General features: G+C 37.5%; 1 protein-coding gene across 1 annotated transcript; it reads right to left on the bottom strand.

Moving 5' to 3' along the window:
* Positions 1 to 28,402: 28,402 nt before the first annotated feature.
* LOC131041726 (uncharacterized) lies at positions 28,403 to 143,826 on the bottom strand. The gene is made up of 7 exons (XM_057974914.2): positions 142,925 to 143,826; positions 114,831 to 114,869; positions 114,626 to 114,696; positions 29,898 to 29,962; positions 29,720 to 29,809; positions 29,413 to 29,505; positions 28,403 to 29,081 (listed from the first exon to the last, which is right to left on the bottom strand). The coding sequence occupies exons 1-7, from the start codon at positions 143,455 to 143,457 to the stop codon at positions 28,674 to 28,676; spliced, it is 1,299 nt and encodes a 432-aa protein (XP_057830897.1). The 5' UTR covers positions 143,458 to 143,826; the 3' UTR covers positions 28,403 to 28,673.
* Positions 143,827 to 144,179: the final 353 nt, after the last annotated feature.

Below are 144,179 nucleotides of genomic sequence, written 5' to 3'. Positions count from 1 at the left end.
AGGAAACCTGGTTGAAGAACCAATCGACACTATTGATGTCGATGCCCTAGATGTAGAAGATGTCACTTAGAAATACCTTTTGAGGGAACAGAACAGAGGCAACAAGCCGAACAGGGTGGTGAGCAAGCTAAGGACACACACAAAGCAGCTCAAGAACAGGAAGAGAAGAAGAAGAGGGATGAAGATGAGAAAAAGAGAAAAGAGGAAGAGAAGAGAAAAGAGGAAGAGGAGAAACGAAAAGATGAAGAGAAGAAGAAGCAAGAAGAGGAAAGGAAGAAGAAAGAAGAAGAGAACAAGGAAGAAAAGAGGAAGAAAGAAGAAGAAGAAAAGAAGAAGAAGGAAGAGGAAGAAAAGAAGAAGAAGGAAGAGGAAGAAAAGAAAAAGATGGAAGAGGAAGAAAAGAAGAAGAAGGGAGAGAAAGAGAAAGAAGAGGAGAAGAAGAAAGAAGAAGACAGGAAAAAGAAAGAAGAGGAAGATAGGGAACAAGAACAGAAGAAAGAAGCAGAGAAAAGGAAGAAGGCAGAAGCAGACAAGGCAGCGAAAGCAATGGAGAGCACACAGATGGAGCCTCCGAAGGCAACCGGGAGTCAAGCCAAACCGGCTGATATCTCCAATCCTATCGATCTCCAATCTGCAAGTGAGTTGGAGCTTATGCAAAGCATCAAGGTTACTCAAGAGCGTCTTGAGATCATTCGCAGGAAAAAGGAATAGGACATAATTCAGGCGGCTATAGACACCCTTACCGGTTTAATCCCCGGTACCAATCTTCCTGACACTGAATCATCACTAGCACAGCTCAAACTACTATGTGCTATAGTGGATGATCAGGTGCAGAGCCTGGAAGAAGCAGCTGAGGCAAATGTCAAGAAAGAGCACCAAAAGGCTCTTAACATTGCTCTGGTGAAAAAGATGAATGAGCTTCAGTCTGAACTGCTGAAAGACCAAAAGGACATAAGGAATGCCTTGGATGAGGGAAACTTGCTACTAAGCAAAATCTGTCAACCTCATCTGTTCTACGATGATGTGCTAGCTAAGAAGCAAAAGCTTCAAACGGACTTACAGTCCTACTTGGGCACATTTAAGACACCTTATGATTCCTTTGCAACATATGGGCAAACCGTTCACCGGTTCCAGGTCCAGTCAGCCAAAATGGAGCAAGAGATCAGTACACAATCTAAAGATTTGCAGGAGCTACAACTGGTTTTACTTCCACGTCTGCAAATTCTTCAAAAGTGTTATCTGAACCTGGATGCCTTCACAATTACGCAGGAGTTGAGCACAGTTGATGCCATGGAGGAACAGGTATACCAGATGCAAACAGAAAAAGAAGTGGCCACCTCCCTACTTGAGTCCTGGTCTCTATCCATGAAACAATTTTTGCAGGACTATAAATTGGTTTTTTACAAGTATTATTCATTGTTGTCATAAACTTTTTATTTTTTTTATCAAATGGAAACAGGGTTGTTCAGCGATACTTTGTCATTGTTTGCAAAGGGGGAGAAGTATCTGTTTTTGGTTTTAAAAATTTTGATCTTCTGATATAGGGGGAGAAGTACTCTATCTATTTTGAAGACAAATAGGGAGAAGCATCTGATTTTGAAATTTTGATATATGTTTTGATATATGCTATATGCTCTGATGTCTCAATGATTATGCTTTGTATGCAAAATTGCTATACATTGTGTTGATTAAGGGATAGTGTATATGCTTAGGGGGAGCAAATTGTTAATGGCAAGTTTTTGTTGTAAAACACTTCGATGTCAAAATTTTATTTTCCTAAGTGTTGCCATCAATGCCAAAGGGGGAGATTGTTGGCATTTTTGATGTTTATGTTGTGATTGTCATTGATGGACACACACTTGTATTGAGATCCCCTTTATATGTATGAGCTAGAGCTCAACCGGTATTTGTTCCAACCGGTATGTTGTATTCTAGTCTTTAGACTAGTGATTTTGCAGAATGTGTTTCCCGGTCTGAAGCGGCATGTCGACCACAAGCGATTCGTAGATCTCAACCGGTACAAGGGAGCAAAGCGGCATAACACATTCTTACTAGTCTTTAGTTTTGTCAAACCGGCAACCGATATTTTGTATGAACCGGTAATACTCTATGATGAGTTACCAACTGACATTTTGTGATGAGTTACCAACCCACCGATTGATTGACAGTGCCGACACACTAACGGTGCTTTTTGTGTCGTGTTACTGAGTATGTCTAGATTCATTGAACCTAGGAAATTGTAATGTAATCCTATTGGACCGACATGAAATCAGATTCCTTTAAAAGGACATCATGTCTAGGGTTTTGAGTTGTTGTTGTTGTTGCTGAAAGGGTTTATGTTGTGGCTAGGGTTTAAGGTGATTGTTGAGTTGTCGTAAGAGTGATCTTATCTGAGAAGATCGAGTTGTAAACAGAAAGAGATAGAGAAGACTGAATTAATGCTGAAATGCATTTGCAGTGAGCTTTACTAGATCTAATCAAGCAGTTTGTGCTATAAGATAGATCAAACACTTGTTGATTACTCACATCTTTGACAAGTCTGTAGCCCTTAACTGGGTAGGCCTCAAATCCTTTGTAAAATCCTCTAACAAGGTGGTTCACCTTTGTGAATCTAAAATCCTCTAACAAGGTAGTCTTTAATCGGACTTATCTCCTAACAGAGATTGAGATTCCTAATAGGATCTGTTCTGGTGAAGAACATTGTAAGACCTTAACCGGTCTGGTTTCTATTCTGCAGATAGTGACTTGTGAGTTCCATCTCACTGTGGTTTTTCCTAATTGGGTTTCCACATCAAATATCTTGTGTTATGGTTGTATTGCTTTTGTGGGTGAATCCTTTATTCGCATTTTGGTTTGCATGTGTGATAACCGGTCTGTCTGTTAGACTGTTTTACCGGTTTATCTTCAGACTGTGTAAGTGTTTAAGTACAGATATTTTTGGCATACTAATTCACCCCCCTCTTAGTATTCATCAGTCTCCATCAGATATAATGATATTAAATTTAAATAAATCTTATTTTCTTTTAGTATTTTTCTTTTGTTTTAAGTAGGTTTATATGTTCTCAAGACTACTAAAGAGTGTTTCAAAGAATTGAGACACAATTGTTGAGTAATTTATAATATCTTGGTCCAAATAAATGAGAACCTTTTTGTTAAGCAATACCTCATTTGTCAAAAAAAAAATGCTCATTAGATATTGTATAGGACTACCCTCCTTGATCTTGTAGAACTAGAAGTGTAGAGGAATTCAATATTTTTATTGATTTTTGTTCGTTATCCACTACCTTAAAACCCTTTAACATAAGAAGTTGGCAAATTTTTAGAGGGATTTAAGTAATCAGTTGGGGAGAACCAACACCACATTCAATTGTAAATTTATTATAAATAGCAACTTTTTCTAATTGTAAGTAAGAGAAACCTTTTTCTTAATAGGGTGAAGCTAATGGATATAATTACTTTGTTGCAAGGTGATACTATAATTCTCACGAGATCAATAGAGTGTTGAAGAGTCCACATAAACTTACAATGTGGTAAGAACTCAAAAATGTTGAGAAAACCAAGAACTTACTCAAATTTGCAAAAGGAATGAAAGATATATTGAGAGAATGAAAAAGATAGTCCAAAAAGGAGTCAAAGAGGGAGAAGAGAGAAGTAGGTAGCCATTCAAATTCAAACTAGAATGGTTACCTACAAATTGAGTTGGTAGCAAAGAATGAAATGATTAAAAATGATCAAAAAATAACAAATTGTCATGGCACTAATATTTGAACAATTATACCTTGGAAAGGGTCTAAACACTAGGAAATGACACAAAGATGACACCTATGATATCACCTAAGATTCTAACACTAGGGAGGGAAAAGATTAAGTCAAGAGCCTAAAATGACCTAAAAACACACTAGAGGAGACAAACACCAAAGCAGGTATAAAATATAGTATGAAATTGCAAGAGTATGCATATTAAATTAACATTATATTTAATAGTTTTTTCTTCCTAAAAATTTTTAGTGCAAACTATTGTATTCATGTCCCATTGACCTACTTGTAATCATCCATGGATATTAACATAATTTTTTTCTTTCTTTCTATGGATCTTATTTGTTACGAGGATAAAACATATGTAACTCTATTCATCAAAGATGCAATCCAACATAAGCCCAAATTCTTAGCAACCATCAACACATCTCTTCACCTTCAAATTTCTTTCTTCGGTCTTAATTTCATAAACACAAACATGCTCATTATAATTTATAATTATTTTCGTCATTTTGTTTCATACTACTTGTGTGCAAAATATTGTGTTTCTAATCTATTAATAAGTACTTAATCACACATACTCAATGAAACATTCTATTAGGGAAATCAAATGAAATAAGCACTTGAAATAAAAACTCCCCAATGTCGTCTCATCACTCCCTAGTCTTGAGGACTTCGTTGGTTCAAAGGTTGGCTTTCAGATGCATGATGTTAGCAAAGCGACAACTCAAGAGATGGGAATATGATAATGCAAGCTATGATGAAAGAACTAATGCAATTCTATGCAAATCTACATTATGATAAAAACTATCATGAAAGTCAGTATGCTAGATACTAACTGAAAATGTTGCTATGTTATTCTATGATGTAATGTTAATTATGCTATGAATTTTATAAATGCTAAGGGAATGCTACCATGCTTAGGGATCATTTCATATACAAGAGAGAGGGTATTTATAAGGTTTCCATGACCACAGGTGAGGTGGCAAGAATCTCCAACCAAATGCCAACAAAGGGGGCAAGTGGCATGGAGATGAGAGACATGTGGCATAGGTGCCATGTGTCTCCAGGAGAGGATAGACACTCAAGAAATGTTTAGGATAAGGGAGTTAGAGAGGATAGGATTTGTTAAACCCTTAGTTGAATTGGGTGGGTTAGGTTAGCATGTGGTTAGGCTAGGTGGTTAGGAGTAGGAGCCTTGTGCTCAAATTCAAATTTAATGAAAGGAGATATTTAAATATACAAATTAATTAATTCGCATATTTAGTTGGGAAAATAGAGGAAGATGATTAAAGTGGGAAGAATAAGAATAAATGAACTATATAAACAAATTATTAAATTTATTTATATAGTAGAAGAATAAAGGACATATTAATTATATATTTTCGTATTTAATTAATGCTTTCTCCAGACCGATTTTCAATGTATAACTACCTTTTATATCAAATGCATTTTTCTTGCAGTCCATTATTTGTTTACTTGTAGACAATTACTTGTAAATTATTTCAAATTTTTTGATCTTCCCAACACACCACCAATGTGTGATCAAGGTATTTCATAATCATGTTTTGGTATTATGTACTATACCGATGTATAGAGTTTACAAAAACTAGCATACCTATATTTTTTTAAGAAAGTTATGTAATATACGTCAAGAGATCAAATTTTAAAATATCTAATATTCGTAAATATAAAATAAATTAAGATTAGTTATTAAATATAAATCTAAAAATTATTTAAACCTAAATTGAAAAATAACTTTTAAAATATGAAGTTAATTACAAAGACTAAATATTTTCTTCTCTATCGTTGCTATTTCCATAATGATTATAAATAAGACATTTTTTGTGAGAGTTACTAATGAGATGCATTAGTTTAAAGCTTCTCCTAATAAATTGTTTGATATTCACAGTCTTACAAGAAATTAAAGCATGTGACAATCATACCGTATGGTCTTGGGAAATATATATTTACTTTCTTTTTAAGTTATTAGAGTTATCTTGTATTAGCTAATAATTATTTATTTAATTATTAATCTATTATACTCTACGCTTGAGCTAAACTTAGGCATTTAATAATATTGTAGGTATTTAATAATTATAATTATTAAATACTCTTTATCCTTTTAGGGTTTCTTTAGAGTTGCACATCTTTAGGGTTTCTATTCTCCTGTCATAAGGATTGTATTGTAACTTTTCTTTTTCAATTCCCTCTCTGAAATGATAATCTTTTCTTCAAAGCCTTTTTTGTGTTTTGTCTCCAATCTTCTCTTGTGACAGGTATTTTTCTTGTAGATGCTCTTGGGATCTCAGAACTTGTACTTTCTCAACTTCTTCATGGTATCAAAGCCATCATCTGCTACTACTTGTTCTTGATTTCTTTTCAGAATATTTTCACTGGAGGCAAGGGTTTCAGTTCTTTTTCAGAGTTTTTAGTTTGGATCTGGGGTATCTTTTTGTTTCTGGGCATTTTTTAGCTCAAAAGGATCTCACCACTGACTTCAGAACACCCAAAAACCCTCATTTTCATATAAAATTTGTCCAGTTTGGACAACTTTAGCTCTCAGAAAGTTTTTTTGAGTTTGGCCCTTACAAGCACGTTTTTCGAGAATTTTTTTATTTTAATTTTTTAAACCTCTTTATGCCCTACAAGAGGGGTTTTTTTCTTTTTGCCATAACTTGGGCAAACAGAGTCAGATTTTTGAAAACGAATAGGCATCGGAAAGTTCTTTTCGAGCCCTACTCAGATCTGGTGGTGAGATTTTCTGATTTTTTCATTTGGTACCTGTTTTTTGCCGTCCAAGTCAGCACTCTTTTCTACACTTCGAGAGCCATAAATTGGGCAAACGAACTCCATTTTTGGGAAACAAATAGGCATCAAAAAGGTCTTGGAGAGTTCTTCTCAGATTTGGAATTATTTTTTTTCAAAAAAATCACCAGGTACACAAGATAGTGTTTGTCGCATTTTCTTTGCTCTTGTCTTCTTTTCTGGCTATCAGATTGTACTGGGTTTTTGTTTTACATATTGTGGGGAGGTGTTATTTTTTACTATTTTCTGTAATTTACTTCATAAAATCAGAACACCCAAACTCAAAACAAATAAAAAAACCTCTTCTGCATCTTCTGTCTAGTTTGAAAGATCACTTAATTAAGAAATCAAGAGCAGGTTCAGGTTCAGGTATAGGTACAGGTGCCCATAGCAGATTCTTTAGTTGAGCTTCTTACATCCCAGAACTATCACCTCTAGAAAGCTCGTATGATGAGGCTTCTCAGATCAAGGGGGTTGTGGTCTTGTTTGGATGTGGATCAGCCAATTTTGCAACGTCCTTTTGAGATTCTTCAGCACCAGAATAAGATGGATGAGGCTATGGGTTTCATCTCCTTACATGTTTCAGATAGCTTGCTTTTTCACCTTGATGGTTTGCTCACTCCTCAGGCTATGTGGTCCAAATGTGAAACTCTCTTTGGTACTGTCAATGAGTTCAGAGCATTACAGATTGAGGTTGAGCTCTCTTCCTTGTTACCTGAGTCTTTTCCTCACATTGAGGACTTTCTGAACAAGTTCAAAACCACCAGATCTATCTTACACAGTTTTGGTAAGAATAAGACAGAACTAGAGTGTATCTACCTAATTCTCTCTAAGCTTCAAGGTCCCTATCAGATATTTGCTTCCACATTTTATTCTACTATGGATGTGTTGGGTACACGCTTCACCATGCCTACTTTTGACGTATTTTGTGATCACTTGACTCGTGAGCAGGTTCACCTATCTCAGTTGGACACTCTCATAGGATCATAGCCGAAAGCATTGGTTGCTCAGACATCTAAAGAGAACAAGAAGAAAAAACCGAAGCCTAAGAAGGATTCAGTTGGCAGTGAGCATTCCTCCAAGCCACCACCTAAGTTTGATTACAAACCAAAGTCCTATCCCAAACAGGAGCACTCTTCTAAGTCTGGTGAGTCTTCCTCCAAGACTAAGAAGAAGTCCAATGAACTTTGTAGTTTATGTGGCAAAGAAGGTCATCTAGTTTCTCATTGTTGGAAATGATTAGAGGCTTTGGAGGCAGCCATGCAATGGCATCATATTTCTACTCCTCAACCTCCATCTTCCTCTTCTACTGGGAAAGGACATGCTCTTTCTGCATGAGCCATTCCTTCTGCCTCCACTTGGATTATTGATTTCGGGTCTTCTCACCACATGACACACTCACCGCAGCTTGTTACCTCACTTTCTCACAGTAATACTTTACATATTGTAGTTGGTGATTCAACACAACTTTCAATTTCAAGTTCAAGTTTCATTCCGTTGACAAGTGGTTGTTTTTAGGATGTTCTTTTGGTTCCTGACATTTCTACAAACCTCCTCTCCATTTAATAGATTTGTCATTCTGTCTCTGGTAAAATGGTTGAGTTCTCACCACATGATGTGGTTATTCGAGAGCTCCATGATCCTGATTTGGTTGTGGCTACTAGTAGTGTTGATCCTGATTCTCGGTTATATCGGTTTGATGGCTTTGAGAGTCCAGATGGTTTAGGTGTTTCTCTTGTAGCACATGCAGATTCCGTGAGAAGACTGTGGCATGAGCATTTTGGCTATGTCAACTATAGATACTTACAACAGATGAGCACATAGGCACTTGTTATTGGGCTCCCTCAAATATCCTCTACTGATGGTCTATGTTGAGGTTGTGCACTTGGCAAGCATCACCGTGATCATTTTCCTACAAGCAGAGCCACCCGTGCTAAGGCACCCTTGGATTTGATCCACAGTGATCTTATGTCATTTTCGACTCCATCTTTTTCAGGGTCCAAGTATGTGCTCACTTTCATTGATGACTTCTCCATATGCAAATGGGTGTACTTTCTTAAGTTCAAGTTTGATGTCTTTGATTCATTTCGAGTCTTTAAGACATTTATAGAGAAGCAGTCTAGTCTTTCTATAAAGAGGATACACACAGATAATGGGAGAGAATATGTGAATCAGGCTTTTATAGATTTTTGCACAGAGCATGGTTTGCAGCATCAGTTATCAGTTCCTCACACCCCTCAACAAAATGGTGTTGCTGAGAGAAAGAACGAAACATCTAAGGGAGATGGCCAATTGTATGCTTAAGTCACGTTCTATGCAACCTGCGTTTTGGGTTGAGGTAGTTAATTGTGCCACCTATATTTAGAATCGGATGCCTCATAAGGCATTGTGCCAGTTAACACCTGAGGAGGCTTGGTCCCATGTCAAGCTTGGTGTTTCTCCATTCCAAGTTTTTGGTAGTGAGGCTTGGGTGTTTATTCCAGATGCTGAGAGGAAAGCCATGGAGAGGAAGAGCCAACCACTCATTTTTGTTGGCTATTGTGAGGATGTTAAGGCATACAGGTTGTTTGATCCTGATTCCAGAGAGGTCATATTTAGGCAGGATGTCTAGTTTGATGAGTGCCTTCCTCAGATAGATTCTCCATCAGCAACTTCTCCCTCACTGCCTCCTCCTCCCTCTTCATCTTTTGAGGATTCATTCTTCCTTGAGGATGATGCAGATGATGGTCCACCTTCACCACCACCACCACCACCACCTGTTGCTCAACCTTTTCCCAAGTGGGCCCCGTTTACAGTTGATGCTATTGGTTTTATGGTAGGTGATCCTACTGACACTCATCGTACTCGTGCACTTACATCTAGTTCTAGTCTTTTGAGTCATGCCATTTCGGATGATCCTAAAAAAAAATCAGAGGCGATAGGTCACCCAGAGTGGGATAGGTCCATGGATGAGGAGTATTCTTCTTTGATGAAGAATCATACTTGGGATCTTTGTTCTCTTCCAAAGGGAAGAAAGTTGGTTCGCTGGAAGTGGATGTATCATACCAAGTATGTTGCAGATGGTTCTATTAATAAGTATAAGGCTCGTCTTGTTGCGAAGGGGTTTTCTCGGGTGGAGGGCATTGATTACTCCGAGACCTTTGCTCCTGTCGCCAAGAAGAATTCTATTCGCTTTGTACTTTATGTGGCAACTTCACAGGGATGGACAGTTTTTCAGATGGATGTGAAGAGTGCTTTCTTGCATGGAGACCTGTGTGAGGAGATCTATATGGAGTAGCCTTAGAGATTTGTGGAGGGTTCCTCTTTGGTTTGTAGACTTTGACGTTCATTATATGGTCTCAAACAGGCTCCTCAGGCCTAGTATGAGAAGATGGACTCTTTCTTGCTTTCCACACTCTTTACACGTTGTCATTTTAATCCTATAGTCTGCATTCAACTTCAGGGGGATGATATAGTTATTCTTGTGCTCTATGTTGGTGATCTTATCATTACCGGTAGCTCATCCTCCTTGATTCAGGATATTCAGCAAGCCTTGATGGATCCGTTTGAGATGATAGATCTTGGCCTTCTACACTATTTTTTGGGTCTACAGGTTATGCAATCTTCCGATGGAATTTCCATACTTCAGCAAAAGTATGCTCTTGATATGATTCATAGATTTGACATGCCTACTTGGAATCCTACACCCACACCATTTCAGTCACGTGTTGTTTTGTCTCCCACTTGTTCTACACCTTTCATGGATTCTACCTTATATCGACGGTTGGTTGGTAGTTTGTTGTACCTGACACATATGCACCTGGATCTTTCTTTTGTCGTTGGTCTTATCTCTCAGTTCTCCCATGATCCTCATGAGAGCCATTGTCAAGGAGCCAAACATATTTTATGGTACATTCAGGGCACTACTTAGTTTGGCATTCACTATACTTCAGGATCCCCTCACATTGTTGGCTTCACTAACTCAGATTGGGTTGGTGATGCTCAAGATCGAAAGTCTACTTCTGGCTTTGTTTCTTGCCTTGGTTCTGGTCCTATCACATGGTCTTGCGAGAAGCAGTCTACTATTGCATTATCATCTACAGAGGTTGAGTACCGAGCAGTGGTGTTAGCTAGTCAACAAGTTTTATGGCTTCAATGGTTGATGACTGAGTTTGGGTTCCCTCCTAATAGTCCCACTATTCTTTGGTGTGACAATCAGAGTGCCATTCACCTTTCCCGCAACCCAATGGAGCACCAGAGGTCTAAACACATTGAGCTTCACATGCACTTCATCAGATAGTTGATTCAAGATGGCTTTATCATCTTGGAGTAGATTCCTACAGAGGAGCAAGTTGCTGACATCTTCACTAAACCTTTTGCATCTCCGTGCTATCTTCAGTTGCGCTCTATGCTTGGGGTGAAGGAAGTTGTCCTTGGGGGGTCTCATTGAGGCCTTCCTTCCTTCATGTTCTTTTTTGCATGCTTTTCCCATATCTTTTTGGAGTAGAGCTTTTTCCCATGTGGTTTTCTCTATTTCTCCATTTCATAGAGATTTGGTTGTGATTGGGTACCTCATCAGGCCTTATTGTCGAGACCCAAATTTGCCTTCTTCTTGTAGTTGCATTTTGCTTTCCTGCATTTAGTGTTTTTAGCTACTCCCTAAGTTCATCTTAAGGGGGGGTGTTAGAGTTATCTTGTATTAGCTAATAATTATTTATTTAATTAGTAGTCTATTATACTCTATGCTTAAGCTAAACTTAGGTATTTAGTAATATTATACGTATTTAATAATTATTCTAATTATTAAATACTCTTTATCCCTTTAGGGTTTCTTTAGGGTTGCACATCTTTAGGTTTTCTATTCTCCTATCATAAGGATTGTATTGTAACTTTTCTTTTTCAATTCCCTCTCTAAAATGATAATCTTTTCTTCAGAGCCTCTTTTGTGTTTTGTCTCCAATCTTCTCTTGTGACAAGTATTTTTCTTGTAGATGCTCTTGGGATCTCAGAAGTTGTACTTTCTCAACTTCTTCATAAGTAAATCTTATATTTGTAAAAGCAATTTGATATATTAATGAAATGCATTAGTTATTAAGAAAAAAATGTAATAATTTTGGAAAACAAAAAAGTCAAGCTTTTGAAGATGGAAAATTGGTATTTTCATTTTTCAATCTGTTTTTTCAAGCACATTTACGTAGAGGTAGAGTGAGGTGATGAATACTAAGAGGGGGGGTGAATTAGTATACCAAAAAATGTTGTAATCAATCTTTTAAATAGTTTAGCAGATAACCGGTGCAACAGATTTACTAATAAATCGGTTAAGATAAGTGCAAACCAAATAGCAAACAAAGTATTTACCCACAAAAGCACAATCACAATAACACAAGATATTTGACGTGGAAACCCAAATGGGAAAAACCATGATGAGCAAAAACTCAAAAGTAACTAACTACAGAATAGTAACCAGACTGGTTAAGGTTAGACCGGTTAAAGACTACCTTGTTAAAGGATTTCAGATCCACAGTTGTGAACCACCTTGTTAGAGGATTTACAAAGGCTTTGCTGGGCCTACCCAATTAAGGGTTTCAGACTTGTCGAAGATAATAGTAATCAACAAGTGAATGATCTAGATAATAGCACAGTATGCTTAATTAGATCCTTGACAGCTCATTGTTAATGCATTTCAGCATTACTTCAGTCTTCAATATCTCCACACTCTATCTCTTCACACAGACCTAATCTTCTCTTCAATGATCGCACATAACCTTTTCTATTCTATATCTCACATATGCAAACCCTAGACATGATGTCATTATAAAGGAATCTGATTTCATGTCGGTCCAATAGAATTAGACTACAAGTTCCTAGGTACAGTGCATCTAAACACATTTGGTAACATGACACAAACACGTCGCCAAAGTGTCGGTGGATGATAACTCATCACACATTATAGTAATACCGGTTGGTAACTCATCACAGATATGTACCAGTTAATATAGTATACTGATTACCGGTTGTCAAAAATGAAGACTGGAAGATTGTAATGTTCCGATCAAAAGTTAACTATTGCTTGGGTCCTTCGTACCACTTGAGATCCTCGAACCGCTTGGGGTCTTCATACCGCTTGGGGTCTTCATACCGCTTGGGATCTTCAGTCAATCTGTGACCGATAAACCATCTTCTGCAAAATACCGATACTCTAAAGACTATTCATTCAATAATACACAATACTAGTTGGAACAATTACCGGTTGAGCATAACTCATACATCAAGAAAGCGTGTGTCCATCAATGACAATCAAAACATCATCAAAATGCCAACATGAGGAGTGAGCAATATTAACAGCTTTGTGAATTTTGATTATCGTCAAAAGGAAACTACAAATATCAGAAATTATTTTATATTTGCGGATTTGCAATGAAATAAAATGGAAAAATTTGTATTTGCAGGTTTAAGAGTTCAATTTTGCAAGGGTTTTTAGCAAGTGTGTTATATCTAAGAACTAAATCATAAATATTGAAATGTGTTATAACAAAGTTAAATCAATTAATAAACCAACAAGATTTTTGCATTAACTTTTAGGTATAAATTGCAAAGTAATGCTTAGAAATTGCAAATAATTTATAGTAGGTTTAATTTATGAATAACCTTTCATAGTGCAGTCCAGGAATAAGAATTCAAACACATACTTTTGATACTTTCTTGGAATATCATTAGAAACCATAATGTAGCAGGTTTGAAAGCTCCAACAATAGTAGAAATGAAGATGTTAAGGATGCCTAAATCAAGGATATTAAACACTCATTGACCCCATTTGTCTTTGAATTTCTTCTACCCTAAAATCTCCAATACTTATGCTTAGAAAATAGATAATTTCTCTTAAAAATTCATTCAGAATTCCCTGTCATTAATTAACCAAACCCTAGGTGCTCAAATCAACACTTATCAACCTCAAGACCAACTCAAATGAATCCACCATCTAATCAAGGTCTCATGGCAAAGGGTGCCATGTCCCATAAACAATAATTAAGAAAACCCTGCAATTAAAATAATCATGTAAATTACATGCAATTTTCTTCTTGAAACACTCATCCACCACACGAAAATTCAATTTAATTGATTTTAACTCAATTCAAAAAAACCATTTGTAATTATAGAAGTGATATAATAGCAATTATTAGAAACGAACTTTCAAACTTATCATGAAAAACTTGTATTATTAAAACTAAAAAACTAAAAGCAAAAGTAATAGTAATTATAGACAGATGTCAATTTCAATTGAGGAATTTTTTATTGATGGACATTATTCAATCCATTATGTGAGTATATTATGCCTCGACATTTAATCAATATGTTGATAATCAAACAACAATACCATGGCAAGTCACTTACCTTAAGATTTTGCACAAATTATATAATCCTATGAGTGTAATATCAAGAATGTTTTAGCTGCATAAATGATAACAAAGATAGAACAAATATATCAAAGAAATAAAATACTACACAATAATTTAATGTATATATGTGCAAAATATGGATTCATAACTCACCAACCAAGAGAAAAAATATTCACAACACACACCATGCACAGGAAATGCAAAGAATAAACCACCAAAATATTATTTTCAATATGTAGTTGAATATCCCATAGAACTATTTACTCAAACTAAGCTCAATAATGTTCACCTTGTAAGTAGTGTATATATAAGAAAGAATACAAAGACATCATTATTCTAAATAGTGGAGAATGATAGGGTTGTGTAATGCTCTTGCTTTGTATTTCTCCTTTTGATTGAACAAATTTTTACCGCTCTTTAGCTAATTATATAATGAATTATTCAAATGCATGGAGAAGTCTTTTTTACTTATTTTTTTAAGCAAGTTCTGCCTAGGGGGTAGTACCCATTATATTTCCACCAAAAAACTTAGAAAGGGTGAAGGAGATGCTCTCCTTAAACTACATCCCAAAGGGATTAGTTATACAAATACTTAATCCCATTGCCCATTACCACCAACCTATCTCCTACTCCTTCAGGTAAGAGATCCACATTTTCCTGGAGGAAGGCTTCAAACCTTTCCATGTTGTTTTCCTTTACAATGCCAGCCTTGAAGATGGACCAAGCCTTCTGCATCTTCCTCTTTTTCCCTTCTGCCTGCAAATAGAAATACCCCAGCATGCATCCATCTGCCAGATTGGAAACTATCCCATCCAAGGCTCTCATTACCTCTAGGTATATCCCTTCCTCCACCGTCCTACGCAGAATATCGTTCGTTGATATAGCATGGCCCAGCACTTGAATGATAGGTTGGAATAGATCTTCCATCAGTCAGTCGTCATGGACATGACCCCCAGACCAATAGTCGGGTCCTAGAATATCGACTACCGTGTCTTTCTCCTACTTGTTTTCCTTCTTAAACAGTCACTCCACCTGCTCCTTAGGCGATTCCTCCAGTCCAGAAATCTTGCTGCACTTGCAAATGATGCCTAAATGATCCGCCATTCTCCCTATTGCAGGAAAAGAGACCAAGAATGGGTCTATAAATAATACTCTCCGTTGGTCTACCGTCAATGCCACCGCATCCAAGGAAGCTTGAAACGAACTGACTATCGAACAACTTATTTCCATACATACTGACATGAAAGAAAACTTGCCAAAGCCTCTCCCGGTCTTCCTTTCAATCCACTATATTTCCTCCACAGATCCCATCACCCTCTGCCTACGGCGTTGAAAAAAACCCAACTATCCAACTCCAATCCTCATGATAGATCCCCTGTCCCTGGATATGATTTCCTGAAGTACAATCGGCATGGTCTCCTGAAGTACTATCGACATGGACTCATCCTTGCCAAATTCTCTGACTGAGCCTTCCTCAATCCCCATATTCTCCAATTGTTTTGTGGCTTTGTTTCCCTCCTGAAACATGTGTTGGATGTGATATTCGCCAAGGAGAGTCAAAAGAGAATTTATCCTCAAGATCCAGGACGCCAACCGCCAGTTCTGAAAACCAAACTTGGACACACCATTGAGGATGATCTGAGAATCTCCTTCGATAATGAGTTTGTCTATCCCATTATTTACACACAAACCAAAGAAGAACATCCAACAGAAAGGACCACCTAACCCTATCATACGCCTTCCTGACATCTAATCTAATAATCATACCTTGACTCTTGGTTGATTGCATAGAATCAATGGTCTCCCCCACCATCACAATGTTGTCCACAATTTCCCTACCTAGAATGAACCCATGCTATTTAGTTGAGATGATCTTATTAAGCAAAGGTTTCAATTTGTTAACCAAAGCCTTCAACACAATCTTGTACAAGGAATTGCACAAAGAGATCAGGCGGAAATCCATCATGGTCGAACAATCTTGCATTTTGGGGATCAAGACTATGACCGTGTTGTTCAATTCTCTGACAAACTTACCCTTTCTCCTGAACTTTTCTGCCACCTTGAAAATATCTTCTCCCATGAATCCCCAGCATTTTTGGAAGAATTCCGTTGTAACACCATCGGGCCCAAGAGCTTTGAATGGAGGATTATCAAATGTTGCCTTCTTGATTTCCTGTAATGAGAAGGGTTGCATTAACTGTGCGTTATCTTCTTCCAAGACTAATCTGAGGATGACATCTAACATGGGAGAAGGAAGTTGGTCTGCATGGCAATCCCCTAGGAGAGATTTGAAATGATTAACTGCTATGTCTTCTATGACCACCGCCTCATCCTGCCAGACTCTGAAACCATCTTGACAATGGGCAATCCGGTTGTTAGCTCTATTGACCTTGACAGAAGCATGGAAAATTTTTGTGTTTAAATCTCCTTTTTTGATCAAGCGCTCCCTTGATTTATCCCACCAGAAAATTTCCTCTCTGAGCAAAAGTTCCGACAGTTCACTTTTAAGTTGTTTTTCTCTGACAAACTCATCATTGGACATACCTACTAAGATGATAATTTTGTTGGTATTTTGGATATATTGATATGGTTTTGTCATTGATGTCAACACCTGTCAACATTTGTCAACAGTTATCAGCACTTGGAGATCTTTGGTTATGTTCACTGGCAAGTCAAAGACTTATGCACAGTCATCGGTATTTGGTTCACCGACAGATTATATTGTTCATCGGCACTTGGAATGACTTGGAGATTACTTGGTTATGTTGAAGACATTATTTGATCACTTGGTTTTGGCGATTTGGTTGTTTGTTTATTCGGGTTTGCATATTTGTTGTTACCGGAAAAATAGGTCCAGGTTATGCACCGATAGGCGTATCTACTCCAGATCAACATGACATGTTATGGAGATGATTTATTATTATTGTAAATGCATTGAGCCGACATCATGCATCGGAAATTGATTTATTTGTAATTGATTTTATTGTAATATCTTTTAGTGAGCCGACCTATTCAATTGGTCCTAGGTTATGGTATAAATGTAAGATCTCATTTGTGAGATTGATATACGATTGGAAAAGAATTGTAATAGGGTATATGTGAAAATAAGCAGAGCTATACACACAAACATCATTTGAAGGTTGAAGGGAGGTTTTTGTGAAGGCAATCAAAACTTAACCAGTACTGAATCTAGCATATGAAGATGCTATTTTATACAGTACATTATCATTGGATTTAACCATCCAATTGTAGTCAGTGTTACTCTCATTTTGTGATTAAGTAGTGAGCTCTAGGCAACTGGCCTTTCTGCATGTGCAGAATCCATATTGTACAACATGTTATCTGCAGTAGTATCATTTGATTGTGGGTAAGGCTTCCCACTGTGGTTTTTCCCCTTACAGGGTTTCCACGTACAAATATTTGTGTTATGTGTTGTGGATGTTATTGTCTTTCTGTTTCATGCATTAATCTTTATCGGTACTGCAATTAACTGATAAAACTATCTACCGACATAAAGTTTGGTTTACCGGTCTTAAGCATTAAGTTTTGGTTAAGTTAATTTTGGTTGAAATTATTGGACAACTGATTTGCGCCCCCCCCCCCCTCTCAGTTGTCTCTGGGACCTAACAATTGGTATTAGAGCTTAGTCCTCTTTTTGTAGAAGTTTAACAGCTTGAGGAGATCCAATGTCTTCTAACTATTTTAGGAAGGACAGTCTGAAACTTGATGGAACTAACTATGGCATATGGAAGATCAGGATGGAGACACATTTGAATTGCATTAGAAAGGACATATGGGATGTTACAAAGAATGGCTATACTACTCCTACTCAAGGTCAACCTAATCCACCTAACTTGGCTAAAGATGAGGAAAATGATTGCAAAGCAAGAGAAGCACTTTTGAGCGCATTATCAAATTAGCAAGTCATGGGATTGTCAGAAAGATCTACTGACAAACTTAAAACATTGAATGAAGGAGATTCCACAGTCAAAATTGCAAAACTTGAATGCTTCTGGGTCAGGTATGAAAGTTTGAAAATGGAAGAAGAAATAATTTCTGCTTTTATGGAAAGAGTAAATGAAATTGTTTCTAAAGTTTTAAGAGCTTTGCCACCGGCATATAAAATGAAAGTTACTGCTATAAATTAATTAAGAACAATGCCTAATGCATCAGTATCTAGAGACACCCTGGTTGGAAAACTTTCAACTTTTGAACTTGAGGAATTTGGTCTTGTTACTACTATTAAGACATATCTAGCTTTCAAGGCATCATCATCATCTGCAACATCATCATCATCATCATCTGATAAATCTAATTGGAAAGCCTTCTATGCAAGAGAACTTGAAGAAAGAAGGAGAGAAAATGAAGAACTTGAAGAACTTGAAACACTATTTGCAAGGAAAATGCCTAAAGGTCCAATTGGAAGTAAGTATGAAGGTAAAGCACCCTTTAAATGTTTTAACTGTAATAAGATTGGTCATATGGCTTTTAGATGTCCTGATAGACATGCAAGATTAAGAGAAGAAGATAAAAGAACATATAAGCCTAACCCTGATTATCAGAATTACAAGTTTAAGAAGAATAGAGACAAATCTTGTTATTATGGTGATGGAGTTACTGATGATCCTGATGAAGATCCGACAGACAATGGATGGGTTTTTGTTGCTATAACAGAAGATCAACCGACACCTACTGTTCAACCAGTAGAGCAGGCCCTGGCAGCTAAAGTTGAAGATAAGGATGAATGGATTATTGATTCAGGATGTTCACATCACATGACTGGTGATAAGAGTAAATTATTAACCTTTGGGGATTACAATGGAGGTCTAGTAAGATTTGGAGATGATAAAGCTTGTTTGATCAAAGGAAAAGGCACTATATCTTTTGATGGTAAGCACAATACTAATAATGTGTACTATGTTGAAGGTTTGAAGCATAATCTTTTGAGTATTGGTCAATTAGTTGAAAAAGGATTTCAGTTATAATTCAAGAATGGTAAATGCAAAATCTTAAACAGAACTGGTTTGGAAATTGCAATTGGTAATCAGACTAGAGGTAATATCTTTCATTTGAACAACAATGAGAAAGCATGTTTGATTGCACATATTGATGAAAGTTGGTTATGGCATAAGAGACTTTGTCATGTAAATTTTGATTGCATTGTGAAAATCAGTACAACTAAGGCAGTAAGAGATTTACCTAAGATTGTTAAACCTCACAATCTGGTATGTAAGGAATGTCAATTTGGAAAGCAAGTTAGAGAAACTTTCAAGAGTATTCCAGAGAAGTCTAACAATGTTCTTGATTAAATTCACACTGATTTATGTGGTCCAGTAAGAACTAGAAGTATACAAGGAGATAGGTATTTTATGCTAATCATTGATGACTCTTCTAGAATGTGTTGGGTTACTTTTCTCAAGGAAAAATCCGAAGCATTTGGGAAATTCAAACTATTCAAAGTGATGGTAGAAAATGAAACCGACAAGAAATCAAATGTTTGAGATCAGATCAAGGAGGTGAATTCACATCTAAGGAATTTAATACATTATGTGAAGTGAATGGGATCAAAAGACAGTTATCAGCATCTCAGACACCCCAGCGGAGTTTGGAAAGGAAAAATAGAACTATCTTGGATGCAGCCAGAAGTATGATATCAGAAGCAAATCTATGTCATATATACTGGAGAGAAGTGGTCAATACAACAATTTATACATTCAATAGAGTTCACATCAAAGGTGAAACTGGTAAGACCCCTCATGAACTATGGTTTGGTAATGCTCCTACTCTTAAATATCTCAGAATATTTGGAAGTAAATTCTATATTAGAAGAGATGAGTATATTGAAAAATTTGATCCTAGAAGTGATGAAGGAATATTTCTTGGTTATTCATCTAAGAGCAAGGCATATAGATGTTTTAACAAGAGATTGCAGAAAATTGTTGAGAGTGCAAATGTGAAGATTGATGAACAGTTTAGAGGAAATTCAAGGTACACAGACTCTAAACTGACAATAGAGATAATCACAAATGAACCTATTGTGAATACACTGGTACAAAATGGTGATCCAATTACACCAACATCATTTGAGGATTCAACAGTCACTAAAGAACAACAAGAAGAAAAATCACCACGGTATGTAAGATTGAACTATTCTTAAGATTAGATAATTGGAAACAAATTTCAAGGAGTTATGACTAGAGGAAGATTGGAAAATGAAGAGGTATGTCTTATTTCTCAAATTGAACCTACATCAATTAATGAGGCATGTGAAGATAAATATTGGATTAAAGCTATGGAAGATGAATTGAAACAAATTGAAAGGAATAACACTTGGTCATTAGTTCCCCGGCCTAAAGACAAAAATGTAATTGGAACTAAATGGGTTTTAAAAAATAAACTTAATGAAGATGGTAAGGTAATCAGAAACAAAGCAAGATTAGTGTGTAAGGGATATTCACAGAAAGAAAGAATTGATTACAATGAAACCTTTGCATCGGTAGCTAGAATTGAGGCAGTCAGACTTTTATTGGCTTTTGCAGCACACAAGAACTACAAAGTATATCAAATGGATGTTAAATGTGCATTTTTGAATGGAGATCTTGAAGAAGAAGTTTATATTGAACAACCTGATGGATTTTCTTTGACAAATAACAAAGACATGGTTTTTAGTGTAAGGAAAGCTTTATATGGTCTAAAACAAGCTTCTAGAGCTTGGTATGCTAGATTGGACAAATATCTTTTGAAGCTTGGATACACTAAAGGTAATGCTGACAACAATCTATACTACAAAGTGAGTAATAATGACATCTTGGTTATTGAAGTTTTTGTTGATGATATAATCTTTGGAGGAGAAGATGGATTGTGTAAAGAATTCTAACAAAATGTAGCAAGATTTTGAAATGTCTATGATTGGAGAGATAAAATTCTTTTTAGGATTGCAGATTTCACATACTGATAAAGGTATATTCCTATGTCAATTTAAGTACTTGAAGGAATTACTAAAGAAATTTGGCATGGAAAACTGTAAACCGGTAAGCACACCTATGACTACAACTGATAAATTATCTTTGAAGGATGAATCAACACCTGTTAATCCGACTAGATACAAGTCTATGATAGGAGGTTTACTATATTTGACACAAACAAGACTTGATATTATGAATACAGTATGTATTGTTTCAAAATTTATGAGTAATCCTAAAGAAAATCATGAATCAGCAGTGAAAAGGATTTTCCGGTACCTACAAGGCACTACAAATATTGGTTTATGATATCCTAGAGATGAAAATTTTGACTTATGTGCATTCACAGATGCTAATTGGGCAGGAGATGTGGATGACAGAAAAAGCACCACCAGCGGAGCATTTTTTCTTGGTAGCAGACTAATTTCATGGTTGAGCAAGAAACAGAGTTATACAAGTCTATCAACAGCAGAATCAGAATATGTTGTAGCAGCAACTAATTGTACACAGGTATTATGGATCAAACAAATGTTGAAAGACATAAAGGTAAAATGTAAGGAACCTATAACTATTTACTGTGATAATATGGCAGCAATTGATATATCAATGAACCCGGTATTTCACTCTAAGACTAAACATGTTTCTATCAAATTCAATTTTCTAAAAGAGAATGTTGAAGCAAAAGAAGTGAAATTGGTTTATGTGAATGCTAAAGAGAAGATTTTAGATATTTTTACAAAGCCTTTGCCTAAGGAAACTTTTGAATATCTCAGAGAGCAACTTGGAGTCCTACCTCCACCGGTAGAGACTTAGACATTTGATTTTTGTCATCAACTGGTAGAATTAACAGAGAAATATTTTATTCCGTCTTTGATGAGGAGAGCTACTTCTCAGGGGGAGTAGTTGGTATAATAAGTTGGTATTTTGTATTTAATCTGGTTTTTGTAATTCTTTGGCATTTGATGTCAAAGGGGGAGAGATTGATATGGAAAAACACATTATCCCTTGAGGGAGAGATTGTTACTTTGGGGAGATTGTTGGTTTTTGGTTTTTGGCATTTCTGTTTTGGCACTTTGATGGTTTTTCCATCTTGCGTTGCCATCAATGCCAAAGGGGGAGATTGTTGGTATTTTGGATATGTTGATATGGTTTTGTCATTGATGTCAACACCTATCATCATTTGTCAACACTTATCAGCACTTGGAGATCTTTGGTTATGTTCATCGGCAAGTCAGATACTTATGCACAGTCACCGGTATTTGGTTCACCGGCAGATTATATTGTTCACCGACACTTGAAATGGCTTGGAGACTACTTGGTTATGTTGAAGACATTATTTGATCACTTGGTTTTGGCGATTTGGTTGTTTGTTTATTCGAGTTTGCATATTTGCTATTACTGGCAAAATAGGTCCAAGTTATGCACCGACAGACATATCTATTATAGATCAGCACGACACATTATGGAGATGATTTATTATTATTGTAAATGCATTGAGCCGAGATCATGCATTAGATATTGATTTATTTGTAATTGATTTTATTGTAATATCTTTTAGTGAGCCGACCTATTCAATTGGTCTTAGGTTATGGTATAAATGTAAGATCTCATTTGTGAGATTGATATGCGATTGGAAAAGAATTGTAATAGGGTATATGCAAAAATAAGCAGAGCTATACACACAGACATCATTTGAAGGTTGAAGGAAGGTTTTTGTGAAGGCAGAACTTAACCGGTACTGAATCCAACATATGAAGATGCTATTTTATGCAGTACATTATCATTGGATTTAACCATCCAATTGTAGTCAGCGTGACTCTCATTTTGTGATTGAGCAGTGAACTCTAGGTAGCTGGCCTTTCTGCATGTGCAGACTCCATATTGTACACACATACTATCTGCAGTAGTATCATTTGATTGTGGGTAAGGCTTCCCACCGTGGTTTTTCCCCTTACAGGGTTTCCACGTACAAATATTTGTGCTATGTGTTGTGGATGTTATTGTCTTTATGTTTCATGCATTAATCTTCACCGGCACTGCAATTAACTGATAAAACTGTCTATCGGCATAAAGTTTGGTTTACCAGTCTTAAGCATTAAGTTTTGGTTGAAATTATTGGACAACTGATTCACCCCCCCCCCCCCCCCCCCCTCTTAGTTGTCTCTGGGACCTAACAAATTTTGTTAAGATTATCTAACTCAGATTCCACTCTTATCTTTTCTGCAAAAATATTCTTGAACGAAACCTTGTTCCACTCTCTAATTTTCTTCTTAACCATCTTGAGCCTTTTAACAAAGCAAAAGCTTGGGGTGCCTGAAAAAATATCACTTTCTATCAACCATGATTCCACATTTGGCAGAAAATCCTTATCTCCACCACATACTTTAGAATCTAAAACTCCCTTTGTAATTCTTATTGGCTTCCTAGGATCTTAATTGGACCGGGAAATGATTTGATAATGATAATGGGAAAATACATGAGTCCAAGTTGAAAGCAGAATCCATCCAGTAGGGCCCTACATGAAATCTATCCAATCTTTCCAATATTCTTGCAAAATTGGCTCTCCTATTGGTCCAAGTGTATTTACCGTTCTTTGGAATGACATCAAAAAGGTGATTTGTGACCACGAATTCCCTGAAATATTCCATCACCTTGTTGGACATTAGAAAACCCCCTTTCTTCTCTTCTAGATCAAGCAATGCATTAAAGTCCCCTGCTACAATGACTCTATCTTTGTAAGTGGAGTCAATCTTGTTAGAAATGTCCTTCCACACCTTCGCTTTCTCCTTAGTCTTTGTCGGGCCATAGACATTGACTAAGGGAAAAACCACATTATCTATCAAACTATGAACCACTCCAAAAGTCCAATGTTTAGATTTATCCAACTCCGACACCTTTATCTTCTGCGGGTTCCAGAGGATTCCCAATCCCCCAGCAGTGCCTCTAGCTTCTTGAAAAAATCCTTCCCATGAATTGCAAGAATGAAGAAAACTGAGAGCTTTGTCCATACATAATTTAGTTTCCTAGAATAAAACAATATCACTATCTTCTCTCCACAACACTCGTTTAACCAAGCGTTTCTTGTCAGGGGTCGAAAGGCCCCTAACATTCCAAGTGGTGATCTTCATCTCTCACCAAGGGAGGCCCTGACTCCCTTGGCTTTTTTCATAAACTCAAAAAAATTTATGATACCTTTCTCCTTGGCTTTATCTTCTCTCCACTGCTTGTTTGATCTTCTCCCCCGACTCCCCTTGGCCTTACTTAGAAAAATATTAGTGGATTGGCTAATACATCTCTGATCTAGATTGTCCAAAACATCCTCCTGAAAGGAATCATCATCATATACCCTATCATATTCAATTTCTGTGTTAGAACAACCTTTCTTTTGTATAAGACTCTCCAACAATAGTGGGTTATAATCCCCCTCCTCTGCATTTTTGCCTGTCCCCGGACATTCTCCTGAATTGCCATCGCTCTTAGATGCCCTAGGCACCTCTGATTTCTGGAGAATCACCTTCTTTGGAGAAACGGTTGTCGCAACCACCTTACGTTCTCCAACAATTTGAACCCACTTTTTGGCCGGTTTACTAATCCCAGGATAGAACCCTGCACCGTGATCCTTAGACTCACCTTTCTCCCTGCATGGAAAGGGAAGTTCAACCTCGACCTATTGCTTCCATCGCCTTTCACCAGCCTTGAGGTAAATGGCGGAAGGAACCTTTTTTATTGCCACTATCTTGATCCTAGCATACAGATAGGAGTCATTCTCAATAATATCCTCGTCCACTTCCAACAACATACCCAACGATCTTCCTATGCATTCCAGACTAGATTCCCCACAATACTCCATTGGAAGATTATACAGCCTAATCCAAATGGGTTCCTTGTACACTGCTAGCGAAACAAGATCAAAATTAGACTACCATGGTTGAAGATACAGGTGGGCCGAATTGAAAAGCCAGTTTTGTTGGTTCAATATCCTATTTCTAACTGTTTCCTCTCTGAAAACCACAATAAAGAAACTTTTCATGATGAACTTCAGAACAACATCTTGAGTCCAATTTTCTTTGACCCAGGCCCTGGTTTGCAGTCTAGAGATCCTAGCCCTGATGAATCTCCCAATAACTGCCATCTCACTCCACAGAGCAATGTCGTCTTCAATTTCTTCCGGCAGGACAATATCCATCTCCAGTTCACTGCTTTTGGCCCGATAGGTATAATTGGAGTTTTCCCCAAGGCCTCCTCCTCGTACTCCCTTGGGTCTATTATAGTTGAAATCCTGACGATATCCACTTTCTGAAAATTCCACCATAGCCAAATTGTTGAAACCCTCGAAATCTTTGCTGCATCTATCTTCCATCAACCTTTGTTGGATCTACCTCAAATGCATGGAGAATACTTATTATAAATACAAGCTCATTAAACTTATTTTAAAAATATTGGAGTTTTGTGCTCATATGCTTCAATAATGGTGACCTATATCAAGTATGCATAGATTGCAGCGAATTCTCTTCATCTTGGTGTTGCATTTCAGTGCAACAACCATTCTATTTCATGCATATGTTTGCATTTCTCTCGCATCAACCATGTGGGGTGAGAAACAATAGTATATATATATCACATCAAGACTCTTACACAAAGTAGTTTAAATAGTAAATAAGTTGTAAACTACTAATGTATGGTAAGGAAATTGAAAAATAAAATGAAAAGTTAGTTATTTAATTTAATTCGTTTAAGTTATTTAATTTAATTTAATTTAATCTAAAATATTTAATTTAATTTTTTTTCTTAAATTTTAATTTATTATAATTTTGTCTAGTTTAATTAATTTAAGTTATTTAATTTGATTTAACTTATTTAGTTTAATTCTTAAACAATTCTTAAATTTTAATTAACTTTAATTTTATTGTTATTTAATTTAATTCCTTTAAGTTATTTAATTTGACTTGAGTTATTTAATTTAAGTTATTTTATTTAATTTTAAATTTTTTTTAAACAATTCTTTAATTTTATCTAATTTATTGTAAAAATTAAATTTAAATTACCGAAACTTAATTTAAATTATTTAATTTAATTTTAGTTATTTAATTTAATTTCATTGGCACTCACCATAATTTAATTTTAGTTATTTCATTGGTGTTAGGTTGTTGGTTTTTGTTTTTGCTCTCTTTTGGGGTTGGGCCCTCTTGTTCTGCTTTAAACTCTCTTCAATATCTTTGTTTTTGATGTTTTGATACTATTTTAGTGTTGTGAAAGTGCTATTGATAGCTCTTGGCCAACGTTGCTTTATTAATCAAATCCATAATATAATTGAAGTTGATTAATTGAATATAAATTTAATTTAATTTAATTTAACTTAATTTAATTTTAATTTATTTTATTTAATTTTTAATTCTTAAATTTTAATTAGTATTAATTTTATTTAATTTATAATGAAAATTGAGTTTAAATGACCTACACTTAATTTAAATATTTAATTTAATTTTAGTTATTTTATACTCACAAACACTGCTTTTAGTTTTCATTTATTGAAGTTTTGACATCCATATATGAATGTAATACAGCCCACTTGGTAACCACATCCTCAAAGTATTGTATCGAGCAAAATATGACAGAAAAGTTATAGAGAAGCTTTAGCAATTAGGGGCAAGTCGCAATGAAATTCAACCAAATAGCTAGCCATTTTATCGGATGAGTTAAAATATGTGGAGTGTGAAAATCTTGAAGCAAGTCCAGTGGCAGCAAAATACAACTACTTAAGCTGCCCTTATTTTCAGCATTCCAACCATTCATCATAATTCCTTTAGCACCAAAAGAATCAATATCAAACTGAAGAAAATACGATGAAATCATTGCAGATTGGAAAAAGAAGTGGCAAGGCATCACAAATCTTTTTGAAATAGAAACGGGACCAACGAATGATGGTCTGGGATAAACTACAAAATGTGAAAGAATGCTCTCAACTGCAATCCATTCACAGCAAAACAACCTGCCCACAGACACAGAGGGTATGATCTTAGTCTTATCCTACCATTTGCAGTTAGTTTGACACTAAAGGCCATGGAACTTGACAGTGTTGAAATCTTCATCCTTGTGAATTATGTGGCAAGCACAATCACATGCTCACATGTTCAAGTTTCTCAATATTCTCATGAATCTTTTTAAGTTGATGCAATAAATTAATGCTAGAAAACACTAGCTAGATTCAAATTATGTCTTGTTTAAGTAGTATGTACAATCATTTGACATTAGTTTTTACCAACTCCAAAACTTGATGCAATGGGGACTATTGCTTTAACTGGACAATGTTAAAATCTTCATCCTCGTGAATTATGTGACAAGCGACAATCACATACCCACATGTTAGATTCTCAATATTTTCGTGAATCCTTCTAAGTTGATGCAATAAATTACTGCTGGAATATACTAACAAGATTCATATCATGTCTTCTTTAAGTAGTATGTGCAATCATTTAACATCAGTTTTTACTAACTAAAAAACTTGATGCAATGGGAACTATTGCTTTGTACTTGGCAAGGAGAGGTGAAGCATTGAGATGGAAGATCAAGAGCAAGGGCTTCACATTCAATGCTTCACATGCATTTACCCAAACTATAGCTTCACATGCATTTACCCAAACTATAACTTCTCCTACATTGTGCCAGGAACAATGGGGTCAAGGGATCACAACCTGTGGAGTGCAGGACAAAGCCCTACCAACAGTAGAGCCAATCGGGCATTTGGATCCTGCAACAATTACTGTGGCTAAAGCAATTAATTGTAGCTCAAAATCTTGTGAGCATATACTTGCATGAGAACATTAGGAATCCCCAAGTTTCAGAACTACTTGTAAGAAATTTAACAAATAGCTTACAAAAATAAAATCAAAGGATTAAACATGGAAGTTTCATAGAACCGTGCTTACAAAGTTGGATCCTCGCATCAGCATTATATGTGTTGGCTACGACATGTAGATCATCAAGAGGTACAATCCATAAGTGCAAAAAACAACGTGGTGTAGATAAATTCAAAATGGCATTCTGCAACATCAGTGGCTATAAATACTTAATGTTATCTTAACATATTTCCATTGCCCATACACAGAATGATGCTTTGGAAAAGAAAGAAAAAATTAAAAGCCCGACTTTTATCGGATACAACCAAAGTAATGTGACTGGTAGATGTACAAGGAGATTCACACAGTGGGATATTTGCAATCTGAAACATAATTAAGACAAAAAAAATAAAATTTAAAATTCTTATTGTCTTCAAAATGCCATATATTATAGATAAGAACATTTATTGAATAATTAGAACATTAAATAATCTAATATGCTTTACGGAATTAATCAATAATTATTGCTAGAAATTTAGAACCTTGCTTTGGCAAATTTCAAACAACCTAATGTATTTTAGCAACTTAATTTTGGTTTATCATGAGTTTATTCTTGCATATTTTACAATATACTCAACCTATCAAAGAGCACAAAATCACAAACTGATCAAAACTATCAAGAGCATAAAACCACAGAACTTTTCTAGTCAAGGAAGAAATGACATGACTTCAATTCTTATTGAAGTTGTCAATCTAAAGGTGAGAACATCAGCTGATGGTGATCAACTGGCTTTCAGTTCTTCATTACATAAATACCACTAATAAAATGTTATTTTCCCATGACGAGGTCATAGAAAGACTAAATTTTTTAAAACAAGAAATTTGTTTATATTTTCTTGCAATGGAGAGGGGCAAAGAGACCAACGTGGACCATATTAGGACTCCAGTTTATTATCCATCCAATCAAGGATGTCACTGACAATCTCATCTCGCTCAGGTTCAAACAATAAATCATGAAAAAGTCCTTCGTAAAGCTTTATTGCTTTATGTCTTGAAGCTGCTTGATCATATAAATCTTGAGATGCAGTAGGATCTGTCACGGTGTCAGCAGTTCCATGGAGGACTAAAAAGGGAACAGTTACTCTTTTCATGTTCTGTTGCAAGAATGAGCAGATACGTAGTACTTCACAGCCTGTTCGCACTCTAATTGGTCCAGTGTATACTAGTGGATCAGAGTACTTGGCAATAAGTGCTTCAGGATCATGAGATACAGCTGTTCCCCTCTTATTTGCTCCATTGAACTGATACCTTGGTAAAACAAGAGAAAAAAATGGTGCAATTACCTGCCATAATTCAAGCATACATTTATCAAATTCATTTTTATCTGAATATAAGAAAAAATAAATACTAAAATCTTATTAAAAATTGCTCCGTGTCTTATAGCTGGTTTGAACCTTTTTTTCAATGTTAGTGACTTCTTAATATTTTTTAATAGAAGTGGATTTATGTATAAGTGCCAAGATTAACATGTTAACCCCCCAGCCTATATTGATAGATGCCCCTAACATCAAAGTACTCGGCTATGAGTTACATACTTCTTACATCATCTTTGTATAGTGTAATATAGGGTGCATGCTCTTTAAAGGAAATCCAGTTCAAAAACCAGTGTCTTACCACAAAAATTGGATGTGAGGTCCACACACGCAGTGCTGGAGAAGTTGTGATAATTCCTCGTACCATTTTCTTGACATTAGGATCTAATGCTGCCTTCAAACATGTATTATATGAAAGTCAAAGGGAGTCGATACTAGAAACATTTAATAAATGACAAAAGGTAGAAAACTATTGTGTTTAATAACTTCACGACTGGAGTGTAGAATTACTAAATTCAACTTATTTACTATAATCATGTAACTCAAGGTATTCTCCAAGCAGGATCTTAAGTATTTGGAACCATTAAATCAAGAAGAAAAGAATATACCTTCAAGATAATCGCCCCACCTGTTGAGTGGCCAAACAAAAAGCATGGCACTCCAGGGTTCTCTGATCTTACTTTTTGTAGGAACATTTTCTATAGGATAAGATGTAACATATTAATGCACGATTATAATAATATCTTCATCTTTTTGTGAAAAATATGGGAGCTTGTTTATGCATACCGTGCCTTCAACAACCTGATCCAGTGATGGTACATATCCATGCAGCCCATCACTACCACCATGGCCTGTAAAACCAAACGTTTAAATAAATATTCCCTACAAAGGTAGCACTGAAACCTATAATTAGAAACTTCTGCCGTTAATGATTTGCATTCCTTATTAAGTAGAAATAAAGTGATAGCATGTCAACTCCTTAGAAAGCGCTAAAGCATCTTTTACTCATGGATGCTTACAATAAATTACAATAAAGCATGCAGATCAATATTTGTTATACATAACATGCCAACTGGGGGCATTTACGAAAACCAGTTTTAACCTATGTAGTTTTATATAAACTGAATAAAAAATTCTACACAAATAACAATACTTAGTTCCCTGCCATAGAAATCAGATCAGGAGAACATAAAAAATGCTAATAATGAAGCTCTAATGGGATTGACATATACATATAGTCTAATTTGAAATTTAGAAACTACAAAATTTGAAATGTGTTTGTGATTTAAATTAGATATCCAGAGAAATGCATTAATGCCCACAAAAATAGAGAGATGCGCAGACACAATAAAAAACAAAGACATGGATACTAATAGTTGAGCACACAGGCAGACACACACAAAAATACTCTAACACACAGCCACATAATACATATAGTCTAATTTGAAATTTAGAAACTACAAAATTTGAAATGTGTTTGTGATTTAAATTAGATATCCAGAGAAATGCATTAATGCCCACAAAAATAGAGAGATGCGCAGACACAATAAAAAACAAAGACATGGATACTAATAGTTGAGCACACAGGCAGACACACACAAAAATACTCTAACACACAGCCACATAATTCTGTTCGTTTTCTATTCAGGATGATTATGATGTTGGATCCATCTTCCCCACTGCCCTTAATCTGAGTCTTTTCTTGGACTACCCCAAAGCTTCTTGTATTTCCCTTCTGTACAATTAAGCCTTGGGACACCAGAGATATTCAATGATAAGTTTTCAACCCTAGCAACCTATTACTGGTGGCTTATCTATTTTCTGAATGCATACTTGCTCCACAATATTTCATCAAGCACACCAATTGAAATTAAATTTTCAAATGAGATTGACCCCAAATTCATCTCACTTTTAATCCCTCAATTACTCAATGCGATCCCTTCCTATCAAATTCTTGGGTGTGCCTCATTTCCACTTACACGAGTCCAAAACTTATTGTCCAACTGACCACCTACTCATTGGAGACACATTTTTTACTTGTGAGAATCACAAGAATTTGATATCTCAAAACTCTCGAGTCCTTTCTTCCTTTCTTTAACACAAAGCTCGTTCTTATGACTAGCACAATATCCTCTTAAGACTCCACATGATTGAGGTACCTCCCAAATTCTTTGAGGGACTGAAAATTCATTTTCCTCTTCTAGTCATAAAAGGGCCTCGCTTTGATTGTGCCCAGACCATCTTCTTTTTGAATTTGAATTACAAGATCTGTAGTGCATTTTTTCTTCTTGTATGTATAGTGCCCTGATCTAATTCGAGAAATTTTCTTCCCTTCATTAGATTGTTTATAAGTATTATGATATTTCTAGGTTAGTTGTAAAAGTCTTGGTATGGACCACCTTCCCCTTGAAGTTGTGCAAATATTTTTGCCAATATTTTTGAATCCCAAAATTCAGAACCTTAGTGTTTCTAATGTACAATTTGCCGGAGATTTTACATAAGTAATATCTTAAAAAACCCCAAAAGTTTTGTTGGTGTTATTCTAGCTGAGTTTCCTAGAACCCTTTAAAGACTAGATTTTTCTTATGATAAAGGACTTCTAGGCCAGTGGCCAACGAACAAGGCAAAACTCTACTTAAACCTTAAGGCTTAAACCTTTTGCACTTTTGGCTCTGCTAAACAAGGAAAGTATTCCTATTACAATATCACTTAGTCTCAACTTTAGGCACAAATATTGCATTCAAGCAGATATGCTCTCATGTGTAAATCCAGATTTTATATATATTCTTCAAGGCTAGATTGCATTGGATTTGATTAACATCAGAAACTAGAGCATCAAACCCTACATCTACAAATTGAAAGGAAATAAAATGTTTTTGGATTTTTAAAATAAAATGCTTCAAAACTCTAATCCCTGAGAGAACTCAGACCAATGCCTTATAGGGTCATAGAGTCAAGTCAGAACACAATCACTTGCCACCTTCACACAAGAAACTTTCAATCTTTTGGCTAACTGATTTAGTGCATTACACCAAACCACCCAATACCATTTGAAATACAATTCTACTTGAAGATCCAATACAACACTTAATCCCTTTGTGTTTTAACCCAAGTATTTTAACTATTTCCTTGAAATAGAACAAAAATCAAAACACTCAATGCATTATAGAGATGAAATATTTAAGCCTTACTCAAATATTTCATAAGAGATCAAGCACCACAAGAGGAGACAATTGCACCAAACGGCCTTGAACTCTATTTTCATTATCAGATATGAAAAATTCATTACAGTAGCAAAATGATATGTTTGTCTCTTTTACTAGCTCCTAATACAACATTACTCCAAAACCTCCTAGAGATCAAAATTTCAAAACAATGTCGAAGAAAAAATACAATGGCTTTGATTTCCCTTTTATAGAAATAAGGGAGCAAACAAGCTTCAAGCCCATTGTACATGCATAACTCATACATTGAATAACAATTAATATCCATCATCCTAAGAAATAGGATGACTGTTAGAAATAGGATATTAAAATAGAAAGGGAAGTCAGAGAGAGGGAATCTTCAAAATTCAGTTACAAGTTTACAATAAATTCTTGTCAATGGAGGAGAATGTTGGATACCACTCAAAACAGAATGCTGATTTTGAATTCAAAATTAGTTTGACCCATACTTCTCATCCCATTTGGAAAAACTTGCATCATCCGACCAAGAATATTCCAGCATTAGCTTCAGCTTATCCAAGTAGGTATGGTATTTTGAATCAAGGACTGCTCTTGAATCCTTCTGATAATTCTCACAACTTATCTCAAAAGAAAAAAGTTCATCCAGCAGCTGATTCAATTTCACAACAGAGTTTATTGTCTGCATACACTAATGACACTGCCCTTGACAACAATGAACTTACCTCTGACTTCCATTGGTCCAATAACTTTGGACCCCCCTTATCATCCTTGATACTTGGCAAAACTATGCATTTTATTTGCTCAATTATCTTCAATTTTTTCTCTAATTGAACTTAAAATTTCATTGAAGATGCCACCACTCCTTCAAGGACTCTAACATTGTCCAAAGTTTGTTTCAACTCTGGTGGCTTTTCTCTATCATGCTTGGACCTCATCATCATATCCACCAAGAGTTGAGTCCTGCTCATCCACTGCATATCTTGTTCATATTTCAACTTTGCATTTACAAGGTCACAATAGCCCTTGTATGCATCATCTATCTTCTGGCTTATCTTTGATAATCTATGACCTACCAAGCCAGCTACTACCTTTGACGAAAAATCCTTCTTGGATGCCTTCTTCTCCAAGTTCTCCCTCAATTGTGGTGCAATTCCTAGTGATGTCCTCATCAGCTAGGTCCTCATGATTACTACCAAGTCCTAGGGACTTAACAAAACCTTATGGATCATAGTTCCTTTGTTCTTCATGTCTCATCTTATATGGCTTTAATGCAAAGTACAACTGATCCAATGCATCCTTATTCCAAAAAAAAAATTTGCAAATCTACATTGTGTTGGGAAAAGGGAAGACTTGTGTGCTTTCCCGAAGGCCAAAAGATCCATTTCACTCAAACGCCATATGACTTCCAAATAAGCAATTCTCAAAGGGACACATTTTGGCAACACATGAGGTTGCACTAGTGATCCATATATCTTGAATGCTGTGGTTTTTTAATGGAGAAACTAGTCTCCCCAATTATGTGAAATCCCAAGGTCCTTCCTCCTCTCTGCAGGTCTGATAAAGTCCATGACCTCCTTTGGGATTCTCACTTTAGGCAATGCAAAATAACTCAACACTTTCTAAACAAAGTGCTGCTTAAAAGTTAGAAAAACAGATTTATCACAATGTACATCCCAGATGTAGGCCCAACATTGGACTGGCAAGTCTCTCCCTTGATCATCTTGAGTCTTCTATAGCAAGGCAGCATCCCAAAGCTTCTTTCCACTCCACAAAATCATGTGGAAAATGAGTGAATACCACCTAAAATCAAACTTCTCCAAACAAAACTTTGATGTATCTGATCTTCCAAGTGCTGAGAAAAATCAAACTCTGTATTCTTCATTACGTCCTAGATATTAACTGCCACACACATCATGCCAACAAGCATTCTATCTCTAGCATCTTCTTCGAACACTTGGCAGAGACTATGGTATGTTTTCACAAAATAGTCTTCAAAAGTATCAAGTGAGAAGGGCTCCTTTTCAAACTTTGAAATTGGAATAAGCTTCCTATTTGTTGATGTGTGTTTTATGCACATGCAAGCATCAGAATAAAATACCAAAGTACTTTACCCTCTCTTGAACAAAATCACCTTAGATGCTAAGGATGAGATCAACTAAAATGATTCCAAGGTTTCTACAATCAGGTCTTGACGAGTGGGTAACTCAATGGTTGATGTGAATTGTGTTTTCACTTGGGGACTTACACAATTGTTTGAATTAACTTTGTATATCATGAGTATGGGAATGGGTGTGCTGATAACTTAGGATTTGGCAATGTAGTTCTTGACTAAACTCTAACAAGGCTTCCTAAAAAATTGGCTTCAGGATTTGGCTTCGTACTTCTCTAGTTTCTCTATCTCCCGCTCCAATCTCGCACTGATTGCCTTGAGGGTATCACCAACCTCCTGAAAACCCTGCTCTTTTGTAGTACGACAAAGGGCAACTGAAGTAATTTGGAAATCCATGGGAGTAGCAATGTCCGTCGTCACATCTCCAATAGGAACAACCACCTACGCAATCCGCATTCCTGTCTCATCTCTAGCTATGTGTGACAAAATCTCAACTTTCCTAGGTCCTTTCTCCTTGTTGCTTCTAGCTAGGTAGTCATCAATATCATCAATAGGTTGTGCCTCTACCATCTTCTTACTTTTCTCCATACTCTTCATCAGCCAAGCAGGAATAGCTGCCATCTCCATACCGTCATCGAGACACATCTCTCGGTCAAGCTCTCTTAATGCCGAGATAACATCATCATCATCAGGATTATCCCTGCTCAAATCATATACATTCTTCCCCAAACTAACCTCCAAAAGGACAGTAGGGGATCCCGTCTGATCATCATCTTCATTAGGTGGAGCAGATGTAGCTGTAGCATGTAAATCCTGAACATTTTCTGGTAATATCACTATGTTGGAACATTGCTCAAACTCTATATTTTGTTCTGACACTTCAATTTCCTTGATTGATGAGACACTGAGGGGTTGTGAAGGGATGATAGGCAAAGGAATGATAATCTTTTGCTTCTTCTTGACCTCCTCAATCTTCTTTCCCCTAGCCTTGACTTCTCTTGGTGTGTTCTTCCTTCGCTTGGGAGCTTGAATCTCCTCATCCGAATGAATCTTGATATCACTAATAGTCCTCTGATCATCCTCGAAAGCGGATTCCTCTGGTTTCATCCTTTCATAAGTGAAGGTAACACCCATGTCAACTAACTTGTTCATCTGATGGTCTACTCATCCTTGGGAGAAACTCAAGACCTCTCTCATCAACACATTCAAATCTGTCTCTTCTAGTTTTGACCAATTAGGCAATAGATTCACCTTCTTCATTTCATTCTCATATTGTGGATGTGTATGATCCTTATCATCTAATACCTAATCAGGAATGAGGAAAAGTCCACACTTCCTCGTAAAATCCACGGACATTTTGGACCACATTCTTCTCTTTACTGCTTGCTCATCCATCAAGTTGGCCCAATAATCTTCTATGTCTACCTTGTGGATGAACTTATCTTCCTTGATCCTTCCAACTTTCTTATCTAGATCAAATCTTTCTCTTCTCTTGTATGTTGCAAATTGATAGAATGCAAGCTCCTCAACTGTTGTGCTTGCTGTTGTGGCGGATTGGCAAACCTCCAATGTCTTCCCCACTGAAATAGGAAATGACATGCCCGTTCTGTGCTTTTCCTTCTGGATAGAATCATATTCCAGAAGCTATCTCACCACTTCCAACAGGATCAATCTGTCAGTAGGATACTGTTGACATGGCTAAAATCGCGGAACTACGACCTCATCCGGCCAACGCATAATAGTATGCTAAGTATCCTATCCTCTCTTGAGATAAGGAAATCCCTAATGCTGTGTTAAATTGATCAATGGGGAATGACCTCAAGGTTTCGGTTGTCAGGTCTTGACTGTAGGATTACTCAACGGTTGATGTGTTTCGCTGGAAACACAAGGGGGACTTACAGTTAGACGGAATTGGTTTCGCACAAGTTCTCTAAAATCTTACAGTCCTATTTCATTTGATTTGCTTTTAATTGATGCTACTTTAGCTTGACTTGCGGGTTTCTTTTTAATAAAAAAGGGAAAAAGGGGGGAATAAGGATAAAGAGTAAATAAGAACAACTAGCTAACTTAACTAAGACAACATATTTGAACACATAGACGGAAATCTTAGAATAACCAGAAATTACTTTGCCAGCTAGTTAGCACAACTAGGTAAAAACCAGTGCAATCATCTAGGAATTTTGAATTTTCAAGCTGTAAATACAAATGCTGGACTCTTACACCCACTCATTCAAATCTAACAACCGAACTTAGCACAAAATTGGGCTCAGGCTAACCATGCAGAGGGAATAATAATCAACTATTTCCTAATGGTATGAACCAAGATTTCCATCAAATACATGCATAAACAAACTGTCTAAAAAGTAAATACAGTTGCAGAAATATAAAATAGATGGAGAAGAGGACCATGCACTCATAGTAAAAAAAGACATAACTTTAACATCCATTAAAATCTATATACATTTTGCCAAAGTTTTTGCAACAATCTTTAACTTTCTACCTGAAATAAAGGAGAAACTAACTCCTTTATATAGAGCTCTCAAAATGGATGAATGGCCAAGATTAAACTTAGACAAGTGGGCCAGATTCATCCTCTAATTAAAACTGCCCATACCCATAAATGGGACGCAAAATATCAACAACCACCAAAAGGGGAATCAATAACTACCAAAAAGGTAATCAATAACTACCAAATAAAGCTACTCCAAAAAGTCCACATGCACGGAGCTCAAAATTTACAATAGCTTTGGTAGTTAGGAAAGAACTTTATGTCTGAAAAGTGCACTTTAGATTTAAAAGAAACATAAACTTTTAGGAAAGCACTTTTCCCTTCCCCGAGGTAGACTCTTTTTTCACAAATTCGACCTCGTCGTGCAAGTATTCTCCCCAGATATCACGATCCACTACACGTTCTACCCGAACGTAGTCTTGGAATCTTAGGCACAACTCGAATAGTTCGGTTGCTGATGGCATAGGAGGATTAAACATTTTATACTGAATACCCTCTAGGAGGCTATCTACATTCTCCATCTCTTCTCTCCAGTATGATTTATGATTCTCAAAACACAATATATCTGCCTGCAGCCCACTAGCAAATTCCAGGTTCTCCATGGAGTAGATGACCTTGGTTTTCAGCTTATCCTCCCACTGTGGTTGTACCTCATTATCTATCATACTACTTTTCCAACCAGGGACCATTGATATGAGGATCTTCTTACCACAATCCTTCACATTCGACAAAGCGTCATCGCACTTATCTTGCATTTTGTTGATATTATCCTTCATGTCGTTCTTCATGCTGAGAATCCAATACCACTCTTTGAAGGTATTGACGTCATAGGGATCTAGGATAATATCAAGTGTGGGGATTTGAGTGCAGGTCCAAAATAGAGCCCTTATGAGGGGTAATGCCTTGGCAATCGCCTCATGAGTGTTATAACATTCTTTCCTCAGCTTACACATTTTGATAAGAGTGGATTCCCTATGGAGAGCCATTTCTCGCACATCTTTGAAGATTTGCTCTCTCTTTTGCTTAATGCCTTGAATCCATTCCCTAACAGCCTTGACGATATCACGCACTTTGTCAAATTCAGCTATGGTCCTTTGTGTTAATGCCAATGGGGGGACATGGGATTCAGCGGCATGCTGCAGTGGCCTCAGCAGGTGATCTATGTACCCTTCAGCTTGCTCAGCATGAGCTCGGTACATATCTCTCTCAGCAGTCATTTCGTCGAGCTGTCTGAGCATATTCTTCATGGAATCTCTGAACTCTTCCCTCTCCTGCTCTTTGGTGGCTCGCCCTATTGGGATGGTCGCAACACTGTAATTAGCTAAAGCAATTTGATCTGTTGGCTTATCTGTGGGTGGGTTGGCAATATGAATTGTGCAGTTCCTTTGCTCATCCTTAGTGATCTTGGAGTAGGTCCTGGGCTTTTTCTTACCTTTGGATTTTATTTCTCCTAGGCGAGAGAAGATATCCTCCAGGTTAATAGGTGGCTTGACGGCTGCCCTTCGATGCACACGAGCAATTAGCCAGTCCTGAGGGATGGTCTGTCAAGATGTAATTGCCAGATTCCCACTCTGTTCTTTGGAGGCTTTAGCTGGCTCACTGCCTACGTGCAATTGATCGGTCAAAGAAGGAACGGATGCAGTATCCATTCCCTTACTCATGGTTGAGTTCTCTCCTACCTCGCTGAACAACTGTCGGGTATCCTCTTGTGATGGTTGCTCTTCAGTTTTGTCGGGTTCCTGAGTCTCATCCCCCTTTTGTTCTCCCTCAACAGTGGTGTCATCCTTGCCGCCGCTATTTAATTGCAATTCATGCCTACTTCCCTGTGTGAGCTCATGCTTACTAGTATTTTGATCAGGTGCAATCTCTCCCTCTTCAGCCTGATTTCCAGGTTCATCGGAGCCAATGACCCTTACCTTTGCTTCTTGCTTACTTTGTGTCTGAGGATTATTTGCCTCGAATGCATCAATATCACTCTATGAAGGCGGAGCGGGTATGTAGTTAAGTTCAACCACATCATCCTCCGAACTGGGGTCCCTAGATGATGAACTAACCTTCGGCCCCCTGATGGGGATCTTTTCTCTCCTTGTTCTTTTTGATGTTCGAGTCCCTCTATTGGCTCTTGCTTTCTTCCTCTTCTTTTCAGGTTTCTCAACCTCTTCCTTTGGCGCGCTTGAGGTTCCTTCATCCTCCGAAGACTGGGAATCGAGACTACCCATTAGATTGGATGTAAATTGGGTCCCTTCATGGGTCAGTCTCTCAATTTGTTGGGATAGCCAGTAATCGGTATACCTCCTTGGAGCTTCCATAACTGCCTCAAAATCTGTGATTGGGTCTTGAGTCCAATAAATGCTTGGCAAGAGGTTCTTAACTGCCTCAAATTCTTGGACTTGCAAGCAATTACCATAATCCGCTACTTGATCTAGGACCTGGCAGTACTCATAAAGCCGCATTTGCTGAACACTCAGGCTAGAATTTCACGTCATCGGACCTCAAAGTCATCGAAACAGTTGCTCCAATAATCCTCTATTGACGCCTTGGCCCTATAGTGCCTGCCATAGGCTCTCTTTGCCAATTTATCATGATCGAAGCACTTCCTAGGGAAATGTTCCTGTAGGCCATAGGACGCCAATTCAGCAAACAACTCCTCAACTTGCATCGAATTTTTGAAATGCGCATCAAGGGTACCCAAAATCATGGGGAAGGTGAACCCGGATTGCTTCTTATCTCTGAGTAGACTGCCTGCTGGGTGTGCCTATCTTGAAACTTCCATGAGGACTATTTTGTCTGATGGATAGTGTGGAAGCCGGAATGGTGTTCCCTCAAAGCTTGCTATTCTGATGTAAGTGAACCTAGGAAACTAGATAAACCACGCACCATATTTCCAGATCAAAATGATAGCCTGTTTTGAGAGCCTTATATTCAATCCTCCTTAATTAATCTGACCAGGCGCATTGTAAAGGCATCATTGACACGCTCATACTGACCAAATGTGTAGGCGATGTTATTCTTTTCCTTTGAGCAATGTCATAATAATGCAGCTGAGGGTAGCATTCGTACACCTTCACCTAATTCAGCCCATTCCCGATCTCACCTTTCTTGATTAACCCTGTCAGTGGCTAGTGTCGGGCAAACATGTAGACCAAGTAGGAAGTCATGGTAAAGTACTTCTTTTCTTCAAGCTCAATCAGCTGAGTATGGATATTGTCGTTGATGATCTGAGCCCAATCGAACTTAGACTTCCTAGCGAAAAAACTGCTCAGTAAAGTAGAACATCCATTCCTCAAAAAGATTAGATTGAGGAAGTCCCATGACTCGACTGAGTAAGGTGACCATATCACCATACTCGTTATGAAAATCACTTTTGGGGGTCTTTTTACTGATTCTAATGCTTGGGGGTCTTCTTTCTTTGTACCATTCTTCATTTATCAACGTTTTGCATTTAGCAGGATTCATGTCATAAGCGACCTGCGCTTCATCAATAGTTGTCGCAATAGGATTATCTGGAAATGGGATATCAAATGCCTCCCCAATGGCTTCAGGTGTGAAATCAGCTAGGACCATCCCCTCTAGCATTACTAATATGGTTTCTGGCTGATAATGTCTAGCAGCCTCAACCACTAATTCATAATTCTGCACAGTCGAAGGGAAACCAGCTGCCTGAGCAATACCTCTCCATCATCCGTCTGGGCCTGCCATAGGCGTTTGGAGAGTGCACCCTGTTCCTGAAATCTTGGATGTCTATGTGGCCCAAATTTGTTTCACCTATGTTCTCCCATACACTCTGGACTTTCAACTCCCTAAAACCTCCCCTTTGGTATTGGTACTTCATTTTCTCGCCCTTGCGGGGAATGTTAGACTTGGAAACCCAAGACGTTCCGGTTGCACCAGGTGTCTTTGAGGATTCAACCGCCGATCTAGGCATCTATCCTGCACAACCGGACATGGATTACGAGACGAGATAAAGCAACAAAACGGGTTAGCCAAAACAGAGGACGACGTTACCGCTTAAAACCAATGATTAACGAGAAAATCGAATTTTGAAAAAAGCATGACGTTTCACTAAATAGAGCATGATCATTTGGAAACTAAATGCTTTTTGAAGCAAAAAATTAAGTTGGTTTCGTTTAAATTTCGCTGCTTGGAGTGGGTATCAAAAATGCTACTTCCGATTGATTACGGCAGTAAGAGCAAATGTTCTAGCTTGCGACTCAGAGTTGGAATGCTTTGATGATTGTCGATCTAAAATGCACTTGGAAAAGAGTTTTACCTAAGTTCAGATTTAAATTTTCAAAATTTCTCTAAGTCTAAAATTCTATTTCAACGGTTAATTTCCCTAGCTAGTTGTTGCTGCATGCTATGTTTAATGTTTTCTAAAATCATAACCTACAAAACTTCATTCTCTCATCCACTCTCTATCTCCTGTTTAAACATCATGACCAATTTTGCACAAATTAATGACTTAAAGGAGAGAATCGAATCTTACTTAGTGGATTGCCCAACGTAGAATCATCTTTGGCCAAAAACAAACTTTTGCAAATTGCGTAGCAAAAATGCCCCCCTCTTTGTGCGATTTCTTGAAACTTTGGAGACTTGGGTGATTTTGCAAAGTCTTTGTAGGTTTAAACGCCTTTCCTTTCTTCCCTTTGACACAACTTTGGACTGCAAGGGCTTTGTGCGAGTAGCGAAAGTTTAACGCTTTTCCATTTCATCTCTCACACGATTTTGTGTTTTCAAAGGGTCTTTGCAAATTTTGAAGTTGAAAACGTTTTCTTCATGCGATTTCAAGCTGGAAGAGGCTCTTGAAAATGCGAAGTTGAAAATGCCCCCTTCTAAAACATCACGCGAGGCCTTATTTCAGGCTGGGAAGGCATTTTTCGCGAATTTTGGGGACTTTCAGGTTGAAAGAATAAAATGCGAACTTTAACATTTTCGGCTAGATGAGTAGACCTTTCACGATTTTGGTGTTTTTTAGGTTGAAAGGCCATTTCGCAAAGTTTATAAATTTCAGCTTCTTTCCTTCACTAACTTTCATTTTCGGGCAAAAAGGCCCTTTTTAAAAGTTATAAAAATAAACGCCTCTCTTGTTATTTTCGAAATTCGGCCTAGAAGGGGGTTTTGAAAGTTTTTATGTTTTACTCTTTTCTCACTTCGCATTTTCGGCCAAGGGAGGCATTTTGAAAAGTTAAAAAGTTAAACATTCTCCCTCTTTTTGCGATTTTCGGCCTAGAAGGGTTTTTTGCAAGCTTTTTAGTTTAAACGCTTTACCTTCCATTCTCCATTTTCGGGCTAAAATCTCCTTTTGAAAAACTTATAAAAATAACGCCTTACTTCTATTTTTGGGTTGAGAGGCCACTTCGAAAAGTTTTTAAAGTTAGCGATTTTACCTTCATTTTCCATTTTTGGGCTATAAGGGGTTTTTGCAAACTTTAAGAGAACAACGCTCTTCCATTTTTCTCCCTCCGGTTTTTGGTCTGGAAGAGGCTCTTTGCACATTACAAAGGTTTGACGCCTTTTTCACATGATTCTCATTTTCGGGATAGAAGAGACATTGAAAATGTTTAAAGTTAAAGAAAAATTGAGCCTGAAAGGGTCTTTTTGCAAAACCCATGGATAATTGACATTTTTGCCTTCTTGGCCGATTTTCAAACTCATGCAAAAATTAGTCTCCCTTGTGAGAATTTTGAATCATTAAAATTACGAGACTCTCTGACATTCACCCCTTGGCCCTGCAACTTAAACTAACAGACCCTCATCCCGTTGAACGGTTCATGATTCAACCCTCTTATCACGGACAGGATCACGCCTAACATTTGATACGAATTCCTCAGGACTTAAGGAACTGGGCGAGCTCAATCTCCTGCAGGATCATTTCTTCAATACTACTACTTGCTGCACCTCCATGGCGAATAAAAATAAAAATCCCACACCAAGGGCGAGATGAAAACCAAAAAGGAAAGGGGGGACCCTGTCGGCGACGGGGAGTGTGTGCAAAGCACAAGAAATACCTAGGAAGCCTGTAAGGTTCGGATTGAAATCAGTGAATCCTTAGGTATGTGAAAGTGGGAAACTGTATGTACAACGATCCATATTTCTCTATCAGGTTCGTTGCCTCCTTGGACAACCTCTTGTGGATTCCGCCTTGCAACATTCGCGTTATGTACATAGTGATACATCATTCACTCTCTTATAATCTTCAATTCGATACATATTCAGCTGTGGATAGCACTCATTACTCCTCAATCGTCCTTGTCCATTCCCGACTTCACCTTTGCATATCAATCCCTTGTAGGTAACAATTCATGCAAGCAGGTACACCAAATAGGAAGTCATGGCAAACGACCTGGACCACTCTACATTCCTCAGCTATCACTTATGATTTTAGACCAATTAATCAACGTTCCTTTTAGACAATCCTGAATGACATAGAACATCCATCCATCGTATATTGCACCCTGTGGCATCCCCATCACTTGGTTAAGTAGGAATATTAAATTACTATATTCATCTTTGAAGTCTGTGCACATGAGTGTCTTGGGGGCTTTGGAATGATGAGTCCTAGGATCAATCATCCACTCCTTGTTCACTACGATCTTGCATGCATCCATCTTCTTATATCTTTCTTCATATTCATCCTTATTAATATCTTTCATGTTTGCTCCACGTGGAATTCCAAACACCTAAACAATCGCATCCTCAGCAAGGTAGGCAATGATGGCACCCTTAGGAGTCTTGATCATTCGGGAGCAAGGATCATAGCATCGTGCACGCTCCAGGATAAACTCGTTGCACTGTATAGACTGCGGGAATCCAGCGGCCTAATAAATACCACTCTTCATAATGTTCACATGAGCTGGGGAAGGAATTTGACTTCCAATTCCGAACATCCGCTATCTTATCTGGCCCATGTTCAGGAAATGCATGTTCATGTCTGTAATCTCCTTCCATCTAGATGACATCTTGGATTCTGGATAGAATCCCGTCTCAACTATTATTTGTTGTTCCCTCCTTTCCTTGATTCCGGACTTCGACATCGTACCTGTACGAAGCTAGAAGTTAGAACTTCGGAAAATCAATCCTAATAAGCTATTTTCAGAATTAGGAAAGTTTTGATTTCTGAAAATGTAGACAAATTTGGGAATGGAAATCAAGAATTTTGTCCATATTTAAACGAATTCTGAAAATAGAACGTAAATACAAAAAATTAAGGTACAAGACCCTCATGAAAGCTCATAAATTTAAGCATTTTCAGACTTGAGAAAGTCTGAAGACACCTCCTTACACTTGGGAAATTTACCAAAAATAGAGCGCAAAGGAGTATACCGGATCAAGAAATGACTATGGAAAGGTGTGAAAAGGATAACTTTCACACAAAAAAATGTTTCAAGACACCCTTCCGAAGTCAACAATGGCTCCCAAAAGTTTGAAGACAACCTGCAACTGTGTAAATTAGTCCTTAAAATCATGTTGCAATCACTTAAAATGCAAAATATATGATGAAAATCAATTTCTCAAGGCAAACATGGGTAAATTTGAGCATGTATGGAGGGCTGGAAATGAGAGTTAATTCTGAAGACATACCAGCACCCTTAGGAATGAAGATAAACTCAGAAAATGGCCCCGGAATGAAGCAAAAATGCTTCCCAAGTGAAATCGCCTAGGTTGACAAGTGGCTGGAAATGGTATTTTTCTGAGGACAGCCTGCAACAATGGCGTCTCAGACCTGCAACAGCACTTAGAAGCTCTGAAAAATTGACTTAGAACACCTCCAATCAGCCTTTAGACAAAATCACCTTAGACACAAATGAGTTGTCAATGAAGTTAATGTCTGAAAATGACATGCCCAACCAACAATGGAGGTCACACAATTTGAAAAATGATGCAAATCAGGTCTGAGAAAAATTATCAGCAATCTCCCAATAATGGTGCCACCACCCAAGGAGAGTAATCACCAAAATTTGGAGGTAAAACCTCCCCAAAATAAAATCGCCCTTCTCCAAAAAAATGGCACCACCTTAGCAAAAATCGCTAAGTCTGAAAAATCTGCAAGTAAATCACTCCAACGGCAGCCAAACAAAATCGCCCTAGGCTGGGAATGAGGAAAAATGAGCAATGGAAACAATCTTCAGCCCAATGTGTCAACTCAACACTTCGCCAAAATTCGCCAGTTGGAGGAAAAATCGCCTAAGTCTGAAACACACTTGGCAAATATAATAATATTATAATACTGGCCACCTCCCTTTTAAACTTGCTTTTGCCTTGAGCTTTCACCACACAAGCAATGTGGGATAAAACATTTGTACTTATACTTGCTTGGGGAAAATTGATTTGCTTCTAGAAGGTGAAAATTATTAAATGCTCATTGCAAATCATTTATTAATTGTTTTTTATTTTTTAAATAATTGTCAACATTTTAAAAAACAATTAAATTTGGGTCACTTTATTAAAAAGATATTAAAATTTTATCCAAAATTGGACCCATGGGGAAAATCGACCCCTATTTGAATTAAAAATCCAAATAAAAATAATTAAAAATTTTCAAAAATGCACATTCAGGAAAATCGACCCAAGTCTGGATAAAAATCCGGACAAAATTTCATCATAAATTGCACGAAAATGCCTTCAAGGGAAAATTGACCCAAGTTAGGAGTCAAAATCCCGACTAATTATCACTTTGGCTAAAAAAACACTCTAGGGGAAAATCGACTCCAGTCTGGATAGCAATCCAGACCTAGAAATCTTCAATTTGCACTTGGTGGAAATCCGCACCAACTCTGGAATCACTATCCACACTAAAATCCACAAAAAGTCGTCATGAAAAGCTCTGGTGGAAAATCAATTGTCATCAGGAATCCTCACTTAAGTCATCTGCAACTTCATCTATACTCCCTAGGGGAAATTCGAAGGTAGTCAGGAAAATTCCCAACACAGAGACAAAAATTAATCATCCTGGTGGAAAATCGCCCTAGTCTGGAATTTGAATGGGGAAAAATAGGGCATGTCTAGATTTCAAGGGAAATCCATGTCCAGTCTGGATTTTGAGTGGGAAAATCATGGGTAGTCAGGAATATGAGGGGAAAAGCACCTCTAGTCTGGAATTTTGACCTTTTAACCCTTAGAACATGAATTTTCATTAGGAATATGATGATTTTTCCACTCAAAATCACCGGGACACTTGAAATTTTCAATAAAACGTGTAAGGACTTAGGCAAATTCACCAAAATTTGAGCAAAACACAAGGAAACCTATTGGGATAAAGTGCAAAATCAACTTGAATAACTTCCTAGGAGTGAGAAAACAACTCCAAAAGGTCCTAAACCACCTTAGCACTTAAAAATCATAGATGAGGACGTTCAAAAACACGTTAATGCTCAAAGGGTCTACTCTTAGACAAAATTAGGATCATTTAAAATCTTAGCTTTACGTGCTTGATCCTACAACTTCAAAAACCCTAAATGACAATTAGGCATGATCAAAATCCGAGACTCGGGCACGGGAAATCAAAATTACCTACTATGCTGCCAAAACCCTAAACTAACCAAAGCGGGAAGCAGGAAAGAGGGGGTCCCTGTTTGCAATGGGGTGATGTGTGAAAAGGTCACAACACTATCCTTACCCTTCTACCTGAACTTAGGAATCGACTTGGTCTGATATAGCACGTCATGGACTTTATAATTTTGCTCAAGCTCTTTCAAATCTATCTTTGGCAAATTGGCTCTACTCAAACCAAAATAGTCTACAAAATTGAACTTGTTGATATTGATCATGTGTTGGCCACCTGCAATGATAATTGCCCTTTGTCCCACATCATACCTCTGCACAAGAATTCTCATGAAATCGGCATCAATAAACACATTCAGCACCACAAACTTGTCGAGACCGATCTCCCAACCATTCCTAATGGGAATCTTCAAACCTCTATTTTGGAACCAATTCTAAAAGAGATCCCACCTTGACTCCAAGATCTTGACACCCCTAATACCATAAAGAGCATTCAACAGCCTATCCTTCGGACCTCCTGGCCCATGCACCTGATAAGGAGCCCTCTTGCCATGCAATTGTTTGATCAAATCATCGTCCACCTTCTTTGGAGCCTTTCTACTCATCTTGACTGGCTAGGGTTTAACCGTCTGCAACTAGGGTTCAGCTGAATTTACTTCTAACACTACTCAACTCACTCCTTCAGCTCACAATTTAGTTGAACAAACAATCACAACCAGAGACATAGTATCAAGTTAAGAAATTGATTGACTTACTAATGGAATCAAGCTTGGCTTTGTGTCGCATGTGAAAACCCTAATTGTCTTTGCAAGACTGCTCAAAGCTCAATTTAGCAAATTCAATTGAATGCCAACATTTTTGTGGATTTAAACGGTCCTGTAGATATTCTTACTAGTCTACAATGGTTATAACCTTAGCTACTGTAGTCACTTTGCCATTAATTCTAGTTCATGTGTGAAAGATTTTCATATTTGTAATTGTTTGCTATCTTTGAATGCATGCCGCTGATCTGCAACGATCATGTGCGAATGGATGGTCAAGATTAAAAGATCGGGTGTCTTATAATATTTACAAAGCCTTTCTTCAAACTCAAGCCCACCTTGACATGCGTCCTCACCACGGAATGTCAAAGGCGTGATTAGGATTTGACAATTTTGACGCCCCAAGGCCCCACTCCAGTCAAGTGGCTCCACCGGACTTCGAACGGGCCCATCTTCAATCGGATGATCCGCGTGCTCCTGAAGGCTTGTTAGCTTTGACATGTTAGAAGGCTTTGGAGCTCCACTAGCCATTGATCTGCTTCTTAAAGAGATTGAAAATATTAAGACATCAGACTTTGGACAAAATTAAATTGGAAGGGCAAGTCGCCAGGAAAAGGAACTAGTGACTGACGAGACCTAGATGACATGAAGTTGTAACTAAAAACCGGATACCCTCCATCATCGCTCACCGCAGAAATAGAATGCTAGACTTAGGAGACAAAGGAGACTTTGCAGGCCAAGGGTTTAGGGTTTAAGGCCCTAACAGGACTTGGGACAGAGACCAAACCATGGGTATAAATGACAACTTTGACCAAAATTTAAGGTGCTACAAAGTTCAAAGATGAGAAAAATTCAAAGGCAATATATTTGGCATTTCAATGTCTCATGCATATGTAAGAACTAGTGAAGCATTTAGAATAAGGAAATCCAAAAGTCCTAATATCCAAAATCAAGTCCATGGTTCCAAGATTTCATAGTTTTTGCACTTCAAGAACTCAGCGAAATCTTCAAAAACCCCCAAAATTTCTGTAATGTCCCATTTTTGGAAATGGGATTTAATAATAATAATAATAAATTAAAATATAAAAAAAAATATAATATAATATAATTAAAATTTAATTAAGTTTAATGAATGGTCAAAAGGCATGAAATGAAGATTTGTGACTGTCTCAAGTTGTGACTGTCTCAAACATGAGATGTAAAAGGGAGATCATTTCATTTGAGATGACATCCATGAATCATCAACATTGAATCATAAATTGAGCAATCAAGGAAGAAAGAATGGAGCATATGAATCAAGGAAGGATTATTGAAAGAAGAAAGGTATGGGAAGAAAATAGGGAAGTGACTATTTCAAAGGCCAGAAATTGTGAAAGGTTGTGACTCTTGCAAAGGATAGACGTGATGAAGAGGTGTGACTTCTCCCTCACATTGGAAGATATAAAGCGAAGAAGGTTTCATTTGAGGAGGACATCCAAGGGAGATCAATTTGGAAATTTATTAATCTCAAAGGCAGAAATGAAGAGTGGTGACTCAATTCTTATGAAAGGTGGCGACTCTTTTGCAAATAAAGTAAAAGGGATTCCAAGCATTCAAGGATCACTTATCAATCATCGCTCATGAATCACTCAAGCTATCCTTAATTATCAAATCAAACAAACAATACTTGGTGGTCAGCACCTCCTTGGGGACTTGTGACATGGCTTAATTGCCTCCCGCGGGTCGGGTTAAACCTCGCGTTTGTATCGGGAGTTGATAGTTCGAGCTTTTGGCACAATGACAAATGATTCCAACAATTGGTATCAAATCCTTGGGTCACGGGTTCGAGTCTCCCTTTAGTGGGTGCTAAAGGCTCAATCGGTGCTGAGGGGTAGATTGTTGACTTGGTGGTGAGCACCTCCTTGGGGACTTGTGACATGGCTTAACCGCTGTGATACCCTAAAAATGGTCACCTAAACCAGGGGCCCCTAATCTCGACTACATCACCAAGGTCCTAACCAAAGGCAAATTAAATCAATCAAGAACACCTAATTAATTAATTCTTAGTCATCAAGGTCACATGGCAAATAAATCATTCTATATTAATTAAATAATCATTTAAATAATTAATCATTCCAAGTAAATCATTTTAATCAATTATCCTATTTATTTAATTAAATATCCTAGCATATTTAATTAATAAATCAATTTGCCATTAAATCATTAAAAAAATGAATTAATTTGAAAAAGAATTAAAATTGGGAAAAGAAATCAAAATGGAATTACATTGAAAAATCTAAGAAAAACAATTAAATCAATTAAATATCAAAATTGAATAAAATATGGAATAAATCAGTTTTCCTGATTTTATCTTAAAATTAGTTGAGACCTTTTGGCCATATTTTCTTGTGGTTCCTTGTGCTTCCAAGGATTGATAATCTCATTTGAGTTAGGTTTGTTCATGTGTCTTGCATTTTTGAATGCTTAGATCACCCTCCTCACTTGAAACCAAAAGAGGACATATCATCAAAATTGAGCCATAGGATTTTTCTTTTGCATTATTTCCTTGTGTGTTTTCATATTTAATCAAAACTATAAAAAATCACAAAACCAAAAAAATAAATAAAAAAAATATCAAAGCATTTCAAAAATCAAACAAATCTTTTTATAAAGTATAGGTGTCCTCCAAGTCAGTATTTTCATCCAATCACCCCAATCCTACATCACCATCCTTGTCCTAAATCCATATCCACTTGTCAAACTACTATCTTATCCATTCTTCCCATCTTGATATAACCCCTAAGTCAAATCTAGCATATCCTCTCTTAAGAATCATAGATCAACCTATCCTCCCTTCTAATCAACTTTCATCCCTCTCAATTCACATCATCTTATCCTAATCAGCCCTAATAATTCTAATCATCATATCTTAATCATCCCAATTATCCCCCTAATCATACTAATCATTCCTCCTATCCTAATCAACCTAATCTATCCCTAATCCATCCAAAATCCATCATTTAGGATCCTAATGCTCATCAATTTTCCTAATCCAATCAAGGTCCCAATCCTTTTCCTAATCATCCTTCATCCATTTATCCTCCACAATCTACACCAAAATTCACTTCTCTTAATCCAATTTCATCATCCATATTTATCCTAATTATCCTTTGTCCATTATCATCCTTAAATATCATCCTTTGTCATCTTCTTAATCGAATACATCAACCTAATCCCATTCAGTTGGCCATTATCCATCTATCTCAATAAAGCATCTAATCCCCAATCCTTAATCAAAATAGTCATCCTTTGAACATCAAAATTTGGATAAGGACTATATCCCCCATATCATTTCATCATCATCAAAATCCTTCACCCAAATATCCTAGGCGTAATCCACTACCATCCGTTTCAAATCAAGCCTTCCAATCAAAAATCAAGACCTTGAGTTGATCCCATCCATAATAGAAACTTGCTTAAGAATGTTAAATGTTAGTCTATCTTAAGTATAGTCATCAAACCCCATCCATAATCCAAACTTGCTTAAGAATGTTATTCTATCTTAAGTATAGTCATCGAATCCCATCAATCCTTACTTAATAACTTTGCCCATCTTAAGTGGAAATCAAATCATATTTTCTTAAGAACGTTAGTCTATCTTAAGTATAAGGAATCATCCCTGATCAAATTAAGTCATTTTTAAGGTCTTGACTTTTGATCCCCAAGCATCCATCATCCTCCATCTTCCAAATCTCATTCACATCTAATGCTAACCAAACCTATCTATCCTCTATCCAACCCAATCTCTTCTAATCATGTTTCATCCATGCCCACCCAATCCAACAACATGAATTTGTATCTACCCAAACAAGATAAAAAATTGTGATTAAGGGAAACCCTAATCACATTGATGATGACGATGAGGATAGTCTTGTTGACCAAACTGAATATTATCCCTACAATGATAATGAGAGTCTTATGGACCACCTTGACGCCATTAGTGCTAGAAAAATTGATCCAACTTTCCCCATCCATTATCAAATTCCTTTTGGCCAAGAAATGACCAGCACAAACTATCCTATTACACCTCAACACATTCCTAATGGTTTGAAAAGGGAAATTCATCCTATCCCCCATCCACATCTCCCTCTTATCCTTCACGTACACACATCTCTCATCCAACACCCATACCTCCATCTCCAACCTTGTATAGTCCCTCCACCACCTCTACCCATAAACCAAATCCTTTATCCGACAATTCTCCAAGCAATAATCCTAATCCTCCACTTAATCCCCCAATCCATAATCCTAATCCTCCCAATCCTTAAGCCTAATCCCCTGATCCCTAATCCTAATCCTCCAAGACATAATCCTAAACCTCCATATAATCCTAGTCCTCAAAATCTCAAATGTCTCCATCTAAATCCTGTAAATCCACATCATCCCCATCCTCCAATTCCTTTGTTCATAAAATTCAACACTATTAGCAAAGGAGACTAAATCCCCACTCCTAAACAAAGTTGTGCGATCTCCCCATGTCATGCATCCACCTCCATCCTCTCTAAATCAAACTTGATGATGCAAGTGAGGCTAGGCATCCTTCTTTTAGCACCCTCTCTAAATCAAGTCAAACCCCAATCTACTAAACCTCATGAATCTCCTATCTCTCCATTCACCCAAACTAAGAAATGCATCCCTACTCCATTTAAATATCCAAATTCACAATCCACTTCTCCTAAACTCCGTCACCCTTCAAGGTGTTTGCCAATGTTGATCTTGCTATCTTTTCCATCCACTTATCCACAAGTCTTCCATCATCCCATCCATGATACAACATTCATCCCCCATCATCCTCCTTTAATCCAATCCTTTACATAAATCCTTATCCCTTTCCGTTTCCTCATCCATTCCATCCCCCTTACCATAACTCTACCAATGTCTATGAGCATAACTCCAACTGCCATGGTCTACTGTAGCACATTTTTTAGGGATACTAAACATGAAACTGGATGCTTGAGTCCTTCCTCCATCTCCCTGTCACCCATCCTCTCGCACTCTACACTTGGGGACAAGCTTTATCCATACACATCCTATGTATCCACATGCTACCTTACTGTTTCATATCATCTACTTGTCCACCATCCTATCTAAGTCCATCCACTTTTTCCACCTTTGATCTTGACAAGGCTAAGTATCTTCATAAGCATTACATATCTATCTACCATATCTTACCCACTTGATTTTGATTATGCATCCTTCATCACATACCCTCATTCTTTTACCATTCATTCCATCCAAATCATTCCTATCCAACTCCATCTTCTCTTCCCTTCTTTGATCTTGATAAGATTAGGGGAAAAATATCCATGCATACATCCATACCTTATCCATGTCCTCCATCCCATATACCTTATCTTAATCTCCATCTTCATATTCAACTCCATCCTTGCTTCCCTCCTGTGATCTTGTTAAGGCTAGGGGCAACATATACATGCATACATCTCTACCCTATCCATTTTATAATATCTTTTTGCCATCCATATCTTATCCATTTCCTCCATTATCCTCCATCCCATATCTCTTATCTTATCGTGTTTCTCTTATCCCATCCAAATCCATATTCCCTTCCCATTCCCTTCCCACATTTGATCTTGAAAAGGAGCCTAGAAAATAAAATGTTATCTACCATATCATATCCTTCCGTCCCATATCTCCTATCCCTTTTCCATCCATATCATCTCCATCCATCTTCCCTTTTTTCACTTTTGATCTTGATAATGACTAGGAGAAAAATATCTATGCATGCTTTGGAGAATGTAAGCCTTCCCTCTTCTACCATTCATATCTCTTATGCACCATCCTCCCATCTCAAGAATCCTTTACCATCTTCTATCCATGATTGCACCACCTCTAGTGTGGGGCATCTTGTTCTTTCACAACATAGTCCTTGGAGCTCCCTCCTATCTCCCATGCATCATCCATCCAATCAATCTCATAGCCTATCTAAACAATCCCTCCATCCTTCCATCTTTTACCATGCTTTGAGTTTCCCTTGTCATTGGTTCCCAATTATTCCTCTATCCCATCATTTCCAATCCAAATATCCCAAGCTATCCATCCAATGCAATCCAATCTTGCAATCTAGCCCATCATCCTTAAGAAATCCATAGATTTTGATCCAAATCAGTTGATAATCTCTTGGTCCACTTGAATCCAATTATCATCATAGGGATGTATCCTTCCTAATCCACATGCTCTTCTTATCGTTAACTTTGCTATCCTTCTCCTCCTCATCATCAATCAATCGATTGGTTTTCAGCTTGACTTGGAGCATAGTCCTTGTTTGTTTTTGGTTTGTTGTGCATGCTTTTGTGTTGCTTGTATGTATTATCATTATTGCATTTATCATGGTCTTTGCATCGCATTCTACTGCCACAATGGCATCACGGTCTTCCATATCATGGTGTTATAAGGCATATGTTTGCATTTGACCTTTTTGATCATGTAGTTGGCACATCATCACCTCAGTTCCTTATACCTTGGTGCATAAAATCAAGTACAATATCAAATCTAGGTTGCTCATACCATTACTACATGATGTTCATCCACTCTCTATTCCTCTCTTCATCTTCTTCCATGTCCTTTTTTACTTCATCCTCTAATCCTCCCATTCATTTTAAGAGCACATCCGTGTTCTTCAAACCCACATGTCCTCTCGAGGGGGCATACCTAACTCCCATCCTTTCAATGATAGAGGCATCATGCCACTAGTCTTTATCCCTTGCCTACACACTATGTTTTATTCTTCTTTGAAATAATGTTAATTTTCTTACTCGCAACATCATCTCAAATAGGGGCAAAATGTAGACACCTAAAATTGTCCTTACCCAACCACACATAATTTTAGCCTATCCTAAGCCATTAAGTAAATAAATGATCTTTATTTTTTAATTAATTTATCCATCCTTTATCTTACCTGTTGACAAGTGTAACATTATTTTCTTACTTGCAACATCATCTCAAATAGGGGCAAAATGTAGACACCTAAAATTGTCCTTACCCAACCACACCTAATTTTAGCCTATCCTGAGCCATTAATTAAATAAATAATCTTTATTTATTTAATTAATTTATCCATCCTTTATCCTACTTGTTGACAGGTGTTTTGTGACCACACCAACACAGAATAAAGTTTCCAACAGTCACTCTATCCTCTCTTGTGAAAAAACCTATGTATGCTAAGATTGCAATAGATCATACGGTGATACCAAGGTTCCAACTATGGACTTGCGGCTTTATGTGGATATAGGCTCATTTGGCTTTGGTGTTTGCTGGTCATCTAAGGGGACTTACATGTAGTGAAGAAGACTCAAGCAAATTAGAAACTTCAAGGAGATTTTGCCAGATGATTTAGCACTGGATAGCTCTTTTTTGGAAATGTTTTCAATAAGATGTGGAAAGTAAATGGGAAAGGGTTTAGAAGGATTCTAATCTAATCTAAGGAATTCAAAAGATAGCAAAGGCTCAAGTGCAATCAACCACCCTTTGCTTTCCCAACATTAGACAACTACGCAAAGAGAAGCACAATCTTCAAAGGTTGTGCATAAGATTTTCATATCGCCAATGAATACCATCAAGATGAACAATATTCATTCAATGATTGAAGTAAACATACACATTCAAAAGCTTAGTCCAACCTTACATTGCAAGAAGAAATCATCTACTTACAAAAGGTATGAGCGAATGATTTCACCATAAGACAATACTATCGATCTCATTCATCTAAATACTTGAAAGCAAATCTGATCTAAGCGAGGAAGCAAAACCATGTGACTTCAAAATAACTCAAGTAACCACCAAAATCAATGAATCACTCTTATTATCTTGAAAGCCTTAAGCAACAATTTCTTACAGATTCTCCCTCCTTTACAAATGAAGGGGTGAATACCTTTTATAGGCTCCAAAATGAAAATGGACGGCCTAGATTACATTAAGATCAATGGCTGAGATTTACCCATGGTCGTGAATGAAGAATCTCTCCCACTTAGCATTAAATGCCCACTATCTCCCAAATATGGCATCCACCATGCAATATGTTGGCACCTCCAAAATTTGGATAAATTTTGAGGACCCACATAAAATTTTGCTCATAGCACTAAGATAAGCAACTGCAGATTCAGTCCAAGTTGCTCACTTTGGAGAGCTCCATTTTGAAGCCCATTGATTGTTATGCAAAATCACTTTGGGAAGGTGTTGAACACCTATCAATAAGCATGTTGATCATATTACAGCTTCCTCTAATCAAATCGTATGAGTTTTTGAAGTACTCGATTTGAGGGGTCAGCAAAGGTTCACTGTGTGCATTTTCAGAAAAGACTGAGTAGCCTACTTTGGAGGCTTGCAATTTGCACCCAGTTGATATTCATGGCGAACCGTTTGTTCCCCTGTATTCCCTACAATTTTGTGTACCCCTCTGCCTATTTGCAAATTCCCAGGGCCCTATTTGACCTATTTGCCAAAGTCAAACCATTTGGAATTTTTAAAATTTTGCAGATTGCACAGTAAAAGCTTTTCAAGAGAGCTCACTTTGAGCATTTATATCTTGCTCCTGAATGATCACTTCGTCAAACCAAGTGGTTCCTGTGATTATTTGTAGCTAAATGAGCTTGTATGCCAGGTTCCAGACCATCATGATATCATTTGCTATTTTTTCAAAATTGATTTGAAATAGAGTTTGAAGAGGGTTTTGACAGGTTAATGTGCAGAAACAGCTAAGTACTCAACTTTGGCGATTAAAATCTTTCACCTCAGATATTGTTAAGCAAATCCGTTCTGTAGAGTGATTCACAATATATCAGTCTACATGCTGCTCAAGTGCCATGGCCTCATGAGGTCGTTTGACCAGATTTTACATATCGTTTCCAGAGCCTCCAAGCTTGTTTTGGCCATTTTTGCAAATGGTTGAAAAATCAAATTTCAATGGTTGCAGCTTGCTTATTTTTCATCCAGATGCGTATTGAATCAGTTCCAGATGGTTTTCAGGGCTTAGCTATTTGAGAACGAAAAATTTTTAGGTCGGGCCCATATAACGGGCCCAACCTATTTCATGGTATTTATATTTTATGGATTGGCATTTATATTTTATTATTTGAATCAATTCTTGATTTAAATAATAATACAAACATGAGAGTGAGACCTATTTTGGTGTAGGCATACATATAAAAAGCCAGGGTCTTGTGTGGTGGGAACCTTCTCCAGGGTTTATCCGACAAAGGAAATATGAGATATAAATGGGTTTGAAAATCATTATTTAATAATATTTTTGACTTATTATTAAATATGTGACTTCGAGTAGCAAAGGGAACATTTGAAAGTGTGGGGGCCATTAAAATTTTAAAGCAAATGAGTTTCTTGAGACTAGGCAAGTTAGAAGAGTGGACCCCAACGAGCCCCGAGTAAAAAGCCATGTTAGTATGAAAGGTGTGAAATGCAAGCTGCATTAGCAAAGGCAATAGTTCTCGAGACTCGGCAAGATGGAGAAGGTGATTCTACCGAGTCCCAAGCTTTACAAATTTAAGAGGCCATGTCAGCCAAAATTTTAAAAGGAGAAGGGCAAATTATGTCAAGAAGACCACATTTCTTGGGCACTTGGTATGATTGAAAGCAGTTTTGAGCAAAGCCCCGAGCAAAAACCATTCTGCCCTTGTTTGTGGGATGAGAGAGATTACGGTTTTTGGTGATTTCATAGTTACAGTGATTGCAGAATATACAAGAGCTCTAAAACTTGCATCCACATGCCACAAACATCTCAGCTAAACCCCACGACCAGTGTTGGAATATGAGTTTTGGGATATTATATGGATATCCATTGAAATATAAAGGGTTGATGGTTTTGTCACAACACCAATCTCAGTGAATGCACAATATGGATTTGATGCGAATCCTTCAAGAAGCTTTCAAGCAAATGAAATACGCAGGTGTATTCCCTAACACCGTGCTTTTCCCAGCAGCGATATGAATGCAAATTGGGAAGGCACAGACATGGCATTGAACAGTATTTATTCCTCAAGCAGGCGTGATCTCTTGAAACACCGAGATTATTGATTTGGACCGAATGCATTTGGCAGTCCATATGCAAAGTGTGGAACCAAGAACAAGGCATGTGAATTCATCAATGCCTTAGAGAAATGTGGTCTTAGTGGGTCAAGCAAAATTGCAGATTACGCACAATACAGATTTGTTCAAAGGCTTTAAGAGACTTTCAAAAAATGTGATGGCAAGTGTAACACCATCATCCATGGTCCTTGACGCCTTCTTGCCTGTGCCAATAGAAGGATTTTGGCAGGGTATCAACATCCATAAAGCATTTAAGGTAAGAGGGACTTTGTCAGATGTTGTAAGCTGTAATATTCTGGCAGATATAAAAGCAAGTGCCACAACCCTTCCCGGAGATGTATTTGCAAAATGTGGAAGCATCGGTTAAGAATGCTGAGATTGCAGTATATTCACCAAATGGGTTCGATGCCTCCACGCCTACGCCAGAATGGGAACGTTGGGGCAGTGTTTGGCGAGCAAAAAGCATGAAAAATAAAGGTTTTTTGTCATAGGCTGTAGCAGCTAGTTGAATGCGAATGTGGAAACTTAGGCAAGGCATGCAAATGTTTTGATATGCTTCAAAGAAATTTGGTCTCAGAAGTGCCATTATTGCAGCCGATATGTACCAAATGGAGACTTTGAATGATGCGTTGATATTCATCAATGCACAAAGGAATTTTGTCGAGTGTTGTAGTTGTGGTTGCCATACAGAAACGAAGGTGAGGTGTGGATTTAAAACAAGGCACATTATTAGTTGAAAATGCCAAAAAGAAATATGTTTCATGAAGAGCCGAAGTTGTAGGGCATCTATGAAGTTTTTTGAAAAGCTTTGAAGTTTTAAAGCCAATGTAATTGATAAATTTAAGAGATAAAACTTCGTGCCTTTTCTCTGCAAAGCTTTGTGCCTAAGCTAATATGGGAGCTTTGGGATGTTCTATAGACATCTATTGAAGCATGAGACAGGAAGAATTTTGATAGATGCTGCAATTGCTCTGGCTATGATGTATGCAAAACATGGAGGCAGTGATTAAGTGCGTAAACAGTGTGAAAATGCCCTTGAGAAATATGATCTTAAGGTTGCAATAATTGAGATTATACAGAAAATACATTTTGGAAGGCTTTGAAATTTCTCAAGTAAATGCAACCAAGTAAGGAGTATTTTCACGTGAATATTAATATTTGAAGGAAAATATAGTCACAAGTGAAAGCATTTATTTAGAGATTCAACATTATTATTTCACACTCTGATGAAAATTATTTTCACTGGCAATAGAACAGAAAGCAATAGGGTAATAGATTTTTCACCAGAGAGAAGATAGGGGTAAAATGTGAATGAAGGAATTTTCACCAGTAAGGTAAAAGATATGTGCAAATTCCACCAATGTGGATGAAATATTCAAGTGATTGATAGTAAAAATTAATCATGAAATGGGCAATAGTTTGGCACTGCACAAAAAAGTGAAATTATTTCACTCAAACTGGGAAGCATATGAAATGGGTCTTTTATTTAAAAAGTGTAGTCCTCTCATGTATTGTAAGAGAACAACATAATTGCAAAATTGTATTTTCACTTGTGTGACTTTGAGGTAAATTGATAAAGCAGTAATGTTTTATTTTTCTCAACAATAAGGCAATTATTTTCATCAAAGAGTGCATTCACGGGAAAGGCAAAAAGAGAGTATTTTTCGGTTAGGCAGCTGGAAAAGTGAAGATGGCAAGGAATGTTTTCAGTTGCAAAGAAATGAGAGAGGAAGGACAGGTGTCATTTGCAGATCAGATTTGGAGGAAGGGACAGCTGTCAGCAACAAGATTATTCTAGAAGCTTCTTCCCTTTCTATTTATTCTCTTCTCTTCTTCTTTTTGGGGGTCCTGAAAATTTTCATTCTCAAAGCATGTAAATAGGATAGTTTCTGAGTTTTTAGTTGCAGATTTAATGTGTTGATTCAGTAGTTTTGGTTTTATGAGCAGGTGCATCAGTGTCTAGGATTGTAGTGTTTTTGTCATGAAATTGTCACTAGTTTGTATACTTCTGATTATATGAATTAAATGCCTTGAGGAGGTTTTGATTCAGCTGTGTTTGTTCACTGGTTTCTTTCAAGGAAAGAGTTAAATCTCTTTGTTCAAACAATTGTAATATCAAGTTTGTATCCAAATTCATACAAGTTTCTGAATATCAAGGATATTTGAAAATTGTCTTCACAGTGTTTTATGTGAATGTGATATTTATTCATGGGTTTCTTCCAAGGGAAGAATTAAATGCTTTGAGTAAATGTATGTGGTTTTGGGTGCATAGATTGGATATGTAAGAAGGATTTGAGTGACAAGATAAGGGAATTTGTTAATGTAAGGCATTAACATCTGAAATACACTGATTGAGTTCCATTTGTTCATATTATTTCTGCTATAGTTTCATGTTTGACTCTATAACTTAGGATCAGGCACTGGTCTATTGAGGGCTTGGGATATTTCCATAAACAAATCAAAATTATTAAAATCCTTCTAAACCCTCTTGCTGTTAATTATAGGTTTTAAGTTATATCTGCTCTTAGGGATGGGGAAATGATAAGTAATCAGAGTTAAGCCAATTCTTGATTTAAACCATGTGTGTACTGATTAAAGAGGTTGAGAGCAATCTGTTTAAATGTAATAATCTGCTGAAATATGTAGGAATCTAAGAGTATTACCAAGGTCTACCTGCCTAGGTCCTGTAGAGCCTGAAGTGAAGAGGAAATTGTTTATTTCCTGTCAATTGGCCAAATCCTATCTTAAGATTAAATATAAAGTTTGGCTATCTTTTAGGTCTTAACATTTGGTGATTTGGAGAACCAACACAATAAATGACCCATCACTTGGTCAAGGCGTCCACCATGCAATAAATGACCCATCATGTTGTCATGCATTTAATAGATTCTCATCCAAAATAGGATGACCATTATCCCTTTCATTGATGGTGAATGCGATGAATCTGGTCACGACGACCTCTAACTCTCCTATAGAGACACTTGGCACAGTCTCCAATTTCAATTCCAGCATGGCAGCGTCCTTTTCAGACTCGTAGAAAAACTTATCCCATCTTGGCACAACTTCTTGAGTCTTGCGCATTGTGCTAGAGGACAAGGAAACATTTTCCAAATGTTCCTTCGAGAAGGATTCCATGAAGAAGAATTCATGCAGCCTATCCTTCAGGTTGTCCACTGTCATCTCTTCATCAGTTAGTCTTCTTGCAAACAGTGCCTCCATTGTATTGAGGATTTCCTCCTAAACCTTCTTGACCAATGCTCTCAATAATGTTGACTCCCTATTGGACCTCTCAAAGAATTCCTTTCCAGTGCTTACTGCATAAAACCATCGAGGGAAATCATATGCCTCGTTTTCCCTAATGACCTTCCCATCAATCAATGTTTGCTTGGAAGTCTCCATTAGTGCCTCAAGGCATGGAATTGTCAAATCTTGATAAATGTCCACATCCTCCCATGAGTTGTCCACGTCTCCAGCTTGCTTAGGATAGCCAGGATCCTCCAGTAGAAATGGGCCAAGTCCTGAATACATTTACAAGTTGAAGTGAAGACTTCCTCTACCCATTCCTTAGAGCATTGAGCCATTTTCCTTATCTCTTCAATCCCATCTATAGATTCCTTTAGAAGAGAAGAGGGAAGAACAAAAGTATGATCTTCCTCTCTGAATGGACGCATCAAGCGCCGCACATACTCACACAAGGCTCTGTTTTCACTCTTCAACTTCCTGTTTTTCTCTTCTACTCTCTTCATCTACTCCTTCAATGCTAAGGAACACTCATCAAACTTTTCCACCACTTGTGCCTTGGAGGCATGTTCTAGGTCGAATGTTGTGACATCATACTCATCTGGAGTAATCTCATTCTTGTCCTTGTTGACTCTAGGCACAACAATGTGTAACGTTCTAGATCTTGATTCATCTCTTGAAACATTGGAGAATTTCTTTGCCACTTTCTTCTCTACTGGCTTGTTTATCCTGTTCAGAAGTTCTTCGAGTTCCAACATAGGATCCATCTCTTCCTCCGGCTCTTTCCTCATTCTCTCTTTCATCCAATCTAGAGCGGCTGCTTGTTGCTCCTGCATCCCCAGCTGTACCTATTCTTGTGAAACTTCCTCAAAAGTTTGTAAGTATCCCATGCTTGTTTTCCTAAAACAATCCTTGACCTGTTGTTGTAGATTCGGAGGGAGTTCTTGTCTTTGATTCTTCTGTTGAACAGGTCTATGGGAGGCACTGACACTAAGAATATCCTACACTTGTGAAATGTCTTGATCATCCTCCTGTGGCTGATTTCCTATGACTTCTCTTGTGATCATTTCAACTTCATGCACGCTTGAGGAGCTAATAGGCAACTATGCTTCTTCCATCCTCATCCTCTTCCATTGTGGTTCTTCCTTCTAAACTTCCTTTCTTTTCCTTGCTTGCGAATTCCCAAGAACACTTTTCTCCTTCCCACGTTCTATTCTTTCCTATGAAATTTCCTCTTCTCTGGCCTGGGCTCCTGATGACCCTTCAGTTGCCTCATCATGGGATTCCAAGTCTCCCATTAGATTGTAAGTCGGGGAAGGTATTCTTTTCTTTCAACTTTGTGATTTGTCGTTCAACCCAGTGCCTAGTGAACTTCAAAACTAGCTTGCTTAGGACATCTAAATCATCAACTTCTAGTTCTGACCAGTTAGGTGCCTGAATTGGCTTATCCTTCTCCTTTTCATATTCGTACTGAACACCATTCACATCCTCTTCTATTTGATCCGACACTTCTATAACTTCACATATTTGGAAATTGAATGTACTAGGCCCCATACTTCTTTACTAAGTTCCTTGCTTCTTGCAAAAACCTTGTGTGAAGTCCTCCTTGCAAAGATTTGGTAATATGCATAGTTAATGTGTCGCTTGCTTTCTTGAAAGAAGTAGGATCATACAAGTACAATTGTGGATAGCACTCATGGACCTTCAACTATCCTAGACCGCATCCCATGGGTCCTTTGCCTGGTAGCCTGTTGAATTTGCTCATTCTAGCCAGCAGGTAGATAAAATATACAAGCTCATGTAGAAAGATTGAGATTGCTTTAAATTCCTCAACTGCTCATCTAGGCTATTGCTGATTATTTTTGCCCAGTCTACCACCTTTATGCTTTCCATTACTTCACCAATAAAGTAAAACATCCAAGATTCAAAAATGTGAGCTTGAAGATATCCCATGACCCGGCTCATCATTAGCACAAGATTGCCATATTCTTGCTTGAAATCCATGCTGGTGAGCTGCTTGGGCAACTTTGAAATGTGAGGCTTTGGCTTTTGCATCCATATTTTACTGATGATTCCAGTGCAACTCTCAAAGCCAAAATCATGGATCAAAGTTGCCCTTTCCTTGGTCTTATACATCATGGATTGGAATGCAAGAATTCCAAACATCTCACCAATTGATTTAGCACTAAGATTTGCCAAGAGTCTGCCATCAAGTGCCAGAATTGCTCTTCTTTGTGTGTTGTAATGCTTTGCACATTCCATAATCAGCTTCGTGCACTAGATGGTAGGAGGGAAGCCGGCAGCTGCTATAATTCGACTTCTGACTATCTTTCCAATAGTAGCTAATGGAGGATGTTCGTCCGTTCCAAATACTCTCTTTCTGAACTCTTCCAACTTGAAAGTTCCCAAGTTGGTATCGCTAACTTCTCTACATTTTGAAATGATTTTGTCTCTGGGAGAAATCCTTTGTTCGTTCTTGATCTATGCTTGTCGGGAAATATTTGGCGCCTTGCTGGATTCCACCATTCTTGCAAAATAAAATAATTAACATTAAATTCCTAACAAGAGAATTCTAGAAATCCATTGAGGGAAGAATTCCATGCTGTCAATTCCAGACTTGGAACAAATAAAATCCTCCAAAATAAGAACTTCTGGGTAAGGTGCCATTGTTGGGTTTTGAATGTTGCTTCAATTTTATTCATTGGTCAGGGCCACAGGGAAGTAAAACCTACACCAAAGGTTAGGAATTGCTGCAAAAGGAAGATTTAGCCATCAAAGGTGAGTAAATCTTCTATTTTCTCCAAGATTTCAATAATGTTTTCAATATTTTTCAAGTTATTTAAAATAAAAAATGTTTACTTTTAAAAAAAAATTGAGTTGAACATATTTTGAACTTTTCATAAATAATAAGGGGTTATAACGTCGATTTTTAAAAAAAATTTCAATTGCAGTGTTGTTAATATGTAATGTTTTTAATTTTAGGTTCATACAACATGGCTCAAAGTTCTAGTTTGGTTGCCCAAAATGCAAAGAGTTCTTTTAATTTTGATGCAATGTCACCTCTTTCGGGGAGTAAGACCTACACCAAAAGGTTAGGAATTGCTGCACAAGGAAGATTTAGCCATAAAAAGTGAGTAAATCTTCCATTTTTGCCAAAATTCAATAGTGTTTTCAATATTTTTCAAGTTTTTCTTTTTTAAATATTTTCTTTGAAATTTTTTTGGTAAGTTTTGAACATATTTTTGAACTTTTCATGCATAATAAGGAGTTATAATGTTGATTTTTTTGAAGAAAAATTCAATCGTAGTGTTGTTAATATGTAATGTTTTTAATTTTAAGTTCATACAGAATGGCTCAAAGTTCTTGTTCGGTTTCCCAAAATGCAGAGAGTTCTTTTAATTTTGATCCAATGTCATCTCTTTTGGGGGAGTAAGACCTACACCAAAAATTTAGGAATCATTGCACAAGGAAGATTTAGCCATCAAACGTGAGTAAATTTTCCATTTTCTCCAAGATTTCAATAATGTTTTCAATGTTTTTCAAGTTTTTTCTAACAAAATGTTTTCTTTGAAACTTTTTTAGTTAGTTTTGAACATATTTTGAAATTTTCATGCATAATAAGGGGTTATAATACTAATTTTTGTTTTTAAAATTTTCAATTTTAGTGTTGTTAACATGTAATGTTTTTGTCCAAGGGGTTGAGCTTAACTAGTTAAAACACTGGGTTCTCACTGTGGAGACCCAAGTTCAATTCCCAATAGGGACATCTGAAGTGGAATTCTAAGCTGTGACTCTTGGCCTTCCATAGGATGGGGAAGGTCTTGGGGTCAATCTAATCAAACATAATAATAATAATAATTCAAAGATATGTAATGGGGATGGGGCCCCCTACTGTGTCCCCACTGGTTCATAGCTCCAGTCAAAAGCTATTCAGGCTTCGGCCAATTACCGATCAAAAAAAAAACATGTAATGTTTTTAATTTTAGGTTCATACAAAATGGTTCGAAGTTCTAGTTTGGGTGCCCAAAAAGTAGAGAGTTCATTTAATTTTGATGCAATATCACCTCTTTGGTGATATACAACAATGATTCATTAACTTCTCGTTGGTGGGGGTTTTATTTGGCATTGTAGACAATGTGGAAAGGAGTATACGAGCTCATATTTTCAAGTAGAAGATCACTTTTATGTCATTCCTTTAAAGGAATTAAAGTTTGTCTTAGGCCAGATAAAAAAGGGTTGCCAAAGGAAGAAATATTAGCTTATATTAAAGAACATGAGGATGCTAACATGGCAAGTAATCGATTAACGCTCTTGCACATCCTCTTGCCAAGAGAAGCTTGCAAAATCCTAACAGTGGCTTCTAAGAACTGGCTGGCCAACATCCTTTCATACCAATGCCACCATCTTTTAAAGAAGAGAATGTTTTAGTTTCATAAAAAAGAGGCCCATTGGACAAGGCCTTCAAAGATGAATTGAGGGAGATTGCAGATAAAAGCATTGCTTGTTCCATTTATGGAAATGGGGTTTCTTTCAACATTGTTAGATCGCCTAATTGGCTGGACATGGTGAAGACCCTTTACAATACACCTCCTCATTATGTTACTCTTGGGTATGAAAACGTGCAAACCACTTTATTGGCGAAGGAAAAACTTTTAGTAAAGACATCATTGAGAGTAATCAAGGATACATGGCCCAAAACGGGTGCATCCAACATTTTTGACGGATGGAAAGACTGCAAAAATAAACCAATGATCAATGTTATAGCACTGTCCCCTAAAGGGGCGATGGTTTTGAAGGTAATGGATTGTGAGGGGCAAGTAAAAGATGCAAGTTTCATTGCCAATATCCTCATAAAATCCATTGAAATGGTGAGGCCTAGAAATGTCTTACAAGTCATAATGGACAATGCTAAAAATTTTAGGGAAGTTGGGTCTATAGTGGAGGGTACATAAAGTCACATTTTTTGGACACGATGTGCAATCCATTCACTCATTTGATATTGCAAAAGACTGGCACACAAATTGAGTGGGTCAAACAAATATACACGGAGGGCAAGGATATCCAAATGTTTGTGACTAATCATCATATGTCAAAAGCATCTTTAGGACCTTCTCCAAGTTGGAGTTGTCAAAGGTAATTTAAATTATTTTTTTTAATATTTTTTTTAATTTTAATTTTTTATTGTTGATATTTGACATGTATTTTTATACCACATTACGTTGCCGAAACTCAATTTGCATCTCACACAATCATCTTAAGACTTGTGAAGGTGCGAGAGGCCTCGAGTTCTATGGTCATCAAAAGCTTGTTGAGGGTATGAAGGTAGTCAAACACAAAAAGAGCCCAAAAAGTAAAATCATTGATCCTAGATGATGAGTGGTGGGTTCATGTGGAATATGTTTTGAATTTCACTAAGCCCAATATGAGCATGATTAGGTATGCTGCAATTGATCACGCATGTTCGGGTGAAATTTATGATGCCATGGACTTTATGGTGGAGAAAATAAGAACAATAATAGAAGCCAAGGAATATGTCTCAACAAAAACATTTTTCAAAACTGTGCAAAAGATTATCATTGATAGTTTGAACAAAATGACCACCCCTTTACAGCTCTTAGCATTTTCTTTGTCACCAAAGTATTGTATCAAAGAGGTACTTTCATTGTCAAGGAGGATGGCACCATATGGGGATGGGGAGGTTGTTGTTGGCTATCAGGCTGCATTTAGAAAGATATTTTCATATAGATATATCCAGAGAAAGTATGGCCACTTCATATCTTCAAAAAATCATGATGTTTCCACTCTTCTAGACAAATATAGGAAAAGTGCTGATGACTAGTGACATTTACATGGTCAAGCCTCCATTTAATTGCAACATCTTGCAATTAAAATACTCTCCCAAGTATGTATCTTTTTATTTTTTTATTTTTCTTGTTTCTCATTCAATGCTATTATGCTATATATTATATTTTAATTTTATAATTATATAGTTTTACAATTTATGTTTGAAGTTAAAATCTAATAATAAATGTTGTATGCAAACTCTACTGGTTGCAAGTTCTTCAACTGAATAGAATTGGAGTACATACTCCATCCACTCAATCAAGCGCAACCATTTGGTTGCAAAAAACGAAAAGGTTTTAATATATATAAACTCGAATCTTCATCTCTTGACACATAGGAAACCTAAATACAATGAGGGTGTGACAAAGAATTTGGATATAACCCTTGAGTGTACCAATTTAGATGCTATAGTTGAGCAACTTGTTGATGTCTTGTTGTGACCTTTTCACACATCGCCCCATTGCTAACGGGGACCCCCTCTTTGCCGGCTTTCTGCATTGTTAGGTTAGGGTTTTGGCTGCTTAGTGGGCAATTTTGAGTTTCCCGTGCCCGAGTCTCGGAGTTTTGATCATGCCTAGTGCCATCTAGGGTTTTCGAAGTTATAGGATCAAGTTGCAAAAAATTGATATTTTAATGATCCTAAGTTTTGTCTAAGTGTAGACCTATTTGAACGTTAATGTGTTTTTTAACACGCGCACCAGTGATTTAAAAGTGCCAAGATATTCACAGACCTTTTAGAGTTGTTTTCTCGCTCCTAAGGTATTATTTAAGTTGGTTTTGCACTTTATTCCAATATTTTCCTAGCGTTTCGCTCATATTTTTGGAAAATTAGTCTAAGTCCAGTGCAAATTTAATGTTTCTAAGTGATTTTGAGTGGTTAAAATGATAAAATCCTAAGGGAAATCCTTATTCCATGGGTTAAAGGGTCAAATTCTATGCTAGAGGTGTTTTTCTCCTCACATTCCAGACTACCCAACCCATTCCCCCGCTCACAATCCATACTACACATGGGTTTCCCCTGAAATCCATACTGGCCACTATTTTCCCCTAGTGTTTATCCATACCTGGGTCGAATTTCCTCTGGAAGTGCTAAAATTTGGCTAAGTGTCAGGATTTATCCAGATTGCCATCAATTTTCCACCGGAAGTGCAGACTGGAGTGCGAGGATAATTCCATGCCTGGGTCGATTTTCCACCAGGATTTTTGTGACAACTAAATGAGGATTTTTGTCCGGATTTCCATCTAGACAGAGGTCGATTTTCCCCTGAGAGCATAAGTAAGGATTTTTGTCCGGATTTTCATCCAGACTGAGGTCGAAATTCCACTAGGGAGGTTTTTTCCAAGTTAAGTGAGTTTTGAGTGTGGATTTTTGTCCAAACTAATATCAAATTTCCCCTGGGGGGTGATTTTTTGCAAATAGAGTGCATTTTTGTTTGGATTTTTGTCCAAACTCACATCGATTTTCCCATAGGAGGTTTTTTTGTGTGCATTTTGATGAAGTATGCATGGATTTTTATCCAAACATGGGTCGAATTTCCCTTATGGGGTAAATTTTGACATTTTAATGATTTTTTAAGGGATTTTTCAATCCCAACCTATATCGATTTTCCCTTGGAGGCTTATTTTGGATTTAATTTGCAATATTTTAATAAGCCCGCCCCATTTTTAATTGCTTTTGAATAATGATTATTTAAAATTTAAAAGCAAATTTAATAACTTGCAACAATTATTTAATATTTGAACCTTCTCGAAGCATGTTAGGTTTTCACCAAGCAAGTATTTATACAAGTGTTTTATCCCACATTGCTTGTGTGGTGAAAGAGAGAGGTGAAAGCAAGTATATGAGAGGAGACTTAGCATTATTTTATTATTATTTCTGCCAGGTGTCTCCATAAAAGCGATTTTTCTCCAAGTTGGGCGAATTTTTTAGCAAGGCATTTTGTGAAGTGTGGTATTGAGGATTTATTTTTCTCCATTTTTTCCAGCTTGCTGATCTATTCTTCTTGGCTGCCATTAAAGACCAGTTTCAGAATTTCGATTTTGCTAAGTTTGGCGATTTTTTCAAACTTTAGCATTTTTTGGTGAAAATTGGCAATTTCATGATTGGAGACTTGGGCGATTTTTCCTCCACCATTTTTGCTTGTTGTTCAGACCTTCATTGCTGCAGATTGCTGCCATTAACAACATTTTTCAGAATTCTGAAAAATTTTGATTTTTGCTAAGGCAGGCAATTTTTTGTGTTTGGGGTATCCAAACCCCAACTTGAGCGATTTTTTAGATTGTTGCCATCCTTGCTACTGCAGATCAAGGCTGCCATTGACATCAATCTTCAGATTTCAGTTTGGCGCCATAGTTGGGAAAATTCGATTTTTGCTAAGGAGGTGATTTGGTGCCACATTTTGATGATTTTTCGTGCATGCTTGTTGGCTGCCATCATTTACAGCCTGCTGATTCGCTTCAGATCTGAGGTTTGCTTTAGATTTTCACCTCCATTAATGGCTGCCATTAATTTTCAGACTTAAGTTTTTATTGCCCAGCCAATTCCAACTTAGGCTTTTAGCATTTGGAGGTGTTTTATGGAGTTTTATGTGCATTTTTTAGACCATTTTATCGTTGTTGCAGGTCTGAAACTCCATTGCTAGGCGGTTGTCTTCAGAAATTTTCATTCCCAGCCACCTAACCAGTTTTGGCGAATTTGCTTGGGGCTGTTTCCTTAGCAATTTTTCATCATTTTCAGGGATTTGAACCACTTTGCAAGGTGCTAGTAAGTCTGAAGTATCCAATTTTCAAACTTGTCCTCAGAAAACTAAATTTCACCAGCCATACTTACATTTCAGAAAATTATTGTTTTGATCATTAGAGCTGATTTTTATCAAGATTACAACATGTTTTTAAAAGTCTGATTTTCAGGTTGTCTTCAGAATTTTTGACCTCCATTGTTGACTGCGGAAGGTGTCTTCAGACATTCATTGTGTGAAAACACAACCTTTCACACCTTTCCTTAGTCATCATCAATCCGGTATACTCCTTTGCATTCTAGCTTGCATATTTTCTAAACATAAGGAGCTATAAATGAATTTTATGAAAGGCTTCCATGCCTTAGTGTTGTCACACTTTGAACTTAATTGCTAAAATTTATCAAGTGTATGGATTATTTTCCTGACTCCATGCTCTAAATTAGCTAAATCTTTAGAAAGTCAGGAATTTTATTACGAATATTTTCCTAAGTCTAACTTCGAGCTTCGTACAGGTGTGATGTCAAAGTCAGGATACAAGGAAAGGAAAGAACTGCTGAAGACGCTGGAGACTAGATTTTATCCAGAGTTTAAGATTTCATCCAAATGGAAGGAGATCACTGATACAAACATGCATTTCCTGGATTTCAACCAGATGCAGCGTCGGATGTTCGAAGTCAGAGATCAGGTTCCTTCCCCAGCATATGCAAATATTATGAAGAGTGGCATTTTCCATGCCGCTGTATTTCCACAGTCCATACAGTGCAGTGAGCTTATCCTGGAATGTGCACAATGTTATGATCCGCTCACGAGAATGATCAAGAGTCCTAAAGGCATTGTCATCGCCTACCGTACTGAGGATGCCATTGCTGTGGTGTTTGGAATTCCACGCGGAATAGACATGAAGGATGTGACCAAGGAAGATTATGCAGACAGATACACAAAGAAAATGGGTGTATGCAAGAATTTAATTAACAAAGAGTGGATGATTAAGCCTAGGTATCATCATTCCAAGGCTCCCAAGACACTCATGTGCATAGATTTTAAGGAGGAATATAGTGATTTGATATTCCTACTCAACAGAGTGATGGGGATGCCGCAGGGAGCAATATTTGATGGATGGATGTTCTTCCTCATCCAGGATTGTCTTAGATGAACACTAGTGAATTGGTCCAAGATTATAAGTGACAATCTGGATTTTCAGCTAAGGAATGTAGAGCAGTCCAAGTCATTCGCCATGACTTCTTACCTAGTGTACTTGCTTGCACGATTTGTTTCATATAGAAGATTAATATGCAAAGGTGAAGTCGGGAATGGGCAAGGACAATTTAAGAGTTTTGAATGCTACCCCCAGTTGAGCATGCATAGAATTGAAGACTATAAGAGAGTGAATGATGCATTCACTATGTACATCACATGGATGCTACAAGGCGGAATCCATAGAAGATTGTCCAAGGAGGCAACAGAGTTGATAAAAAAATATGGATCGTGGTATATACAGTTTCCCACTTTCACATATCTCAGGATTCATGGGTTTCAATCTGAATCCTACAGACTTCCTAGGCATCCAACCGACAGAATGATATTGTTGGAAGTGGTGAGACAGCTTTTAGAGTTTGATGTTATCCGAAGAGAGAAGCACAGGACAAGAATGACATTCCCTATTTCAGTTGGGAAGACGTAAGAGGTTTGCCAATCCGCCATAGCCGCCAGCACTATGAGTGAGGAGCTTGCATTCTATCGATTTGCTACATATAAGAAGAGAGAAAGATTCGATCCAGACAAGAAGGTCAGAAGGATCAGAGGAGAGAAGTTCACTCATAAGATTGACATAGAAGATTATTGGGCTAACCTGATGGACGAGCAAGCAGTGAAGAGAAGAATGTGGTCCAGAATGTCAGTGGATTTCATGAGGAAGTGTGGACTTTTCCTCATTCCTGATCAGGTATTAGATGATAGAGATCATACACATCCACAGTATGAGAGTGAAATGAAGAAGGCAATCCTATTGCCTAATTGGTCAGAGTCAGAAGAGATTGACTTGAATACATTGAAGAGAGAGGTCTTGAATTTCTCCCACCTATGGGTGGATATACAGATGAATAAATTAGTTGACATGGGTGTTCCCTTCACTTATGAAAAGATGAAGCCGGAAGAATCTACTTGCGAGGATGATCAGAGGACTGTCGGTGATGTCGGGATTCATGCAGACGAGGAGAGTCAAGCTCCCAAGAGAAGGAAGAACACGTCAGGAGAAGTCAAGGCCAGAGGGAAGAAGATTAAGGATGTGAAGAAGAAACAGAAGACTATCATTCCTCCACTTATCATTCCTTCACCCCCTCCCAGTGTCTCATCAATCGAAGTGATTCAAGTAACAAAACAGAATAAGGAGACTCAGCAGTGTTACAACACAGTGATACTGCCAGAGAATATTCAGGAGTTCCATGCCACAGCGACATCTGCACCTCCTGATGAGAATAATGATCAGCCGGAGTCCCCTATTGTCCTTTTGGAAGTTAGTTTGAGAAATGAGGTATATGATTGGACCAGGGATAATCCTGATGACAATGATGATGTTATTTCGGCATTGAAAGGACTTGATCAAGAAATATGTCTTGATGATGGTATGGAGATGGCCGCTATTCCTGAATGGCTGAGGAGAAGTATGGAGAAAAGTAAACAAATGATAGACGTACAGCCTATTGATGATATTGATAACTACTTAGCTAGAAGTACTAAGAAGAAGGAGCCCAAGAGAGCAGAGATTTTGTTGCACATAGCTAGAGATGAGACAGGAATGTGGATTGTGCAGATTGTTGTTCCTATTGCAGGCGTGACAGCGGACATTGCTACTCCTATGGATTTCCAGATCACTTCAGTCGCCCTTGGTCGTACATCCACAGAGTAGGAATTCCAAGAGATTGGTGACAATCTCCAGGCAATCAATGCAAGGTTAGGCAGAGCGGTTGCGGAAAATCAAAGATACAAAGAAGAAAATATTAGACTCAGAGAGTATATTGCAAGGACAAGGCGTGGAGATCCCACCTTTATTTCCCCTATTGCAGTTGACCATGGAATACATTCACACTGCGAGATAGCGAGAGGTACACACTCAGAGGTGGAAAAGTGGATTGAGAGCACAAGAAAGCAGGCAGATGATTTCCTCACTCAGTTCGTTCATGCATATGATAGGACAACAGAGCTTATATTCAAAATCCAGTATTTTGAGGGAGTTTGGGAAGAATTCCGGCCTATTCAAGACAAGACAATTCCACGCCTCCAGGTATTGAAGAGGATTCCTAATTCTACCTTGGTCAACGAGAACATTGTGCACAGTGGAGACAGATATGATTTCCATGGCTGGTATTGTGCATTAGCCATGAAGAAATCAACTTATGAGAACGCCCAGTCGAGTTGCATGGAGATGGAAGGATTAATTCAGGACATTCAGATGAAGATCCTTGCCTCGATTGAGGAATTATTGGGTGTTGATGTTAGTGATGCTAGTAGTTTACACTTAGCCGAATTAAGAGACAAGATGAAATTTATGTATTTTTGCCAGTTGGACTCTTTGAAGAAGAGTCAGATAGATGACTTGGTCTCTTTGTTGATTCATGTTCATAGTTTGCAGAAGCTCATGCCAGAATGGGAGAACACTTTGAATGCTTGCTCGGATTCATTGGACATGATTGATTTACAGTAGGATACCTTGCCTAGCATTTCCATGGAGGAGTTAGATTCAGTATTGGCTAGATTCTTGGAGTATGCTAGGAGAGAGAGAGAGAGAGAGATGTAGGGAGGAATCTTCTAGAAGATTCCCTATATGATGACTAGGTATCTTTTCATTGGGCCATATGTTGGTACCATTTTTTATGTAACCCTAATTAGGGCAATTCTAGGGTTTTGTTGGCATGATCTCAGCCGTTGATCTTAGATCAATCTGGGCCATCCATTTTGTAAGAGACTCTATATATGCCTCCTTGTCTCTCATTTGTAAAGGAGAGTTTTTGTAGAATTGTTGGTATATGCTATAGCTATTTGAATCCTAATCATTGTTCAATTGTTGGTGATTTTGCTCTTCAAATGTTGTATTTGCATTCATGGTTCTCAATTCCTCCAAGTTAGATTAGAATTTAGATTAGAATTTATTTTCATGTATGTTAGATTGAGTGGAAGATTTGTTGGATTTATTTGTGTGGAATCCTTAATCCATACCACTAGCCTCTTGCTGCTGGTAAGTGCGCCTTGTGTGGTCATCTAGAACTCAAGTAAGCATAGCTTCAACTATTACTCGTCCGTTGACAAGCATCAATTTGGATGGTGTCTAGGTTTGATGGTGATAGCTTGAAAATCTTTAAGTATACCTTAGATGATTGCACTAAGCTTGTGTCAATACCTGATTGTGAGACCTTGCCTAGTTTGATTCCACAAAATCCATTCATCATTTCCTACATTCTTAGGTTTAGAACAGATTTCTTGAACCCTACTCTTTTTCCCCCTTTTTTAATAAGAAGTAAATCCAAAGCCATATTGATAAATCTTAAGTTGTCAGCACACCTATTCTGCATCATTCATGATAATCCAAACATTTGCGTAAGTCCCCAAGTGAAACACAGCAATTCACATCAACCACTGAACTTACCCACTCGTCAAGACCTGACATGTAGAAACCTTGGAATCATTTTAGTTGATCTCATTTTAGCATCTGAGGTGATTTTGTTCAAGAGAGGGTAAATTACTTTGGTAATTTATTTTGTATTGTTATGTGCATAAAAAACACATCAACATGTCTCTATAGATGAGGCAGCTTCTACAATTGACGTGCCTAGTGAGAGTGGCAATCTAGATGATTGTGGTTCAAATGAAATTGAGCCAAATGTTGACCTTGATGCTTTTGATGAAGAAGAATATGAAGACTATTAGATATTGATTGTAATTTGACATTTTGAGACTTTGAGTATTTTCACTTTTGCAAATTATTAATATGAAGTATTTAAATATTTTTTTTGTTGGCAAGTATGAGTATCACTGTTTTACTTCTATATACATATATATATATATATATATATGAGGGAAACAATTGTCATACTATTGTACCAGGCTCTGGTACCCATCCCAAACTAGAAACTTAGGATGAAACAAGTGATATATTCCATCCTTTCTTGGACTCTTATGGATCATACCCCCTTGGAACCTTAAGGATCATACCTCCCTTATTTGAAGGTTTTTTTTCCATAACAAAGCCTATTTATTCCCGAAATAAAAAGAAATTGTTTCTCCATTTCTAAGCTTTTGTGTCCAAGTGTTTGAAACAAGTCTCCCTCACATCTCCCCATCTATTCCACAAGTAAAATCTCAGCACTAAAATTTTCTGAGATAGAAGGTAAAGATGCTTTGTATGCACAGGTATCACTGCATTTGTTCAAATTAAGAATCTTTCAAATCTTCTTGTTCATTCTCCACGGAAATGCTCAACACTAAAGTGCTCTGAATTACCAGGTTTTGATGTTCTATCACAATTGAAACCGCAACTATAAAAGGAATTAATTTTTGATTGGTGTCCTTCTCATGATCATCTTAATGGTGGTCATTGTCCTACAACTTTATGCTGTCGGCTGAAACTCTTCATGATACAACCTTTGTGATACATGAGACAGCCATATCATAAAAAATTCTATGATAGCCTCTTCATGTTACAACTTGCTGCCATGAATGCTTTTTCTCTCTACTAAAACATATGTTGTAATGCAGGTCATACATTATTATAATGTTTACAGTCTAGTTGAAGTGCTACTAGGCATACTACAACAACTGAGATTACATAGATCCTTAAACTACAACTATGTGTATGTGTTGATGTGTTTTTTATGCACATGCGAACACAGAATAAAATACCTAAAGGGTACCTTATCCTCTCTTGAATAAAGTCTCCGAATGCTGAAGATGTTGCGAAAAGGATCAATCGGGATGACTTCAAGGTTCCTTTTGTAGGATCTCTACGTGTGGATAAGCTCTCTGTGGTATGATGTGATTTTGCTGGAATCACAAGGGGACTTACACTTGACGACCTAAACGTCTGATTCGCTTTGAATATTGCTAGAACACAGGATTTCACTAGCCTAGACTTTTTGAAAAAAGGAAAAAAGGATGAGGCCGAGGAAAGGATCTAATTCTGATACTAAGAAATGTAGGAGCAATGATTGATTTTTGATGAAATTCTAACTAAGTCTTGTTTTGACATCCCAAGACCATCTCCACAAGGTTAGTGCGATCTTCGAAGGAAAGCTTTATGATGTTCAAATCATTGCTACAAGCATAGACACCATCAGGTTGATGCATATCAATGAAGAAGCGACAATTGAAGTTGAGCTTAAGCTGAATGATTCTAGTTGACTACACAAGGCAAGTCTGCAATCAACAAACTGCTAGTAGTATGGATATACGAATTTCACCATCAATCAAACACATTTCTTCCACTCATCTAATAACATGAAATCAAATTTGAGAAGTATAGAGACCATGCAAATTGTTGAATCAACCCATAGATTTCACCATTTCTTCAATGAAGTTTTACAAGTCTTTTACAACATCTTGGCAACAATCTTTGCCTTCTCTTGCTATTCTACTCTAATTGCTATTCTATCAACTGACTATTTACTATTAGCTATTATTGACTAACTATTGACTCCCTATTCACTAACTATTAGCCCTTACAAATGAAGAGCCAGGGATTATATAGTGCCCACAATAGCATTCAATGGCTTGGATCAATTTGAGATCAATGGCCAAGATTTTACAATGAAACCCTATTTAGGGTTTGTTACAACAAACTTAATTCTGACCAATGAAATAATTGCATTATTTGGACACATGTCTTTTCTGGCATATTCGACCAATAGATAGCCGGGGTAGGTACATCGAAGTTTGTACCACCTTTAATGAGTCAGGTACATTGAATCTGGACATGCTGAGGTGGACCAACCCGACTGGAGGAGTGATGACTGGGATGCCACCTTGTCCAACACTTGGTTGATGCTCAATTTGGTGATGCTTTCCTTCAAATGCTGGACTGGAAGATATGGAGAAGGTCGTCCTTGTTGATGTTGGATTGGAGGAGGTCGTCCTTGTTGATGCTGGACTGGAGGAGGTCGTCCTTGTCCTAGCTTGATCTTCTTTGATGAAGGTCCGCCAAGTAATTGATCCTCCGACTCCAGGGCCGCCATTTGATGCCTTCACAAAAGATTAAAGTTAGTCTTTGAGCATCAAACCTTAAAGCATAGAATTTAGGACCTTTCAAGAGAATGATTTAAGATATTAATTTGGAAATGACATGATAAATCCAGAATTCTAATTTTTCAAATTAATGGCAATGAAATCAAAATAAATCTTGAATAAGAACTTCAAAATGATTCTTCATACCTTCTCCTTTGAAAGCCTAACTATAAAACCTTGGAAAATGAAGAAAGAAGACCGGATTTTGCTGGACAAGGGTTGAATTGTGGTCTTCCTTTGGATGAATTACGCCTCAATTAGCCTTCAAAAGCTTCACCTTCTTTAGCCTCCAACATTTAGCAAATTCTGGGATTTAGCCTCCAACTTAGTAAGAAATTCGCCTCCAATCTGCTAGATTTCGCTCCTCTAATGTGCTCCTCAAATTCACATAAGAAGGAATGAATGAATGATTTGAATTTTGAAACAATACTCCTTCCTTATATAGGGCGCTCACCCTAATTCTTGTTGAGGCCGACTTGACAAAAAGGAAATAAAATGAAATAAAACCCCCTTTTTGAAGGATGGCCGACTTGGCAAATAAAGGCAAATAACAAATATTGAGCGCTCAACTTAATTTTTTCATTTTTTTGAATTAATTTCAAAGCTTTAAGGGTGGATTTTTACATTTATTTTAAGGCTTGAAAATTAATCAATTCAATTACAAAGGCCTCAAATTATGCGAACTTAATTTAACCTCCCCAAATTTCTTAATTTTAGCAAGTTTGGTGAAAATTTGGGAATATGGAGGTTTGATTGAGGCTTAATGGAGCTTCCTTTCTCCTTAGGCTTTGAAATATTCAAGAGTGATGAAGGTCTAGGTTCACTTCAAGACTTGTTTGAACCCATCCAAGCTCATTCACTTGATCAAATTGAAATTTTCTCAACCTACATTTTTGCAAATTTCCACGACTTTGTCTTCACAATTTTGCAATTTGCCTTGGACTTAATCAATCAAGGTTGAATGATAGATTTTTTTGATGATTTCGCCTTGGACCCTCTGGAAGGGTCAGGAGCGATTTTTTCATTTTAAGCTTACTCCTTCATCATTTGTCTTGAATCCCTCACTCAAAGTTAGGCAATGGTTTTCCTCATTTACTCCATCCAAACTTGGTCTGTTTTTGCAAGCCAAAATAGGGGATTTGGAAATTTCGCCCTGGACCCTCTGGAAGGGTCAGGAATGAAATTCTTTCTTGGCTTCAAAATTTTCATTTTTAACAATCCAATTTCACTTCAAGGCAATTCAAAAGTCTCCTCAAACCCATGCTTAAGTTTAGCTTTGCCCAAACTTTGGAAGAAAAGATAGGTTTTGAATTTTCGCCCTGGACCCTCTAGAAGGGTCAGGAGCGAATTTCACCATTTGACTCAATTCCTTCACTTTTCAATGATTTCTAAACATGCCTAAGGGTTTGAATATGCTCATTCTTCCTTTCATGATGCCTTAGACTTCTCAATTTGACCAAACAAGGCAAGAAATACCCCTCTCAGAGATTTTCGCTCTGGACCCTCTGGAAGGGTCAGGAGCGAAAATTAGGTTTTAAGCAAAATCCTTCATTCTTCAAAGTTGAAACTTCTTTAGGAGGCAAAAACAAGCTATTCTTCTTCCATTCATGCCTATGCTTTGACCTTTTTCATTGCAACATGAGAGCTATTGGGAATTTCGCTCTGGACCCCTTGGAAGGGTCAGGAGCGAAATTCACCATTTTGTCCAAAAATCTTCATTTCGCATGCTTCCAAATCTTTAAATGATGTCCAATCTTCACTCCAAGAGACCCTGCACATCACAATTTAGCCAAAATTAGTGAAAAATAAGCTCAAATAAGATTTTCGCTCTGGACCCTTTGGAAGGGTCAGGAGCGAAATCTTCATTCTAGGCCAAATTGCTCAGTGTTCAAGTTTCAAACCACTTCACAAGGCAAAATTAGATCATTTTCCAAGTTAGGAACAAGGTTTCAAGCTCAAACAAGGTGGCAAATGAAGTTTATGATGAATTTCGCTCTGGACCCTTTGGAAGGGTTAGGAATGAAATTCCTCTTCCAGGCTAGAATCCATCATTTTTCAAGGTTTTCAAACATTTCCAAAGTCCAAACATGTGCACTTTTCCCTTCAAAATGCCTTGCAAATCAAAATTTGGTCAAATAAGGCAAGAAATGAATCCTAGGTTGATTTTCGCTTTGGACCCTCTAGAAGGGTCAGGAGCGAAAATCACTTTTTAAGCAAAATCTTGATCTTTGAAATCATCCAACTCCCTCTCAAGGCAAGAACATTCAAAAATACCTCCACACGTGCCTTGGAAACTAGGAACTTGGTCTTGATAAGTGATAAATTGAGGTGTATAAGGATTTTCGCTCTGGACCCTTTGGAAGGGACAGGAGCGAAATTCCTAATCTTGGCCAAAATCCTGACTTCATTTTCACATTTTTCCATCCAAACAAGTGTTTTGCCCTCAAAGATGCCTGGGAACGAGTTGGTTCTAAGTTTGGGTCAAACTAGAATGTCTTATGGAGATTTTTGCTCTGGACCCTCTGGAAGGGTCAGGAGCGAAATTTGACATTTTTAGACTCTCCATCAGGATAATTTTATGGAATATAACATTTAAGTATAAGTTTCCATATATACTTTCAGGATGTTTGAGAGTGGTTTCAGACCTCCAGGAGTTATATTGCAAAATCTAGTTTTTGAAGGATTCTTCAGTTTTCCAGACTTAGTCAAATTTTAGGATCAGGACATTCGAGACTTAGCCAAATTTCAGGATCAAGACATTCCAGACTTCATCACTCACCAACTTGACCTAACTCAAGTAGAACCTGCTATCCAGGTGATCCCGTTGGCGACACTCGAAAGCTAAAGGCTAACAGACAAAACCCTAAAAGACCTAGAAAACAAACCCTAGAAAGCAAAAAATAGGGGTCCCCATTTGCAAGGGGGCGATGTGTGAATACGTCACAACAATATGCTACACCTATGATAGATTTTTGTGCAAAATACAATAATGGTTGTTATGTAACCCATCACTGTGGTGCGCTCTTTTACTTTTATATAAGTGAATTCCCAACCCCATGCCTTCCAAAAACTTCCTCTCTCAATGTGCTCTACTTCTTCCAAAGTCCCCCCTACTTGCTACACACAATAGTAGTAAGTATTTTTCTGATCCTACTTGCCATTCCCAATCGGTTGAATTTTGTTTCCATTCTCATTCATGATAAGCAGAGTCTCTTCCTTACTTGGCCATAAAAGTGTGTTAGTTTTCCTTGTTATACCATACAACAAGTTGAACAAATTATATATTGCAATGACAACATTACCATGAAAATATATGCATGCTTACAACATTGGAAAATATCAATATTGATGCCTATAATACTGAATTTTCTGTCCATATTGCGGTGAGTATTTTTCTGCTCCTACTTGCCATTCCCAAGTAGTTGCATTGTATCCATTATCATCCATAATAAGCAGAGTGTCTTCCTTACTTTTCCTTGCTATGATTTTCAGACTTGCCAATGGACTCAGCATATTTAACATCTTGCAATAAAACATGTTCATGGGTGCCTAATTTGCATATCTTATTCTTTAGTTGTTCTCTTGGAGTAAAGGCTAGTCTAGTTTTGTTAGTAAACTCTTTTCTCTTCTCTTCTCTGCTCCATCATGCTAGAATTTTGATAGTAATTCATTTTTTACCATCAACTCCTATTGCAATTGCTTAAAAAAGATTCCCATGAACAATTCTTCTTTGTTCTCCTTGCTAGCTTGCAACTCTTCAACTCTTTCTTCCAACCTCCTCACAAAGGATTCTATTCTTTGCTAGCACCTGCTCATGGGATGCTTGGAGATCCTCAAGCTTTCTCTTTAGTGCAAAACCATGTTAATGATTTGGAAATATAGCCATTCACACAAATCTCTTCAGTGCCACCCAAAAATCCTACAAGCCTCAAGGAACTTGCTTCTCTAATAGAAACTGATTCATATTTTCTCAATTTTATAGTAGAAATTAACAAATCACACATTTGAATATTATGCTATCTGAAAATCTTAAATGATAGTTTTTTAGAAGATTGATATGTTGTTTGAACTAGAAATAAGAACTAACAAGCAAAGAAAGCTCACAACACAACCTGACTTTTATCCTGGAAACCCCCAAATGGAGAAAAACTAGTTGGTAATGACAATCCCTCATTGTTATGTCCGTTTTTAATGCCATGTTGTTTCATGTGCATTGGCCAGTTTTTGGGGTTTTTTGCATGTCTCTAGGTGAGTTGGAAGAAGTCCAATGTTATTGGAGAGCTCAATTTCGGGTTTTTCTTGGAATTTGGTGATGGTTTAGAGTTCAGTTGATATCGAAGATTGCGATGATGCTCTTTATAGAATTTTCGGGCATCTGGGTTGTTCTCCACATTTTTTGGAGAAATGTCTAGTGCCCTTTTTGGCACCCAACGTCATTCTTTAGAATCAGTTCCTTCTTGGCATGATCAATTTCATTTTTCAGTGCCTTGTCCATACTATCTGCAAAGTGATTTGAATTATTTGCATTATTGCACTAAAGTATTAAGTTATTGTTATAATAATTACTTTAGTGTTTGATTTATTAAAATTATGTCCCTCAAGTGTACAGCTAGGGAAAGGGGGACTTTGACATAAATTAATTTTAAATTGCTAAAAGGCCTTTGAAGGAAAAATAATTTATTATGAATTTCAAATTCCTTTTTTTCCCTCCAACTCTATAAAGGAAAATTTTGGCTCTCATTTGGATTATTCAAGTTTGCACATGTAACATGATGTTGTTAGATTGAACGAAGTTCTTCAAAGATTGTTTGAGGATGAGAACCCTCATCAAATCAATAGTTTCAATAGTGAAAGATCCTCCCTAGTTGGTAGAGTGATTTCCCACATGATTCACCAGTGTTTTCATCAAGTTATGAAGTATAGGGTTTCATTGAGAAATGAAAATATTCAAGATGTTTTGATTGTAGATATTTTGGGTTGTTTATGTTTGTTGAAAATTCTGAGTTCGTGGTGAAATTTTGAGGGGATCCTCGAGCACCTGTTGCAAGCCGTCAAATCTAAGTGACCATTTGTGCCCTAGCTAGGTCGTATTCCTTCAAATGAGCATAGTTAGATGTGTCAATAAATTGAATGACATAAAAAAAATTGCAGATTGGTTTAGAGAGCTGGGTGACCATATGGCAAAGGTTTCAAGGCAATTCATAAGTCATATGATTTTTTCTTCAAAGTCATCCCCTTGGTAAGAGGTTGTTGATTAATGGTGTGGGTTTTGATTAGCATTATTGGCCTGTCTGGGAGTAGCATTTTCAGCCTCCTTGGGAGTTGTTTGGCAGTAAGGAGAGGCGCATAAATCATTGCATATAATTGCAGGTTATTTGGCTATGAACTGGAACCAATATGATGGAGTTTGAAATTAATTAGTCAAATTGCCCCTGTTTCAGTGCTAACACTTTGGGATTGTGAATAGGTTTGAGGACTGTTAAAATGTCATTTTCTGCACATTAATTTGCTGAGGAGTGATTTCCAGGATTGCTGGGTTAGTGATGAGTATTGGGCATGAATTGGGTGTTGTTATTTGAAGGAATTCACTGTCCAGAGGGGGGCAAACAGTCTCAGGCTTGACTATGTTGATGTGTTTTTCATGCACATGCGAACACAGAATAAAATACCAAGGTATCTTATCCTCTCTTGAACAAAGTTTCCCCGACTGCTGGAGATCTCGCCGAATGATCAATCGGAGCAAGTCCAAGGTTTTGATATGTAGGGTCTCTACATGTGGATAAGCTCTTGCAGTGTGATATGATTTTGCTGGAATCACAAGGGGACTTACATTTGATGACCCGAGCGTCTGATTTACTTTGGATATCACTGGAATGTGGGTCTTTACTGATCCTTGATTTTGAAAAAAGGAAAAAGGATAAGGGTTGGAACGGGATCTATTTCTAATACTAAGAACGTAAGAGCAATGAATGACCTTTGGTTAAATTCTAACTAAGTCTTGCTTTAACATCCTAGGATCATCTCCACAAGATTAGTGTGATCTTCTGAGGAAAGCTTTATGATGTTTAGATCACCGCTACAAGCATGGACACTGTCAGTTTGATGCATATCAATGAAGAAGCGATAATTGAAGTTAAGCTTAAGCTGAATGATTCCAGTTGACTACGCAAGGCAAGTCTGCAATCAACAAACCGCTAGTAGTATGTGTTGACGTGTATTTTGTACACAATCATACACAGAATAAAATACCCAAAGGCATCTTATCCTCTCTTGAATAAAGTCGCTAACTGCTGAAGATTTCGCAAGAAGGATCAGTTAGGATGACTCCAATGTTCTTTTTGGTAGGGTCTCTACGTGTGGATAAGCACCAGTGGTCGTTGTGATTTGCTGTGTCCTCAAGGGGCCTTACGTTGCCGAAGATTTTGCTGAACTAAACAAACTTTTATAAAAAATAACAAAAGGATAGGGTTGCAAGAGGTCTAATCTAGTCTAACCCTAAGAATGACTTCATGTGGACAAGACTTGGCAAGATTCAACCAACTTCAATTTTGCCATAAAATAACAACTTAATTGAAATTGATGCAATCTTCTAAGGTAACAAATGGTTTTTCAACACATCAAAGATCAAGGACACTACCACGAAGGTACATATCCAAGATACAATAACGTTTGAAGGTTAAGTGATTCGAGTATTCTCCAGTTGACCACGCAAGGCATTCCTACAATCAGCAAGAAGCTAGTGGTTTGGAAAGCGAATCCTACCAAAGATCAAGTCCAACACTTTGTCCTTCGAATTAACACACTACTTTGATCGAGAAATGATTCAAGAAAATTAAACAACCATGAAGATAACTAAGAGAATTGCAACAAAACACCATAACTTCAATATTTCATTGATTCCAAAGTCATCATGTACAACAATTGTTTGAATTCTTTCTTCAAAACTCAATCTTGCTACAAAAGTAAATTGCTTCTAAACTCTAATCTCTCTAATACATCAATAATCTAATCTTCTTCTCACATCTAACTTATGAAAATGAAATGAAATGAGGGTATAAATAGCATCCTCAATTACAATGAATGGTCCAGATCAAAAGTAGATCAATGGTCAAGATCATGACACCTAAACCCTAATTAGGGTTTATTACAAATAGTTCCCCTTTTATTGCACAACATTAAATGCATAGCCAATTATAAATTTGGCACGAAAATCTAGGAGACATAGACCAATGACAATTAAGGTGCCATGTCATCTATAACAACCTCTCATCTAGAATCTTATTCCCTTTCCAATGCTCCTTTTTAGCATATGCAATGAATCTTGATATGATTCCCTCAATCTCAGCAATTGGAATCTCGGGAAGATTCTTCATTCTTTCTTCCAAGTGGATGACCTAATCAAATGCATCTAGAAGAGCTGCGTCCCATGTAAGTTCAAGTTCCTTAGTCTTTTCAATCAGGAGCATGGTGGCAAACATCTGGTCCTGTTGCTCATCTGTGATATTGACGTCCTTGCAAAAGATGACCTTGATTCTATCTTCCAATTCTTGCAAATCCACATCTGTCTCAACTTCGATCCTCCTGCCAAGAATGGTACGTAGTACCTCAAATACTCTGTCCTGGATCGGGTTGATCACCTCCTCAACCTGAATGCACCTAGTACTGATGTCCTCAAAGAAAACACTCTTCATATGGAGTAAGGTTGACCACTGAAGCAAACTGTGAGATCCTGCATTTCCTGATGAAATCCAAAGGCAATCTAGAATGCATTTTTTGTTTCACTTCAAGATCATCTAAGAGATTCATCATAAAATCTTCAATTTGGTACTCATGCTTAAACTTCCTACCGACTGTCTCTTCTAAATATCCATGTGGATCAAAGCTTTCTCTCAAAGCAAAGGATGAAAAAGAATACAAGGCTAACTCCTTCTCTGCGTCATCCATAGCTAAAGCATTAGGACATACCTCGACTGAATTGCCCAAAATGATAGGTACTGGAACTCGATTCCCATGTCTGTGTCTGAATGCCTTCGCATAGGCTGCCAACTGTCTTGTTACTTCAAGTAACACAATTCTGTCTGTCGGATATCTCGGCAACATGTATGGAGGTAAAGGACATCCATGTACTCTGATATAAGTAAACTTCGGAAATTGAACAAACCAAGCACCATACCTCTTTATTAATTCCTGTGCATCCTGAGATAATCTGTTGTGAATCCCACCTTGCAATGTCCTTGTGATGTTCATCGTGAAGGTATCATTAACTAGCTTGTAGTTGCTTCCTGGCGGATGATGCAAGTGGACATAGGAATCACAAACCCTGACCTCGCCGGGTCCTCTTCCAATCACTCCTCTGTGAGGTAGTCCTGCATACTCGAAGCTCCTGATCAAGGCATAGATGACGTATGAACTCATGTGGAAGGACTTGGTAGCCTTGAGTCTCCTCAACTGTACGTCCAAGCAATGGCTAATCATTCTAGCCCAATGTATTGTTCCTTTCCCTTGAACGATCACCTGGATGAAGTAGAACATCCACTTCTCAAAATAGAAGGCGTGAGGGGCTCCTGTAACTCGGTTGAGCATTGTGATCAAATCTCTGTACTCCTCCTGGAAATCAATCCTGTGCGGTGTGTTCGGGATCTTGCTCAGGCGAGGACGACTCTTAAGTAACCAGTTCTTGTTGATGATGCTTAGACAAGCATCTGGATCATCCTCGTACATTGACCTGGTTTCTTCTATGCTCTTGTATATCATGTCTCTGTGCTCTGGAAGATGGAAAGCTTCACTTATAGCTTCCTCTGAAAGATAGGCCAAAGTGTTTCCTTCATTGGACACGATCGCTCTGGACTGAGGATCATAATGACGGGCACATTCGATCATCAACTCATGACACTGAACAACTGGAGGGAAGCCGACCGCCTTAATGATGCCACTCTCGATTATTCTCCGAGCGACAGGTGATGGCTTGCCAATGTAAGGGACCTCTCGAAACTTCTTCGTGCTGAAGTTACCCAAGTTGGTATCTCCAATGTTGCTCCACTTCGACACGATCTTCGTCTCCACTTCTTCGGTCTTCTGATCTTCTTTCATGAGAGTTGGACGACTGGTGGATGCTCCCGCCTTCGGGGTTGCCATACCTACACAACATTTCATAATGAGAAACTAGATCTTTCAATTCATAACATAGATTAGAGAATAAATTTTAGGAAACATCATGATAAGTCTTTGAGTTATCATTTCCTAAAAAACGATTGAGCTAGGGGAATTCAAAACTTCAAAATTCAAAATTTAAGCTATGACGATCAACAATTCAAAATTAAAACGATAAAACCATATCGCCATACCTCACTTGAGAGCTAACTCTAGAATGCAAAACAAATGGAATTCGCCTAGGCAAAATTAACGTTAGAAGCCTTCAACGTGATCTTCAAACAAACGTCCTTCTTATCAACTTCGTCACCCTTGGAGTCTTTGACGTATTCTTCAATGTCTTTCGCCTTAATTCAAACTTCACGATCGCACTCCTTAGATGATGTTTACGCCTTCCTTCGATGAAATTCGCACCTTGAACACCACTCGCACCTCCTCTTGAATGATAATTTCGCACCACCTTTGGATACTCCAAATCGCACTTGAATGTGGATGATAAAATGATAATGTGAAAATGAAAATCTTCACCACCCTTTATAAGCGCTCACACCACAATTACCTTGAGGCCGACTTGGTAAAAATAAGGTTATTAAAACGATTTTCAAATAAATAATAAGGCCGACCTTTCAATCCAAGCGCTCCATTTGATTTTTAATTAATTAATAATTAATTATTAAATGCCTTTGTTTTTTAATTTAACAAATTCGATTTTTTACAAGGCAAAAATAATTAATTAATATCTTGCGCAAATTTTAAATGCTATTTTAATTGAATTTTTTAAATTTATCGAATTTAGCATTTAAAATAAATTCAAAAAAATGTTTGCTTTGGCGCCAAAATTTGAAGATGAAAAATACAAACCTCATCGCCCTGGTCCTTGACTGAGGGACAGGAGCGATCTATCAACTTGGTCTTGATTCTTGCTTTTTGACGTTCACTTCTTTTGTGTCGCCTTCCAAATGACGTTTTAAACCTTTTGCAACTTTGCTTTCATATGATCTTCGAAGGCTAATGAGTGATTTAGCTAATATCGCCCTGGTCCTTTGGTGAGGGACAGGAGCGATCCTGGTGTTTCTCTCCTTGACCTTTGTAACTTCGAACTTCAATCTTCATTGTGAGGGATAAACAATGTTATTCTTTCATTCCACTCTCATTTCACTTGACTTCTACAAGGCATATTCGTTATTTGGAAGATTATCGCCCTGGTCCCTTGATGAGGGACAGGAGCGATCTTAGTGCTCTAGCCAACATTCTTCGTACTTAACCTTTAACTTCTCGTTCATTGCCTTCCAAACGACGATCTTGATCTTGTGCGACCTTGTTTTGACATGCTTTTGAAGGAAAATGAAGGATCTTGTGAGAATCGCCCTGGTCCTTGCCTGAAGGACAGGAGCGATATAGTTTCCTTGGCTCAATTGATAATCTTTCGACGTTTGAAACCTTTGTATATCATCCTCTTAAGACACCTTAGACCTTTTACCACCTCGCACAACCTTGACTTAACGTGATTTTTGAGAGATTTGGCCAATATGGTAAATATCGCTCTGGTCCCTAACTGAGGGACAGGAGCGAACTTCAATGTCCTGGGCTCATGCTTGCTTTTAACAACTTGCCATTACTTTCATCGTGTAAAATGAAGTCCTTTGATCCTTCTTGGTCGCTTAATACTTGTTAAACTTTCAAAATCTAGGCCTTTATGAAAATTTCGCTCTGGTCCCTGCCTGAGGGACAGGAGCGAACTGGGTGTCTTGGTGTAATTCCTTCAACATTGGCGACTTTGGATACTTCGTTCTTCATTGAGATGCCTTAAAACGTCCTCACCACCTTGTACTTCGTCTTGGAGTGTCTTGAACTTGGAGGAAAGGCAATATAACCATCATATCGCCCTGGTCCCTGACTGAGGGACAGGAGCGATCTTGCTCTTGTAGGCTTCATCTCACTTTGCTAACTTCAAAAATTATCTTCAATGGTCTTGTAGTGCTCCGTTTCACTCATCCATGCCTTGGAATTTTCTCTTACTTGGCAAGAAATTTGTCTAAGGTAAAAATCGCTCTGGTCCCTGACTGAGGGACAGGAGTGAACTTAGGCATTTGGGTCCCTTGTAGATGTTTTGTAATCTTCAATTTGTCTTCAACGGGTTCAATTCACCTCCTTTCTTGCCATCAAACTTAAAACTTGCTTGATCTTTGTTTAAAACATGCCTTATGAAGAATTTCGCTCTGGTCCCTGGGAGAGGGACGGGAGCTACAATGGATTTCGCCCTGGTCCCTGACTGAGGGACAGGAGCGATCTTGGCATTCTGGTCCACTTTTCTTCATGTTTGTGCCTTCAAATTATATTCATCTGGTAAAATGCACTCCCTTGGATCTCTCCAAATCGTCAAGTTGTTAAAATCCTGCAAGGACGAGGTGATGTTTGATTTTAAGCTCCGGTCCTTCACTGAGGGACAGGAGCGATTTTGCTTCCTGAGGCATTTCTATGTTCGTGAAATTCTTCAATTTATATTCAACGGAAAGATCACGCCTTTCTTTACTACTTCCATTCGAAAAATCATCTTGATCCTGCAGAGATAGTAAGATTTTTGAAAACGAGCTCCGGTCCTTCACTGAGGGACAGGAGCGATTTTGCTCCTACAGGCCAAAATATCATGATTTCACAAGTTTAATCACTTCACAAGGCAAAAACAAATCATTCCCCATGCCCAGGATCAAATATCAAAAAACTCAAAATTTAGGTCAAAATTACTCAATTGAATAAAATTCACATTTTCATCATCAACACTTAGACAAATTAAGACTCTGCACTCAAAATTCCAATTGAAAATAGACCATTCTGGCGAATTCATTTCATTCAAAATTGCATCCTACAAAAGGAAGCTCAAAAAAAGCTCTCAAGACTGACTGGACTTTGGCCTGAAAACGACAAAAACAGAAACCCTAAGGCTTGACCCTAAATCCAGACAATTGACAAACTACTAAAACCCTAAAAAGCAGAGCGAAAGGCGAGCAACAACGAGCAAAAAGAGGGGGTCCCCATTTAAATGGGGCGATGTGTGAAATGGTCACAACAGTATGGATATACGAATTTCACCATTGGTCATACAAATTTCTTCCATTCACCTAATAACATGAAATCAAATTTGAGAAGTATAGAGACCATGCAAATTGTTGAATCGACCCATAGAATTCACCATTTCTTCAATGAAGTTTACAAATCTTTTTTGCAACAATATCTTGACAACAATCTTTGCCTTCTCTTTCTACTCTACTCTAACTATTTCCTAGTCTCTGACTATTCACTATTAACTAACTATTAACTATTAACCCTTACAAATGAGGAGCCAAGTGCTTAAGGTAATACATGATATCAGTGTACCATGATGTTTTCTCAATACTGAAATTAGCTTCTTCCCATCCAACCTGATTCACATCAGACTCTTCAATTTCAGTTCCTGTCATGAGTTTGGCCAGTCCTTGTCCTTTGATAACCTGTGAAATCTTAAGCTCAATGTTAAATTCTTGTATCTGATTGATCCATTTGCATCTTTTGCCCGTGACCTCAGTTTGCCTGAAGATATCTTTTACTGCTGCATTGGGAACATAAGCAATAACTTCGGCCCCTACTAGGTATGGCCTGAATTGTTTTACTGCTTTGACCAGAGCATAGGCCTGTTTTTCATTTATCTCATATTTTACTTCTGAAGGGCTTAAAGACTTGCTAAAGTATGCAATGGGCTGCTCATACCCCTCTGAATTTTTCTGTAACAACACTGCTGCTATAGTATGACAAGAGGCAAATGAAAATATCATAAATGGTTTGCCAAAATCTGGGGAAATTAGTACTGGTGCCTCAGAAATTGCTCTTTTAATAGCCACAAAGGAATCAATTGCATCTTCAGTCCAGTCAATTTTTGCCTCTTTCTTCAACATCCTTACTATAGGTTTCACTATGTCTGCGAAATTCAAAATGAACCTTCTCACAAAATTAATTTGTCCCAAAAATGACTGGATTGCTTTGATAGTTCGGGGGATGGGAACCTCGTTAATAGCTGCTACCCTTTCAGGGTCAATTCTCACCCCCTCCTTGGATACTATGTGTCCAAGTAGTTTTCCCTCTTCAACACCAAAGTGACATTTCTTGGGATTCAAGGAAATTCCATATTCTAAGGCTCTTTTAAATATCTTCTCAAGGTGTTCACAGTGATCATCAGCTTTCTTTGAGTACGCAGTCAGATCATCTTGGTATACTACCATGATTATGTCAATCAATTCTGAAAAAGCCACATCCATTGCCCTTTGAAAAGTAGCTCCAGCATTGGTCAATCCAAATGGCATTCGTGCATAGACATAAGTGCCCCATGGAGTTGTGAAGGCTGTTTTATATTTTTCAGTTTCTCTAACTTTCACCTGATTGTAACCCGAAAATCCATCCATCATGGACAGCAACTCACACCCTGTTACCTTCTGCAGCATATTATCCATGTTTGGCAATGGATAGTTATCCTTTAAAGACGATATGTTTAAATTCCTAAAATCTACACATAATCTAATATCCCCATTTTTCTTCCTGACTGGTACCAAGTTAGAAACCCAAGTGGAATATCTGCATGGTTCTATTATTCCTGCATCTTTCATCTTTATAATTTCTTCTCTCATTTTTGGTAGCAATGTAGGATTAATTGGTCTCTGTTTTTGCCTAAATGGCTTAGCTTCTGGCTTAAGTGGTATCTCATGTTGAAAGAGATCTTCCCTGTAAGCTTTGAGATCCTCATAAGACCATGCAAACACATGTTTATATCTCTTTAACAAGATTATCAGTTGTTGCCTCATAGTAGGAGTCAATTTTTTTCCAATAAAAACATTCTTGGGGGCTTCTTCATTTCCTAGATTGATTTGTTCAACATCACTTTCTTTAACAGCTGACCCTTTGGTTTCAATTACATCTTGAGCATTAAAAGTTCTCTCTAACGCTACCAGGCCTCTTGGTAATTTATTTGTCTTCAGTTGTATAATTTCATGTCCAAATAAGGTCTCCTTACCTTCAGTTTGTTCCACAAAGTCATTAAAATTTATAGCTTGAGCCTGATAATGATCAGCACACTGCAAGAAGTTCAACAGATCTGCATCATTTTGAAACACTTGCCAATTATACAAGTTGTCAGGAACAGATGGTCTCACTTTCATCTCCACTTCAGATATCCCAGTTAGTGTTATATCATTACCTTTTAGTGCAACATTTGCTAGAAAATCTGCCATGATGTTCTTTGATCTATCTATCCAGGTTATCTGAAAAGCATCAAAAAGCTCCATGGTATCCCATACAGCATTTTTGTATTGTTTCAGTCTTAAATGCTTCGAGGCATATCTCTCCTTTACTTGTGAGACTATTAGTTCTGAATCTCCAAAGACACTTATCAACTTGATTCCATGTTTGACTGCTATGTTAAGACCAGTGAGTAGGGCTTCATATTCAGCAATGTTGTTTGTACATTCAAATAACAACTTGAAAGAATACTTGTAAGTTTCTCCTGTAGGTGAAATAAAAAGGATTCCAGCCCCACTCCCTTCTTTACTACAAGACCCATCAAAGAACATCTTCCATATTTGACCATCATTTTCAGTTAGACATGACTCAATGGGGATCCACTCTTTAAATTTAGGTTTTGTCAACTGTACCTGGAAGTTGTCCATGTCAGTTTGTAAAAAACACACTTGGTTCACTGTTCCTTCCATGTCTTCTATGATATATGTGGACCGAGGCTCCCTGTCAATTTTTATTTCCTGTCCATTTATTGGAATTGTAGCATAAGATAAATCCAGCTGCACATATCCACCAATCATATTCGACCATTGTCTAGACAACAACATTCCATAGTTTGGTGGAACATCTACCACCGTGATATCTGTTTTATACGATGCTTCTGGACAGGCTGCTAATCTGAACTCTACATTCTTCATGATACCAACCACTGGGACTGATCTATTGTCCATGGCATAGCATTTCCCAAAGGTAGTATCAACTTCCAATCCTAATTCTTTCATCACCCCAACAGGCATGACGTTTATGGCTGCTCCTGAATCAATCATACAATTTTTTACCCTTTTGTTGTTTATCACCAAAGTGAGGTAAAATGGGTCTACCTGTGTTGGATTTTTAGTTATAGTGGACCCTAAGTATATAATTGGAGCCATTTGTTCATTACTGCCACCTGTTGGGACTTCTCGTTTCTTTTCATTAACCTTCCCTTCTTGGACACCTGAAATCATTTCCAAAGTTTTTTCCCTATATTCAGGAAACCTCATGATTTCCATCAATGGGACAGAGACTTTTAATTGTGTTAGTGCAGCTGAGATATCAAACGAGGTAGATTGCTGTGATGAAAGAGTTTTTACCGTTTCTTTCCTTTGAACATCAGGACCCTGATTATCATCTTGCCTAGTCTTAGTTGCCTTATTCATTTGCTTAAATGCTTCATTGTTTTCTTTCATGAAAAGACTAGCAGGTTTACCTTGTTCTGGGTTCACCATCCTGTTTCTTAAGTCATAAGTCCTTTTTGCTTGTGCAACAGCATAAGCTGTAATTTTTCTTTTCTCTTCTTCAGTAGGGACTCTGAGTTTGACACTTTCATTTTTGCTGGTGGTCACAGGTAAAACAGAGTACTGATCAATATTTATAGAGTCCGACCTTCCTTCCTGACTAAATGACATCATATTAATAGTTGAATCATCCACGTGATTTTCATAGCTATCCTCCTCCTCTTGCAACCCTTTTGCTACTGCACACAAAGAGGAAGCGTGTGGCATATTGCAAGCATAGCACCACATGTCATCGTCTTGAGTATAATTTACTGCTCTTTTTAAAGGATCTGGAATTTGTTGATTGTCTCTATGGTTCCTTTCTATCGGTTTTCCATCCTTCCATGTAGTGTTGTAAGGCATGTCATGTAGTCTAGGTCTCTCAGGACGGTAGTATTGCTGCTTCTCTGTTTTGTTTACTCTTACAGATAAATCTTTCAGGGCATTTAAAACTTTGTCAAGCTTATCTTCTTCCCTATTGGCCTTGGGTGCTTTAGGATTGTACAATCTTGCATCCTCTCTTTTTCCAATCTTACCAGCAGCCTTTCTATTGTTCTCTATAACAATGGCATCTTTCATAACATCTCGGAGATCTCTTGGGTTTCTGGTTCTCAACTCATAGTTTGTTTTGCTGTCATAAGCATTGATATAGTACAGAATGCTCACTTCAGGTACTGGTTTCATCCTATTAGGGATTTTGTTCAAAACCCTATTGAATCTTTTGTTAAAGTCAATTACTGATTCATTTTGCTCTTTCTTAATGCTGATGATTTCATGTAAAGCAAACTCAGGACTATTATGGTCTCCATATTGTTCCAGGAACATTTCTTTGAATTCTGCAAGATTTCTAATGGACGCATCAGGCAACGTTCTAAACCAGTCTCTCGCATCTTCTATTAATGACTGCATAAACAACCTGATTTTGACATCCTCATATGGCAAACCAAAATCCTCAATTACTGCATCAAATGCTTTGCAATGAGCCTCACCTGAAACTGCATTACTTCCTGTGAACCTTGGTATTGCTGTCCTGATCTCATTTGGGATGGGATATGGATACACCATCATTCCTGAAAAATCAAACTGCCTCATTTGTTCCATATTTATTAGTCCATGCCCTCCATGAGGATTCACGAAGTTCTGGTTCATATTACCATACAAGGGCATTTGGTTTTGATAAGGAGGAGGGTATTGATTCTGGTGTTGATACTGAAACTGATTAGGGGGTGGATGTTGGTTATAAAATTGACCAGGAGGTGGATACTGATTGTGAGGGATAAAGCTTGCATGTGAGTTTTGCTGGACTGGTGGTGCACTTGATTGCACATGATCATCCCTTTTGTTACCAAACAGAGGGTTCTCATAAGCTTTGAAATCATTGCTCTTTGTTCTACCCACTCCCTGAGCATATGTTTTCTTGTAGTTGTTTACATCTTTATTAAAGTCATCCTCACCAACATTTATGCCCAACTTGGCACACAGTTCCAAACATTCCTGCGTCCTTCCTGAATCTCTCATTTCAGCAGCTGCCTCCATCATTTGTCTGGTTAAATCTGTAAATCTATCTGCAGGATCTGCCATACCTGATCTTGATGGAGGTGGTGTATGTTGTCTGGACTGTGCTTCATGATTTTCAAAACCAGGGGGAATTTGGCATCGCCCCTTTTGAGCTTTATATGCCGCAACCAAATCTTCGTTCATCGGGCTTGAAGTTGTTGTTCTATCTTGTTCCTTCGAGGGCGAGTGTTGGCTACTTTCATGTTTATACTGGTTGTATCTTTCTCTCATGGAATCATTCATGGGTTCTTTATTTTTGTTCCTTCGTTGAGGGAAATCTAATTGGGATAAAGATTGTCCTTTCGCAACCGATCTTGTCCCGTGCATTGAAATTCTTATTTTAGAGTCGCCACCTCTTGTCTAGAGGACATGAATTGTTTTTATTTCTTCTGAGCTCTTTCCCACAGCAGAGTTCTTACAATTTTCCCAGCGGAGTCGCCAATCTGTTGGGTCTCAAATCAACAGATTGGATGGGTTCTAAGGCAATGCCAACTCCTATGATCAAACCCTCCAATTGACTTGGCCAACTTATAGAGTGAACCTATTAGTTACTAACTCTCTCTCTTTAGGCTCTGCAGGACCTAGGCGGGTATACCTATTCACTGAATGTCTCCAATAAACAGTGCTTTTTATAGCAGATATGTTATCCTATTCTGATATCTCCTGATCTTGAAATGGCATGAATTCCTTGAATGGAGATATTGCAGACGAGTTCAAGGTTGTTATTTCGCTTTGTGTTTCTTAATTACTCCTGTAGCTATCAAAATAACTAATTGTGAAAATAAACGATGAGTATGACTTGAGATTTAAGCCAGTGCCTTCTTTATTGCATGGGTTACAGAGTCATTACAATTTTCTTCAGGGCTTATAGTGCGAATCTGTGAGACAGTTTTTTAACTCATCCCTTATGAACCTGTCAGTTACTATTTCTTTCAAAACCAAATGAATGCTTACATTATGTGCTGATTGAGTGAATTTAACCCTACCCTTAAGGGACCAGTCAATTAAGCTTTGCAGGGAACAATTACAATCCGCAAGCAAAACTTTTGTTACAACATTATAACATAAAGCATAGATTTGATCTTAAGAATATGAATAACCCTATCTTTATCAGATAATATCACAGATGATTGCCAAAAGAAAATGAAATAATCCACAACGCATATGCAGGGAACAATTGATCAAGATTTGTATTCCATTGAAGTTCATACACGAAGACTTACAGGCTGTTGTTCTTTCGCTCATAATCCTATCTAATAATGTCTCTCCCTTACATTACAAAAACATTCTCATATATATATGAGGACGCAAGCTTTTCATGAAGAGACACGTCTTTTCAAAATATTAGTCATCAACTCGAGTGTTTCTAAACTTAAGCAAAAAGAGATTCAAAAGTCCCAAATGATGAATGTAATCATCATCTTTGAATGTTTTGATTCGAAGTGTTTGCTTTTTTAATTCATCCCCTAGCGTCAGGTACTTGAATATCATCTGGTTGACGGTAGGGGCCATATCCTTACTCCGATCAATTTCTGACAAGGCCCAATCCTTGACGCTGACAAGCTCCTTTCGCAAATCCTCCAAGGTTATTACCTCTCCTTCCTTGTAGACAGAGGGCATTCCAACGGGTCTTTCATCATCTAATTCTTTTAGATCTCTTCTCAGCATATCTTCGAATTTGACATGACTATCCATATACGCGTTACCCTCAGCCTTTTCTTCTGGCGTCATGGAATCGCCATTGCTTAGCACCCCCTGCAATCGTGCTCTTAACCGCTCATGCTCTGTTAGCGCCTTCATGGTTCCATTGTAAACTATCCAATATGGTTCGACCTGTAAGAGCATGGTGTTAAACCGATGTCCTATGATGTCATTGACCAATTTGTCCATTTTTTGCTGGATATTGTCTGCGCGTTTATTGGCCTTCTCCGCCTGATATTTCCAGTACAGGGCATCAGAGACGTCATCCAAGCTGCGTCCTGCAGGGTATGAGGTGTATTCGCTGATAGGAGTCCCCGTTTCTAATTGCAATACCTTTGCTTGCAGCTTCTGGTTTTCCTCCTTGGACTTTTCATATAATCCCTTGTATGTAATGTTTTCTCTGACCAGAAACTCTGTCTGGTCCAAGTTCAATCTTGCAACATCCAGATTGAGCTTCGCAGTGACCCTAGGGTCGGTCTTTCCAACCTGATGAACCATGAGGTGCCCAAAGGTTTCTTCTATATCCACAATGATTGGCCTCTTCCCTTTTGGATATAGTGCCCACTGTAGGAGAGCCTTCTTGTCTGGATCATATCCAGAGCCTAGGAACAGTTTATCTACCTCCTGGGGCAATACCTGCTGATTCAAATCTTGCTTCTTCAAAAAACCATCAAATAAGAGTGCTGAATTGATATCCCAACCAGAGAAGATGATCACACCGGCCTCTTTTAATAGTTTCCTCCCCTTTTCAGGAGTCATATCTTTCATGAGGACATCAATTTCATCCTGTAATCTCTTCATCTGTTCTTCCTCTGGTTTTCCAGCCATGCTTCGTTTGACATGAGCCCCTTTGTATTGATATAGAAATGAGAGAAATTCCCTAGAGGAGGCGAATCCATCATCAGCAATAAAGTCCTCATGCTCAGTCATCCTTATGTCAACAACATCTTTGATGTTGATTTCTCCTGTGTCCATGTTCATTTCTGTTTCGAAACCTGGAGGATAATCCTCTCGAGGAGAATCAGGTGGGATACTACTGGCGGTTGATTTTGGTGACATGTGAGCTAGGGGCTGACTGTCTCTTTCAGTATTAATGAAGCGAAGGAATTGTGAAGGAACTCTGTGCATAATTTCAGCCTCATGTTGAAGTAGCCTTTTAGCCACCTCCAGAGGATCTTGGATATTTCCAATTAGGTCTCCGTCTATCATTCCCCTTGCCCTTTTCCATTTGTAGGCCTCCCAGACTAATTCACTCTTTCCTTTCAAAACTTTGGCCTCCTCTCGCTCAAGGTTCTTAATTAAGTCGTCTGGCATTTTGGCCATATGTATCCCAGCTTTGAGTTTCTGTGAGGCTCTGGCAGTTTTTATATATCCTTCGGGATCAAAATTCTCCCTAGGCTCACCCAGAGTCATGCCATAGTAATTTAATTTATTCTGTAATAAATGATAACTCTTTGAACTTTTGATAATGAAATCAGAGAAAACTAATAGACCTGGAACAATAGATTGTTTACCAAAATCAGTTAAATGTTTAGCACTGGCAATAGACAATTGCCTTATAATCTCCAAGCTAGCCACTCTGTCTGGCACCGTAATTGGAAGCATGTGTGGTTGCCCTTCATATCCAAATACCCTTATCTCCGTGTGATTATCATGGCAATACCAATCACCCCAATTGTGTTCAACCTGTGATTCTGGAGAGAAATCCTTTGGCCTGAGGAACTTCTTAATTTCAGGGGACAAAGTATAATCCCTGCGTTGTCCAAAAGCTGCACTGAGAGGTTTCACAAAGTATTCTTGAAAATGCCAATATTGGTTGTTTATAAACCTCTGGTCCCATGCTGATACCCACAGCTGAACCGGCTTCTTTAGACCATTCTTATCATAAGACCTGATGCTGAACTCATCTGGCCAGAAGTTAATTTCTTGTCCACAATAAAGAAGAATATGCATTAACATGGAGTATAATGAAAAGTGAACATTCACAAGGTCTCCTTTCATCTTTTCCAGCCCATGATTCAAGGTATCCGCAACATAAGTAGCAAAATCAAATGACCTAGGGTCTTTTGATTGAATATCAGCACACAGAACCATAATCCCAACATCCATGAGTGGATGAGCCTCTATGCCTAGTACTTGGGCTGCAGTGTAATATGTATATTTGAAATATGGATGGAAGTGGTTGACATCAAATGGCACTTTGTCACTTTTGCCAAACTGAACAAATGACCCACCCACTTTTGGCCTATGAACAGGTAGCCTCCAAGTCCTGTAGATATTCTCCAAACTAAAGAATTCCTGTGAGAGTTTCTTCATATCAATGCTTTCCTCGACTTCCCAGTCTAGATCAAAGACCATATCAATAGTCTGCTTGTTGATTACTACTAATGTATTCCCTCTGTAATCACATATGGTTTTAGTTCTCGGGTTGTAGCAATTTACCAGAGCTTTCATTAATTCTACGTCTACAAATACATTCGGAACTGCTAACTTGCCCAAGTTCCTCTTCCACAGATTACTAATGGGTTCGGGTGCATCCCTTCTTTTGTAACCAAACAAAAATAACTCATGCCCTCGTATCTCAGTCCAGATGTCTCCTAGATTTTCAAATTTATCCTCTAATCCTTCTTCTTCACTTTTAATCTTTTTGGACCTTACACTAGACGATGGACACTGGTCTAATAAGTCCTGAGTCAAAGCTCTCCCTTCTTTCTTCTGTCTCTTGGGCTTCTCTTCAGGGTTTAACTCTTTTCCTTTCCTACTCTTTTTAGAAGAAGAAGACGAAGGTTCCATAGTTACAGCAAATAAGAGAGACAATACTTACTTGGTAAAATGCTCAACTCTTCTGGTTATCGTTTGCAAATCTCTGCAAGTTCTTCACAGCCTTCAATCTCTTGGCATCGATTTGATTCTTACGAAAATTCACTCAGCTTAACTGTAATTGAATGGGCAACTTGCGTATAGTTAATGTTCTGGATCTGTAACGGCTACTCAAGTGTTTTAAATTTAATTGCAGATGTGACACTTTTCAACTGGGCTTTTAATTCCTTCGCGGGAAGTACAGTCCGCTCAAAGTGCGCGCGTTTCGAATTATCGATGAAACCCTTGCCTTCGGCCGAGTGTTCGAATCTTCCATCGAAAGCTTACTTTCTTCGATAATACTGTTTCGGTGAAAAACTTACGTCGAGAAGCCGCTTTTAAGACTCATCGAAATTACTTTTTCATCGATGGTCTCCCTTTTCGACAAATTGCTCGTGAGTTTCATCGATGCCATACTTTCGATGAGTTTCTTTCTTCGATGAAGGCTTATGAGTGTTCATCGATATCCCCCTTTTCATCGATATCCCTTTTTATCGATGAAACAGCCTTTCTTTTGTTCGACACCACGTTCATCGATGAGACTTGCTTTTCGATGAATGCCTCTTGAGTTTCCTCGGTAACGATGTTTCTTCGAAATCACCTTTTGTCTTTTTGCTTTTATCCTTTTCGATGAAACATGGGGTATCGATGAGCGGTTTCTTGCGTTCATCGAAGGTAACTTCTTACCGAAACACCTTTGCTTAGCGCTTTATATGCCCTGTGTCGATGAAAACGCTCTTTCGATGAAACCTCTCCTGCAGTGCTCGACACAGCTTACTGGCCGAAATATCCATTAGTCTTCATGCTTATGGAAACATATAGTATTATTTTTTATTTTTATTATATTTTTTCTTTTTTTAAAAAATAGTGCTCAACACAAAGCACCTTGAGTCCTCCCTTTGTGCATGTGGAACGTCCTTGATGATGATGGACTGGAAGAGGTCGTCCTTGCCCTGGCCTGGTCTTCTTCCATCTGCAAAACTAACCAAAAGGTGATTAAGGACACATAATGAATTCATTCTAACATAGCATTTCCTACCTTAAATCATCAACAAGAAGACATTAAAATCAAGTTTGCTCAAGATTCTCCCCAGGGACAGGCCCTATAAAAATTTCTCTCTTGTTGGTTGAAAATTTTGTACACTTGGGGAAATATACAAAATTATGGTTTCAACCACAGCACACGAGTAATAACTCTCCTAATTAAGGGAAGGCTCCCCCTATCTAACTAAAACTGAAATAAAAACAGGATGGGACAACAGTCTTCCTTCTTTCTTCAAGAAAGACTATCCTTTTCTCTTCACAGAAAAGGATAGCGATTGAATATGAACAGCAGTAACCACTTTTAAGTAAAATGAGAGAAAGGAAATGACGTTTCCTGAAAGTGCAAAGACTTCCGTCACTTCTTTCGGGACGGGACAACAATATCAAGCTCAAAGACTTGACTATTGGAAGTCCTATCTACCCTTTGCTATACTAAATTTTAAAACGAATAAAAGACAACAACTCAAAGACTGGAATAATTTATTCTTTTAACACAAAGACAAGAACTAATGCAAGCTCAAACACTTGCTGCTATTTCTCATCAAACAATAATTTTTTCCTCAAGAATAGACGCAAGCTCAATGACTTGTTGCTCCTTCTAGAGATTTCCTATTTTAATTAATCTTCTCTACTTGCAACTCAAAGACTTCAAATCAGATTAGACTAAGCTCCTTTAGAAACACTTTGCATAGAAGAAATAAAAAGAGTCAAACTCAAACATGTAGCTCAAAGACTCAAAACTTGAGTGATCCTTCTTTATTATTCTTCAAAACCTTCAATTCACATACATAAGCTCAAAGACTTCTTGCTGTAAATTTGGCAAAGTTTTTGCTTGCTTTCCCAAAAGATAAAGATTACAAAGGACCCTCTCTTCTATTTATAGGAGAGGAGCCTTGAGAAAAAGGTGGGAGGATCCTAACTAACTTGAGAAATTCCCTCAACCACCAAGACCCATTCAACAACTAATTATGACTTATTCCAACTACAGTCCTAATCGGACACAACTTGTTGTTGTCTTACAAGTAATTACAAAAGTGCAAGGGAGGGGTTAACTTGCAATTACAAAAATGCTTTTACAAGTAAACTTGTCGAAAGGGAAACTACAATTTTGAAATTACAATTTCGAATTTACAATTTCTAATTTACAACCGAGTGTTAAAAACACTTAAGCTACACCTCTTGAAGATACGAACAACTCGACCGAATAACTTTCTGCAATTCATCAGGATCTGGTTCATGAGTGTTCATAGCCACCACCCTAGTCTTTACGATGAAATCATGGCATTGGCATAGCGTGGAATTGCCCTTTTCCAATGCTGACCGGATTTCCTGCAACTCAGTTTGATACTTAATCAATATTTGAATGGAAGCGACTGAGAATTGCTCACTTCTCCATTCATCATGAATTTTGAGTTGCAGATCTGCAAGAACTTCTTCCTCGAGCAGCAACTCATCATCCTGATTTAGAATGTCGCAGGAGGCCTTTTTACAACGGGAGGTAACATCTTGAAAGACTGCTTCACGCAACTTTAAGGTCTCATCAATTTCTTCAATGAGTGATTTGAGAACAAGAGATTTGTTCTCCAGAAGTTCCTCATATTCAATGTACATGACTCTGGAAGGAATTACATCATGCACCTGAAGAACGCCCAACTAATGTTGAGGCATCTTTTGCCAAGAAACTAAATTTCCCTCAACCTTCTCCAAACTTAGTTTGAAAGCACCCAAGATTTGATTCAACTTATCTTCAATGATCTCCAATTTAACCATTGTTTCAAATACCTGTCTTATGACTTGTGAACATAAGTCATGCAGTTGATCAACCTAGGTGTTTAAGGCTTGAACCTTTTGGGCGTCTCTCTCGATACCTTGGATTGGTTCACTGACCCTGGAAGAAATAGGTACTTGGCCTTCTCCACTTGAAGGTTGAGTAATACTTTGGATGGCTGCCATGAGTCTTTGATTCTCTACTTCCAATTGATCTTTCTTGGTCAACACCTCATCATACCGTTGTACCAATGTAGCCACTGTTTGTTGAGCATCATGTTTGACAACCTCATGAGTCTGCTTACCCAGTTGCACTTTTGTGATCCGATAATCAGCTGCTTGCATTTCTTCAACTGGTTTATCTGATATTGGTTCAGCAATTTCTGCCTCTCATCCGATTTTCATCAACTGTCACCCTCGAAACTGTCTTTGCCCTCTTAACAGCTTTAGGTTTTGATTGTTTCAACTGTTGGTAGTCAAAGGCATCAGGTGAGATCACCTGCTTCTTCCTCTTTGCAGTGAAGGAACTAAGCCATGGAGGTAAAGCCATTAACTCTGATTCTGGGATAGAGAGAGAAGCAGTTTCTGTTTGAATAACTGTGGTGACCTTGGGAGAAGTGTCCGTCTGAATAGCCACCATAGTTTGCTGAGTGACGACAGGATGTGATGAAGACGTCATGAACTCATCAAAACAGGTCATAGAAGTATCAATATCAGACAAAGGTGCATATGAAGGATCATCTGAAAAGATATTCAGCAAATCTTCCTGAGAACGATTTTGAATTGGTTCTGCTGCTGAAAGTGGAAGAACGTCCTGCGGAGATTCTGAAATTGAAGGGGCAGATTGAGAGTTCACATCTATCACAGGAGGAAACATGGGTACCTCAATAGGAAGTGAAGAAAGAGAATTATGTGGGGACTCTGTAGAAAGCGACTAAGGAGCATTATCAGATTGAGTTTCTTCCTCTGAAGCTTCAGGATCAATCACATGAATTTCCAACCGTGGCTTCTCCTTACCTTGGACTGTTATTTCTTGGGGAGGAAGCACCATTGCACGACTGACTCGCAGTTTGATCCTTGTACTAGAAGAGGATGCGCCTTCTTTATTGTCCAGTTGAATTTCAGACTTCCGCCCAAGAGGACCTGTAGAATCATCTTCTTTCCCAACCTTAATCTTAATGAGCTTGACACCATTGTTCTTAAGCCAGATATTGGTATTGGCAAGAACTGACTGAAATCTATCCAAGATAGAAGTGCCTTCCTTATGGGACCAGTGGATAGAAGGAAGTGGAGCCTCATCAACATTCTGATTGACAAACTCAGGATCAAGAATGTTGCCATCATCAATCATCCCTTGCGGCATGTTCACGAGATTTAGATCCACAATCTGTTCTGCAATGAGTCGGCAGTAATCCATCTTGTGAATCTCCTTTTCTATACGGAGATCAACCCAGATATCTTCTATCCGATGCACATGGATGAAAGTCTTCTTGATCTTTTCCTTCATGCCTCGGTAATCGAAATCAGCTCTAGGTTTGAATCTTTTGAGTCTGATTTCCTGCAATTCGGTCTCCATAGCCTTGGCCTTGATTGAAGTCATTAGAGAATATTGACCAATCTTCAATGGGTTGTTAGAAGAAATACCCATGCCAACCTTGTGCTTAACTGACTGATGTGTATGCACAGCCATGATCTGTCTTCCCAATTCCATGAGAATAATCTTATCGGTTGGGTATCGTGGGAGCATGTAAGGCTGCCCGCCATAGCATCCAACTCTCATGTAGGTAAAAGTTGGAAACTGGAGAAACAAACAACCATATTCTTTCACCCTTTCCCATGCTTCATCTGAGACTCTTTTGTTCTTCAGGTTCTTGTCAAATTGACACAGGTAATGACCAAAGAAAGCGTCCTAAACCCTTCTAAAATGAGACCTACTTGATCTTAGAGGCAACTGATCATAGTATTCCCAAACCGGTCCAAGCATGCGGTCACCCTTGGTGGAAAGACCTGGGAAATGTCTAAGTGACGCAGCAATATACACGAGATATGACTTCATGTAGAAGGTGAAAGTAGTAGGGACGACCGCAAGTTGTTCACACAAAGCATCACTAATGATCTCCAACAGATGTGCTGAGATTGCCTTATTAACATAATAAATTGGTACATCCAAGGTTCAAAAACATTGGAATGCTCCAATCCCATCATATGGCTCAAAAGAGTAATAGTATCACCGATCTCATTCTTGAAATCAGATCGATATAACTTTGCCCATCTGGTAAGCGTAGTGCGAGGTTCATGAATCCATTTATTGATATGACGCTTATAGTCTTTCTCCCTTTTGGCAAAGTATTCAGCTGCACTTTGCTTGGAGATCTCTATATAGATGGTTTCAGAAGGTATTTTGAAAACCCTTTCTATAGCTTCTGCATCCAGACGAATGATCACTTCTCCATCATCATTTTTAATAACTCGTGTCTCTTTATCAAAATGACGGGCACATGCTAGAACAAATTCCAGTTCTAGGGCAGCAACTGGAAAGGATGCGGCATGATGGATATGGCTGTCCAACAACCGTTGCATATCCCCCTCCTTCGGATCTTCAATCCTTTGTATGAATTCGGACATGTCAACATGCCCTATCTCAGTATCCTTGATATGATCAAGGGAGGAGGAAACCTGTGACTAAGGGACTTCATTTTGGTATTTGTCATACCTGTATTTCATCTTTTTTGGAGTGGGAGATGATGGTACATCTGTCATCTGAAAACAACTGGGAATGCTGCAATGTAGATCCAAGAGTATCAAGGCAATATCAAAGTTAGTATCTTTAGACATTTTTACTCCTCCAAATAGGAAAGTTCAACTTTTGTACTTTGGATTTGTGAGAGGAAATATAAGAGGTGGAAAGATAAGCTTTTGACTTATGTCGGGTTTTGAAACATGCTTTGCAAGTACACAAGAGGGAAGTACAAATGTGCAATCGGGTTTCCAAATTCCGAATGCAATTATACTTGCAAAACACAAAGCATGAATAAATGGAAGGAGAATGAATTTTCAGTTTGGAAGTTGGGAAGAACACATTTGCAATCGGTTTTCTAAATCCAAATGCAAATTTACTTACAAACTGAAAATCGAAGGAATGGATTAAAAAAAAAATGGTATTTAGGCAAGTAGGAAATGATGGAGATGATAAGTACGGACGAAGGAATTGGAAACGGATAGGTAAAAATAAATTTCAAGAAGATCACTTGGAACTTTGCCATGCAAAAATGGGAAGAACTTCCAACTTGCAATCCGGATTTCAAAACCCGAAATTGGGAAGAACTTGATATTTTCGTCATTGAAACTTGATTTTTGGACTAAAGAAGGTTAAGTCTTTGTTCAAAAAGGGGAAGAACACAAATTTTCCTCTTACTTGCAATTGGGTTTCTAAAACCCGAATGCAAGTAAAGAAGGAGAATTACAAAGGGGAAGAACATCTCAACTTTATGAACATGAACAAAATTAAAACTAAACAAGAGAAAGCAATGAAAGAAAAAAGACAGAAATACAAAAATAAAAATTACCTTGCAAAGTTGAGAAGAAATCCAAACTTGGAGAATCAACCCAACATGGAAGATGAAGCCCTTTAAATAGAATTTAAACAATGGAAAAAACTTAGCCACGCATTGTGACAAAAATAAAACCGATTTGCTATAAAAATGCCACGTAAAAATGCCAAGGAAGTACTTCGAAACTGATTTCATTCAGCATTAAATACAAGACAAAGCAAAAACGTTTTAGGATTGAAAGCATACCTTATAGGCGAAGAATGCATTTTTGGCAAAAAACGTGACTGGTTTTTAGGGCCCTTTTTGCAAATCCGAAACCAAAAATGCGCATAAAATGGTTTGATAAATGCTTAGAATCCAACGCATTTATGGTTGAGCCAAAAACGTCTTAGGAATAGATGGATTCAAACCCCCAAACCATGGCAAATCGCATAAATGCATGATTCAGAAAAAACGCTCTGAAGAAGACAAATGGCGAAAAAAAAGGTTTGATGAATGCGTGGAAAATGGGTTTGAATCCTTCAAAGTTGCAGCAAATCCACACTTGGAAGGAATCCCTACATTTCCTCCAAAAAATTCGAACCCAAATCAGCTTGCAATGCCATGGAAGAATTTCAGGTTTTGGAAACAAAACAACAAGTTTTACAAAATGTTCATATTTTTGCCTCTAAGGCAAATTTCGGGTTTTAGAAATGAAATTACAAGTTAAATTACTTGTAATAGGGAAATAGAATTCCCTTTACAAGTGATTTCACTTAAAACATTACAAGTTTTATTTTAACATTATAAAAATAACTTTAAGTTACAAAGACATGTAAAGGGGTTTTAAAATCCCATTTACAAGTTTTATTTTAACTTAAAGTCAAACTACTGGTAATGGGGGTTTTAAAACCCTCATTACAAGTTTTATAAAAACTTGCAGTTGGAGAAAAATTCCCCTACAAGCCTAAAAAGCTTCTAGGGGGTTTTGAAAAACAAATTACCAGTTACTGGTAATCATCGAAAAATTTCCCTACATTGAAGCAAAAACATAGCAAACGGACTAGAAACGAGACGAAATTCGAAACGTAGCTTGGGAATGGATCAAGGATCGATCCAGTCCAAAGATGGGGCGAATTTCTGCTTCGAGAAGCATGCCATAGAGTAAAATTTTTCATTTTTTAACAAAAATTTCTATGTGATAGTTCAATTTTTGAAATCAAAAATTAAGGACAACAGCTCTAGACCCTTTGGAAGGGTCAGGAGCGAATTTTGCATTCCTGGCCTAAATTCTTCTCACTTTGTGACCATGCTTGCTTAGATGCATGCCTAAGGATCCCTTTAATCTCAACCAATACCAAGTTTGAGGTAAAATTGGAGGAAGATGGAGTCTTTAAGGATTTCGCTCTGGACCCTCTGGAAGGGTCAGGAGCGAAATTCTTGTTTAGGCTCAAGTTCTATCACTTCTCCACACCAAAATGTCTCCCAAGGCAAGCGTACACTAGCCTTCTCTCCACCAAGGCCTAGGAATCCATCTCTTAACCTTCATCATGAGCAAATTAGGTGAAATTGAGAATTTCGCTCTGGACCCTTTGGAAGGGTCAGGAGAGAAATTCCTACTCTAGGCTTGACTCTTCATCTCTTCAACTCCAATCTTCTCTGGAAGGCAAAAATACATCACTCTCCACCCAAGGAACAAGGTTTGTAGCCTAAGCAAGGGAGCAAATGAGGTTTATAATGAATTTCGCTCTGGACCCTTTGGAAGGGTTAGGAGCGAATTTCATCCTTTAGGCAAAATCTTCATCTTCCAATGCTTTCAACCACCTCTCAAGGCAAGAACACATCAATCCACCTTCCAACATGCCTTAGAAACCAACACTTGGCAAAAACTAGGAAGGAAATGAGAGTTATGGGGAATTTCGCTCTGGACCCTTTGGAAGGGTCAGGAGCGAAATCCTCATTCTTGGTTGATTTTCCACTTCATTTATCCAATTCTGTCTCAAACTTGATCAATTTCAAGGTCCTTTCATCATAAACAAGGCAATCCACCATCAAACTAGCTCCAGACAAGGCTAACCTAGGGCCTAAGGCAAAAAAGAAGGTCAAATGGAGGATTTCGCTCTGGACCCTTTGGAAGGGTCAGGAGCGAAATTCTCCTTCCAGGTTGATTTCCATCATTTCATTGCCTCAAATCTCCTCTCCAAGGCAAATATGCATCCAAGTCTTCCAAATCATGCCTTAGAAGTTCCAAACTTGGTCAAGTTAAAGAGCAAAATAGAGGAAATATGAATTTCGCTCTGGACCCTTTGGAAGGGTCAGGAGCGAAATCCTAGTCTTAGGTCAAAATCTTTATTCCTCAATGCTTTCAATCACTTCCTGAGGCAAGAACATATCAGTCTACCCCCACCATGTCCAAGGAACAAGGATGTTAGCCCAAACAAGGGAGAAAATAGTGTCTAGGGAGAATTTCGCTCTGGACCCTTTGGAAGGGTCAGGAGTGAAATTCACATTTAGGCTCAAATCTTGACTTCATTTCTCACATTTCTTCATCCAAACAAGTGTTTTGCCCTCAATAATGCTTGGGAATGAGTTAGATCTAACTTTTGGGTCAAAGTAGAATGTCTTATGGAGAATTTCGCTCTGGACCCTTTGGAAGGGTTAGGAGTAAAATTTGACATTTTGGTCTCTCCGTCAGGATTCATATATGGAAGATAACTTAAATTATACTTTAAGTTATATTCCATATATACTGTCAGGATGTTTGAGAGTGGTTTCGGACCTCCAGGAGTTATAATGCAAAATCTAGTTTTTGGAGGATTCTTCAATTTTCCAGACTTAGTCAAATTTCAGGATCAGGATGACATTCCAGACTTAGCCAAATTTCAGGACATTTGAAGATCAGGATGACATTCCAAACTTTATCACTCACCAATTTGACCTAACTCAGACCTTCAAAGATGATATTCACTTACCAAGCTTCATTGACCTCCTCAAACTCAAACAAGACACAATTAGCAACAAGAGCAAAACCTTGTCCTAAGGAAGACTTCCAAAGATGACCCTAACCCGAAGCATCCACTAACTCACCTTTAGCTAAAACAAAGCCTGCTCTCTTAGTGATCCCTCTGGCAACACTCAACATGCAAAGGCTAATAGACAAAACCCTAAAAGACCTAGAAACAAACCCCAGAAAGAAAAAAAGTAGGGGTCCCCATTTGCAATGGGGCGATGTGTGAATACGTCACAACAGACTGTAGTTGCATGACAGACCTGGGAATCTCCTTCCTTCGTAATTCTGAAGCTGTTGGGGTTAGCTAAAAGCTTGTGGAGTGATTGGTTATCCCTGTTGGGGTCTCATGCTTAGAAGAAGGTGGACTTTGGAGGGTTTTATTGGGAGCCAGACCTGCTATCTGATTTACAGCAGTCTTGGTAAATCCCTTCTTGCCACTTCAGGTCAGTATACATCAGACCATCCACTGAAATTAAGGTATTTAAATAGAGTTCATTAGTTATTGTCTCTTTTATGTAATGGTGTTGATGCACATGTTTATTTTCCAAATGAAAACTTTGTATCAGCAGTATTTATACTTCAAAAAAAGCAGACCCAGTTTATGACAGTAGTGTGTGTGTGCTAATTGCAATTTAATGTTGTGATTCATATGGTCAAAATTTCAAAAAAAATAGGGGATTTCTTACACTCATCCACCTGATTGCTAATGCTCAAGACAAACAAGTACATGGATAAGAGATGCAACTTCCAGTTCTTCTTCTTACTGTCAATTGTCACTTCACCCTTAAGCTGTAACTTTTCTTCTCCTAGACACTCCAACACTCCAATTTTCCTCCCTTGATGATACATTTACCATGGAATGCCTCCATTTGATACATGCACTATAGGATGCATTCCCATTGCTCTAACTCACGCTCAGCATGTCTTTGAATAGGTTTTCTTTCATTAAAAAAATGAAGGGACATGTGTGGAACATGGGGGGTCATGGAAGAACATGAAAAGTCATGTGGAGAACATGAAAGATCATGTGTAGGGTATCAAGAGCCACATAGTCATAATTTTCCTCCCTTGATGATACATTTACTATGCAATGCCTCCATTTTGTTGTCCTCATTTTTGTTTTCAAAAATGAAGGACCATTACATGAAATTTTTGTGAAAAAATAAAAAATTTTACTCTATGGCATGCTTCTCGAGGCAGAATTTCAACTAATCCTTGGACTGTCTTAATCCTCAGTCCATCCTCGAACTACGCTTCAAATTTCATCGAATTCTGGGTTCGTTTGCTATGTCTTTCCTTCAATTTCGGGTTTTAAAATCCCGACTGCAGGTGGAGAATTTTTCTTGAACTGCAAGTTTAATGATTTCCATTGTTTTGGTCTTTGTAGGGATATTTTTAGCTTATTACATGTGCACTTTATTAAAAAATGAAAACTTGTAATTTGTTTTAAATTTCCCTTTTATTGTTTGTATTATTTTTATTGTTTTTTGGTCTTTTTTAGTTAAAATAGGGATTTTTTGGTTAAGTTACAAGTAAACTTGTAGTTCTCTCCAAAAACCCCTACTTTAATGGTTTTTACATGTAATAGGGATTTTAAACCCCCATTACATGTGTGCAAGCAAGCAAATTCTAACTTGTTGTAGGGATTTTATTTCCCCTTTACAAGTGATTTTAAACTTGCATAGCTCTCCAAAAAACCCGATTTTGCTCATAAAGTGCATTTTTGAGGATTTTAAACTTGTAATTGCATTTTTAAAACCCGATTTTGCCTTGTGGATGAAAAAGTAACAATTTAAAACTTGCACTTTGTTTCCAAAAACCCGATTTTGCTTATAAAGTGCATTTTTGACATTTTAAACTTGCTATTTGGTCAAAAAATCCCGATTTTGCCTAACATGTTGAAAAAGTGAAATTTTAAACTTGTTATTTCCTCCAAAAAACCCGATTTTCATTGGTTCATACAAATTAAAACTTCTTATTGGTTCCAAAAAACCCGAATTGCAAGGAAAAACGTTTTTTTGAGGATTTTAGGCAAATTTTTGTGGAGATTTTTTGGGAGATATAAGGTGTTTTGGATTCCTCCCTATTTTCATGCATTGGTAGACACCTTTCACGCCACATGGAAGTTAAGATTGCTGGTTTTTAGGTTTATAACAGCAAACACGTTTTTGCCAAAAAACCACGTTTTTCTTCATTAAAGATGCCACGAATCAGCAATCTTATGACTTGTTTTGGCTTGGTATGCTAAGGCGTTGAGGTTAGAAAGAGTCTTGGCCACTTTCCATGCCATTTTCCATGCATTTGACACCACGTTTTTCAGTTTTGGGCATTTTTTCAAAAACGTGGCTAGGGTTTTGGAATGCGGTTAATTTCTTTTTAAGAGTTCTCCTTCCTTCTTTCAAAGATTAATCATCTTGTTGAAGAAGCATTTTCAGATTGGAGCAAGGTAAGATTTTTTTTCTTCTTGTTTCATTTTTCTTGTTTTCAAATGGTTGGTTCTTCCCCAAAAATCGGTTTTTGTGAGAGAGATTTTCCCCTTGATATGCAATTTTTGAATTGCATTGTTCTTCCCCATTTTCCCTCTTTACTTGTATTCGGGATTTTAAATCCTGATTACAAGTTGGATGAAAATAATTGTTCTTCCCTTACGGATAAAAGATTTAACCATCTTTTGTTTAAATTCCAAGTTTCAAAGATGAAAAATATCCATTCTTTCAAAATGGGGTTTTTAGAACCGGATTACATGTTGAAAGTTCTTCCCATTTTCTTGAAGATGATCTTCCCAAAATCTTTTCATATTCATTTCCATCATCCGTACATACCATTTCATCCACTCATTTCACACCTTCATTCATTTTCCCCATTTAAAGTCTGCCTGCGGTCAGCCATCCAGAACCCGAAATTGGTCCAAAATGCACTCAAAAAACACTTGAAAATGAGTTCTAAAGGTCCAATTACAAGTGCAAACTTGTAGTTACCCATTACATATATGAAGTTGCATGTTTGTTCCCCGCAATTGCGAGTTAATGCTCTTGTTTTCCCCACACATGTAATGCAGCTTTCAAAACCCGAAATTCACTTGTGAGCCCATTTTTGCATCAATTTATCCCTTCCCTTGTCGGTCCGGTTTGCACACACAACCTACCAAATCAATGAATTAAGGCATGGGCCTTATTTTGCAAGCAGATTTCAAGATTGGAGGATGATACAAAGAAGAGATACAATAAGAATTCATGGTTGAGAACATAGAATGCTTTCAAGACAAAGATGGTCATGACATGAAAAGAGGAAGGCGACCCTTTCCCTCTTGAAAAGCCAATACTACCCCAAGCAAGAAGATAAGCATGCAAGTTCCTGTTCTGGTTCAAGATGTCTTTACCAATCCAGAATATTCAACTTATAGCATCCTGAAGCGACATGAAGATCATCACAGACAAAGGATGATGCAGTTAGAGTCGTGTCTTTAGACACATGGAATAGTTTTAGTTATGCATTTGTAATTTCGTTTTGACAAGTTACATGTAAAAGTATTTTTTGTAAAAAGCAAGTTACACATTACTTGCACTTTTGTAATTACATGTAAGGCAACTACAAGTTGTGTCCGATTAGGACTATAGTTGGAATAAGTCTTAGTTAGTTAATGAAGTCTTAGTTAGTTATTGAATAAGTCTTGGTGGTTGAGAGAATCTCTCATGTTAGTTAGGATCCTCCCACCTTTTTCTCAAGGCTCCTCTTCTATAAATACTGAAGGGGTCTATTGTAATATATATCTTTTTGGAAAGCAAGCAAAAACTCTGCCAAATTTACAGCAAGAAGTCTTTGAGCTTATGTATGTGAGTTGAAAGTTTTGAAGAATAATAAAGAAGGATTGCTCAAGTTTTGAGTCTTTGAGCTACATGTTTGAGTTTGAATCTTTTTATTTCTTCCATGCAAAGTGTTTCTAAGGGAGCTTAGTCCAATCTGATTTGAAGTCTTTGAGCTGCAAGTAGAGAAGATTAATTAAAATAGGAAAATCTCTAGAAGGAGCAGCGAGTCTTTGAGCTTGCATTAGTTCTTGTCTTTGTGTTGAAAGAATAGATTATTCCAATCTTTGAGCTGTTATCTTTTATTCGTTGTAAAATTCAGTATAGAAAAGGGTAGATAGGACTTCACATAATCAAGTCTTTGAACTTGATATTGCTGTCCTATCCCGAAGGAAGTGACGGAAGTCTTTGCGCTTTCAGGAAACTTCATTTCCTTTCTCTCATTTCACTTGAAAGTGGTTACTGTTGTTCATATTTAATTGCTATCCTTTTCTGTGAAGAGAAAAGGATATTGTCTTTCTTGAAAAAAGAAGAAAGATTGCTGTCCCATCCTATTTTATTTTCAAAGTTGTAGTTAGATAGGGGGAGCCTTCCCTTAATTAGGAGAGTTTTTACTCATGTGTTGTGGTTGAAACCACAATTTTGTATATTTCCCCAAGTGTACAAAATTTTCAACCAACACATTTGATACATGCACTATGGGATGCATTCCCATTGCTCTAACTCACGCTCAGCATGTCTTTGAATAGGTTTCTTTCATTAAAAAAATGAAGGGACATGTGTGGAACATGGGGGGTCATGGAAGAACATGAAAATTCATGTGGAGAACATGAAAGATCATGTGTAGGGTATCAAGAGCCACATGGTCATCAAGGATCATGTGTGGATCCTTTTTTGTGATTTTGGGGGAAAGAGACAAAGTGGGATCTTCCATTCCTTTTTAGGGAAAGAAAAGACAAGTGCAACATTTCATCGCTTATTGGATTCTTATAGACCATGCCACCTTGGATCTTTCTGGATAAAAAAAATCAAATAATGAAGAGAGGAATGAAGAGGTCAGAAATAGTGACCCTTAAAGGTGATCTGGTTTTAACTGTAGTCACAGTGCTTCCATATTCCATGCCAGGTGCTGAAGTTGCCTATGTCATCAGCCAAGGAAGAAGCCAGATGAAAAAGAAGTTTAAATAATTTGCAAACTTTCCACCAAAGGGAGCGTAGATGAGTAATACTAAAAAACCAGAAGGCAGAAGAAAACAACCAGACAGAAGAGGATGGAATATTTTAGAAGGAAATGGAAGTGGTTATTCTTCTCAGCAAATTTTTTGGTGAATTGGTTGTCTATTTTAGGCCTTTCATGCATGGTTGACCAAGAGACATGGGGTAGGGTCACAGTTATGGGGACACCATTTTTTATCAAGATACCAGATAAAATGTATAAGAGTGCATCTATATTATATATATATGGTCACCAAGAGAAGTCGGTATTGGGATAAGGCCCTCATCCTTATACTGGAGTTTATTATTCACTATTTTTATGTTGCTTTGTTTAAACTCCTCTTTGAAGACAATACACTAATAAAGTTCAATTGCGAAAAAATATTAGTAATTCCTTGTTCATTAATTGCAACCCATATTAGCAAACAAATACATTCTACATGATGTAATATCCAATGTACGTTATACCTGCCCCATAAAAGAATTCTATAGAAATTTTGGAAAGTGGCTACAAAGCTAAATCAGACTCTTAAATGATGTTTTCATTCATGAGATCTACCAATTCTGCATGGGAGGAGTCAAAGACGAGCCCAGATTTTCTTAGGAAGTATACTTACCACTGAGTGAGTATATAGGAAACTGGTTCAGCAGAGAGAATTGCTTCTATAAAGGCTTTTTGGGTTTATATGAAATACCTATTGACTATCCAAGTGGGTGAGTGCTAAAATCCAAATAATGAAATATAGCAAATTTAAAAGGCACATTAGTAGTTCCTTAAGAAACAAAAACTATCTTGTTGTCTATTCAAAGAAATTGGGAAATAAGTTTCCCCAAAGTTTGACTGCAGGTTGTCTGGAATCGAGTCAACATCATTTTCCATCCCTAAATGCTGGGAATGAACATTATGATGATGATGAGAAAAAGAGCAAGAACCTTGTCCTCCAAAACTACCATTTAAAGAGAAGATACAGAAGGGTGAAGAGGAGGGTTACCACTAGAAAGAGAATGAAACATCAAATGAGAAAGAAATAGAAGATGAAAAATGGAACCAGTTGGCAGTGGAAAGTGCCAATATTTCACTCTTTGATTAGTATGAGAAGCAAAAGAAGGCACCGGATTCTATAGCAACACTCAGTTTATTTTCATTTCCTATAACTAAAGTTAAAAGGTCAAAATTTTGATCAAGATGAATCACTAAACTAAGGTAGCATCAACGACAATAAAGCTGATGATTATGATGTATCTCAACCTTGTTTTGTCTTTTCAGGACATAAGACTTAGGTATAGTCATGTTATGTCTGATTTAGTGAATTCATTTCATTCCAAAAAGGAAGCTATCATACATTCCAGAAGACAAATAAGCCTATCAACATTTTTACATTCTTTCTCAAGGTCATCCAACCCCATTACAATTGACTACCTAACACAGTAGAACAAATAAGAAGTGCAGAATTTTTTTTGCAGGATGCAAGTTTTAGCCTCTCCTTTATTTTTTAATTTATGATATGTAAAATTTCAAGCAAAATAAATAAAAATGGCTCATTTAAATACATGAAAATAAAATTCAAAATAGAATTGAGACTAAAATCTCATGTCAGGTACAATACTTACTGTCCAAAGTCAAACCATTGTTTGATATATATATATATAACCACTTTAAATCTATGATGTATAACGTTTAACATTTATCATTTTTACAGGCCATAGATATGCTTAGGTGAATAGCATGTTCATAGTGAAGTCATTTTATTTCTCTCCTTGCATTAATTAAATATACACCAGAGATAGTAATCACTGTATTAGAAAAATTGCATATGAATTCATAACAATGAAATTAGAAATTGCATTATGAAACTGGAAAACATAAATTAGAAATATGAAAGAATATTGATAATTTCCAACCTACTTTTCTTATGATTTATAGTAAAGCCAGGACACGCTTGATAAATGAACATTTATTGATCATATTATGACCTTCTAAAATGGAAAAATGGCAAGCATCCCTTTGGTGGACTATAAAAAAGGATCAAACAGGTTCAATCCATACATACCAATCCAATCCATGCCATAAATTTTATAACCACAAGAGTTCAATTGCCTTGCAAAACGTGTATATCTCCCACTAAACCACCATCATGAAATCAAAATGAGCTTTAAAACACCATGAAAATCCATAATAATATTATATAGAAGCTTTTGCTACAAACACAGCATAAAAAGAAAGAACAAGCTCGCCAAGATTAAATCATTACTTACCTGTGTTCATTGAGGCCATGTAAAATAATTACCAATGCCCTGAAAAACCCATGAAACAAAAATAGGAATCAATTTTTGAAAATAAAAAACAACTGGAGCAAAAGAGAAGCTACTACTAAAATCACATTTTTTCTAATTGCTCTAAGAAAACCATGAAACAAAGATAGGAAATAATTTCCAAAAATTGAAAAATAAATAGAGCAAATTGCAATCTACTACTAAAATCACATTTTATCTAAATTCCCTGAAAAAACATGAAACAAAAATAGCAATTTCCATTTTTTCTTCAAAAATAAAAAATAACTGAAGCAAATGACAAGCTAATCTTAAAACCACATTTTATATAAATCATAAGTATAAATGAATTTTTTGATTCAATAAAGAACCACCCATGAGAAAGACAGAAATTTATTACTTAACACAAGTCACCACCTTAATAATGATAAGAAAAGAAAATCATCTTTTCAGGAAACATTTGTTTTACCCATTAATTATTATTATTACCAAATAGAGAGATTCAATTTTCTTGGAATGAAGCAGGCTTGAATTCACCTTGGCCATTATTTGTCAATTACTTCTTATAACAAACACCTCACAGTATTTATGTCTGGTACAACAAATACTAGCCAATGCAAGTTGTGATAGTTCCTAACCACTTTTACATGTATACTGAAATTTATTTAAATTGATATTATAAAAAAAACCTTTGTTTTTCATTTTTTTGAAGACCCGGGTATTATATTTATTTTTTTAGTCTTCTTCTCTGAGGTTAGTGCCAAGGATTAAACCTAAGTGGAAGTACCGATGCTTTGTAATGTCCCCTTCCTTGTGATGTTGCATTCAGTGGTCCATTGGCCTATTCCAAAGACCTGTAGACTATATGGAAAGATGAATTAAGGGTTCCCATGTTCCTTGGAGTTCCGACCAGACTTGTCAGGGGTGGAAGGTGAACTTACTATTTTTAGTAAGTTAGGGTTTGGCTGTCAGGATGGTACAGAGTTGCTAAGCTCGCCAAGCTTTTTCTCAAGTTGCGAAGATAACGATTTTTGGAGAATTATTTCATGACTTACTTATTTTAGTAAGTAGCAGTTTGGGGTATTCTATTTTTGGCAGTCCTGGATTTGGTCCTTTCCCAGCACAATTCAGTGATCCTCATTGTTCAGCCTCATCTGGATTCCGTTAATAATCAGTACTGGAACTATAAGCAATTTAATTAAATATTATTCCTTATCCTAAGGTTATTATTTAATTATTTTATCACTTATTGAGGATATGAGAAATTGTGCAAAATATAATATTTTTCCTAAGTCATGTCTAGGCGACTTATTTGGAGAATTAAACGGAGACTTCATTCTTTATATTTTAAAGAATTTATAATGTCAAAAATTCGTGGCCCCTCTCCTTGGCGTGATTTTGACTTGGGAAAGTGGGCGCCACTTTGAGTCCACCATGAAATGAAATGCAATTGGAATGAGGCGAAATTGGGAGGCAGTTTCATTTGAATTTCAGATTGGAAAATCTATATAAACAGAGGTTGGGCTCCTCATTTGGCATCCAAAGAAAATATATCGTTATGCTATCGGCATGACTCCAGACGTTCTTCGAGGGTGAATACCACCTAGATCCTTCCTTCCGGTTTCAAGTGTGAGACATCACTCCTAGCTGTGGTGCGTAGTTGTGAGCTTCTTGGTGATTTTTGGGTGTGTTGGTGAAGTTTTGTGTGTGTTGCTGGTTTTTTGGTATTGCTGGTGTGTGCCGGCTGAAAGTGTATTTCGCTCGTAGCTACCTGTGTGTTGAATGCATCATTCTGGGTGAGGGCTCGTTGGAAGCGTACCGGAGAGATGATAAGTCTCCTATATTGACGTGGCATTTGGATAACTCTTTAGTTTTGAGTTGCACATCGAACTTTTCAGCAAAAACGCCATTTCCAGAATTGCATTGGGATGCATGCCTTGCTGTTGGTGCTCTTCATTTGCAGTTTCGAGGTATTGTTTTGTTTGCTTATGTCATATGCTTCATTTGCTTCTGATTTGGCATGATTCTATGGGGTTTTGAGTGAGTTACAAGCAATTTAGTGGGTTTCAGGATGGCTAGTTCTACGTTTTCCTTGTATTTGATTTCAGAACAGCAAGTAGTATTATTGGTTAGAGTGTGTTAGTGAATTCATAAGATATGTACTTCACTCTATCTCCTTTCACATTTCTATCATTGTAAGAATTGCTTCAGTAGTATTGACCAATTCATTCTATGTTGTATTTCCCGCTGAACAAGTGGAAGAGGATGGCTTAGCTGCCTGTATGTTTGTAATTCAATTTTGTCCTCCCACTGAGAAAGTGGTTGAGTGATATTGTCCTCCCGCTGAGATATGCGGTTGAGTGATAGTTTCATTTAAAAGTCCTCCCACTGCATAAGTGGTAGAGTGATTTGGTTCTATTATGCTTTGTTGCCTTGGCTGGTTTACCGCCAAGTTTGTGTTCTTCATCCCACTGAAAAGTGGAAGGGGCTGGCTTGCCGCCCAGTTTTGTAATTGCATTGTAATTTCCAGGGGATTAGAAAGCTAACGAACCCCTTGTCACCGTATGCTCTCACCTTCCCACATTGGGCTCTTGGTGATCAGAAAGTGGAAGGGTTACCTTTCAGTAGCATTTGGTTTTCATTTTCTAACCATAACAAGTGTTGTGTTGAATGTAATTGTGGAAAAATTCAAAAAAAATAAGAGGGAATTTTACAGTGGTATCAGAGCTAGTTTTTCCTGCCAGCTTGTGAAGTCAGGGTAAATAGAGTTCTCCATGAGTGACAGAGACATCCGCTACTACAACAGAGAACAGAAACGCCAACGGTATCAGATCCCTACAGTGCCTTGTGAAGAGACTTTCTATTTTTTAGAAGTCTTGAGAAACAGAGATAAGGAAGTTGATTCAGTAGACTCAGTAGATTCATTGGGGGAAAGATTTTTTGGACAGAAGGAAACAGCTATGGCTGTAGAGAGAATAGAAAAGAAATTTGACACTATGATGGACATGATGTCCCAGATGATAGCCACCTTTAGGCAGAATGCTGGAGGAGGGCATAATCAAGATCCAAATCAGAATATGAGTGGTAATAATGGCAGTACTTCCAACAACTTCGGTTGTAATGGGAATGGCAGCAACAATGGCAGCCATGGAAATGGAATGCATGTTGGATTGGTGACTAGACCATTGCAACCTGTTTTCCTTCCAACGGAAACACCACCTCCAGAAGTGGAAGTTCCTGTAGCTGAGGAGATTCGGGCCAGCTTTGTGGAGTATGAAGCATTTCCCCAAGAGATTCGAAATGCTATGTCTCTTGACCAATACATGAATCAAAAGAAGAGAAGGCAAGGGAGATATGATAATCGTTACTCCACCCCCAGAGATTTCCAACAAGCCCTTGGGAAGGTCACTCTAGCACACTTCGATGGAAGCAGTGTGAGCACAACTAGAGCTTGGGTGCAGAAGTTGGACAACTACTTGTCCTTGAGACCCATGCTCGAAGAAGAGGCCATCAAGTTCGCCACCTTGCACCTAGATGGAGCTGCTCATGAATGGTGGTACCATGGGTTGATCACCCTTGGTCACAATTTGATCCATACCTATGCTGAATTCACCAACAAGTTGATAGAAAGATTTGATACCAAGGATCCGGAGGTGAAGTTTAAAGAGTTAGCACAACTCAAACAACAGGGTTCTGTGGACACCTTCATAACTGAATTTCAGACTCTTTCAGTTATGGTTAGTAGTATCTCGGAGAAAAGACTGGTGGTCCTATTCACTGAAGGACTTGAAGAGCCATTGAGAGGTTAGGTAAAAGCCTTTGACCCGCCCACCTTGGCTGATGCAATCAAGAAGGCTAGAAGCATGATGTTGGCTACCCCTGAGTCTAAATTTCAGTCAAAGCCTTTCCCATTTCGTAAGGACAAGAAGAAATTTTCTAATCAGCCTAAGAAGTTCCCTTCCTGAATGGATGATGAGCTTCGTCAAGAACTTCGGAGGAAGAATTTGTGTTACTCATGCAAGGAACCTTGGGTTCCGGGTCATAGATGCCATGGAAGGGGTAATGCTCAGCAAATGTAAGCATATTCAACTGATGGATCAGATTCTGAAAATTCAGAACAGCAGCTTGACTCGGAGGAAAGTGAGTATGAAGAGGCTCCAAAAGGGTCTGAAAGTGATCAAGATGATAAGGGTATAGTTGCCCAACTCTCTAGCTTCCACAAGAATGAATCATTCAGAGTTCGAGGAGGATTGGGAGAGCACCAACTTGTTGCTCTAATTGATATAGGAGCAACTCACAACTTCATTGATGCTAGGATTGTTGCCAAGAGAAGTCTTATCACTAATGATGTTGAAGACTTCAAGGTCATGGTGGCTGATGGATCGACAATTTGTTGTAAACGGATGGTGTCGAACATGTCAATGAAGCTTGGTAATTATGAAGTCAAGGATGACTTCTATGTTGTCAATATTGGAGGGACCAATGATGTGGTCCTAGGCATTCAGTGGCTGCGATCTCTTGGTGAGATCACTCTTAACTTGCAAACCATGGAGTTAAAGTTCATGACTGAAGGGAAGAAGGTGGTTTTGCGAGGAATGTCTAATGGGGGTCCTCGGATTGTATCCTTGAAGAGGATGGAGAGGCTGATCCGTCATAACCAAGTAGAGTGGGCAGCAGAATGTGTGTTAATGACATCAAACCCATTAGAAGACAAGGGCAGCTACACTACTGATATTCAAGCTCTAATCACAGACAAGAGCAACGCCTTTGGAAATCCGCCACTTAGAAGATCTACTGAGTATATGGTCATGCCATCCCACTCATCTGAAGAAAGGAGAAGCTATCCTGAAGACATTCAGGCTTTGATTTCAAAGAGAAGCAAGGTGTTTGAGACTCCACCCCCGGGTAGGCCGCCTGAGCACGGTATTGAACACATCATTGAGTTGGAAGAGGGTACTAAGCCTATCATGATTACTCCTTATCGTTACCCAAAGAAGCAGAAGGATGAGATTGAGAAAGCCATTAAGGAGCTTCTAGACATGGGTTACACTAGGCCAAGCAAGAGCCCCTTTGCTTCGGGTGTTGTATTGGTGAAGAAGAAGGATGGGACCATGCGTATGTGCGTGGATTACCGAGCCTTAAATCAGAGACCATCAAGAATTGGTACCCCATTCCGAGGATTGATGAGCTGCATGGTGGCGTGTACTTCTCCAAGATAGATCTCAGATCGGGCTACCATCAAATCAGAATGAGGGCTTCTGATGTGGAGAAGACTGCTTTCAGATGCCACTTCGGGCATTTCAAATTTCTAGTCATGCCTTTTGGTTTGACTAATGCTCCAGCCACATTCAGTCCTACATGAACAGAATCTTTCAAAAGCAGTTGAGGAAGTTTGTGCTCATATTCTTCGATGGCATTCTCATCTTCAGTAAGTCTTGGAAGGAGCACTTACAACACTTAGATAAAATTATTAGCATTCTAGAGTCTGAATCATTGTTTGCCAAAGAATCTAAGTGTGAGTTTGGAATGAGGGAGTTGCTCTACTTGGGGCACATCATCAGTACAAAGGGTGTGAAGGTGGATCCCAAAAAGATTAGAGCTATCCTTGATTGGCCACCACCTGAGAACATAACTCATTTGAAAGGATTCTTGGGTCTATGCGGTTTTTACAGAAGGTTTGTGAAGGGTTATTCTCAATTGGCTGCCCCCCTCACAGATCTCACTAAGAAAGGAGCCTTCGAGTGGTCTGCAAAGGCACAAGCAGTGTTTGATCAATTTAAGGAAACCATGAGCTCATGCCCGGTTTTGGCCTTACCAGATTTCACCAAGCCTTTTGAACTGCAATGTGATGCATCAGGGGAAGGTGTTGGTGCAGTCCTTATGCAAGACAAGCACCCTATTGTCTTTGAAAGGAGAAAGATGAGAGGGCCTGAAAGGCCATATTCAATCTATGGCAAGGAGATGCTTGTCATAATGCATGCCCTTGTGAAATTCAAGCAGTACCTGGTGGGAAGTAGGTTTGTTGTTAAGACTGATCATAACAGTCTTAAGCATTTCATGCACCGAAAAGATTTGAATGAAAGGCAGCAGAAGTGGGTTAGTAAGCTTCAGGCTTATGACTTCGACATTGAGTATGTGAAAGGGAAGAACAACATAGTGGCAGATGCCCTTTCATGGAGACCCCATCTAAGCTCTATATGTGAGCTTACTGCTGATTGGAGGGACCTATTGCTCGCTAATTATGCCAAAAATCAGTTTGAAACTGGCTAGTTGGAAGGATTGTATCTATGTGGTGGTGGATAGATTGACAAAATTTGCTCATTGTTTTGCCATCACTAGCTCATTTACAGCAGCTCAGGTTGCTGATTTGTTCTTCCGTGAGGTGTTTAGGCTACATGGGCTGCCTAAAAATATTGTGAGTAATAGGGACAGCAAGTTCCTAAGCTCCTTCTGGCAAGAGATTTTCAGATTATGTGGTACTGTGCTAACCCCAACCACGAGTTACCATCCCCAGACAGATGGACAAACAAAGATAGTAAATAAGTGGTTAGAGGGTTACTTGAGGAACTACGTTTCAGAACAGCAGAAGGCTTGGGTAAGATGGCTACATCTTGGTGAATACTGCTACAATTCCACTTATCACATGTCCAATAGGATGTCTCCTTTCATGGCACTTTACGGTTATGAGGCCCCTAGCTTTGCTGATTTGGTGTTTGGAGATAGTAGAGCACCTCAAGCTAGGGATATGGTTCAGCAATGTCAGGACATTCAGAAGGAATTGAAGGACAACCTCCAAATTGCACAGAACCGGCAGAAGTTGTATGTTGATCAGCAGCATATTGAGCGCTCATTTGAGGTTAATGATATGGTCTACCTAAGACTTCAACCCTTCAGACAGTCTACTCTCAAGAAGAGTGGAGCAGAAAAACTCAAGCCACGTTTTTATGATGCATTCAGGGTCATCAGGAGAGTGGGAGTTGTGGCTTACGAGTTGGAGCTACCAGCGAGTAGCCAAGTACATAATGTCTTCCATGTGTCACGCCTCAAAAAGGTGCTTGGGCACAATGTGATAGTCTCTCCTGATCTGCCTCCTTTGGATGAAGAGGGAAAACTGGTGCTAGTTCCTGAGGCCATCCTTGATGTCAGGGAACGATTGTTGAGGAGGAGAACCATCCGAGAGTATTTGGTTAAGTGGAAGGACCTACCGGTGGAGGATGCTACTTGGGAGAATGAGGAGGTTTTACAGCATCCTAGCTTGCGATTGCTTGAGGACAACCAATTTTGGGAAGGGCGCATTGTAATGTTCCATTCCTTGTGATGTTGCATTTAGTGGTCCATTGGCTTATTCTAGAAACCCGTAGGTGATGTGGAAAGATGAATTAAGGGTTCCCATGTTCCTTGGAGTTCCGACCAAACTTGTCAGGGGTCGAAGGTGAACTTACTATTTTTAGTTAGGGTTTGGTTGTCAGGATGGTATAGAGTTGCTAAGCTCGCCAAGCTTTTTCTCTGGTTGTGAAGATAACGATTTTTGGAGCTTTATTTCATGACTTACTATTTTTAGTAAGTAGCAGTTTGGGGTATTCTATCTTTGGCAGTCTTGGATTTGGTCCTGTCCCAGCACAATTCAGTGATCCTCATTGTTCAACCTCATCTGGATTCCATTAATAATCAGTACTAGAACTATAAGCAATTTAATTAAATATTATTCCTTATCCTAAGGTTATTATTTAATTATTTTATCACTTATTGATGTTATGGGAAATTGTGCAAAATATAATATTTTTCCTAAGTCATGTTTGGGCGATTTATTTGGAGAATTAAAGGGAGACTTCATTCTTTATATTTTAAAGAATTTATAATGTCAAAAATCGTGGCCCCTCTCCTTGGCGTGATTTGACTTGAGAAAGTGGGCGCCACTTTGGGTCCACCATGAAATGAAATGCAATTGGAATGAGGTGAAATTGGGAGGCAGTTTCATTTGAATTTCACATTGGAAAATCTATATAAACAGAGGTTGGGCTCCGCATTTGGCATCTAGAGAAAATATATCGTTATGCTGTCGGAATGACTCCAGACATTCTTCGAGGTTGAATACCTCCTAGATCCTTCCTTCCGGTTTCGAGTGTGAGACATCACTCCTAGCTGTGGTGCGTAGTTGTGAGCTTCTTGGTGATTTTTGGGTGTGTTGGTGAAGTTTTGTGTGTGCTGCTGGTTTTTTGGTATTGCTGGTGTGTGCTGCTGGATTTTTGGTATTGCTGGTGTATTTCGCTCGTAGCTGCCTGTGTGTTGAATGCATCATTCTGGGTGAGGGCTTGTCGGAAGCATACCGGAGAGACGATAAGTCTCCTATATTGGCGTGGCATTTGGAGAACTCTCCAATTTTTAGTTGCACATCGAACTTTTCAGCAAAAATGCCATTTCCAGAATTGCATTGGGATGCGTGCCTTTTTGTTGGTGCTCTTCATTTGCAGTTTCGAGTTATTGTTTTGTTTGCTTATGTCATATGCTTCATTTGCTTCTGATTTGACATGATTCTATGGGGTTTTGAGTGAGTTACAAGCAATTTAGTGGGTTTCGAGATGGTTGGTTCTGCATTTTCCTTGTATTTGATTTCAGAACAGCAAGTAGTATTATTGGTTAGAATGTGTTAGTGAATTCATAAGATATGTACTTCACTCTATCTCCTCTTTCACATTTCTATCATTGTAAGAATCGCTTCAGTAGTGCTGACCAATTCATTCTATGTTGTATTTCCCGCTGAACAAGTGGAAGAGGATGGCTTAGCCGCCTGTATGTTTGTAATTCAGTTTTGTCCTCCCACTGAGCAAGTGGTTGAGTGATATTGTCCTCCCTCTAAGATATGCGGTTGAGTGATAGTTTCATTTAAAAGTCCTCCCGCTGCATAAGCGGTAGAGTGATTTGGTTCTATTATGCTTTGTTGCCTTAGCTGGTTTACCGCCAAGGTTGTGTTCTTCATCCCGTTGAAAAGTGGAAGGGGCTGGCTTGCCGCCCAGTTTTGTAATTGCATTGTAATTTCCAGCGGATTAGAAAGCTAACGAACCCCTTGTCACCGTATGCTCTCACCTTCCCACATTGGGCTCTTGGTGAGCAAAAAGTGGAAGGGTTACCTTTCAGCAGCATTTGGTTTTCATTTCCTAACCATAACAAGTGTTGTGTTGAATGTAATTGTGGAAAAATTCAAAAAAAATAAGAGGGAATTTTACATGCTTTCAAAAGGCCCTCACGTGCCAAAAGGATGTGTTGGCTAGACCAAGACGTAAAAAAAATCAGTTACTTTTCATCCTTCTGTATTTAGTTTGATTAAAATACCTTTTTCCATTCTATGAATTTTGATTTTTTAAAGTTCTCCATAATTTAGTTCAATTTTAAAATAAAAAAATCATATATGACAAGTTTTTAGTTTTTGAGAAATTGGTCTTAATCTGGTCCCCAGGTAGTGAAATGTAGGCCACAAGCCAAGGAGGGATGGGACACATGCCACAATTGATGGACAAGTCTAGGATTCAAGGTGAGAAGAGTTAATGTAGGATTTTGTCCCACTTGTAATATGCATAGGTATATTCATGGCAAATATGGTAAGTATTTTACATAGTGAATAAGGAAAACAAATAACAGTTCAATGATGATAAATGAACATGGTAGTAGGTTTTAGATATGTTACAAGGGAGTCACAGGCTAGGGTCAAATATTGATAAATAATAGCATCTGCCATCAATTAGGTTAATCACATAAGGTCTCTCAAGAATTTCTCTTCTTTTTCATGAAAAAGGAAGACTTGTATTAATATTTCAAAATTTGAAAAGTCAATCCCTGGTTAGGGCAGCAAACAGGAACAATGGCAAAGAGTTTTCTGTAAAAAAAATTTTATCATGATTTAAATTTTAACATCTCCAAAGTGATAAAAACAAGAGCTAGGAAAACTAAAGAGCAACAAGCACTAAGCACTGGAAAGAGTGAGTACAATTGATGGAAAACTTCTTGGAGAGCATATATTAAATAGTTTATCTTTGCTTCTCTACCAGATCAAAAACTGCCGTTAGTAGGCTATCAATATATAACAAAATTGCCCTTAAAGAAGATGGATCCTTGGAAATTGGGCCTGTACAAAATATAGAGCAATAATGAGATTAGACATTTGCACCTCCTTTGGGGCTGTGGAAGATTTTTTGTGGATATTCTGGATTCTCCTGTTCCCCCATAGTAACATATCTCCTTGTGGAATCCAAAAAGGAGAGCAACTATGGAACAAGCTTATAGAACAGGGGTTTCTGTTGAGAGCCACAAATAGATGCTTCCATAAAGCTTTCAGGCTGTGGAGTATGTCTTTCATTTCTGCCCTGCTGGGCTTTGTGTTGCATCATTGTCTTTCATTGTTGCCCTGCTGGGCTTTGTGTTGCATTAGCTCTGCAAGCCTCTTCTTGTTTCATTATGTAATAAGAAACTGTTCAATGGCCTTGCTGCTTCTTTGCAGCTTTTTGATTTTGTAGCTTTGAGAAAATAGTGTTTCGAATGTTGCATACACTCTGGTAAAACTTTAAAGCAATCTTTTTGGCTGCTGACTATAATTCACCATGAATGCCATATAGTTCTCGATTGAAGAAATTCCCACCATTTTTCATCAATTTTTCATCTAACAATATGAATGCTGGCCATGATGATGTTGAGGGCTTTAATTAAGACAAAAAGTCTCTTCCTCTCACGAGTGGGATTTTCCGGATTTCTTTAACTCACAGATTGATTAAAAATTAGCTAACTAGAAATGGGTGGAAGGGCAAAAGAAGAGGAGGCATTCTGGGGATTAGGAATAGTTGCAGATGCAGCTTAAAACCCTCCATGAGGATTAGCAAACCATATTAAAACTTGTAGTTTTCATCTAAATAAAACAAGAATGGAGGTTGATGCCCAGGTGGCTGCCTTGATTTATAGTAAATGTCAGCAGCAGAGAAAAAGTGAGTACGCAGCTGGAATCTTGGGTATAAGGTGGGCTACCCCATATTGGAATATTAAAAGCAAACTGGCATAGAAAATTAGCTGATTGACGCATAACAGCCTTTAATTTATGGAAAGTTTGTTGTGCTTGGAGAGTCTACATCTCTCTGTGCACCACATAACTGGGTCATTGGCAGGCTCTTAACCATTAGCTCTGATAATCTGGTCCTCTATTGAGGTGAAGTTGATCTTAGAACCTGTCTTCTGATTGCCAAAATTCTGCATTGCTAGCTGTTTCTTTCGAACCCTTCGGTGCACTATTCTTCATGGATAAAATTGTAGGGGAACATTTGGAATGCTTAGGCATTTGCATTTACAGCAAGGCAATTCCTTTTTTGCAGATTTTTCTAAGATTCCAGGTCTATTACAATTGTTCATTACAATGAAGATAAATATCCCCAAAGTAAGCAGATTTGGTTGAAAGTTCCACAAGGTATGATTACAAATCTTAAAGATACATCATTGAGATCAAGAACCCACCATGTTGTTAAGAAATCATCAAAATTAGTTCTTCTTTGTGGCTGTGACATTGCAGTTTAGTGAGACAGTACTTAGTGGCATAACATAAAAGGGTTCCAAGCCCTTCTTATTCTAACAAGGCTATTGTACTTGGACATCATAAACAAGGAGGTCATTTGAATAACCAATGACCTTAATCGAATCATTATAAATGGGATGTTTTCCCTTTCCCTCATTCTTTTGATTGCCCACTGTGAATATTATAATTTGTATTGAAGTCCACTTCAAATATCTGCTCCACATAGACGGTATAATGGCAATGCACCAAAGTAACCAGTCCATTTCCCATCTTTTTTGTGTCAAATTTATTGTCATGAGCTGTTGTATGGGTGGCAGGAGGTGAGCTGATATGCATCCATTGCACCAGTTATTTGGAGATGCCAAAGCATTAGACAGAGGCATGTAGATATTCAAATCTGTTTCTTGCATGTATACTTTTAGTGGTTTGGGGACTTTTAGTCATAGAATGTAATCTCCCCTTTTGGGATATTCCTAACCTTTGCCCTAAAATCACAATTCCAATTAAAAATAGGAAATGTAATACATTTAAAAGTATAAATTTACCAATTCAAATGCCCTTTATAAGACAGTTTGTGGTCTAGGTCCTGCACACAATATTAGTCACTGGAACTTGACATTAAATCATAAGCCAAGATAACATCTATTTTGACTAAGCATTAGTATGCAAATGATATCATATAAACATTATTCATATTAAAATATTAAAATCCAATTAAGGCAATGGACACTCCAAGGTAGATTCCTATAATAACCTCATTAAGAATTCATTTGAAACGATTGCAAACAGAAATCTCAAGGTTGGTCACCCTTGTATTGCCATAGCATGGGAGGTGGGCCGGCCTTCCATCCCTCAATTCACCTTGGAGGCTGGCCGTCCTCCTTGATCAAGCCCACAAGCATGGAAAGACGGTCTTCCATTCCACCTCCTGGCCCACTAGCATGGAAGGCTGACCATCCATTCCAACTCCAGGTGGCATACTTGATAAGAGCATGAAGGCTGGTCTTCATCTCTTGTGAACTCGGAAGGCTGTTGTCCTTGCTATTTGCAATCCGTTTCTCTAAATTCAAATGGATTATTATATGGATCTATTGTCACATATTTATAATAAAGAGAAGCATATAGATTACTCACAAAGACCATTAATTTCTGCAAGTATCACTATAGCATGAACACACACACACAAATTCATATGCACGTTATGGGGTTCAACCACAGTAGGAAAGCATAAGGTCACCCATTCCCAGCTATGTACAATAGTCACATGTAGGGTATGAGGCCTCCTACAAATGATACGGAGCTTTTGTACTACAGAAATCAACAAATACAAGAAGGTTCAGCACGTATGAACTCCTCCCAGGTTACAAATGAGTGTTTCAAATGGTGTGGCAAGCTTGTACCATTGTAGAGTTATTATAGGTATAGTCTGAAATAATCTCCAATAGTGTTGTGACCTGCTAGAGAAGTAGTATTGCAACAACAATATAGAATTGCTCGCGAAAAATAATGTACAAATTCTATAATGTGAACCCCTTTCCTTCAAAACTATATGATTTACTTCCTCTAAGATGATACAAATGGAAAGACTCAACATTGAATAAGACAACAATGACATTATATGGTTTACTTATCAAATAATAGGTTCACAAGAGGATATAGTGAAATATCATAAATATTAAGTTGAAAACCCTATGCCCATATTCCACTAATTCTTACATAGTAGATTATAGTTATACATTGAAACTCTTCATAATAATATTGATTCCTTTAGAAATAAACATGAACTATCATTGAAAACCTTCAACAAATAGAATATAATATTAATAAAACCCTTCGTAAAAATATTTGGAAATATACACCATAAATAGAAATAACCTTCAAAATATACAAATAAACCTCTCGAACCTATGTTATCAAATCCCCCAAAGTACTAGCTAGATCTAGGTCCAATGATCTAGTTTGAACTAGATCTACAATCTAATTTGTTCTGCTTGTGAATACATTGAGGACAGAGGGTTGGGGAGGTGGATTCATCTAAGATGATCTCAAGCAAACTTGGGTAGGAACCAAGTAGACCCAACTAAACCCTAGGTTGCCGATTCAGATACGAGTGTGGGTACAAGAACTAGAACCCACTATGGTGGTACGACAATTTTTTTCCTTGGGTATATATATATATATATATATATAAATTATAAGAACGGTGATACTCATAACTACCAAATAATAGAATATTTAAATACCTCATTTATAATTTGTAAAAAAAATACTCAAGTCTCAAAATATCATTACAAAATGAAAATTCCAATTACAATCAATATTTAGTATTCATATTCTTCTTCATCTAAAGAATTAAGGTCAACATCAATATTTGGTTCAATTTCATTTGAACCACAATCAATTGGATTGTCACTCCCCCTAGATGTGTCAAGTGCAAAAGTTGGTTCAATTTCATTTTGCAAACATTTGACAACAATGTCAAATCATTAACAATAAAAGGAAAGTGATGTCACAAAACATAAACAAACAACTGCTACATATGCGTAATGAAATCAATTGAAATCAATCTCATTAATGCTGACGGAAATTTTACTAACCCCGTGTTTCATAGGTACAACTCACAAATGGAACTGAAATGATGTAATGCCTCCTGTGTTTGCATTCTATCATTGCTTTATTTTGATTTGATATTGATACCATTTATGATACATTTGGATTGTACGTACGATTTTTTTTTGTATTTGTATTCACGTGGTGCATCCTAATTACAATTATATTCTTTTGATCACGTAGACATAACTGTTGATGTTTATAGATGTTTGTACACATAGATTTAGTGATGGTTATACTTATGATGCCTATAACGAAATGATTATATGACGACATTTTGATCATACTTATGACAATGTGTTCACATTATGATGCATTGATTATGCTTATGATGATTTGATGATGTACCATTACTAACCATGTTATTATGTGACCTCGATTGGGGAATGATTATATACGTGCTTCAGTTATGATATACATGTACAAGTACTACTATGTTTGATTGAGTGATGCAAGTATAGGGCATCAAATCCACCTGGTTCCATGAGTCTAAGCATGCCCATTTCCTCAATGGTGGTTATAGGAGATAGCACACTATCCATTATTGTACCCAACCATACCCATCGTTCCTAATTTGGATGATTTATTTGTTATATGTGTATACACCCTCTAGTTATTGCTTTAGTATGTTTGGTATACCCTATGGCATCTTTGTGAAATACCTGTAACAATTGTCTATGCATATTAGGTGATTGGCAGTTTATCAACAATTTGGTATATATATTCAATGGATTTTAATGTTATTGTGGCAATTTAATTATAGTATGTTTAATATGTCTTATATGTATTTAAAATGTTGAGAATGGCATGATTGAGTTTTGTATTTGGGGACTTTATTACTGATTTAAGTTTTAATTTAATTTATTATCATTTTATCCCACTTCAAAAAGTGAGTTCATATCGATGAATTAGTAGCTTATTTTCACACTTAAGTCTTATTTTAACCCTACCACATTGAGATTTTGGATTGTTCATTGGGAGAGATCTATTTGGATAAATCTTGTGGGTGGGAGCTTGTTGAAATTGTGTCGGTTAATGATTTTTTCTGTCCAAAGGATTCGACCTCATTCTTGGTTTGTGGAAAATGGTTGCATTTTGAAGATTTGAGCCCAAATTTGAGGTAGGGTTTGATTTCTTATTGTTTTCTCAATTTAAATGTTTTTAAATGGTTATAAATGATTCTTAGATGATTTCAAACTTTTTGTTAGTTTATACCATTTCATTTTATCTACTCCCCAATTAGATTCAAAAAAGTTTTGAAAAGATGGTTTATGAAATGTTATGCTGCCCAATTTTGTAAGGAACGAGTGAAATGTCAAATCTAGTGTATTTTTGTGGTGTGGGGCAAATGGGGATCAAAAGGGTATTCATACATTTTTAGTTTTTGCATTTTGAAAATTTGAGGTTTTTGGAGATCTTTTAATGTTAGATGGCATGGGACCAGTTTTTGTCCAAAATTGTGTTTTGCAATAAAAGTGGATTTTGATACTTTTGATGTGATATTCCAATGTGGAATGATAGATAATATATATGCAATTTTTATTTTGGGACTGAATCAGATCCATTATCATGAGAGTTTGGCCAATTGGGCAATTATGCATGTGTAAAAATGGCTTTCTAGAATGTTGTATTTTGGGTGTATTCTGTAATCTCAATCATTGGAAATGGGGATGATCCTAGGGTTAGAACCTAGAGTGGATCTAAGGAGTGGCTTCCAACATGCACCCGACCTATAAGTTCCATGTTGGGGAGTTTTTAAACAAGTGAAAACATAATAATAAAACTTGGGGTAAACACAAAATAAGATAATTGATTCCTCAAGCATGCCTTGAGCGCGATCATGAGGCCAAGGGTGTCTTGGGAAGGCATGCCCACACATGATGCACTACGACTTGTCTAAAGAGACATGCCCACTCATGTAGCGTTGGGACTTCCGTGATCCTCATTCCTATCCATATGAGAGAATGCTCAATTTCGTGCAGTGTGTCCTCTTAAGCACACATGATGACACTTCCTCCACTTGCACTCTAGAATCTAATGCCTTATGTAGTCTTGAGTAGAGATCTGATATGGATTTATGGATATTGTGCTACCTTTAGTGTTCATGTTGCATCATGATCTTGTATCTTATTGTGTGTCATGTATGCACCACGTATGGTGTGTGTGTGTGAGCCTACTATCCCCCTTGTATGCTTTGTGAGATTGTATGGGCCTTGTGACTATCTCCAAGAGCACGGTGGGATGGACCTAAGGGTTCCACATGGTCAGGAGGCATTGCAAATCACCATTGGGGACCAATGGACTTGGATCGTGATCAGCTTGGAGAGCTCTTCCTTCATCTTCATCACTTGTACATTCTCATTCTTTCATTTCTTGCAAAATTGTAATCATTTGTATATTGTAACAAGGATTGTAAACATTGACTATATGCATATGGAAGAATCCAAGAGGAGATTGATGTAACTGAAAGTACATAATATGGATTAGAGTAGCCTTACATGCACTAGTGTTGGAATCAGGTACGATCTATTGCATTGTAGCTTAATCAATTCTTGATGCATTATGGAAATGTTGTAGGAACACTTCAATTGGTGCTCTAAAATGAACCTAGATGCATCTTGAGTAGTCTTGGAAAGTGATTTAGCCCTCTCTCAAAGTTGTCAAGGTGTCTTAATCATTTTAGTGAAGATTAGAGTGGTTTTGAGTCAATCCAAATTCATTCAGGACAATCCAAAAAGTGTCCCAAGGTGTCCTAATGTCATATTAAGGTGAATTGGACATCCTTGAGAGTGTTGGTATAGGTTTAGGAAAGTTTAGGGTGGATTGAATGTGTTTAGGGTCCCCCAGATTCCTGACTAGCCTTATAGGTGTCACCTAGTGACCCAAAGACACTTTGCATGCCTCATCTCTACATCATTTTGTTGAATTCTCCCATTTGGGTGTCTATGGGTATTTCATCTTCATCAATGTGTTTGAGGTGTCTGGGGATCCATTCTATCCAACCTAGAAGCTCACTAGTTAGGACAAATGCATAGTCAGAGGACTGCAGTGTGGGCCTACGAGTCCTGGAGGACACTAGAACGAGTTAAGGACTATAGCATGTGTCAAGGACACTAGCATGCCATGCTAGTTTCCTCCAGGTGTGCATGTGTCCATTCTGAGCATCTGCGCCCAATTTGGGCACCTTAGTCCTTCAATTGAGTCAATTAGGGTTTCTAGGATCCCAAGAGCTCAGTTTGATTTCGTTTTAATTGCATTTCAAAGCTACTGATGTTTAGGAACCCTGAGAGGTATCTTGAGTTGGTTTACGGTGAATTTGGATGGCACCGATGGCGTTCAAGTGCGAGTAGGTGCTTGTTAGAGCCCATCGATGACATCTAGGACCTAGTAGATGGTCTTGTTTTTCGAATCAAGCCTTGTACCTTTGGGAAGGGTCTTGTGTGACTCTAATAACCTCATTAACCTTAACCTAGGGTTTCGGAGACCTTATCCTATGTTTAGTTGATGTTTCAGGTGTTAAGTCTTCAGCTTGTGTAATATCAATTGTCAACAAGTTGACCTAATCTTCTAGGGTTCCTTGGCAAGGCATTACAACTGATATCTAATATCTTGCTTGTTGGCATATTTAGATATAAAATGTTACAAATTTATAATATAGTTGGGACCAAATGGATAAAGTGAATGACATACCCAAAATGGAGAGTGAAAATGAGGTTATAATGTATGAAACTACATTTGGGTATGGCACTGAGTACTTCCTAGACACTTGAGTTTGGTGTGGGTCCTTCACAAAAGGAACCACAACATACTCAAGTGCCTAGGCAGTACCCTGGCCATACCCAAAGCCATCCCAAACCGTACCCATACATTTGTCGTACCCATGCTAGGGCCCGAGCTTTACCAACAATACTCGATAACAAAGATTAAACCCAAGGCAACCACGTCATTTCTTCTTAACTTGTTTATTTTTTGGCTTTTATTTTTTATTTTTTTTCCTCCTTTGAGTTTGGCGTATGTGCCATAAAATGGATTTCTAACCCTATTAATCCCTTCTAAAGCATCTCAAACACCAAAACAATTTCATTGTAGCTCATTTTATTGCAAAAGACAAATACCATTCCAAAAGGCTGAATTTTTTTTTTGTCATTCAACAAAGGGAGTTGAAGGTTCTACAACGTTTGCATTTCTATTCTTATGTATTTGCAAGTGTCCATTGGCTGCCAAGAAAAATCAAAGAATATATTTGCAAAGAGGTGAATTTTTTTTTTCATTTTTGTTTTACAAAGATGAAACAAACTCTTTGCTTTGTTTTTCTTTCATTTTTCTATGAATTTATCATTATGCCTAAAATTTTAAATGAGCTAGATTTTTTAATCTATTTTCTATTTTGAAAATCTCTTTTTTTTTTAATGTATTGTTTATAAATATTAAAAAAATTTACCATAGGAATTACAATGATAGCTAGTTCTAGCTCCATTGGCCAACTTAAATTCAAAATAGATCTGAATTCTCCTCCAGGAAAGTATGTTGATATGATACAATCAATTTCAAGTGGTGGGATTTATATTTGAATTGGTAAGGAGCATGATGTTAGGTATTCAAGTTCATGTAGTCGGGTGAAAGCCTATTTGTGTGGAATTCCTAGACCAGGCATTAAAACTTGCCTTAGAGAAATGGAGTACTTTTTCCATTGGAGTAAATGATAGCATATATTATGAAGCAAGAGCAAGCAAATAAACGAGCAAGCCATAGAACATATCATCCTTTAGCAAAAAGAAGATCAAATGGAATGAATCCCCTTATGCCCCCATCTAATCCCAATGTTGTGGTACGAAACAACCCAGTTTTAACCACTGTTGAAAGTGAAGAACCCACTTGTAATGTCCCCTTCTTCAACCTAGGTGCTTGAAGAGGTCCCTTTAAGCTATTTCATTCCCGTAGGCTAATTCGAGGGTTTGGAGAAGGAATTTTTTAATTAATTAAATTTAAGTTGCCTTACATTATTATTTTATGGACAACTTTAATTTAATTAATTATTTTACTTAAAAAGTGACCATTTCTATTAAAGTGACATTTTAGGAACCCTAATGTGAATTAAAAATTAAAAGGGTTCACTTTATAAAAATAAGTTTCATGAAAATTAGAAAAGAAATATAAAAGGAGTTGCAAATGTTGAATTTCATATCTTTGGTCATTTCATATTTTCTCATTGTGAAGTTTGTGTGTCATTCAACTCAAACCCTAGGACAAAAACACTAAGGGTTATTGGCTTTGGAGAAAGGAATTTTCTTTGTAGTCAATATCAAGTGAATTCAATCAGGATTCACAGAGGTGCTGAAATGGAGAAGTGGAGATTACAAACCAAATTGCTAAATTTTATGATTCCATAGGATCTACAACAATTTACAGAGGTTTGCAAAATAATCTAAATTTATCAGGGGAGCTAGTTCAGTGAGGGTTATAGGAAAGATTGATATGTACAAAATCAAGGAACTCTTATGTGTCACATGGACATCCAAGTATAGTAGGATCAAACATGACTTTCAATTTAACATAGAAAAGACAAACATACAAAAAAAAGTCTCACATTGGCACCAAGAGTGGGACAAAAGGCTAGGATAGGGTGAAATAAGCCTACAAACATGCTAGGGGCTAAAGACACTATATCGAGGTCTAATTGTAGTGCCAAAATTGTAAAATATACAACTTTTGATTTTACAACAACAAAGCTACTAACCCTAGAACATAGAAGAGCACTCCACCTTTAAGGATAGTAAACCCAAGGCGCAGCTAAATTTTATTAACTATTTCTAAGATTCAACAAAAGAAAACTATTGAAGGATGGTCACTAAGAAGCTTATGGTTTTTAAAGAAGCTAACAAATACCAAGGTATTCGACACATACTCCTAGCAAGAAGTAGAATTGTCTACTTCTACGAATAAGAATATGTTGAGCACATCCATCGATGTCAAGGAGATGTAACCTACTAAATGGTAGGGTAAATGACTTGTAATCAATAACCTACTAGATGGAAAAGACCTAAAGGCCTACCCAAGCATTGTCAATTATATAGAAGAGGGAGAGGGGCGATTGAGTGCATCTATGGTACATAAAAGAAAGGTAATCTCTCTCATTTGATCCAATCTAGTGTGATGAAAGAATGGAAGGATACAAAGTACTAATCATGTTCACCAATGTCCCAAAAAAAATAGGCATACTTGAAGCTCTTTTATACAATGCCAAATAGATGGGATATGGTTATTCAAATATTATATCTCCAATTCTAGCATTTTGTAAGAAAAGATATCTCACATTAGTAGTAGGCAATCCACAACACATTAATAATAGTTTCAATTCTTACATACATATATACTTATGAATTTTGGCTGACTTAAGAAACTCACCAAACATAGGAGACTTCAAGGGACTCAACTCAAAACACTCAATTATAGCAGATGCATTCTCAAAAACATACATGGTAAATGCTTTCCACTTATAGTTGTGGAAGCTTTAGTGATGTAGACTCCAACACCCCTCAAGAAGTAACCCTTTAGCCTTTTCAGTTTATCAAATGGTTAGCTATGTTGCTGGGTACCTTTGTTTTGGGCTTGGTACACAAACCAGTATGGTGTGGGTAAATTTTGATAATGGTCTGCTCCAATATGCATAAGGTACCACCTAGGTGCTTGGGTTTGTTGCAGATCCTTCTATGAAGGACCCATAGCGAACCAAGGTTCCTAAGCAATACCTTGGGCGTCCTCGAGGCAAAACCAAATGTACCTAGGCATACCTAAGGTAATACTAGGCATACCCAAGCATACCTACAACCTAGGATGCCAAAAAAGTGATTTTTTCATCAAAAACAAAAGCATTTTTTTAATCTCACACTCCCCCCAATGCATCCATTCTCCCTAACATGAACTCATTTGACAAACACAAAGCACCAAGAAGAGCGTTTTTTCCTCCAAACTACCATTGTTGGTGTGTGAGGTGAAAAATGATGATGACAAACTATTGCAAAACCACAAAGATCCAACCACAAACAATCCTAGTTCTACAATAAAAACATTCACCATACACCAATGAAGAAACCTAAGAACATGCAAATTAACAAATTGAAACAATAATACCATTCAAATGCCAAGTAGGGTTTGATCTCCATTATTTCCTATCTCCATTGATCTTGTTTGATATATTTGCACTCAAATTTTGTATATGCACAAGAGCTCAACAAAGAATGGCTTGTGGTTGTGAAATTACTTGATCGCAAAAAGGCAGATTGGTCGCATAAAGTGTTAGATTGTTGATTAGGGTTGATAATGATGAGAATATCCTCTTATATAGAAGACAACTTAGAAATGGAAGGATAAGATTAAGAAGTAAAAAGATAAATGGTCGGCTAGGATTAAAAGTAGAAAATGATAAAATAATAAGAGGGTAGTTAGGAAAAATAATAAAATAATGAAGGGGGTAGGTAGAGGAAAATTAAGAGATAAATGACATGTGTCATAGAGTGAAAAAGATAGTTAATTAATTAAATAAATAAAAATTCATTTAATTGATAGAGTAAGTGGGACCAATTAAATAAATAAAATATTTATTTAATTTAGGGAAAAGATAATTTAAAAAAATAAAAAATATTTATTTAAATAGGGAAAGGCTAGAAGAGGATAAATGAATTAACTAAATAAATAAAAATTTATTTAATTAATAGAAGGCTTAGGATAAAATAATTAAATAAATAAATATTTATTTAATTAGGCTAGGACAATTTTAGGTGTCTACGGTTGGGTTTTGAAGGTTGCTTCATTTTTATTCTAAGTTGAGGGCCATGAGGGAGTAAGGCCTACGCCAAAAGGTTAGGAATGGCTGCACAAGGAATATTTAGCCATCAAAGGTGACTAAATCTTTCATTTTTTCCAAGTTTTTAATATTTTTTTCAAGATTTTTCAAAATTCTTTTTTCTAAATTCAAGTTTTTAAGTTTTGAATATTTTTTTGAACTTTTAATGCATAATAAGAGGTTATAATACTGATTCAAAAAGAAAAATTCAATTCTAGTGTTGTTAATTTGTGATGTTTTTTAATTGTATTTTTAATTTTAGGTTCATATAGAATGCCTCAAAGTTCTATCTCGGTTACTCGAAATGCAAAGTTGATTTAATTTTGATGCAGTGTCGCCTCTTTGGCAACACACAACAATGATTCGACAACTTCCTGGAGGTGGGAGTTTTCTTTTGCGTTGTAGCCAATGTGGAAAAGAGTATAAGAGGTCATATTTTCAAGTGAAAGCTCACTTTTGTGCCATTCCTTTACAAGGAATAAAACTTTGTCTTGAGCCAAATAAAAAAGGTTTGCCAAAGGAACACATATTAGCTTATATTAAAGAACAAGAGGATGCCAGGATGGCAAGTGATAGATCAAAGGCTCTTGTACATCCTCTTGCCAAGAGTAGCTCATAGAAACCTCCTAGTGACTTCTCAAAACTAGCTGGCCCACATCCTTTCATTCCAATCCCACCATCTTTTGAAGAAGAGAATGTTTCATTCTTGCGGAAAAGAGGCCCATTGAACAAGGACTTGAAAAATGAGATGAGGGAGGTTGTAGATTAGAGCATTTCTCATTGCATTTATGGCTATGGACTTCCTTTCAACATTGTTAGATCACCTTATTGGCAAGATATGGTGAAGACCCTTTGCAATACACCTCTTGATTATGTTAGTCTTGGGTATGAAAACGTATGAACCATCTTATTGGCAAAAGAGAAGCCTTCAACAAAGACTTCATTGAGAGCCATCAAGGATACATGGCCCAAAAAGAAATGATCAATGTTATAGAAGTGTACCCTTAAAGGGGCAATGCTTTCGAAGGCAACAGATTGCGACGGGCAACTAAAAGATACAAGTTTCATTGCCAATATCCTCATAGAATCCATTGAAATGGTGGGGCCTAAAAAATGTAGTTCAAGTCATAATGGACAATGCTAAAAACTGTAGGGCATCTGAGTCTAAAGTGGGCGGTACATATAGTCACATTTTTTGGACACCATGTGCAGTCCACTCATTCAGTTTGATATTGCGAAAGATTGGCACACAAATTAAGTGGGTGAAACAAATTTACATAGAGGGTGAGGAGATCCAAATGTATGTGGCTAGTCATCATATGTGACAAAGGCATCTTCAAGACCTTCTCCAAGTTGGAGTAGGCATCTTCAAGACCTTCTCCAAGTTGGAGTTGTTGAAGGTAATATAAATTTTATTTTTAATGTATTTTTTAACTTTAATTTTTCATTGTTGATATGTGTCGTGAATTTTTAAATACCATATTAGATGCAGTGATCGTTCTCGATCCAGATCAGGATTCTAGTTACCGGGTTATAGATCGAGCAGCAGTGCCAGTACCAGCTTCCCCGCCATTGACAGATCGAGACCCAGAAAGAGCTCAAAAGTAAAAGCATCGATAATAGATGATGAGTGGTGAGTTCGTATGGAATATGTTTTGAGTTTCATTGAGCCCATCATACAATGAGGGTGTGACAAAGAATTGGGATCTAATCCCTGAGTTTTCTGATTCAGATACTACAGTTGAATAGCTTGCCTAAGTCTCTATAGATGGGCAGCTTTTGCACTTGATACACCTAGTGGGAGTGGCAATCCAGTTAATTGTGGTTCACCAAATGTTGACCTTAATGCTTTTGATGAAGAAGAATATGAAGTCTATTAAATATTGTTTGTAATTTGAATTTTCATTGTGTAATTACATTTTGCGATTTGATCACTTTAATTTTTGAAAATTAAGAATATGAGGTATTTAAATATTCTATTTATTGGCAATTATGACTATCATTACTCTAATTATTATTTGGTACAGGTACCAGAACTTGGTATGTTAGAATGACAAAAAAAAATTCCTTGGGTATAGGTACAAGAATGAAAACATTTGTCATTCTACCATACCGAGTTCTGGTACCTCTGCCCAAACCAGCAACTTAGAAGTTTAGTGGTGCTTAGAATAGTTAGCCATGCATCCCATTCTCCTAAATTAGTTTTACATGGATTAGGGAGTGCAAAATAATTGAGGCTAATGTAGGAGGTTATGGAGCTCAACTAATAGGTCGCCCCTCTCCTAATAGAATAGTTGGAGGGAGAAGATTGATGGCACTTGCTTGACATTAGGACTCAACCAACAAGAGATCACTTGCACTTTATGTAGAAGAGGATGAGGAAGAGGACCAGTCAAAATTACTACTTCCCCCATGCTTTCCATTGGTTAAAAACTGACCCCCCAAAGTCCTATACATCCTTAGTATCTTGACAATATTCTTACTATGCTACAATAGCATCTTTACTACTTGTATAAAATTCTAGATATAGGAAAAGAAAGAACAAAATGACATATAATACTCCTCAAAAATAATTAGAAAAATGACCCCAAAATCCATTCCATAGAAAGCAACCAATAAAGAAATTAGTAAAACTAAATATTACCAAAAGCAATCATAAAACTAGGGTCAATAAATTTGAAATGTGGTCACCATAATTGGCCAAACCATGTTTACTTTGTTGTGAGGAAATAATATTGATAGTGATTTCCTAGAAAGTAGCAAAACAATAACTAGTGATATTAATATTGAATGTTGAAAAGGATGGACTCAAGTGGTAAAAAGCATCAAAGATAGTCCATCAAACTCAATTGGTGCAACATACCTCTATGAACAAGGCCGGATGCAAGTTCCATGCGAATTTAACTTATTTAACAAAAGGGATACCCCTTGCTCATGGAAACTGAACCAATAGCCACCCCAAGAAAAGTTAAAATTCACCAAATTAAAAAAAAATCAAAGAAACAAAACAAGTATTAAAAATAATGGATATAGAAACTTGGAGCTCAAACAATAAAAATGAACAAACAAATACTCTCCCAAGTGATCAATACAACACTTTGACTTAAATTTTATCACTTGAACAAAAAAACATTACAAGTGAACAAAGCGTGGTAGCAAAAGAAGACCCCAAATCAACTCTAACAAGAGCAGTAAAATTTGAAATTAAAAAAATATATGCATCTGACAACACATCACTTCAGCCAATATAAGAAATATATGACAATCAAAGATCCATGACACATTTGGAAAAACCATTTTAGCATAGAATCATGTCATAGAAATAATCAAGAGGAATAAAAGACAGAAACAATCTGCAACAATATTCACTCATCATATTATTTTAAAAGGTACCATGGAAATTCCCAAAAGAAGGTTTTCTCTTCATAAAAGAATACATATCACCACGTAAATGTTGATAAGACAATGCAATTTGAATGAAATATTCTTTGGCATCTACAAAATTATTCTCAAGAGGAACATATGAGATTTTTAAGTTTATATGAAAAGTGATATTATGCTATCAGCTTGGCAATGCAACAACTACAGACATTCTTTGAGGACCACAAATTCAAGAAGTGGGAACTTATAATAGACAGTAACTAATAATAAAAAATGTTAAACTAACATTTATGGCAGGAGGCAAATTATATGAAGTCACCAACCTGCCTGCTTGATAGCATGTAAATGTAAGTAATTATATCTTGTAACACATATATAATCATGTCCATCAGGCTGTGGTCTAGAGAAAAATGAGGTGCTTATCATAAGGATGACCCCAGTTCAGGCTCCTATAAGTCAACCGATCATGCACAACAGATCATAAAATGGAGAAAGGACTCAAACTTCTATGATTATGTGAGGAGCAGTTTAACTTCTAGCTAAGGATTATTGTTTTATAGAATGGTGACCTGCTCTCTGAATATTGACATCAAAAAATATATATATTAGTATGAAATTGGATAATTAGTTATCTACAGGGGACATTATTTAGTCATTCAAATTTCACAAAACAAATCTTGACCAAACTCAAATCTTAATTTTGCAAGCCCAGGGGTTTAAAATGAGTTGTAGCCAGTTAAAATTGTACATGGAATTTGGACATAAGAGCTCCACCACATAAAAGTTAGCATATTTAAGTCGATGATTTTGTTGTAGTATCATCATTGACTGCCCATGCACTAACAATCTCTAAGAAATCTAGCTAGGGGTACTGCCCTTGATGTTGAACCACTCTAAAACTATCGAAGAACAATTAAGATGGGCATTCAAATTTCAAGTGCTTTGGAAGTCCTCCATAACCAATTGCAGTTTTAATCCCTTTTAAAGGAAAATTGGTTTGGGAATCACTAAAATATAAAAGTTGGTTGGGTAGAGTTTTCAGCTATACTTCAAAGTAATTGGTTAATGAATTCAAAAAATAAAAGTAAAGTCAAGCCATTAAAACATTAAAAAGTAAAACCCTGACAGAAATTGCATAGTAAAAAATCATGGCCATTCAAAGTCCCAATCTCCAAGTAAAGTCACTGTCAATGTATATTCGATACAGTAAAAGTGATTCAAAGAAGATGGAAATGGCAAAGAACTTTCTATGCACATTTCTGGCAGAGATAGGACTTGAAAGATCATTTTATGTTTTGTAAGCTGGTCATCACTATTCCAAGACCATTAAAACATTAAACAGTAAAACCCTGACATAAATTACACAGTAAAAAATCATGGCTATTCAGAGTCCCAATCTCCAAGGAAAGTCACCGTCACTGTATATTCGATACAGTAAAAGTGATTCAAAGAAGATGGAAATGGCAAAGAATTTCGTATGCACCTTTCTGACTAATAGGACTTGAAAGATCATTTTATGTTTTGTAAGCTAGTGATCACTATTCCAAGACCATTCTATTTTTACTTATTGTTTATCCCCTTTATTGCTGCTATTTTCAGATATGATCATCTATGCAGCTACTGTGTAGCTAATATGAAATCCACTTTCAATTTTACAATATTAAGATACTGGGCTTGCTTCATATATTATTAAAGTATGCTTAAATATTACTGTAATGAACACTAGAAGGGGAATGCTAATAGCAAAATTGAGAACAGGATAATTTTTCAGACTCAAACAGGTTGCAGACCAAACAATGGTAGTGTACACCTAGGATGCTTGTTTGGTTCACCTCATAAACACTCATCGAGTTATACAGATAACGTGTTCCAGAAACTAAATCTTGGCATGTGCTGTAGCTGGCTAGCTATATTGCAAAGTGCTTGCGAGAGCCCTCCAACAGATAAATATTACATGTCAAAATGCACCTCACTCGGTAATTGTAGTTTTTAACTTTTTCCTATCTGGTTTATACCCTATTGATGGTTCCTTTCAATCTGCCCGCTTTACAATGATTTGCGACAGTATATGCTAGTACACAAAAACTGGAAAGCAAATATGTTTTTTTTTTTTTTCAAATTTCAGTACCCCTCCACACAAAATCTTCTATACAAGTATATGCACTTTAACAAATTCTACCAAAGACTATTGGCCTAAAGTCCATTTCAAATCATAAGCCATGTCATCTAGGATATGGAATCATTTGTTTTAAAGATTAATCCCAATGCTGCACGTTGTTGTTTCTATTTTTATGAACTTAAAAGTTATTGTACCCATATTTCTATTTTTCTGATCTTCTGAACGCGTCAGATATATTTCCCCTAAATATAGGTGCATTCTGCTGGCTGCATAAAAAAATCGAATATAATGTAGGTAGCTGGCAATCGTCACCTGTGCCAAAAAAGCCACCCACTCCGACGGTGAGTCAGTGTCTGTGATATTGACAATGGTACGTACTATGCTGTCTTATCTAGGAAGAAACCTACCATGTAACCCGTTGTAAGACGTAACTTCGATGTTTCCTCCGAAATATACCAAAAGATTCATTCCTCCCCACTCCCACATGACTTGAAGAAAAAGTATACATTTTCTAGATGAACTTTACATAAAAGTGAAGGAGAAAAGATATGTATGAAAAGTAGCAATGGTTGACTCACTTTGCATCCCGATTTAGTGGCGTCCAGGACTGAGTAAAAAGAGTCTCTCCTCTCGAACTAATAAAAAGATGATGCTTCCAAGCAGATCCATCAAACGACCGACTTTTCATGGCGAGGGCCCGCCTTCTGCAAACTTCTTTTTCCTCTTCTTCGTCTCTGCGAATGTTCCTTCTCCACTGAATAGATTTTTTTTTCACCGAAGTTGATTTCAAATGCGAAGCTTGGCTCTTGCCTTCCTCTGTTTTCTCAGACGAAATTATTAAAAGAAACAGGGCATATATGGAAAGCGCTAGTCTCTTAAAAAATCTGAGAGAAAACAAGGCATTTACATGGCCACTCGCACCCGAGGCCAGAATCACCGCACCAGCATCTCGTCCCATAGCCACTCTCGCCAAATTTGGCCTCAATTGCCATCCTCTGATTCCCACCCAGGGTTTCAATTTCTGCTTCGGAATCTCCCGCCTAGGGCAGTATAATTTGCCGTGCGGAATCAGAGTCCGCTCTGTAGCCGCGGGACTCTGCAGGATCAACATACAAACTGACCAAAAGCTGGCTCAATATAAACCAAATTCTTAGACAAAATGATCAAATTTAGTACAATTTGAACCGAATTACTGCAATTTTCTGAAATCCTTGTGCAAACACGCAACAAAACTTGAGCAAAGATATCTCAATTGAGAACAGAGTGAGTGCAAGTTCGTCAATCAATTGGTAATCCTTGGAATCAAATTGAAAGGACCTCCAAGATTAGGGTGAATCCTCTGGAGCATCCGATTATTGAACAAGTAGCATTCCTCGCCATTAAATGCCACGCGTTTAGCTGAGGAAATGCAACTGCGTTCTACATCAAATTCAGGTCCACATGTATTCTTAAGGCGTTCAATAAAGGAGCCAACTAACTGTGTAAGGTCTAGATTCATTCCCTGGAGCTTGGAATGGATTTAAGCCGTCGCGTACAAGAGTTATTTGAGGCACATGAGGCAATTCTTAATATTACTGCTTACTTTGACTTGTGAGAAACGGAAGAAGGGATAATGAAGAGTAAAGGAAGATATTTTTAACGTTTAGGAGGTCAAAGGTAGGGAAGGTCACATGGCCTTCATTAAAAAGATTAAAATATTCAAATTTTGACTTCTAGTAATGAAGAGTGAAGGACGATAGTTTTTAACTTGTAGAAGATCAAATGTAGCGGAAGGTCATAGGAAAGGTTTGAGGCGTTCATTAAAAAGAAAAAATATTTAATTTTGACTTTTGA

The sequence above is a fragment of the Cryptomeria japonica genome, chromosome 2 (genome assembly GCF_030272615.1).
Source record: "Cryptomeria japonica chromosome 2, Sugi_1.0, whole genome shotgun sequence".
Lineage (NCBI taxonomy): Eukaryota > Viridiplantae > Streptophyta > Pinopsida > Cupressales > Cupressaceae > Cryptomeria > Cryptomeria japonica.
Note: the sequence above shows the minus strand (reverse complement) of the source record. Positions and strands in the feature narration are given on the sequence as shown.

Excerpts from the sequence above, each read along its gene's own strand:
- LOC131041726 (XM_057974914.2), bottom strand. The coding sequence starts at position 143,457 with ATGTTGATCCTGCAGAGTCCCGCGGCTACAGAGCGGACTCTGATTCCG. Across the intron at positions 29,963-114,625 it reads TTATGGCATGGATTGGATTG|GCCATGGTGGTAGTGATGGG; the intron begins GTATGTATGGAT and ends TTGGTTTTACAG. Across the intron at positions 29,810-29,897 it reads ATCAGGTTGTTGAAGGCACG|AAAATGTTCCTACAAAAAGT; the intron begins GTATGCATAAAC and ends CTTATCCTATAG.